Here is a 102,136-nt window from a genome sequence, read left to right on the forward strand (position 1 = left end):
CGCTGTTTAAGAGCGCTTGCAGGAGGCTCCCTAGTTGGTGACTGTTTGCCGGTGCCTCTGGCGTGCGGCTCGGAGGTTTTCGACTTGATCAGCACGGGGACACTCTTTAGCGGAAACGCATGGCGCGATTTCAGCACGATGACGCCGTATTGTGACGGCGCCTAATTCCGACGCGTTGCCCAGCAGGATCCAGCACGAAATCGCGCTGCCGCGGCTGCACTCGGAGTAGGAAAAAAAAGAAAGCTGGATCCACGAGGTGAATGATGATGAGTGGGCGAAGCCCGGAGGGAATCATCGGATCCCCGCGTAAGGGGACGCTAGCACAAACGCGTTAGAAAAATGTCACAGTTGCCCTAAGGGCGAAGCAATGAATGCGATAGCAAACACAGCAATGTCATAGGATTAAGGTGAGCGGCTTGGTAGCAACAAACACGCAGAATGTCGTCGACGCCATCGGAGTTTTGCCGCGTTCGCTAAAAAGGCGTGCGGCGTTGGTGAATGTTGCCAGAGCCTTGATATAAAATAGGCACTGCGTGCGCAGCAAACGTCGCCGCCTTCCCTCCCATCCCCACGGCCTTCGCTCGTTGGAGAAGGCGCGTTTTGCTCTACATCAGGTGATTGTGAAGGAGAACAGAGACGCCTACTTCTGCGCCCTTAAGCGAGCACGGCGCAGAACGCGCGTTTGTTCATGCAGTGGTGGTAAGTGGTTCTTGAGGGAAAGGGAAGGTTGGCGCTATCTTCTGCAGCCCTTGAGGGAGCACGGCTCAGCGCAACGGGGAGGGGTAAGTGGGAGCGAAAGAAGGGATAGAGTGGAGACGCCATGGCTGGGCGAAGCAAAACGGCAGGCATAGGCGGCAGTATCAGGCCGAGATGGAGGCCTGGTGTGCTGCAGAGTCTGCAGGGGTGTGTGCCAGGCCGGTCAGGCCCGGGGTGGAGTGGGAGGCCGTGAGGCCTTCCCGCTTGTAGAAATGTCCTTAGAGGCGTGCGGAGAGCCTGACGAGTCAAGGAACTCCACGACGCCTCGAAGTGCAGAAAGGTGGTGTCGGCCGGGGAAGAGGAGATCTTCCTCCTTGGCACAGGGGAGGCCCAGGCGGCGGAACTCCTGCAGGAGTGGGCCCCGCTGCTGGAGGTACGCCGGGCAGGCCAGCAGGAGATGTTCGATCGTCTCCGGCTCCCCGCAGGAGCTGCAGGCCGGGGACGTCGCTCGTCCCAGTCGGTAGCTGCGTGCTGCCTCCAGCTGCAGCCGTGCGGAGCCGGAGAAGGAGCGAGGTCTCCCTGCGAGCCAGGCCTCGCTGGGGGAGTGGTCGTGGGGGGCATCCCAGTGCCACCGTTTGTCTGGTGGTGGGTCGCCAGGTGTCGCCGCAGCCTCAGTCCTGTGAAGTCGCCCTCCGTCACGGCCCGACTGAGGGGCACAGTGGTGTGGTGGGCGTCCTTCGCCAGGGTGTCGGCTGCCTCGTTGCCCGGGATCCCTACGTGGGCGGGGATCCAGTGCAGGGAACACCGGGTGGCCTGCGTCCTGCAGCGCTGTCAGCCGGGTAGACAGCAGTGCGACTCCAAGGCTGGCGCTTTTGGCCTCTGCAGGCCGAGGAGGGCTGCCCTGGAGTCGCAGAGGATGCCGCTGGTACCCCAGGAAGCTCCTCAGAGAGTAGGTCGACGGCCAGGTGGAGGCCTGCCACTCCGCTGCAGTCGAGCTGGCGTGTCTGGGCAGTCGACACTGCCTGCTCTTGCAGGGCTGGTGCCGTGCAGGCCGCCGTGGCAGAGCCGGTGTCCGGTACCACCGAACCGTCGACGTACACCAGGAGGTGGTCTCCGAGGGTCTCGTCCAGGAGGCAGGCGGCCGTCTGCTGCAGGGCGCAAGCGGGTGAGCGCCTCTTCGAAATCCCGGGCAGCTCCGTGGCGATGGGGACAGGAGGCCTCTGCGGTGGGGGCAGCTGTACCGCATTCGGCGGTGGGTTGCCAACCACCTCCTCGTAGAGGCGGCACAGGAACCCATCCTTGAGGAAGGCCGGGACTGGAGGCGACGCAGCAGGCCTCTGCCATCAGGAGCATGGTGGAGGCGGTCGACGTGCCTCAGCCCTGCTGCAGGAAGAGGAGCGACAGGGGCCATGCTCCAGCCTCCGCAAGGGTAGCGGCAATCTGGGAGCTCCGGGGGACGCCCAGGCAGAGTCGGATGGCCGCCCGGTGCTGCAGCTCCAACTTTTCGAGGCGGCGTGGCGGCAGCGCACCAGCGGGAGGGCGTACCGCAGGCGTGATGTGGCCGCCGCCTCGTAGAGCCGCAGGGCCCACTTCACCGAGCAGCCCTCTCCATGGGCAAGGAGCTGCGACACGGCCTTGCGGACCCTGATGGTCTGGGTCTGCATGGCCCCGACTGCCGGGAGCCAGGTTAGCCGGTGGTCGATGCGCAGCCCAAGGTACGACACAGTCGTACTCCATGGGATGCGCACGCCTTCCAGCTGCAGCGGGGAGCTGAGCGCCGTGCCGCTGCTCTCGGGTGGACGAGGAGGGCCACCGTCCCCCCTCGAAACCGAGAGTCCGATGCTTCCCAGGTAGGCGGCCGTGGTGTCCAGGGCTCTCTGGAGGGCCAGGCACACGTGGCGGCTTGACTGTGGCGGTCCCCGCACCCACAGGGCGATGTCATCCGCGTAGATGGAGCACTCCACCTTGTAGTGAGGGTCGGTCGGCAGTGCAGCAGGCAACCGGGCCAGGGCGAGGTTGAAGAGAAACGGGCTCACCACTGACCCTTGTGGTACGCCTGCTGCGACCGGACGGGGAGTGCTCCTTGCATGGCCCACGCGGACCCTGAGGGTGCGGTCGTTCAGGAACGATGACAGGAACCGCCGTAGGTTGCCGCCAATGCCCAGGAGGTCCAGAGCCTGCTGGACGACCACATGTGGGAGGCCATCGAACGCCCCCTTGACGTCGATGAGGAGGAGCATGGCGAGGTCTCCGCTGGCCCTGGCGTACTCCAGGTGGAGACGACGTCTGCGATGGAGTCCGCAGTGCACCTTCGGCGCCGGAAGCCTGTCTGCTGGTCCGCGAGGAACCCGCAGGCGCGGGCCACCCATTCGAGCCGTGCCAGAGCAATGGCCTCCATCACCTTGCAGGCAGCGGAGGTGAGAGAGACCGGTCGGTATGAGGACAGCTCGTTAGCCGGCTTATTGCTCTTCAGAATGGGGGCCACGATGGCTGTGCGCCAGGCCTCCGGTACCTGTCCTGACCACCAGATGTTGTTGTAGCAGTCGAGCTGGCGTCGTTGCTCACTGGTGGCCAGGTTGCGGAGCATCTGGAGTGTCACTCCGTCTGCTCCCGGTGCACTGCGACGCTTGCCCCTCCTCAGGGCCATCTGCAGCTCGTGGAGAGTCAGTGGGTCCTGGCAGATGGCGCGATCTGGCTGGTCGCCCACTCCGGATGCAGCTCCAGCAGGCAGGTAGGCGGGTTGGCAGGGGGAAGTCCGACCGGCAGGATGGCCGCAGCGAGGGCAGCCGGGGGGCGAAGTGGTCCGCTAGCAACTCCGCCAGGGCCGCCTCGCTGATGCCCAGCGAGATAGCCACCGCGAGGACGGGGTGGCGGTTGACCTTCCTGCCGGTCAGGGACTTTAGGAGGCGCCAGGCCAGGGGGCCCTTGGAGCGGTTCTCGATGGTGGCGCAGAGGCTCCCCCAGCTCTGGCTCCTTCTGCGCTGGCCTGTCGTCTGCAGCGGGCATCCGCTCTCCTGTATTCGGTCCAGTGCTGCATTGCCGTCCGGATTGCTCGGCGCTCCACGCGTCGCCTGGACGCACGGAGGTTGAGCAGGAGCAGATCCGGGGCAGGAGTATCGGGCAGAGCAGAGCACTGGACTGTGGCTGCCTGGGCGCACTCCATGATGGCACTCAGGAGGTCACAGCCATCTTCCAACTCACTGCAGCGCTTCTGAACAGGGACCAGTCTGTGACGTGGTATGTTCGTGACCTCGGCCTTCTCCCACACCGGGGTGATCAAGATGGGGAAGTGATCAGATCCCCAAGTGTCGGGAGTTGTAGCCCAGTCATAGGAGCGCTGCTCGGTGGTGAGGGAGAGGTCGATGGCTGTGCTCACCCCACGGCGGACGTACGTGGGTCCTCCTTTGTTGAGTACCACCAGGCCTGCTCGGTGATGGCGTTGCAGAGGTCCCTGCCTCGGCGGGTGCACCTGCGGCTGCCCCAGTCGGTGTGGTGGGCGTTGAAGTCACCGCACAGGACTGCATGTCCACCGAGGCGTGCTGCAAGCCGCACCAGGCTGGAGGGGTCCCACTGTTGTCCAGGACGAACGTAGACGCTCGCCACAGTCGTGTCTGTCTGTCAAGGCGTACCGTGACCCACAGCACTCCATGGCGCCGCCTACGACGTCCGAGACTGGGGTCACCGAGTGGGCCAGGCTGCTGCGGACGTAGATGGCAGTCCTCGGCTTCCCTTCTTGTGGGCACCCTGCAGGCAGGGAGCGTCCGTGCAGCTCTGCGTCGAGCAGGTGGTGGCGCCAGAGTAGCCCGTGTATCCCGGCAGCCGCAGGTCCTCGGCCACAGTGTACACCTCCTGCAGTGCGAGGACGTCGAAATCACACCGCAGGAGGTGCGCGCACAGCTCTGCATGCCGCCGCCGCAGTGAGTTGGTGTTCCATTGGAGAACACTCGGGCGGCGACGGCATTTCCCAGCTGTGGCTGGTGAGGGATCAGCCATGCTGGTTGACTGTGGTCGGGATGCCACTGCCTGCAGGCAGATGGCTCGGAGGGGGCTCTCGGCAGGCAGCATCTCCCCGATGGCCTTCAGGGCGAGCTGCAGGCTGGCAATGATCTGGTCCCGAGGGTCCGGGCCAGGCATTGCCAGTGATGCTGGGGCTGTGGTGGGCTCGCTCCCAGGGGTGGCTGGCGGCTGGCGTCGCTGCTTCCGTGGGGCCGGTGTGGGTGGCCGTCGGGGGGCGCTGCTTCTGCTGGGGCGCCTGTGGGAGGCCGGCCAGTGCCTGTGCATAAGACAGGCCCTGCACAGGCGTTGAGGTGGCCTTGGCCTGCAGGTTCTCCTCCCGGACACCAGCGCGGACTGCCCGGCGGGAGAGGGGAGCAGGCGCTGTTGCCAAGATGGTGGCCACCCTGCGTTCCTCCTGCCACCTGGGGCAGGCAGGAGTATTTGCGGGGGGTGGCCACCGCAGTTGCGGCAGTGGGCCGCGTTGGGGCAGCTGCCCTGCTCGTGAGACCTCCCACAATGACGGCAGCTGGATGGCGAGTCGCAGGAGGTAGCCACGTGCCAAAGCGGCCACACTGCTGGCACTGCAGTGGACGCGGTCTGGACGGTCGCACCCTGAACGGAGCTTGTAGAGGCTCACATGCTCAGGGGGGACCGGCCCCGCGAACCGGATGGTGATGGTGTTGGCCTCCCTGGTAGCAGCCAGCACTGGGACTCCCGACTCGATGGCCCCCAGCAGGTCCGCGTCTGCGGGGATGCCGTCGGCGCCGTGGACAAAACCAGTGCTCCTGCCTCGCTCGGCAGGCTGCGGGCAGTCACCGGTATTCCCCGGAGCTCCGTGGTGGCCAGCAGCTCCTCCAAGCACCTCTGGGTGGTGGCGTCGGCGGCCACGATGTTGCGCCTGTGATTGACTCTCACAGCGGCAACACCTGGCCGCGCTGAGAGCACCGCCGCAAGAGAGAGGCGTGGTGCTCCTCTGAAAGTGCCACCCACCACAGATGGGCGGAAGAGGGCCGTGCCAATGACCGCGGGGTTCACCGGGATGGCAGCACTCACTGGTGCCCTTGCGCGGCGGCGATCGGCCTTGGACAGCACCAGCTGGAAGCCCTCAGCTGGTGGTGCATGGGTGGTTGGGGCCTCCTGTGCAGCAGCCTTTGCTGTGGGTGTGCCGGAGCCCGCCAGAGTGGGCCTCGGGGCCGGAGGGGCAGCAGGGGGGGAAGCCTGTTTGGGTGCAGAGCTTTCCCCGCCTTCTTCTGCTTCTTGTTTTTCCCTCCTGCCTCGGTAGAGTGTGGTGGGGGGGATCCTTCAGGAACCTCGCCGCTGGGTGGGCGAGGCCGTGCTGCGTCGGACCGGCTGGGGCTCTGTCTGCTCGGGGATCGTGCGCGAGCCCCAACGGCACAGACTCGGGCGCGTCACGAGCATCCGCCGTAGCAGACGACGCAGGAGAGCTCGCGCCAGCCTCACCGGCAGCCGGAGGAGCGACCGTGTTGATGCGCGCGCCCTCCCTCGGGGAGAGCGCGAAGGAGGCAGCGGACGACTCGCCGGGCGTCCGAGGGGCGGCGCTGGTGGTCGAGAGGAGCAGGAGAGCCGGCGCAGCCGGCGGATCGGCGGGGGCGCCATCTCGTGCCGCGGGCGATGACGAGGAGGCGGCTGAGTCCCCCGGGCGCCGGGAGATGGCGTCGCCGTCGTCCCTGCTCTCCGGGCAAGGTGGGGCGGTCGGCGGCGGCAGCCTGCGGCGACCGGTTGCTCCTCCTCCTCGCTCTCTGCTTCGCGCATGCGTTTGCGCGAGGAGGAGGAGTCCATGGCCTCCTCGTCGTCGGATGGGGGCAGCGGGGTGCTCGCCATGGCAGCAATGGCGGCGTCCTGCTCCGAGGGGGAAGGCTCGCTTGCGGGAAGGTATAGCCGGCGCCACGTGTGTCTCGGTGACGGCGGGCGCGGCCGCGGCGGCAGCTGCTTGGGTGGTGGTGGCCTGTTTCTTTATCCACGCGTCCACGATCTCGGCGGCGCGCACCTCTAATTCGCCTCGCTCACGCGACGCTGTAGCGTCACGGCACAAAGGTCGCGAGAGACGCGCTCGCACTTCGACGATGGCCCGCGCGCGGCGGGCGCTCTCCTGGCCTGCGGAAGCCTCCATGCCGTTCGGCTCCGCAGTCAACACGCGAACGCGCGTCACAGGGGGCAAACACACTACACGCACGTCGCGCGCACAGCACGACCACGCGATGCGCGCACGACGCGGCACAGCCGGGGACGCGGCACAAATGTCGGGTTGGAAACGCCACTCGCGGAGCACAACACTGAAGCAAATCCACTCGTCGCACGATGCAGCCCGCAGGGAACACACAGGGTGCGCGTTGGGACGCGCAAATCGTGCGCGGCTGCAGGTGACGTCGCCGACGATGGTGAGCCACGCGGCTCGTGCAGCACACGCCGGGGCGATGTGCAGGCACGACCGCACGGGAGAAGAGCTAGGCGCGACTGGCGAGGCGAGGTCGTCGGAGCGAGACGCAACACAACCTCTCTCTTCGACAGTCAGGGCGAACTCCCGCGTCGCCGCGCGCCGAACGCTGTATCTCTGCCGTGCGTTCACTCCCCGTGAAAGACGCGCCCCTCGCGCCCTTTCACTCGCACATACAGCGTTCGGCGCGCGGCGACGATTTCTTCTCCAAATGACGTATACGGAACCTCACGGTGACGGCGACGGCGACAGCGACGGCGACGGCGACGGCGACGCCGACGGCAGAAATCTGCTTTTGAGTGTCCATATAATTGCTATCGCAATAAAACTGCAGTACTCTCTAGTAAGGGGGAGCGGCCACAGCGTCTTACGCAGCCATTTACACATGCCGGAACGTGCACCGTCGTTTGCCGACGCCATCACATGACTGCTGAGAGAGTATACCCCCCGTATTCATAACGCTCCTAGACTTGAACTTGACTTGCCACCGCTTTGGGCAGCGCGTTCGAAACGCGTTGAAGGTAAGGTGGAGAGGCCACAGCGTCTTACACCAGCTTCTTACACGGGCCCGTAACGCGCTAGCACAAACGCGTTAGAAACGCGCTAGAAACGCGGCCTTTCGTTAATGTTGGGTATTTATAGCCATCGTGGTGCTTTTGTCCATGTCCGCTTCGTGGCGTAGTGGGCTAACGCCGCGCGCTCGGAAGCGAGGGGTCCCTGGTTCGATTCCGCGCTACGGACACAACTTCGGAATTTTTTTCGCATTTTTCTCAGACTGGTTACACACTATTACTACTACTACGACGGGGACAGAACGGGTGCCGCCATAAGGAGCTTCGCCCCTAAAACGCCTCGCACGGCGCGTCGCGTGCGCGTCCGCCAATCCAGAGTTCAGAGTGCCGTCACGTGGCATTGTGATTTTTTTTTGTTTTGCAACCAGATGGCCCTGCTCTACGCGCATCTCGGCGGAACCTCTTTGTTGGAACTTCTTTTTCTTGGCAGAACTGGCGCACGCGTCGAAGCAAACACGTGCTACACGTGTTCGCCCATCATGTTCACCCAAACTGGACAAATCAACCTTCAAACGAGGTCCTAAATAGTAGCAATCGCCTCCCCTGCCAGGTAGTAGACCGCCAACACTCCACTTTCTACGTGAAGTTGTAAACAAGCAGCGGCCACTCAATATCCGGAAGGTAGACAGTAGCAGTCTCGCACACAATCTTGCTGTTTGAAATGAAGCTTGATAAGTAAACATTGGAAAAAATGTTGTTGTGTAATTGCACGATGGATGGATGGATGTAAAACTTTAATGAACGTCCTGATGTACGCGACTCAGCGCGCAGCGGGCCGCTCCCACGTTGGGACAGTCAGGCCATGCCCGACCGCCGCATCGTGGGCCCTCTGGACAGCCCATAGTTGCGCCCCGGCATCGGGGCTCTTGATAGCGGAGAGCCACTTGTCCTCATTTATTTGTTCCGTGCCTCGTAACGAGGGGCAACGCTAGAGCATATGGTCTAAGCTAGCGCAGTCAATGCAGTGCCTGCAAGAACTACTGGCATAAGTGTCGGGATAAAGCTTGTGTAATAAAGCCGGCCTGGGATACGAGCCTGTTTGCAATAATCTGAGGGTCAATGCCTGCGCTCTATTTAACTTCTTGTGAGGAAGGGGAGAGTCTCTCCTGCCGAGATAAAAGTGCTGCGTAATTTCATTGTATGTTGTCGGTTGATCTCTGTTCTCCACCACTCCTGGCCCGCCGGGGAGTTCTCCATGGTCGCGGAAAGCGAGACCTCGCGCCTTGGAGTGGGCCAGCTCTTTAAGGTTTGTGGGGCCTCCCATGATGGATCCCATGTGAGCGGGGAACCACGTGAGAGTGCGGGTGGCAATGCTTTTGCCGTCGAGGATGCGACAGGCTTCTTTACACACGGCGCCAACGCTGAAGATTAGACGAGGATTATTTTTATTGTAGTTTTCTCTAACTTTAAGGGCATATTATATATGCGGTAATTAACAGAGACAATTCATCTTGTTGGGAGTTATGTTGTCTGGCAACCCAAAAGACGCGGCGCGAATGCGCCACTCAATTTTTTTGTGCGGGTGCTCGCGAGACGGCGGCACCGCGGGCGCACGCCGCGCGACGCGTTTTTCACTCGCGAAAGACGCGCCATGCGGTTCCAGCTTTAGAGCAACGTTAGAAGTATTTACCACATTCTCGCCTTGCAACGTTTTTATATAAATACGCATTTGGTGAAGCAGATAAACGTCGCCTCCCCTTCCAACCTCCCGTCTTCCCACGGGCTTTCGCACGACGGAAGAATTCGCGTTTGCTCTCTGCCGTGCGTTCGTTACCCATGAAAGCGCACGTCCCTTGCGCGCTTTCACTCGCACATACCGCATACGGCGCGCGGCGACGATTGCGTCGCCGTTGGACTTTATACGGAACTTCACGGCGACGGCGACGACAACGCTGACGGCAGAAATCCGCTTGGGGTGTCCATACAATTGCTATCGCAATAAAAGATTAGTGAGCTCCCCAGTGAGTTAAAGTCAAAGTAAGCTGGCCAAAGCATGACTGGGCATGAGTGCATGAAAAAGTGAATTAAGAAGCATAACAAAGCGAATTAAGGGGAATGAAAGGGAATTAAAAATAATCCAAGCAAATTAGGAAGAATCAAAGCGAATTAGGATGGAGGGGAAAGCGATTTAAAAGGAATCAAACTGAATTAATGACTCAATACGATGTGAGTGGAATCAAAGTGAATTAAAAGTAATCAAAGAAAATGAATGTGGGAAACAGCGAATTCAGAGTAATGATAATTACTAAGCGAATTAAGTAGGATGACAAGTGAAATGAGTAGAATGAAAGCGAATTAGGAAGGATGAGAAAGCGAATTAAGTGGAATCAGAGTGAATTAAGAGGGATGACGAAGCGATTATAGTGGGTGACTCAGCGATTAAAGGTGGAAGACTCAGCGACTGGAGTAAATGAATCAGTGGTTAAAGTTGATGATTCCGCATATTGGCTACTAAATTGGCTAGTTATGGTGGCTTATAAATGCGTCGGTACTTGGCGTTTTGCTTTCAAGCGGTCTCAGAGATAACATATTGTTGCTATCTCAGAGATAGCAAATTGTTTTGTCTACCTTAGCGCTAGGGCATGGCAATTTCGCGGAACGTAACCATGCAATTCTTGGCTACACTCAGGTCGACGCCTCCCAGTTCCTGGCTGACAAAACATCGGGCATAATTCGGGGCAGCTCATTTCCTGGTTGGGAGGAATGTGCCAAGATCCAGATGATTGAATCTGGCGATCAGGTGGTTGATATTTGTTAGTATTTGCAGAGCCGGTTTGTAGATTTTGCCAGTGCCAAAGTTTTTAACTGCAGTTTTATAATCGCGGAATAATTGTTTCGGTGGTGCTATTTGTAGTCAGAGCTATAGTTACCGCTTCTGCTTCCACTGGAGGCTTGCAACTAAACTGTTGCTGCAGAGTGGGCCTGGCCTAGATTGTTGACTATACCTATAGAGAAGGCATTTTGACTTGACTTTTCTGCAACGTCGACGTGAAGTATATCCTGCAGGCCCGAGTAGCGCTTACGTAGAGGTTTGGCTCCTGCTCTCCTTCTGTTCTTGTGATATTCAGCATGCATGTTTTTGGTATTGGGTCTATTCTTAAGTGTCTGTAGTATATTAGGGAAAGTTTACATATTGAGGTGTGTGTGGATCCATATCGGATCCCCAGATCATCCAGTATGTGTCTTAGCACTTCAGTTTTTTATAGCCTCTCCAGCTGGACTAGTCTGTGTGCCTCTAGGATATCATCGATTCCCAATTCTAGGAGTTTCTCATTAACCGTGTATCTAGGGAAGTAAAGGGTTAATTTCATAATTGTATAATTCATCATTATCATCATCATCAGCCTGTATTTATGTCCACTGCAGGACGAAGGCCTCTCCCAGCGATCTCCAGTTACCCTTGTCTTGCGCTGATTCCAACTTGCACCTGCAAAATTTCTAATCTTAAAACCCCACCTAGTTTTCTGCCGTTATCGACTGCATTTCTCTTCTTTTGGTGTGCATTCTGTAGCTCTTATAATACACAGGTTACCTATCCTTCGCATTACATGGCCTGCCCAGCTCCATTTCTTTCTGATAATGTCAGCTAGAATTCGGCTATTCCGGTTTCCTCTTTCATCCACACCGCTCTCTCCCTGTCTTTTAACGTTAGGTCTAACATATTTCGTTCCATCGCTGTTTGTGCGGTCCTTAACTTGTTCTGGAGCTTCTTCGTTAACATCCAAGTGTCTGCCATGATTGTTGATACGTCGCGTGTAGACAATAAATCACTACATGGTGACTGTGGAGCCAGGTGGTTAGACAAATTTGGCAAAAACTTGGCATAGTAATTAATCAATCCTAGAAATGCCTTGAGTTCCTTCACCGAAGTCGGCGTCGGGGCCCTCATGACAGCTGCTATGTTGTCATCCTTCGGCTTGAGGCCAGAAGCATCCACGTGGTGACCCAGAAAGGTTACTTCTTTTTGGCGAAATCTGCATTTGTTGCGGTTCAGTCTAAATCCATTCTCTCGTCATCGCTGGAGCACTTTTCGGAGTAGTGTGAGGTCATTTTTGTTCTCCGCTATGATGATGTCGTCATGGTAAACACTTGGCAGATCTCTGAAGAGCAAGTCCATTCGTCTTTGAAAGATGGCTGGCGCTGAACTTACTCCGAAAGGAAGTCTGCTGAAGCAGAATAGGCCCTTGTGGGTGTTGAGCACAGTCAATTCTTTAGCCTTGTCGTCCAAGGTTAGTGTGACTCCCAGCTTGTGTGAAGTCGAGAGTGGTGAATACTTCGCCGCCGTTTAGCCGTGCGAAAATGTCTTCTACCCGTGGAAGGGGATATTGTTCAGTAACCGTAGCTGTGTCCACAGTGAGGCGGAAATCTTCACAAATGCGGATGGATCAATCTTGTTTCACAACAGGCACGACAGGTGTGGCCCATTCCGCATTCGTTACTGGTGATAAGATGCCGTCTGCCACCATTCGGTCCAACGCCTCCGAAACTGTGTCCACCAATGCAAAGATAGGGAACAGTCCTTACAGAAACGAGGAGTAGCTTGCTCATTGAGTTAGAATTTAACGGGTGGGCCGGTGAATTTCCCAAGTCCAGGGACAAATACATCGCTGAATTCATCCAGTAAAGTCGGCAGAGCTTTATCTGGTTGTGCTTGAATCATAGATACCAGGTTGGGTTTCAGCATGGCTACCCCAGATTGATTGAAGGCTTTTATAATGTCTCTTTCACAAAGTGCCGGACCGGGGATGTCGACGACGACTAAAGATCCGCCTACCGTCTGTATGATGCAGTCATGCGTACTTGACCCGCTACGGGGAGCTCTCCCAAAAAACACGATAATTGAACTGTCCGATTCGTTAACGGTGGCAAATGATGTCGATGTTCCCGAAACACCGATGTGGAGACGACGCTAACTGGCGATCCGGTATCCACGATCATGCGAAGTGGTACCCCATTCCAAACAATTTCCTTAAAAACAGGATTCACCATGTCTCTGTTGCTGTCTTGATGTGCCACGAGAGTATAAAGTGCTTCGTGGTGGGTTGATTGATCATCGGTATCCGCCAACATGGCGTAGGTACCGCGAGGCTTACCTCGCGTTCCAGAACGGCACACCCGGGCGATATGTCCGTGCCGACCACCCTTCCGACATATGGTTTGTTGATGAAAACACGCTTCTTCGGAATGTGTGTCACTTCCGCATCTCTGGCACTTTCGAAGACGCTGCTGAAAACTTCCTCTTCTAGACGGCATTGTCGTATAGTGGACCACCCCCTGTTCCGAGGCGTGCATGTTTCTTGTGTTTTCGCTCGCATTCTGTGCCGAAATGACAAAGTCTTCTGCCTCCGACAAAGTCAAATCACACCCGGTAAGTAAATTCCGCCGGACATCTTCATCTGCAACTCTGCAAACGATTCGATCCCGGAGCATACGCTGCAGGGAGATTCCAAAATTGCACTGTTCGGCCAGTCGCCGAATCTCTGCGATGATGTACTGTTTCGCCTGGTTGCTGCGTTCGCTTAAAAATGTATGACTTGCGGCTATCTCATTGACTTCCGGCGCATAATAATCCTGCAAATATACAACGGTTTATTGATAGGTAAGGGTATTGATTTGCCTTGGGTGAAATTGTCCTTGAATGACTCTTACCGCCGCGTCGGGCTACGAAGATATTAAGATGCCGCGTCGCGTCGTCTCGTCTGCTATCTCTTGCACTCCCAGCTAAGCCTCGAGTCGAATCCTGAAGGTCGTCCATGTAGTCTCGATGCCACCGAGCACGGGTGGTTTTCCGAGGATCATCCTTGCCCCTGCGTTCGTTCTTCCTCGTCGCCACTGATACTTCGCATCTAGACAATAAATCACTACATGGTGACTGTACAAAATGGAAAGTTTATTGTGTCCTCCACAGTCGTATATATAGGGGTTGATGACGTACACGTCACGTGCTCCAGCTTGCCAGCCGGTGACACCTCAATTGTATACAGAAGGCCATGATTGTACACTTTTCTTTTAAACGACAGTGGTAAGCTCCCAGTCAGGATTTTGCAATGCCAGCCGCATGCACTCCAAGCCAATTATATTATTCTGTAAATTTTCTTCTCATAATCAGGACCCTCTGTGAGTAATTGACCTAGATGAACCTACTTCTTCACAGACTCTAGAGGCTGAGTGGCGATCCCAAATTCTTGTTCCGTTGCGAGGCTATTGAAGATTATATTTGTTTTCTGTCTATTAATCTTCAACCCCACTCCTACACTTTCTCGGTTAAGGTCCTCAATCATTTGCTGTAATTCGTCCCCATTGTTGCTGAATAGGACAATGTCATCTGCAAACCGAAAGTTGCTGATATATTCGCCGTTGACCTTCACTCCTAAGCCTTCCCAGTCTAAGAGCTTGAATAAATTTTTTAGCATGCCGTGAATAGCATTGGAGAGATTGTGTCTGCTTGCCTGACCCATTTCTTTATTGGTAACTTTCTACTTTTCTTGTGCAGAACCAAGGTAGCTGTGGGATCTTTGTAGATAGTTGCCAAGGTATTCACGTATGCCTCCTTTACTACTTTACTAAGTCAAGTTTTGACCTGATTTTATTGCAATTTATCTTGGTGAATATTTTATACAATACTGAAAGCAACCTACTTGGGTCTATAATTCTTCAATTCTCTGACGTCTCCCTTCTTATGGATTAGTATAATGTTGGCGTTCTTCCAGCTGTCCGGTACACTAGAAGTCAAGAGGCATTGTGTATAAAGGGCCGCGAATTTTTCAAGCAGGATATCTCCTCCGTCTTTGAATAAATCGACTGTTATTCCATCTTCTCCAGCACATTTATCAGGTGGGTGCTTGAGAGTAAAATGAGCTCTTTCTTCAGAAATAAAACAACACAAATGATCCTTTCCTTCATTAGAAGGGTACAAAGAATCTGCTTTTAAAGATAACGAGAACAAATTCAACGGTTTTGCGGGTGACAATTAATTGACATCTTAATTACGCACGCCCTAGTCGGCTCTCGGGAATAATTTTGACCCCGTTGAATTCTTTAGCGTCCGCCCGAATTGCCTAAATGAGTGTTTTTACTTTTCGCAGCTAATCAATGCGTGGCCGAAACCAAACCCGCAATCTTGAGCTCAGCAGCGCAATGGAACGCAATAAAGGGCTTTAACACAAATAAAAAGCTATCTTTTCATTTCATTTGTTGTATGATACATGACCAAAGAACACTTCTCTGCGTCGAAAAAATTAAATGCATGTGCAGGTGCAGGAATCCAACTACACTAAATTAAATGCAGGTGCAGAAATTCCACTACATTTGTGGAGTATATTTTATTACTCGGGCATGTGAGGTTTCAGGAGCTCTATTTTTGCACGTTCTTCTTTGCAGGTCTGCAAAAGCCGGATTTGCATGGAGGTTCCACGTAAACAACCACCATTACATGAATGGATATTGAATCGCACAAGCGCTAATATTCAAGTATCTTATGCCTCGACTGGATCAAATATCGATAAAATATCGGACCTTGGAGCCCCACTTCAAATATAAATAATGAATACACACAATATTTTAAATTTCACTAATAAATATACGCGACATAAAAAAGCATTTCATCTGTGTGCACTAAAGTTCACTTGGGACATTACCAATGCGCTTTCCCGCAAGTGACTCATCAACGAAAAGGCAGATTAGCCTTAGCGAGACTGATTAATCCACTTTCTCGCTGTTGGTTCACGTGTGTGCTTTTTACTTGCTGGTTAATGTGTATGCCTCAACTTGAGTGATATTTATTGTGTAAAAGTTTGTTAACGGACTACAACGTCGGCGCATGAGGAATATTTGTACGACGGAGATCTTTAAAAAAAGCGTTCATCAAAACAGAATTACTCGCAGTTGGCACGGGCTCAAACAAAGGCGACGTTGAATTGCAAAAAATGGAACATTTTGAGGCTAGACCAGAACTGGTAATAAAAGCAAAAAATAAAATCTCCTGACGTGTGAAGATCACTAATGCTGACAACGTCAGCGGCTAGTGACACTGCTCACTTTCCGTAATGGCAGAAGCAAAATGGCCTCGACGGCGCATCTGGCGTAGCCGGCGCAGCGCCTGCAACTGGTGTGTCCGTTCATAATAGCGTCGCGGTTCCAGCATGCCGTAGGTAAGCATTATAAATCACAGGGAGCTTTAGGGCCACATTAGGTCCTCATGACCCCTTATCGAGGTCTTGGTACCAAGTAATTATGAGTGATGTTGGCCGCATCGCATGCTCAGCCTCGAGTGTGCCGTCTACCTAAGGTGATCTTTGCAGAGCAATATGAATGCTTCGTTACTCCCTCACTATGTCTACCAGATGATTCTGCTTACAGCATCGTCATTGTTATCATCAGCAGTCTGGGAAAAATAGTAAAATGTAGGTATAATACCACAGGAGATAAGACAAACCCGGTTAAAATTTATATAAATGTTAAGAAAAAGCCAAGTAATGGGAGACCAAAGATATAATGCAAGCTGTAATAGTGCGTTAGGAGGAGTAGCGGAAACAAACAGGAGCCATAAAGATGGAATGACACAAAAGAGAGATGCGGCTTAGGTGAAGTGAGTACCGGGAATAGAAGAGGCCGGCGAGAGAGCTATTGGAATAAAAAATGACACAAGTGAACATTAGGTCCATGACATTTGTAAATACATTAGGGGGCACGAAAAATATTCTGCAAACATGTGATGACACTAACAACACTATAAATGTTCCCAATGATTTATAAGAGATGACGACGTTAGCATATGCGAAGGAGATATGGTGTGATGCATGAGTGAAGCTACTTGTGTTAATTTCGGAGAAACAGAGGCGTAGTCTGCACTCAAGCAGATCCAGCAACCGAGAAGCTATTAACTCCTCTGGTGAATATTTGCAGAAACTCTCCCTTATTACTGCGCCAGCAGTAGCGCATGGAATGTCAATGCAGCTGGTTCAGGAGCTTGGTCCAAAGAGCAAGGGACATCTGACTCGCACCATAAAGCAAATGACTAAAGAATTCCTATTGGGTAGCGTATACGCAGGCAATCTTTAGCTCTCCGAGCAAAGGTGATAAAGATAGGACGAGCTCCTACAGACCACTTACAGTGATGTTGGCAATATATAGAAAGACAATGCAAGCGACAAAGTTATGGCTGTCGAAGCGAGTGGAGAAAATGGTTATGCTGGGGCCACAACACAGAGGTAAGAGAAGGCAGAGGCTGTATACTGTCCTTGTACTAACTGAGTGCGTAGACATTTGAGCGTATCAGAAAATATATTTGTAATTTACTTGATTTAGTGATTCACTTATAGTTTGAAAACTGTCAATCCCGACTGAGAGTCACTACAGGGAAGGCAAAATAAAAATAAAAAAGCGTAGCTAAAGACTCAATGGTCAATATGAATGAGTGAATACACCAAAAACAAAAAAAACAAAAAAAAAACAATTGCGCATACCATTCATGGCACGGCATATACACACCATGTTCAAAAGCTCACACATTATCTGAAGCAACAGACCTAAGCTAGTGGAACTATATTCGAATTTCATAGGGCAAAAAGCAATATCAAGCAAAATGTGTCACCATGAGTATTATATAGCTGAAAAACATAATAATGATTAATTCGTGAATTCTATCTTCCTGGGGCGCGTATATGTTCTTGTTTAAGAATTTTAATTTGACCTTTCATTGCCCGAAACAAATATTTTTAGTATATAATTAAGTATATCTGTCTGAGTACGTCAAATAGATATGAAAAACCAAACGTTTCTACATCCGGCTCATGCGGATTTGCTATTCTGTAGAACAGTCAGTGAAAACAACTGTTGGCTGGTTTTGGTTAGCCGCTTTTCGCAAAAACAGTGGAAGCATTTAACTATTGATTATCTGTATGCCAAAAACATTATTTCGAGGTTGTTTCTTTTCTGGAAGACAACAACTCAGTAGCCGACATTTTTTCTGTGGACGTTGAAGATCTTTATTACTCAATACCGCACGATGAGCTATTTCGTAGTTTGATGACGTGCAACGAAGAAAGTGATGAGGTAGATTTTCGCAATGCAACCGGCTTGTGCTTGGAAAATTTCTTGTCTCTTCTGGAATTTTATCCAAGTTAAACTTTTATCTGGTACGAAAATGAGCTATTTATAACAAAAAATGGTGTGCGTATTGGTTCATGTTTGGCGCCTGCTCTCTGTAATGTTCTTTTTTATCTTTTGGCGCCCGCGCTCTTAAGAGTGCCTTAGACAATGACTTGGTTCGAATTTTTAGATATGTTGAAGATTTTCTTGTGAAAAAACAGACTAACAATGCATGCTCCGTTACGGCAGCTGAGATTTTAACTCTGTTCACTGACATTTCCAAATTTAAATTATCACACATGAGCTATCTAATGAAGGTGAACTGCAGTTTCTAGATTTGCTGCTATTCTTACAAACAGGTAACACCTGTTGGATGTATTCGCCACGTACACGTAAGCAACGTTTACCTTATGCGTCTGTGCACTCAAAGATTGCCAAACGCACCATGCTTTGATGTGTCTAGAATCTTCGTTAATAAAATTGTGTCATCACACTGTGACCCAATTTCATTGCACAGTTAAATAGGTTGCAGGCTGCGCGTTATCCAGTTGTGGTGGTGACTTCAGTCTGGCAGGTTTAGGTTCAGAACCTGAAAGGACAGCGTCACAAAAGTAAATGTCTTACACATAAAAGAGGCCTGAAGTTGCGCCGTATTGCCATGGAGTGGCTCACAGTCTAAAGAATGTAGCCACTAGATACAAAATCCCAGTAGTCTTTTCTGCTCTTCAGAAACTGTCAATGTTGTGCAGCCGTATTTCTAAAACAAGTAAAAAACAGACTGTGAAAAGAACCACGTGAAGGTTGTAGGTTGTAGCGTCGGTGTGGCATATAAGATTCCGCTGTCATGTGGCAAAGTGCATGTAAGGCAGTCAGGCCACTGGGTTAACGAGCGCCTCAGAGAACATGAGCGTTCCATACCGACAGGTACAGGTTCCCATTTTGCTCAACATTGTAAAATATGCAAGTGCAAAGATATGTTTGATGATACTAGGATTTTGTAAAAGAGCCGTGATACCACAACCCGACAGTTATTGGAAGCTTTTTTCATACAGTCACTGGTGTCACAATGCGTTAGTTTGCATTCTTTAACCCTGTACAGCACTGAATATTGTTTTTTTTAATTCTGTCACATGAGTGCGCTCTGGTTATCGGATGTTGTGGTGGTTGCTGCGCGCGGTGCTCACTGCGCATGTTCTTCTGGATTGTGCTCTCTATAAAGTAGTGACGCAATAAACTGATGTCAGTTGATAGCAGCGGCTTGTCCCGTCGTCTTTCATGTGTCCGTTGTTTTGCGCTAAACAATGTAATTATGGATTCGCACCAACTAGTCCACCAACGCATTGTGGGGAATGGAACTTCCTTAAGAATTTCCCGTGTGCAAGATAGTATTTGTCGCCGTCATCAGCAACTACACATAAAAATACTAATTCCTTTAGTTTTATTATGCTTTCTGATGAACACTACATCAATTGTGCGATTTCCTTATGGGTCAAAAATTTGAACTCCAGTTGGCGAAAGATTCCTAAGCGTGTTCCGTGTTTCAATTGCAGAGACTGGTGCACAAAAGAAGCTGTATTTTAAGGCATCAGGTTGGACAACTTTGCTTGCTGGAACGAACTGTAATGCAGCCTATGCAGACCATGCAGACTCTGGCTTGTGCCATCGTTTTCTCACACGTTGTAGCCAAGGTACGACGGCTAGAATAGTACTTACCGGTGCGTGGTCTCCGCAGCGCAGCACCTCGTCCGTCACATAGCGCAAACATGCCTCCGTGTGTTGTCAGAGCGCCGGTCAAGAAGCTCCAACGAAACGCTAAACGCTATGAAGCAAGGCGGGCACGCATACGAGCAAAGACCACTCCGTTAGTTCAGGTGCGGAAGCCAATGTGCTGCTGCTTGTGTGGCGCATGCTGCAACTCAACGCTGGAGGCATGCAAACGGGGCCGCACGGGAACAGGAGGCCGAGGCTAAGCGACAACGTCCACAAAACCATCACCTGCAGAAGCGCGAAGCGGACGCACGCATCGTTCCCGCCGTGAGCATGCCGCAGTATGGGAACGCGAGGTCCACAACAGGTGACAACGCGGACAAGACCCTGTAGTTCTAACCTGCTGCTCGCGGTCATAAAATTTCTCTGTTCATGGGTCTGCAGACGCTACAGTTGTGTGTTCTCTTTGTCAGTTTAAGTTTAATGCAATTCATTCTACCACTACAGTTACGAAGCTTATGGGGCTTCTGCGTTGCCTAGGGGGCGCTGCAAAAATGGTGCTAAAGAGCGCCCTCAATCCGAAACTGGGTAGTACCAAGCTCGGTCGTCTGCTTCGGAAAGCACGTTTACAATACGGACCCGCCACTTTCGGTTGTGTTGTACCACGGCTTGCAGCAAATATCGGGCGCAGAAGATTTTTTCAGGGGTGGCACGCTGCGTAAAGGCAAGAAATTATGCAACACCGAATACGTGTACGCCGTTCAAGAAATAAGCGGCGAAGTTTTAGCGCGGTGTCAATCGCAAGTGAAGCGAGTCACGTACGAAGTTGAACTTCAGGTAAGGTGGTTTGCATGCTGCTAGATTCAGGCGCACAAACGCGAGGAAATGCTTGCTATAAATGAATTCACAGCAGTGATATGCAGACATCATGTGTACGGAACTGCTCGAGCGCACGACGTTACGCGCCGCGACGGCAGCGGTCTTTCAGCATGCCGTGAAGCGGCGGGTCTCCTGGAATCTCTGTTGACTGCATGCCGCTAGACAAGTAGTTATGCCTGCGCTGTAGTAACGGCCATCTGTCCCTTTAGCAACTGATAAACAACTGGTGCAATGCATAAGAGCTCGCAGTAACGTACTACGTGCGAATCGCGCTGCAGCGCGAGCTCGTGTGCTGCTCGCTTGATGTAGCTTTTAATAACAGCGCTCGAACATCGATGTGCTGTAATCAATACTTCCTTGCTGCGCTGCCTCAACGTGCTGGCTTGAGGTCAAGGATGAGCATATTAACTGTCAAACCTGTGCTGCTGATAGTGGGGTAATGAAGTTATTCGGCGCGCCCTGACGCTCCGCTTCGTGAGGCCTTGGAGAAAACGGTAGAATCTGATGTTGGGATTCAGGCTTTCTTGCTCGTGGCAGCTCACGACGCAGCAGTAACGACGGTGACGCTTTTTCGAGGCTGAGTTAGGTCTCTCCGGATCGGGATCGCCGATCAATTCTGCTTCCAGCATTACGTTCCACGGCACACGGAGAGTCCGTTTTCGTTAAACTAGGCTGCAGCCAGCTCGCTGCGTGGCAGGCGTGGTCTCTGAGAAGTGACTAAGCCTTTTCGCACTTGCAACAGGGCCGAAAAAAGTGCGAATCGACGTAAAACTCGGGCTTGAAACGTGCTTCGCCACAGCCAAGGCTCAATAGTACCCAAGCTGGTACTACCCACATATAACCTCTCTCGCCGCCACCAGGCGCCGCTACTATACCTCAAACTCCAGCGCAAGACGCCTATACGTTGTGAAACATTTTGACTTGTTGCCATCGCACTCATTGCTGTGCCCTTGTTACGAAACGAATTTTTTTCGTCTATAAATAATTTCCGAGGTAACATTCCTGTTAAGATCCGCTTGTACGCCGCTGATTGTATTCTGTACTAGACTATCAAAGCTCTTATTGATCACGATGTCTTTAACGATTCAGTTGCGCCATTCTCCTCGTGGGTGTGACTTGGCTGATGCAAATAAATTTCCATAAACCTGTTCTCGTGGCAATTACTATGCGCTCTTTCCCATCTTCTCTCACTTTCTTAAGTATTTTTTCTGCACTAGATATTGTGTCGCAGTATATCACCTTGGTCTTCTTTTCTCGGTGGATTTGCCTTGACCCCACCGCAATGAACAGACGTGCATCCACTAGTTTAAAAAGCTCGGATACTTGCAACGCACCCTACCTTCGGCCCATGTAGACAAAATGCTCCTCACTTTTCAACAGAAGTTCGTCGCTTACTAGAATATGGCTCGGTCTTATGGAAGCTCTGAAAAATTCTCATATCGACGAAATTGTCTTTGTCCAGAAGATAGCCGCATGCAATGTTTACTGTCAGTCGACAGGCATTTTTCACACAATTAATTCTCAAATGTGTGATACTCCACATTCCACTCTCTTACCATTGCTACGTCATACTTTTGAAGGTTTTTCTTGCTGTAAGTCTTCCCGATTTTATTTCCACAGTAGCTACATCAAACCCGCTAGCCCAACATTCTATAGACAACCTCACGTGTTATTTCTCCTTGAGTGTACTGACTGCTCCTGACTGCCCCGAGATGTGTAAACGCACATTTTTGTCCGTTATATCATAGTCCTGAACATCATACATGGTCATGTCCGATCTTTGTTCCTCTTACCTATATTATACTAGCAAATTTGCATTGCGCCTTGTTTAGTGTATTGCCTTTTTGTTGTATTTTTCTTCCTGGTCACGTTGTATCATGTGTTCCCCCCAGTTAAGATTTCCCTTTGCGGCGGCCGAATATTTAGATAAACACAATAAATTATAAATAAATGAACGTGTGCTGGGCCACTGACAAAAAGGCTAGACGATGTCTCCAACCTTTCTCTTTAGGTAGTCGATCATTTCACGTAATTCATCTGCTGCGTATTGCGTCGTTAAAGTCACCGTCACGCTAAACGCATATCCTGATGGTTCTGGAGCTGGGGAAGGTAGATCTCTCTGCATAATACTTTTTGGCAGTAATGAGTCAATGCGGTCTCTTTTGCCTTCTACGAAATCATAGGCGCTGATACTATAATATTTGTTTTTCAAAGTTTTATGAAATGGCATAAATATGCATTCTGAAAATACTAGAGTACAAATGTTCTGCTTATTAGTGTATACGTGTATTCTGTAAAATTGGCTGCTAAGGAGGGATGCCAAAGTGAATCAGTCTGTTGCTGCTTTTTCATGAAAACCAGCAATAGATGCTACCAACACAGATGTATCCTTTCAACGATAGACAGTTAAGAACAAGCTTGCGCGTGTTAGGCTGGTGTTATATGTTTTGAAATTTCCCTTATTTCATTATACAGTGTCGAATATGAGAAATTCGATACGTTCATTCTGTGAGTGGAAACTTGTGCAAACCCATGAACAGTGTATTTGTTTTCGACAGTCTTTCTAACACTCATTAAAATCCAAATTTTTTCCCTCGTATCATCGGTGTTAAAAAGTGAGTTATTCGTTTCACATACCCTTAGTAGCGTTGCAATGGTATTATGCAGATAATGTCACACATTTTACACTTACATGCACCTGACATTTCACCATGACGTTTGATTTTATATTAGAGGTTCGTTTCCCTTTTAACATTCAGGGCGCGCACTTGCATTTGTCAAATTAATTGGCAATTGTATCAATGTACGCTTCCTGCGTTGCTCCGATGCTGGTGCTGCCTCTTTTTGGCGGTGTGTCTTGTTAGCACGTGAGTGATAGCAAATTCCTAGTTTACTCATTGAATAGAATTTTATTGGAAACACAAGTGAACATACATATTTCCAGCAAAATTTTCACTAAATTTTTCACGCTTTGCGACAGTAGCCCAGCATCACTTGCGCATGCCCGCTGCAGTTCCCGTGAAGGCGACACGTTTCGATAATTGTTTGCCTTCAGAGTTGTGTGAGCGTTATTTCAGAGCGCGGCGAACATCGGCCGCGCAGTGGGAGGTGCTCCTGTGTAGAACACAGCATATTCTTGACCTCTGGTTTAAACAGTCACGCGCGGCGTCTTTTAGTTTTGGAAATACTTCTTTGAACAGTAAGTGATGTTATTCTTCAAATGATTGAACGCAGATTCTTTGTCCATGTACAGTAATTTCTGCTTAGTTATTGAAGTAATTGGGACAAGAAGCAGCTTGTTGAGTTAGTGCAACAATGGTTCGACTGACATAATAGGTGTTGTGCCCTTCGTGTTGTACTTTAACAAAGTACCATTCCAATAGCCGTTAGCCGTTAGCGTTAGGCGTTAGCCGTTCCAATAGGCAGAAACTTAAGAAAACGACTTTTGCGTGGGTAACGATGCAGTCTGCGCATAAGTTAGTTATGAAGAAATTATGCATCGGCGAGCCATTTCAGCGCGTCTCAAAACAATTGTACATTTATATGCTTCTACAGGATTGCGTTGTTCTTTGCAGAACATGTGGCACACGCAGCTATGTTGTAAACATGGCAACAATTTTAAGCTAAAGAGACATCATTTTCAAGACCAATTTTTCTTAGCACTATTTTCGACCTGTTGCCGTAAGCATCGCCTAAATTACAGTGCTGTTAGTGTGTCTGTATGAGCAGATGACGAGTTTCTCCCGCCAGTCTCTGGTTGTGGTTTAGTGGATTATTGTGGTTGTACCATTTTTCCATGGACGTAGGTAATATACGTACAATATGCAAGTATATATTATACGTTGTAATTTATGTTTCGCTCACACGTTTTAGGAAAAGTGTTACCGCAATACATCGTAGTAGCAATATCGTGTAAAAGCGACGGATTCGTTTCACAAACCCTTAGTAGCATTATAGAGGTATTATAAACATAATGCCCATTTTACATTTGCATGCATCTGACATTTTACGATGAGTTTTATTTCTATATTGAAGATCGCTTCACTTTTAACATCCAGGGCGAACACCTGCACTTGGAAAATTAATTAGCAAGTTTCGCTGTATGTGTGATATTCTTATAGGTTGTATACCGTTGCTGGTGCTGCCTCTTTTCCGCACTATCTTGTTAACCTGTGATCAGGCTAAAAAGGATCTTCACCAACCTAGTTTAGTTTATGCACTAAATTTTCTTCGAAACCAAGTCGACATAGATACGGTCTGTAAATTTTCCTTTCATTTATATGTTTTGCAGATTTCAGACCATTGCACATCTTCCGTAGCGTATGCGCAGCTGCGGTGCCTGTGAACGCGACACACCTCGTGTGTCGTTTGTCGAAGCAGGTGCATAAGTCTTAAGTCAGAGCTTGGCGAACATCGGCAGCCCTGTGATATGTGTTTGTTCCCGTGAGTGGCCGAGCTATTTCCTGACGTCTCGTTCAACATCTCAGTGTTCCGCCTTTTAGTTTTTCACATATACATATAAAGAGAAAGTGCTGTTGTGCTTGAAAATATTCGAGGCATATTGCTTTAAAGCCATGTTGGGTTCCTTCTGCTTATTGAAATCATTGTAGTGTAGAACGGCTATACAAGTGTTTAATTAAAATGGAAGCAGTTTCCCTGCCATGATGAAAGTTTCATACGTTGTGTCCCGTAAGACATTTAAGATATTTCGTTTCTTTTTTTAGCGTCAGCCCTACTAATACGTAGATATTTAGGAAAACAATTCTCGCATGGGTAGCTTCGCGATTTGGTCAGAAAACAGGTGTAAGAAATTATGTGTGTGCGGGCCATCTCCTCGCGCCTCATAATACATGTATATTTTTATGTTTCTACAGCAATGCGTTTTTATTTCAAAACCACGTCTCACACTCACCTGAGTAGTAAACCAGCCAGAAATTTTATACCAAGGAAGTATTTTGGAATACTAATTCTCCTGAGTAATATTGTTCACTTGTCTCTGTAAGGATCGCCTGCATTTCATTGCTGTCCTCAGGTCTGTGTTTGAAATGACGATTATCGCCCGCTTCTTTGTGGTTATTTACTGGATGGTTGCGGTTCGTCTATTCAATCAAGGACGTAAGTATAATAGAATATGCAAGTCTATATTTTAATATGTAATTTTGTGCCTCCCTTTGTTATTTCAAGAACTGTATTACCTAACTAAAAGTATGTTATATCAATCACCAACCTTCATGAAAGTGTCTGTGTTCTCTTCAATCCCCTTCATTGGGATTCAAGACCAGCAAGGCAGCGCTTATCTGTGATGTTACTTTAGTGATACCCAGGAGCATATTCATTTCCTCTTTCCCCACAAACGGTAGGATGATTCCTTCAGCATGCTTTTTAACACGTTAGTGCTAGAGTCTGAGCGGCTGCTAATCAGTCACTGAAGTTTGAATTGAACAGTTCATTGGAAAGTGAGAAAGGTCACCACACTATAGCGTGAAGCTGGACATGCACTACGAAGGCATAGAAGGACGAACGCCACAGATAAATTCACACAAAATATTAGAAAGCGGAAATCCTACGGTCGCATAGGGTGTTAGCTAAGAAATATATTTTGAGACAGCTGACACAAGGTCGCCTGTATAACACGCTGCCTTCTGTGGAACAGTTTGGGTTTAGTAAGAGAAACGCTTGGATACATTGATTAGTCAGTTGAAAAAATTACCAATGATTGCACCCTAATTGATTTTGCACACTGTGAAGAAGCACATGATTTTAAGAAAACGATGGTCACAAATGAGTATTGAACATTGCGCTGAGGGGAACCCGTTGTACGCGAAACCAGATGTCAGGTAAGAGAGACGCAAGGTGGTCCAAGATAGTCGCTCTCTATCCTCGACAACATTTTCCTCTCAATGCAATGATCTATATGCAGAATGAACTAGCTAAACGGGCTACCGTCCTAAATACAGTTCAATGGCACTGCGACAAATGTGAAGCTACAAATTCAATGAACTCAAAGCAACAGGCAGACATAGACAGACAGACAAAGAACTTTATTCACTAGGTCCTCAGAAGCCCTGCCCTAGGGCAGAGCTGCAGGCCACTCCCACGTGGGGACGGGTAGGCCGAGCCTAACCGTCGCATCGTGGGCTCTCTGGACAGCCCAAGTTTGTCGTGAAAGTTTTCAGCTCTCGTTGGAAGAGCTTCATTCTTCTTCCGTGATACCATTGGGTCCCTGTAACGAGGGGCATCACCAGAGCATGTGTTCTAAATTGGTAACAGCAGCACAGTCGGGGCAAGTAGAGCTAAAATCCTCTCGAGTGATTGAATGAAAAAGGGCCAGGTTGGGATAGAACTTCGTCTGAAGCATGTGTAAAGTGGACGGAAGAGCTCTAGCTAGTTTCCTATGAGGGGGAGGATAAGCTCCCCCTCATAGGGGGAGTTTGTCCTGGACCACGCCGATACGCGTCGTGGTCCAGGTTGGCCCGGGTGTAGGGAACGGGTAGAGCTCGTGGTACATCCCGTACGGGTGCGTTGATGTCAGCGATATATAATAATAACGAAGCCTGAGAACCTGGTACACAGAACGCACCCACGTTTACACGGACGGTTCTCTCTCCTGCAAAAGTTCAGCTAGAGCAGTGGTAATTCCGGTGAAATTGGTCACCATCCAATTCAAGACGTCTTACATTACATCGTCGATTGCTGCAGAAATCGCAGCTGTCCGTGCTGCTCTGGAATTTATTGGTCTCAAATCATCACAGTCATGGTCCATTTCTTGTTACTCGAAGGCAGCTCTCCACTGCTTGCTGTCCCCTTTCAACCACGGACCTAACGCACAATTAGTCACACACATCCGACTACTTCACCATCACGCAACCGACAAGAAGCACAACATCATCTAGCAGTGGATACCGGGTCACTGCGGAATTTAGTCAAATCACAGTGCGGATGACGCTGTCCGATCGGCCCACGATATATCGTGCCCCTATAATATCGATGCCACTGTCGAGACCAGACGCAGCCACAAACCTGCGTTCCCTCGCACGCGAGCGTACGCAGACTCTGTGGAACACCAGTGATTTCAGCAACGCACGCCTCCACAGATTGGATCCACGTCTGCAACTCCGTCTTCCACCAGGGTTACCACGAGCGGAAGCAACACTTCTGCGTCGCCTGTGGCTCGGCGTGGCATTCACGAACGTCTATTCCTTCCGCATTGGAATGGCTGACAGCGTGGCTTGCGACAACTGTGACTGCGAGGAGACAATGAAGCACCTTCTCTGTGACTGTCGCCGCTACAATGTGGCAAGAAAACTGCTCGCGACTGCGCTTAAAAAACTGGACAATCGCCCCCTCACAGAAGAAATAGATTTAGGACACTGGTCCAGACAGGCTTCGGCACTCAAGGCCTTAGGCTCTGCTGAAGTACTCGAGGGCTTATGCATTGTGCGACCGGCTTTGAACGTTGTAGCGCGTAGGGTCGTGTTTTTGCGCGAATTTTTCTTACTTCACTTTTTTTTTATTTATTTGTTTCTTCTATCACTTTTATTCACTTTACCCCTTTCCCCAGCACAGGGTAACCAGCCGTTATTTACACTGGCTAACCTCCTTGTCTTTCTTTCCCTTTTTTTCTCTCTCTCTTTTCAAATCATTAGTACCATTTGCACTTGCTCTCTTAATTGGCTCTCGCAGCGTATCTTCACTCAGACTAGTTTGCCGCCGTTCAGGATGGCTGGAGAAATGTAGAAAATTGTTTTATTTCCTTCAGATATTGGTCCCGACAGATTTCATGTTGACGGAAAATGTATTCCACAAGGGGCTACTGAAGAAGGTGAGTGTATGTGGCAGTGATTTTGTGAGTTTACACGACAAATGGCCTTATTGTATATGCCTGTGTTTAGTGCTACATTTTTATTATGGTGTAATTAGTTTACTGCCAGCTCTGCTTTGTACTACTTGCATCTGATAACAGAAGTTTCAGCGAAAGGTGCTGCTTTGGGCAACAATTCGACGTTCCAAAATACATTGAAGATCGACATTGCGAAATGATATATCACTACATAAAAAATTAAAACACTAAATTAAACGTAGTTTGAACACGATAGCATCTTTTGGGTGGGTAGGTGCACATGTCAAGCTTTTTGTGGTGCTTAAGCGGTACATGCTTTACGAACAAATAATATACAAGGTAATCCAATTAGGCTTAACGGTAGTCCATATCATTGGAACGATGTTGAATTCTAAAAAAAAGAGATACCACCTCCACAGCCCATTCACCGCTATTAGTAAGAGCTCAGGCTTTCTCATCGACTGCCAATATTTGAAATAATTCGGAAGCTAAACTTTTGTATAAGAATTTGCTCCTGAATTATATGGCTATAGTAGTATGTAGACCGTTAGGAAGCAAGCTTGAGTTCAGCGCGGATAATCCTAGAAAATATCTGTGTTTGCATCATATATTTGTTTCGATATTTTGTTCGGGGTCATATTTAGAGAATAAACTATTCTTCCAGTCATTACTTTATGGCTGACGTTTAAAGGAATCTTCAGTGTTTTCTGACACATTGGTAATCTATTAGCGCCCCGTGTACTGCAGCATTTGGTCAGAGCAAGCATCATTTTTATTTTAACAGCGGAGCTGTTTAGGCCTAGCGTTTGTCCATAACGTGTGAACAGAAAGTGTGGGCCGATCATGGTGGTAGTGCAGAAAGGGTATAAGTGCAGTGGCACATACCCCTGTGAACTAGCGACGCTGAGCCTGGCTAAAACAAGTTAAGCATAGTTAGGACTACTTTAGCTTAGTCAGTCATCGATAGCCAATCAATGGCTAATCGATAATCGATCATGAATCAATAAATTACGGAAAATGCTGGGGATGACTTGGTAGTGCTTAGGCAACCCAAATACGTGGCCAATACCTTGCAATAGGCAATCGATAACCAATCAATAGCTAATCGGTAATTGATAAATAATTATTAAATTCCCAGAAATGCTCAGGATGACATGGTCGTGCTCAGCCTAGCCCAAAAGTCAGGACTAGCCAGGTACCCCTCAGCTCCACTCTCTCTTTAGGATTGCGCCTCCAGTGCAAGGTACGCAAATCTTTTAACTAATATTTCAAAAATCATGCAGCTTTTTTAGTACCCCAATTTGCTAAGAAAAGTATTGGAAAGGCGACAGTCTTGTATTTTTTGTCATCTGCGTGATGTCTTTGATTTATTTATCATCAAAGCTAGAAAAATTGTCAAACAGAGCAGGTACTGCTGGGAGCACCCATGTCGGATGTTTTGTTATCCTCAGTATGTGCCTTCAAAGTGAGCTCTGATTTTTGTAAGCTTCGGAATCGAATGATGTAAGGATGAATGCATGCCATTTTATATAATATTCGTTTATTCATTTATTGATACTGTCAACCCTTGACGGGGTATCACAGGAATGAATTTAACATATATAAACAGATAGGTGCATTAGTGCACTTGGATTATGCACTAAAATATTAAGCGGCACTGCTACTATAAACACATATCATGACAATATAATTACAGAGTACATTATTCGCTTATTGTATTACAATATTAGGGTACAGAATATCAGGTTACATTAAGGTACGCAAGGCAATGTATTGCTTCCAAGAATGCACTAACCGATATTAGGTTAGTCTATTCAGGTAAATCATATCAGGTATATCACTGAAAAAAAATTAAAGCACATGTACTTTACAAAGATTCCATGGTCTATGTGTAAGCTAGAGGGGTTTGGCTGTTCACAATCCACATACGGTATTTTTTACCTGTACTTCGGCAAAAAAAATTTTCAGGCGACAAATAAATCAGACACGGGTGCAGATAAAAAATTTAAAGGATCACATAAACATTGCTATATTATTCCTCTCCATTTATTTCTTGCTGCCGACAAAGATGGTGATGCTGCTCTCTTCTCTGTAAGTTACACAGCTAACAATTATGCAGTAAATTTCAATAAACAAATACAACCGAATATTTTATGAAGTTTCTCGCGGAAAACTGGTCATTTATACGAAGTATTTTATTACACGCTAAAAGATAAGTGGGACGAAATATAAAATACCAAAGACGATGTGTATTCCACTTCCAAACGAGATAAGCAATAAAATAAAAGCGAGGTAGCCAACATTGGGCAGCCAGAGGTGGGCCCAATATCTTGATATGTCAGCAAGTCTTCCATAGGTATGTTGACTTTTTCAACTAAAGTCGTACCCAATACTCAATGTTTTCGTCGTGTATGATTGCACCCATCTTGAAATATTCGTATATCAATATTGTATAGAGCGCCACATAGGTCCTGAAAAACAAAACGAGTTCCCTTCCCCGTAATTATATTTCACTAACATAAAAACACATCTCTAAAAAATTTCTGTAGCTTGCACAGGCGGCGCAATGCTAAAGAGACAGCAGAGCTGATGGGCACCTAACTAGTCCTGGCTTTGGGCTAGGCTAAGCCCTACCAAGTCATCAACAACATTTCCCGGAACTTATTGATTATTGAGCGATTATCGATTAGCTATTGATTGGCTATCCATTGGTTATCAAAAGGTATTGGCCACGTATTTGGGCTAGGCTAAGCAGTACCAGCATTTTCCAGAATTTTTATTGCCCATTGATTAGCTATTGATTGGCTATCGATTGTTTCTCGATGACTGCCTATGCTTAAGTAGTCCCAACCATGCTTATCTAGACTTGGCCAGGCTCAGCTTCGCTAGCTCACAAGAGTATGGGCCACTGCGATTGGACCCTTTTGTAGCGAGAGCTACATTGGCCGTAATTCTCGCCGTTTCGCTGTGGCCGGTGGCCGCACCGTGAGCTGAGCTGTTGCCTAGCAACCGCCGCAGCGCCGCTCGTCGCGACATCTGGCTTGAAGTGAGAGGAGGAGCCGTTGAAACCGCGTTGCAACAACAGAGGAGGAGCCGGCGTTGCATCGTATGTATAGAAGGGGCGGCTGGGTGGTATTCGTCGGCAGATATGGAAAGTGAGTCAGAGAGACTGAAAAAAGCCAGGCTTCGTCGTGGGAACGGAAACCAGGAGAAGGCAGCGAGCCGAGGAGACGGAGGAAGAAAGAGCCGCACGTTTCGAGAAGCGTCGTTAGTACGAAGTGACCCGGCGAGTGGATTCAGATGAGGATAGCACACGAAACGTGTTTAAGCCACACGACGACAACCCCTTATCCTTCCGCCTCACTGATCATCGGGCCGTCTTTGTGGCAATTGAGAAACAACAATATTAAGACTTTCAAAATAAATGTGTTACACTTTAAAAATGTCTAGTCTTTAATGTAACCATAACTTACCGAGAGGTAACAAACAAACCTAAACACTCCGACGTACGAAGCTAAACGATAAATCTGTAACCGTAGAGAGAACCTTGCTAAACAATACGCTTAACCGTACATCTCGCTACGCACACCCATGCATAGCTGCGGTAAGCCACAGCCAATTTTTTGCCCTGCCGGCAGGATCGGCTCCCATTTCTTTCCAACAACGCACTGACTAACGGCAGGCTTAAACAGCTCCGCTGTTAAAATTTCCATTAAAGCGTTAATTTCATCATCAGGAGAGTTAGTTCGGTGGCGTAAAGTTAGGTTTGACTCTTTGCTTCAAGCGATTTAGTTTTAGGACGTTCGAAAGTATGGCATATACTTTCGAGGACCTGTCTCGTGTTTCGGTTTCATAAAGCCACACCGTGCTTTATAGAGCACAACATTGTAGCGTGTGAAAGAATAAAGTGCAATTTATGAAACTGTGATATTGCAAATGCAGTGTAGCCTGATCATTGACTACCAAAAATCTGTACAATGTAGCTGCTTGATTTTTTACGGCTTAATGATCGATTATCAATTAGCTTTTTATTGGCTATCGAATGGTTATCGCATGGTACTGGCCACGTATATGGCTTAGGCTAAGCTTGGGCTAGCTAAGCATGAGCTAGGACAGCTAAAGATTGCGTCCTGTCCTACTGGTTTACTCGTATTTCTTCTCCCTGAAGAATATTTTTGTGTATACGTCACAAACTTACTTTTCAGGTCCGACGTACGGAACAATCGAAGCAGCAGTCGTTGTAAGTTCCGAATTAGCTTCTTCCTTCAAGGAATCTACTGATCACGAGCACCAACGACTACTTGACTACCTGCGCCTCTTATTTGCGGCCGTGAGTATGATTGAAATGAATATAAGCCCTGTTTACCGAGTACAAGAACGCAATCGTATCACAATTCCAGCATCTGGGTAAAGCATATGGTGTGGGTGTTTAAACCAGCGGTGCAAAGAAACTTGTGTAGATGATGATCTAGTTGATAAGTAGTTTATGAAGTGTAAGCATGCCTTTGCACTTTTATTGACGGTACACTACAATATACTATTAGACATTCCTATTTTCGATCTTCCTACTCGCATTCCCAGTAAAGCAGTCGAAATAGCACTGCTTTGAAAACAACGCTATCACGAAAGTCAAAAAACATTAGCCGCAGTACAATAATGTACCTCAGACATGAGTGCATGAAATACAAACTTGAACAGGTGGTGGAGTAGGAAAATAAGAACACAAATTGATACGACCACAGTTCATACCAGGTGTTTCTACGAAGGCTTTACTTGTTTTTTGAAACTACCCGTTTTGAAACAAACGGACGGTTGCTTTGAAGACAAGCCGTAGGTGGTGGTGCCTATGAGGTGACGGCTGGCAAATGGTGCGTGATTAGCGGCAACGCAAAGGACAAGGACGAGGCAAGACGAAAAACAGGGCGCTTAACTGGGAACTGGAAGTTTATTGAAAACTGAAAAATGTGCAAAGAAAGATATGAACACAGCGTGCATCCCGTGATTTGCTAAAAAAATGCCACGAGCTATAAGTGGCGTTAAAGCATCCCTCTCTCCCGCAATCTCACATTGAGTAGTTCAAATCAATTGCATAAAGGTTGCACGGGAAGCAGCTATAGCTACGATTAGTACAAAAAGACACGCACGTGCGCTCACCCCAAATCTATCCGAGAAACCTCAAACTCTAGTAACGATAAAGACGGCTGACTAACACATGTGTAACCTGTCTTATTGATATGGAAGCCTTTCGTAATTTCCCTCGTCATTTTATCTCGGTGTAAATAAAATAGTGATGCTTTCAAAGAGTTGTTTGCAAGCGAAACATGGCAATTTACAGAAAAATATCAGTATGCAGATTCCTATAGAGAGCTATTATGCTCTCTCAATCTGACGTTTAGGAAACGGCCTGTTTGTCCAATATAGATCAGGCAGCAGGAAAAAGGATTTGAGTACATGACGACGTTGGTGGTTGCTAATTACAAAAAAATTCAATAATAAATTTCTCACTTGTCATTTAACGGAAATAACTCGAGTGCATCGCCCCAGCCAATCAATTTTTGGATTTCAAAAAGTGGTACTACACCCGCATCTTTCGCACTACAAATTGGAGCTCTCATAGCATGCGAAAGTGAAATTCAGAGGCCGAATGGTGCCCGTAACCAACCCCTCGTGGTGTCGTCAATATTACGTCAATTCGCGGCTGGAAACGAGCCCATGACATGGTGACTCCTTGTGCAACGCCGTTCCACGTGTATTACCGATCACTAACGACGTGATGAAGCCGCGCAGTGCAGTACCAGCTGCGCCACGCAGGTACCCGCCGCTTGGTGGCGAAATAGTAGCAGTGCCTCCGATGTGCGGTTACGCACGGCCTTCAGCCCCCGACTTACACTCCAATTTTATTGCGATAGCAATTATATGGACACTTGAGCCGGATTTCTGCCGTCGGCGTCGTCGTCGCCGTCGTCGTCGCCGTCGCCGTGAGGTTCCCTATAGATAAAATGCCCGAGAGGAAGCGTGCGGAGACGCGCGCTATCACGGAGAGCGAACGCACTCAATATCCCACGCGCAAGCAAGGAAGCAGGAAGCCAGCGCCGGAGGGAGCAAGGGGGGGTGGGGGGGGGGCGCACTTCTCTGCCAACAACCGCGCTCGTCGCTCGCTCGCACCGTCTCTTATCTCCACACGGCTTTGACCTTTAAGTGCATTCGCCGCTCAGTTTCCGTTGAAGCGAAAGACCGCACGTACCTTCGCCCGCTGCGGCGTATGCTTGCTGCCAGCGTTTTGACAGTCGTTGTCTGCTGTCATTCAGTGTGATCTCTTCGTGTTTGTGCGCGCTCACACCACGCTTGTTCATTCAGTTCGTAATAGTCGGGCCACATTTTCCAACGCACGCTACACACGCAATGCTGCCCGGATCGGCAGTGCAGCGCTACAGGTGTGTCCCTTCGCACGCGCTGCCCACCGGAAGCGCTTCTCATCAACACCACCGTTTCACACGCGCCTTCTCGTGGTCATCGAGTCTCTCTTCATGTCGGTCTACTTACGCCGCAGCACACCTGCTTACTTAATCAGCTCATGTTTACTACAATTCATATTGCTACCAAAGCCGCTCACCTTACTTCGTATGACATTGTTGTGTTGCTATCGCATTCATTGCTTCGCCCTTAGGGCGAAACTGTGACATTTTTTTTCAGGAATGATGAGCCATTTGATATTTAGGTTACAAAAGAAAAGTAACACTTGTTATGCAATTACCAACTCATTACCACTAATCGCCTGCCTTCCCATGGTCGCCACTACTGGCAATATTCTCCGATGGAGCCATCCTTCTGATTTGATAGATATTTTTTAACTATCACTCAAATGGATTCGTACAAACGCTGTGTGTAGTACGGCAAAGCTCAACGATGCCAAACCATATGGTAGTCATCTTGATAATATGAGTCACTCCATGCCAGACACTAGCCTGAAAATTTGAACTTCTGTGGTTTCTTTGCAAGATATGATACGCATTTGTTAGGTATCGTTAATGCATTTTAAAAGTGCTCGCGACTGCGCTTGAAAAACTGGACAATCGCCCCCTCACAAAGGAAAAAAAGCCTTAGGACACTGGTCTAGACGGGCTTCGGCGCTGAAAGCCTTAAGGGCTCTGCTGAAGTTCTTAAGAGCTTGTGAATTTTGCATCCGGCTTTGAATGTTGTAGCGCGTAGGGTCGCGTTATTGCGCGAATTTATTACTTCATTTTTTTGTTTCTTCTGTCGCATTTTATTCCATTTACCCCTTTCCCAGTACAGGATAGCCAGCCGGTATTTACACTAGCTAACCTCCTTGTCATTCTTTTCCTTTCTTTCTCTCTCTCTCTCTCTCTGAATGCATTCTCAAAATACTTTGTAAGAAAAACAATGTTTGGGTGCCCGAGCACTGTTCTAATTACACACTCAACGCCTAACCAAATTGTAAAAAATGGCAAAAAACACACTTCAAGCCTAATTAGGCGAAAACATAAATTTGGTCTACCGAACATGGGAGGATTGCACCCGCTCTTCTAACTGCTCTTCCCCCCACTTTGCGGTTTTGTATCACTCTGGCCGTTCATCTATGTCGCAGCATGATCTTCTCGACGATGAATTTCATCAATGTGGCCGCGTCTTTGTAGCCGCTTAGCTGGTTAGGTATTCGGTATCCAGGATAACTCACTTATTCCCCTATAAGCTCATCCTGACCGGTTGGAACGCTCGGCAACGTGGTTCCATAGCTTGTAGTGATCGCGCTGCGTTTCTTGATGTTATTTTGCGTCGCTGATAGTCTCCGGATGTCTTGGCGTAATGAGCGACGTCACAGAGTAAGGGCGGCGAATAATATATCTAATCTATTCTTGCGAGCGCACGGGGAAATCCCACATATTAGGAGGCAGGATCCCCATACTGGGTGGGGAGAGCACCTCGCTGCTGAGCTGAAGAGGTAAGGAGAAGATAGTGCGGAATGGTGAGGTTCTCTTTACGATGACGTCGTTCTTTAGGAAACTATTAAGACCACATATGTTTGCATACCTTAAACGATAAACCGGTCTGTGCCTTTCACGAATCGGCATCAGCATGGGTCTGCCTAAATTTGTAAATCACAGTGACGTCAAATTCCTGGAACCGCAATTTCAACATGCAAAGTTTCTTCAAGGTTTCTACAAATTTGACAGCCAGCACCAGGTGCTGTGGCCACTTGGGACTGAAGATCCTGCCGTATAGGTAAGGCCAGAATTTCATGGGAGCCCAAATGATAGCGGCACACTTTTCCCATCGTAGAGTAATCGGTTGCTACTTTCCAGAGCTATCGATGACTGGAATCCATGTCCTCGTCAAGCCCACCTTTATTTTGGACTAGCACATTGCCGAGGCGTTGGCTAATTGCGTCATTGTAGATATCGGTATTGGAGTCTTCATCGGAGTGTGCAGCCACTGCAGGTGGCCACTGCAGGTTCAATTTAAGCTCTAGAAATTTGGGGATGTGAGGCGTGTCTCACTTTAATTCGACGTTCTATATTGTAAGATGAGTACGTGCCACGGCAATCCGTGAAGACTTCTTTACAAAGCGCCTACATTTTTCGCGCACACCGACCGAAATATCTGCGCACTGCCTTCATGTCGACGTGCTAAAGCATAGCCGGGGTATTCTGGGAGTCAGGACAGGCACCCGACATTATGACGACGAGGCCCGGTGTTTTGCTCAATAATGTTGCACATACAGGCTGGCAGTTCCTGACACTGACGGGGTCGGTCATCGCCTGTAACATCCCCTCCCCCTCTCACCTCCCTTCCAGGACCGGCTTCATCCACTCAACATTTGGCGACCCTATGAATGACGCGTCTGCGTGGTGGCAATACGGTGTGTGGCCCCATTGCTCGATATTCATCGTGGGCCCGCTTATGCAGCAATTTTTTAAAACTTTGTTTCAAATATTATGGTTGTTATTGATGTTTGCCACAAGCTACCTACTCATATCTGTAAAACTTCTTCCTTGAGATAACAGTCACCGTTTCACCCAAAAGGCGAAGCAACATACGAATATAGATATACGAAGAAGGGTAGTAGTTTTATCGGCCGTAGTAGGTCGTAACCATGTGATTACCGACCAAATTAACAAGCTTGGTGACATGCGCACAGCTAAACCGAAACACATCTCACTCGATGAGCCGGACCCTCGCTGTCAGAAGGCTGGCGCGAGGAACAGCGGCACCAACACTGAGTGAACTCATCTTCGGGCTGCCTGTGGCTTTAGCGCGATCTAAGCGGCGACGACATAGCGCACACGAAGCTATCAGCCATCGGCCTACCTAGACTCCGTACGCATCGCAGATCGCTTTCAAGGTAGGGCCTGCGCGATCGAGAGGGTGGCTCTACTCATCGAAGATCACTATCAAGATGGGGCTCGCACGGCCCCACTCAGCACGTCACAGGCAGCCGCCGCCAGAGTAGAGCGACCCCCCCCCCCCACCCCTTGGTGCCTTGCGCGTATTGGAAGACGCCGTGCTTCCTCCCCGCCTTCCTCCCTTGTGCGCGCGAAATCAATCCACCATCCTCGGTTCACCCTCGCATGCTTTCATTCGTACCTACAGCATACGGCGCGAACAAAATTTTAGATCATGAATTTCCGTGCAAGATGAGTGAAACACAGTGACATCTGCAAAGATTCAGCGTTATTTTTCAGTGTAACAGTACGGGCTGGGGTAATTATTAAACGCTATAAAGTTGTCGCAGTTTCACCCGAAACGCGAAGCATAAATTGCGATAGCAAATTTGTAGAGAGCTATACGGAGTAATGATAGCAGCTTTATCAGCTGTATAAACTTGGACATGCAGCAGCACCGGCAAAACGCAGAACTCTTGTCGACGCCGTCGGCGTTTTGCCCGCGTTCGCACAAAACGCGTGTGGCGTTGGTGACTGTTGCCGGAGCCTCCGGGGGCGGCTGGGGGGTTTTCGACGACATCAGAATGGGACACTCATCGAGCAGCGTCGGAAGTCTTTACCACGTTCTCGCCTCACAACGTTTCTATCTAAATAGGCACTTGGTGCCGCAGCTAAACGTCGGCTCCCTTCTCTCCCCCTCCACCCCCCCCCCCGGCCTGTCGCGCGTCGGAAGAAGGCGCGTTTGCTCTACATATATGGTGATTGTAAAGGAGGAAAGAGACGCCTACTTCTGCAGCCCTTAAGCGAGCACGGCGGAGAACGCGCGTTTGTTCTCCGCCGTGCGTTCACTCCCCGTGAAAGCGCGCGCCCCTCGCGCCCTTACACTCGCACATACAGCGTTCGGCGCGCGGCGACGATTTCATCTCCATTGACGTCATACGGAACCTCACGGCGACGGCGACGGCAAATCTGCTTTGGAGCGTCCATATAATTGCTATCTCAATAGAATTGCGCATGAGATGACGCCGCTCCTCGCGCGGCGAGGGACATCACATTGTGTGACGAAAACGGTGAAAAAAGTCCATTGCAGATTTTCTTCGTAGTGCAAAAACACACCGACGTAGAAGACGAACGAAGATATACACAGGCGCTGTGTGTTTCTTCATTCTTGTTCTACATCCGCGTGTTTTTTTTATTGCGATAGCAATTATATGGACACTCAAAAGCAGATTTCTGCCGTCGGCGTCGCCATCGCCGTGAGGTTCCGTATGACGTCAATGGAGATGAAATCGTCGCCGCGCGCCGAACGCTGTATGTGCGAGTGAAAGGCGCGAGGGGCGCGCGCTTTCACGGGGAGTGAACGCACGGCGGAGAACAAACGCGCGTTCTGCGCCGTGCTCCCTTAAGGGCTGCAGAAGTAGGCGTCTCTTTGCTCCTTTACAATCACCATATATGTAGAGCAAACGCGCCTTCTTCCGATGCGCGAGAGGCCGTGGGGGAGGGGGGGAGGGGGAGGGAAGGGAGGCGACGTTTAGCTGCGGCACCAAGCAACGTTTATAGATACCAAGTGCCTATTTATATCAGAGGCTCCGGCAACAGTCACCAACGCCGCACGCATTTTGAGCGAACGCGGGCAAAACGCCGACGGCGTCGACAACAGTTCTGCGTGTTGCCGGTGCTGCTGCATGTCCAAGTTTATACAGCTGATAAAGCTAATATCATTACTCCGTATAGCTCTCTACCAATTTGCTATCGCAATTGATGCTTCGCCTTTCAGGTGAAACTGCGACAACTTTTTTTTTTTGGCCACAAGAACAAAATCTGCAAACATGTTACACCAACAAGCCCAAATGTTTACAGTGATGTCAACTGGTTTCTGCACGAAACGTCCGACTTCATTGCGTGCATTGTTGCTCTAATAAGAAATTACTGTGGAAAGCTTTTGCGAATGAGGGAATCTGTAGTATTGTGAGCGCAGAGTTAAGCCATGAAATATTCTAAATGTGGATGGTATAAATATCCCAAAACCATGGAAGCATGCAAGTATGATGCACGCAGTTTTTTTTTATCCTTTAACACAGTCATACTTTTATTCTGCAATCGACGGAAGTGTTCTTATTTAAGATGAGATGTAGAATGGTTGTACCAATGTTTGCTTCGCAACATTATGACCCGTATTTCTATTATTAGTGCGTGAAAACCGTCAGAAAAAGAGGTTCTAATAAAGATCCTGTCAATGTAATGTGTAATACGTATTTTTGTATGATTATTGCTGAATATTTTGCATCCTCATCAAGGTGAACCTCAACCTGCGAAGGACTGACACAGATATTCTCGACCTGAAACTTGTAGTTACTGACATTATGGTGCTCAAGGTAAGTTCATAGGGCAGTCTACCTATTGTTCACAACAAATGTGCTTTCGTAGAGGGAAAACATGGAAAATTCTTCCGGTATTTTTTTCCCCAAGTTTATACTGAAAGGGACGTACACAACCATACGCGTGCATATGGTAGATTGTTCTTGAAATTTAAACAATTGCTGTCGTTGCCGTTAAATAAGTTATAATTACGAATGCTCGTGAATGAATAGAAAAATTTCACTACTAATAAGGCAGTATTATCAATAGTATGATTGTTTTTCCCTCAGTCCCACCCAAATAGCATAGTTGCAATAAATTGTGTGTGACGCCACGAACATTTTTCTCCGCTAGACACACTGAATTGAAGCACAGTAACTTTCCTCAAGCTTTTTTGAATTCTGTACCATCTGCGATATATCACACACTTGCGGTGGCCAGCAGGTGCACAGCTCTTTGAATCCAGAACTTCCATGAATCCCCCTCACACTTCAACCTCTCACCTTGCGTCATGCCCGTGAATATTTCCTACGATAGGACCCACGCGCTCTTATTCTGAAATGCGTCTGTTCCTTTCCGCCTGAACTTACTAAAGTGGAAGAAGTTGGGAACAGTAGGCTTAAAATCGGGTTGGCCATTACCCAGGCAGTTAGTTGCATATGGGAGTCACCGCATTTTCCACTGGGTGAAACGTGTCAACAGAGTCCAATTCACCTCACGAAAGTTTGACTACCTCTCTAGCATCAGCCAAATGAAATGACCTTTCACTTCCCTCATTTTACTTCAGGACTTCGTGCGATAGGCCGCGCGCGACCTTTTCGGCCTCATCCAAAAGGAGGCACTTCATGGTGCATTCCTAACATGGTCTGTTGGGGCTCTCTTCCTAATCAAATGAAAACATTAACCTTATGCACCACATCGCGCTATTGCAAATTGAAATGGTATTGAAAACCACATAGCACGCATATCAAGCGACCAAACCATTTGCTGTAACGTGCACAGGATATATTCCCCCATTTGCTGAATGCTTTACTTTATTACCATTCCTTTTACATTTATATGTATATCTCGTCTTTGTAATTCGTGTTGTAGTTCTTGCCCTTTATAAGCTTTACTGCACCTTCTGAATGTCCTTCAGGGGCTCAGTAAGTGATTGTAAGTATATCAGTATTGACAATCCAGTATTGATTCTGTGAACCACTTGTAAAATTTATAGGGCTTCGCAAAAATTGAACAATGAACGCAAATATATTTGGTATATGTTCCTGTGACATTAGTTGAGGGATTACAACGGGGTTGGAACACGAAGTAATTTATGCCGGGGTCCACCATGAACTTCCTGTAACAAGTGTGATGTCGGCTCAAACGCTTGAAATATGCTCTCTCTTGACAGCGATGGAGCCGCCATTTAGAAGGCGCGAACCGGAGTACTGCATCATGAGGCTAACGAGCGCCGGCAGTGAGTGCTGTGGTCGTCTCAGCACAGCGGAGGCTGCAACGCGTTGTAGCCTGGTGTAGGCGGTGTAGGTATTCTGCTGAGCTGACGACGCAGTTTTAGCACATGGTTTCTCTTACGCGTCCGATTAGCCTGTGACGCCTCGTCGCCTACTGGGTGCAGCTTCAACATGCATCATCAATGCTTACACGGCGCCTAAATGCTTCGCTTGCGATGGCACCAATTAAGAAAACTGCTGCGCTAAGCGGCGCAAAAGGCAACACCATCGACGCACGAATCTCGCATTGATCCGGCCAGCGGCATGCCAGCGCAAAGCAGAACGCCTTCACGCGTTCGTGGCGTACGCTGCGAACCCTTGCACTTGCGTTTCTGAAGCTGAGTGCGTCGCACGTCAACTGGCTGCCCAAAACACTACAGAGTTATACCAAAATGCTCGTACCTTCGTCGACGTGACGCGGTAGCAGGGTGCCGTGCGCCAAGCGAACCTGAAACACGGTCGCCTGCCTTTTCAAAGCGAAAGCATTACTACGGACGTCGAGCCGAGTTTTACCGTCACCAGCAAGTTGACCTTCATTTGACGGTCAAATTTACGAAGCCATTTTTTCTCGCAAAAGCAAACTTAACATTCATGGCAAGAAAAAATACCTACAGTACACTAGACAGCGCACATAAAGCACATAAAAAAACAAAAGTACAAGTTGCCACGTTAGTCCACGCGAGAAGCTCAAGCGACTTACGGTCCCAAACAAGTAAAGAAAACCTCAATCATCGAAAGTCTATTTAGTCGGGCAGTGCGTTGACAGCATGCACTGGCACTTGCGTTGACGGCGGTAGTGGTGTGGCGGGCAGTGGCACACGAGTGACGCGGGCGCACGGTAGAGCCAACCCGGGGCATGAGAGTCCCAGTCTGTCAGAGTCGAAGACCGTCCAAGTGCGACCACTACAGCTGAGCGGTGCACGTACTGGTTCCTTGGCTCGCGGTTCCGCCCTGCGTCGCTCCAGGCCTCTGGTCACCCCCAGGCGACCTCTGCTCTCCACACGGCGGCTAAGGATCGGCAACCGGAACTCCGGATCAACACCATGGGCTCAGGATCAGCAACAGGAGCAGGAACGCCAACAGCAGCAGGTGTATGTAGCAGGAATAGCTGAGCCCTACGCTCGGGTGATCTCTCCAGGGACAGCCAGGGTCATCGTGGTTCTGTCGAGGCTCTCAGGTTCGGGTCTAGACCCGACGACACCGGCCTCGACACCAGTGATCTTCAAATCCCTGTCTCTGAGTGATCTCTTCTCCGAGTGTTCCAGTCTATCCTTCTCTCTGCTCGTTCCTCGTACCTGTGGTTTCGTGCCGACCACTGATTGGTCGATCCTCTTTCTGCCGACTGCTCGTGCCACCGGCCGCCAACATAGTCTATGTTATCGGCCACTCGATGGTGTTTGGAGCTGCCATTCCTCCACAGTTTTTTGTCGCTCTCCACTGACTCATGAGTCTCCGGCATATTTATCTTCAAGCCCACTTTTACGCTTTCTCGGTGATGGCCCTCAATCATTTCTTGTTTTCGTGCCCATTGTTGCTCAGTAGGACAAACCGAAGGCTGCTGAGATAATCACCGTTGATCCTCACTCCTTAGCCTTCCCACTCTAAGAGCTTGAATACTTCTTTTAAGCATGCTGTGAATAGCATTGGAGAGATTCTGTCTCCTTGCCTGACCTCTTTCTTTATAGGCAACTTTCCACGTTTCTTGTGGAGAACGAATGTAGCTGTGGAATATTTGTAAATATTTCGCGACATATTCACGTATGCCTCCTGTACTCCTTGATTATGCAAAGCCTCTATGAGGGCTGTTATCTCTACTGAATCAAATGCTTTTAACAGCGGATCTATTTAAGCTTTTTGTTCCACCGTGCAGCGTCAGCAGAAAACTGCGTCTGGCGATGACGTCGCCGCACGTTGCCTTGGGACGTCTCGCATAGCTGGCGCGAGGCGTTGCTAGGCGACGCACGTGACCTCATCGCTCGGCGAGGCTACCACCCTCTCCAAGGTTACCCTCGCCACAGCGCGAGACGCGGCCGACGTATCCGGCAGGCGTTCGTCGGCCACGGCTCGCGCCGGACTATAGAATGCTACGCTTTCGCTGGCGTAGCGTCCCCGCGCCGAGCACGCTTGCGCGTCAACGCTACGTCGGACCATAAAATGACCTTTAGAAGACTGTGCCCGGAACCCGAGTATCATCCCGATATTCGTGGTCAGTTACGTCTGGCTAAGAAACAGCCAAGCGAAACCAAATTCAGCAAAGGAAAGCAAAGACAAAGCTAAGAACCAGCCAAGCCAAACCAAGATTAGCAAGGTAAACCTATGAACCAGCTAAGGCAAACCAAGTTAAGCAAAGGAAAGCAAAGTTAAAGCTGGGGAAGGGCTACTAGCTTCGCTGTTTGCCCAGTCTTCACAACAGTTAGTGTGAAGCTGCCCCTATTTTTTTTATCATCAGCGCTGTTTAAGCTGGCAATCAGTTGTGCCGCGAGCCGCAAAACATGGCTGAGCGACGAATCACGTGGGTTGCCTAGTCTAGCGGCCATCGTCATCTTCATGACGATGCCTTTATTAATGGCGCGCTCAGGCGCATGTGTATGCGCATGTGCCTCGTTTCTCCTACTGCGTGCTGCGAGGTTAGAAAAATAAATGAATAAAATATGGCATCTCCTGCTCCTGCCACCGGCCTGAACGGTTCCTTGTTCTTTCCCTCGCCGACTCACGCATTGTTATAGTGGACCTAACCTCGGTCCCTATAACGTGGTGACCTGGATGTGATATCAAGACGAGCACCACATCACGGAAGGGATCACGAGCGACAGACCAGGGACCGGCACAGAGGACATCACCACGGTGCAGATTCACCTGCATTGCTTTGGCCACAGAATCTTGCAGCCTGGTGCACACACGTAGTGGCCATCTTCCCTCTTCGGTGCATGACTTCGCAACAAGCGAAGTTCTACCATGCTGTTTCCGCACTCTCAACGGAGATGGTTGCGGAGTTCTACGACGTTGTGGACGCGCTCCACGAAACCACTCCCTATGACCACTTTAAAACGACGGTGTTGCACCGAACGTCTGTGTCTGGGTGCAGGAGTCTTCAGCAGCTTCTCAACGAAGAGGAGCTCGGCGACCAGCGACCGTCGGAACATCTACGTTGCATGCGGCGGTTTCTGAGTTAGAGTTTGTTGTACGCATACAGCCCGCTGCTGCGAGAACTGTTCCTTCAACGCCTGCCGCGGAACGTGGTTATTGCCTTGGCTACCGCAGCAGACGACCTGTACCTCGACAAGCATGCGGAGCTGGCCGATCGCGTCGTTGACTATTCAGCAAGAGGTAATGTGGAGACGGCATCTACAGTTCCACTGTCGCAACTCGAAAACCGGCAGTCTCTAAACTCGAAAACCGGCAGATTGCTAATCTTAAAAATACAGGGCCTGGCTTAGATAAAATTTGTGTAAGGCATTTAAAACTGGTGGCACATTTAGTTTCCGACACGCTCTGTAATATTTTAAACCTAATCTTTAAACACGGCTCGTTCCCTTCATTTTTAAAAAACGCTAAGATAATTCGTTTTTAAAAAAGGCGACAAACAAACGGTTACTAATTACCGACCGATTACAGTTCTTTCCTGCCATAGCAAACTAATTGAGAAATTATTTGTTACACGTCTTAACGACTACTTAAAAAAGTTTAATATGATAAAAAACAACCAATTTGGTTTCCGCCCTGGAAGTTCCACTAATTAACTGTGCTGTCTCTAACTGACTACATAAAAAATGTATCGATTCGGGAAACTTGGTCGGATCTGTTTTTTTATACTTTACTAAAGCGTTCGACACAGTTAACCATCGGGTCCTGTTTAATAAACTTGAGTCTTATGGTATAACCAGTCCTGCGCTAACATTCTTGCAAAGTTACTTACTTGACCGGCAATATACAGTACATGTAGCAAATACATTTTCTGCAACAAAATGTATTAACCAGGGTGTACCACAGGGCTCAGTTTTAGGTCCTTTGCTTTTCGTTCTATATATTAATGATCTTCCGGATTCTCTTAGCTCCTCCAACTACGATCATTGCGTTTTATACGCAGATGACACAACCATATCTTCATCTGATAAATGTATTACTGCTCTTACTTCAAAGATAAATATTGCATTGAGTACCATTATGAAATGCTGTAGTAACAATTACTTGGTTCTGAATCCTCTAAAAACTAAATATATGTTGTTTAAAAGTGCTCAGAGGTCGTTAACCTTTATTCCTCAACTAAAGCTTGGAATTCATTCAATTCCCGCTTCCACCGATGTTACTTTTCTTGTGTTCATCTTGACTCTAACCTTACATTTCGCTGTCACTTCCAGCATCTCAAGCTGAAGACTGCGTTTGGTATCCGCGAATTAATCAAAGCTAGTCCTTTTTTCTCTCGCGAGGCTCTACTAGCGTTGTATTTTGCTTTCATTCATAGTCACATCAATTACGGTATTGTTTCATGGGGAAACACGTACGCTTGTCACTTATCATCAATTCAACACATCCAAAATCAGTCAATACGCATTATCACTTCTAGTACTATGCAATCCAATGCTTCAGCGTTACTTCACTTGTACAGTAACTTGCCTGTTAATAATTTGTTCCAGTTTAACATAGTTGTCTTACTCCACAAGTTGCTTCATAATAACCTTACGTTTCCTTTCATTGCAGTTGACCTTTTGCAGAATAAAAGTGCAACCAGATTTGCGGCTAATAATTTCTTGTTACCCATGGTTCATACCAATTACGGCGAAAACATCTGCATTCACAGCTATTTCTCTTTGGAATGAATTGCCATCAACTATTAAATCATCCTCTTCTCTTGAAATCTTCAAAAAGTTACTTAAGTGTCATTTCCTGCGATAACTATACTACGATTCTGGCGGTGTTTCTTAAAACTTTTCTCTCACATGTCACTTCTTAGGTTTCATCCATGTTGTTTTCATCTATGCTTGTTCTCGCGTTTCTTTCTTACCATGTTCTTTCGAATTGAATTAAATTGCCTAATAATGTATTTATTCCATCGATGTTGTATGATAATGGCGTTCATTTGCTGTGTATATATATCACCACGTTATATCATTTACCAAGGGTCCCACTACAGTTCTTACACTTTGGGACCCTTGTCTGTATATTATTGATGTTGTAACAACTTTTTTGGAACTAATAAAATGTGAAGCTGAATCTGAATCCTTGCGCGACTTTCCTCGCCCAACATCAATGAGAAAGTTCCTCGAGTTCCTTGGGCTGCTCAACTTCCACCGCCGTTTTCTTCCCAACATCGCCCGCATTATCATACCACTCACCGACCTACTCAAGACCACGAAAGCTCCGTCCTCCCCACTGACTTGGACGTCTGACTCCAAAGCGTCCTTCCAAGCTGCCAAACACGCATTGGCGAATGCCACACTGCTGGTGCATCTTCTCCACGTTAGACAAATGCGTCTCATCACCAATTAATCTGGTACTGCTGTCGGCGTGGTGTAACAGCAGTTCCAGCGCAACTCCTGGTACCCACTTGGGGTTTTCTAGCAGGAACTGAAACCTGCAGAAACGCGATGCAGCGTGTTCGGTCATGAGCTGCTGGCGGTATACTTCGGCATTCGACATTTCCAACACTTGCTGGAAGGCTCAAGCTTTCACATCCTCACGCACCACAAGTCTTTGACATTCGCTTTTCTCGGTAACCATAACGCTTATACCACACTAGAAATACGGCACGTTAACTTTATCTCCGAATTCACCGTGGACGTTCGGTACATAGAAGGCCCAGTCAACGCGGCCGCAGATGCCCTCTCCTGTTTCGACGTAATATCAACGCCCACACTTGACTTCGAAGAAATCACCGTGGCGCAACTTACAGACATCGAACTTCGAGACATCCGCTCATCCAACACGTTCGTTTGTCCCACTCCGGCTCAGCCGTCAAATATTCAACAATGTTCACGGTGCAAGTCATCCCGGAGTTCGTCCTACGCAGCGTCGCATTATGACCCGCCTTGTGTGGCTGAGTGTGAACTCTGACGTGCGCCGCTGGGCGTGTTAATACCTTTACTGTCAATGCTCGAAGAGTACACGACACACGAAATCGCCAATTCACTCCTATCGCCCACCCGACGCTCGGTTCGATCGCGTTCCCAACGATATCGTTCGCCCACTCCCACCATACAGAGTTGCTCGCTACATCCTAACCTGTGTGGGCCGTTATTCCCGCCGGCCTGAGGCGTTTCCTCCCACCGACGTAACGGCACTTACCGTGGCTTCAGCGTTTGTCAGTCGCTGGATCTCACGCTTCGGATGCCCCATCGTTGTTACCACCGATCGCGGCCGACAGTTTGAATGCGATCTCTTCCACGAACTCATGTGCCTGCTTGGCGTCAAACATCAAACACTTGCCTTTGCTTCGAGTTGTCGACAAATTCGACTTCGCCCTGCCATCTGCTAGCCGCCTGGTTAGCTCAGATGGTAGAGCGGCTGCCCCGGAAAGGCGGTGGTCCCGGGTTCGAGTCCCGGACCAGGACGAATTTTTCTTCAACTGCGAGGCTTTCTTTCGAAGAACCCGGTTGGGTTTCCATTGTAGCAAATTGCTACATTTGGGTGGATGTCTCAGTTTCCCTTTAATTACTTATCTCCACCTAGCGGATTTCCGCTGAACTATAACATCAAACACTTGCCTTTGCTTCGAGTTGTCGACAAATTCGACTTCGCCCTACCATCTGCTAGCCGCCTGGTTAGCTCAGATGGTAGAGCAGCTGCCCCAGAAAGGCGGTGGTCCCGGGTTCGAGTCCCGGACCAGGACGAATTTTTCTTCAACTGCGAGGCTTTCTTTCGAGGAACCCGGTTGGGTTTCCATTGTAGCAAATTGCTGCATTTGGGTGGATGTCTCAGTTTCCCTTTAAATATTCTCACCTCTTAGCTCCAAATTAGACAGATCTCAGGCGGTTGACTGGAGGCGACTTCAATCTAGAACCTTCCCCAACCCGGTGCACCTACATCACATCTACCCTGAACTGGACCCAGATGACTGTGCAAACTATGTAGGACAGAACACGCCACCCTAGAACACATTCTATGGGATTGCGCACATGTTCAGGATGAAATATGCAGTCTCCCCAGAACAGCTTGGGGCACGGTGGAAAGCCGCGGTGATCAGCTCAGATCTGCAAGATCAACTATGGACCATCCAGCTAGCTCGACAGGCGGCCGGGAGACAGGGTCTCTCTCCCGCCCCTTGCGCGGCGTGGCCCAGGCCTCAATTCGCTGGTCTAAATGAAGTTGTTTCACTCACTCACTAACCGCTTCCTTCCCATTAACCAACCGCCGAGCAAACGTTGGCTTCTTGTATAATTCGCTAATATCTGATGTAGAATGAGTCAGCTAATGCAAACAAACAAGCGCGATGGTGGTCATCACCGTGGGACATTGCTAGCGTCACTCTAAATGAAATCAGAGGCGAAAGGATTGCTGAATTCTGATATCTATCTTTTGTACTGATCAATAAACACTGTTGTTAACCATACGAGCTCCACTAAATACACAAAGCCACCGCGAGTTTCGCAGGGAAATATTCCTACAAAAACAACAACTGAAAACGTCAAAATGGCATTTTATTAGCAGAAATAGCTTTGCTTACTCCTTACAGAAATCAAATTTCAGATTAATATTATTGCAAATATGTATACGGTAAAATGCGCTGTTAAGTATTTATGTTATCCGCAAGGTACCGCTGATTAGATTCCGTCGCACAGATGTAGCAGTCCTGTGAACTGGAAACACTAGAAACACGAAGGCAAAACAATCGGCTCAAATTGTCTTTCAGGATAGTACATGGACAATAAAAAAATAACAAAGATGAGTACGTGCAACTCCCAGAGAAACGAATCAGTCGTGTCAATCGCCAATAGGTTTTACGACCACACTTTGCTCAGAGTGATGTGTTCCGCTATTCTTAATTGTTTCCCTGCCGTGATTGAAATTTGGAATGCGCTATCAAGCTTTGTGGCAAATGCCAGAGATGTTTGTGAATTTGAAAAATTGTTAAACACGTATTTCAAGCCCTCCCTGTAAGAACACTCAGCAGAGGGTTGACTGTATGAAATAAATAAATAAATAAATAAGAATCTACTTAAACACAAAAATCGAACATTAAACATTACGCACTAGCATCTTCTTTAGGTGAACATCGAAGATAAACTTTAAAAAGACAAATGTTTGAAGTTGTAGCATGCCTATGAAAAAGAAATGTGAGCTCTAGTAAAGAGCCAGCTCTTTATCTAAAGGCACAGTGATTTGCCAGCGTGGACCTATTCACCTACACGCTACTTGCAATGAGGAGGAGTGGTTAAATAAGCTTATACGCGGTTCTGGAGCCCATATATTGGCACATTGTGCTTTATGTGAATTATTTGTTTGTTTGAAATTATTTTAATATTTTATGTTTACTTGCAGGAATATTCCGAATTTCTTAACGGAAGGTTTTCAAAGAACCTTGAGCTAATCGCAGCGAGCTCACCGTTTCTTTTGACAAACTACATGAAGACCCAGCTCCATGTGTTTTCTGGTATCGATGCAGTGTTATACCTTAGCAGGTACGAAACCTTGCTTATCATTTATTTCCATGCCTTATATGTGAAAAATACGTTGGAAGAAAGGAAAATAGTGAAACACGTCAGTGCAGAATGGGACAGCTTTTTTTGTGCGGCATTTTGAGGTTATTTGAAGTTATAATTATCGGACATTGTACGCGCTGCATGCGTACATCAGGGTGTAGGCCAGACCAACACGTGAACTGATAGGATTTCATAGAGTACCGGCATGGTACCAGGTCAATAAGCACACACACACGTATATATAGAGATTTTTTTTTCCTTTAACTTTAGCCAAACTTTAAAAATATGCAAATACCACGTATCTGGACAGAGCCAAGCTAATGTTGTTTCCCGTCGCTTTGAGATACTCAGAATATTTTTGCATTCCGCGTCATTAGACAATTAGTCCGAAATAATTAATCAACTTTTCAATAAATATATTTACGTGAACTGTGTCAATGAGAAGATTGTAGAGGACATGAGACAGCTTTCTGTTGCTGAATACGTGCTACATAAAAGTGTTTTTCACAGTGTGAATGATGCCCGCGAATACACGGAAACTGCCTCGAGCGGCTAGTCGCGCGACACTTTTGCGTGTATTCACTAGCATCTTCGTTGGCACTTCTCTTCGGAACATTTCAATGGAGGGCAAGGTACCGCTCATACTGTGGTCATGCCATCGTCTCTCCCTGACACAGAATGACGTCCCGTTGTGATGTCTGCTCTTTGCCTGACACAGATTAATGCACCCTTGGGATGTTCATTCTGTCTATGGCACATAATGACGTTCCCTTGTGGTATCCCCTCAGTTCATGATGGGGAACGAGGCTCCTGTGTGGTCTTATACATCTCCTACCACAAACAAACCTTCAAGCCTACGCCGACGTAAGCAGTCGGCTTGTATAGCTCATACTGCTCTTCCGTAACACTACTGCGGGCTAAGCACGAGTTGAACGATATTAGCCCAAGGAGGACGGGTTCCTTTCATTGGCCTTAGTCATCCCCAAATAACGTGTACCTGCACTTATACTGCTGATACGCAGCATTCCTTATTACTTTATCTAAAAGCCAAACCTGATGTCTTCAAGTACGTCATCGCGTTTCCATTCGCGAACGCCTACATTTCCTCATTGGGAGCTTCAAGGTGCTTTCGAAGGCCAAACTTGCATCAGGTTTAAAAGTGGAAGGCATGTTGGATACCGCTCCGCAAATGCGCTAGCAATAGCATGCTTCTGCAGTACATGCTTCACACACGGCTTCTTGGGATTATTTCGTTTTCCTAATTTCTTATTGCAATACGCCTTGCATGAAATCCAATGAATTAAAAATTTAATATTTACAATATCTAATTAACGATGCCAACCACCTATATACATGGTCAAAAGCAACGCTTATAATTGTTCAAGATCCGTGGATTACACAATTTAGGAAATGAAAAATTTGATCTGATGGTAAATTGATAACTGAGTCTCGAGAGTGCTGTATCAACTCGATATATGATAGCTATATAAACGTAATATAATTGGCCATCAATTGAAGTAATCGAATGATTTAGATAGAACAAAGTACAATACGTTGTTTACCATTTAATTATTTACTATGGTTGCAGCTATACAAATATCCATAAACCTGTACCAATCTTCACAATTTACAGCCGTATGTTCGGTCGCCAGGATAAAGGACGCACTACGTATACTACAGCCAAAGGTAATCCCGGTTTATTTATAAAAATATATTCAAGTGTGATAACTTGTATAGACAAGATAACGACTATACGAGTTATACAAATTGTCAATCTTCAATGAACGTAAATGAGTCATAGTGACTAAAAATTTTATACATATAGTTCTCTAATCAGAACATGTTTAGTTATACGTAGCACAAAACTTTCAGCAAATGTAACCGCGCATAATAGCCGAAACTGAGAAACCTGTGCGCCCGGGCAGCTGAATTGGCCGATAAAGAGATTGCTCGAATCTATTGAAAATGCCTATCTGTTTCATTTCTTGTTTCAACGTACGGGTCAATGTGTTTTCAATGTTTTTTGTGGGAGCCTCATTTTGTACTTTGTACCTTAAGCACACCTGAGGTTTACAAAAGTCAGGGTTTGCTCAATATTCTTTTTCTCTAGATTAGTTATTAAATGTACTTGTTTCCGGGTATATAGATAACATTCATTATACTTTGCTATACACATTGTTTGAATCGTGCCCCGCATGGTTAATTGTATGTTATTTTATTGTCTAGCACTTAGTTGCTGATTGTGAGCTCAAACCTTGCAGAGGATATTGGTATAATTTCACAACGCATACAAAATGTAACCTGCCCAACTTCCACAATATTGCCCTTTAATGAAATTAGCATCACGTGGCTACTTTACTCATTTGGAGCCTATCTAGCAACTTATCTATCTGTCTATCTATCTAGCTGGCCTCTTACAGTGACCCAATTGCTCAAGTTTGCTACCATCTTGCGCTACTAGGTGTGGTCGTGATGCCGTTGTGGTCAATTCATCCTTGTCATTCATGTTTCGGGATCTGACTAGTCCTGCCGTTTTACCACCGCCATCACTTGGTAACGTCCTCACATTGTAGTCCTTCCGTCGTTCTCATATCATGTTCGAAATTCCTTCAAGGTTATTTTATCGTATATATGCAGACGCCAATAATTCATCACTATTCGATCGTTGTAACGTTATCGTTGTCGTACCGTTGTCGTCACACAGTCACTATATTGTGCCCGTTGTTATTCCGTCATCTTCATGCTGTCGCCTTCATACAGGCTCCATGATACAGTTGTCATTCTACTACTGACATAATGCACTCCTCCTGATCCCATTGTCCTCATACTGTGGTCATGCCATCGTCTTTATCGTGTCGTCCTCATGGACTCGCCGTCATCGATTCGTTCTCATACCATTGTCATTATGCTGCTGGAGTCGCTCCATGCGCCCTACTTCAGAATCCTACTTCAGACTTCATGTCATCGCTGTCACACCACCTTGTTCCATTCATCAACGTTATTCCTTCTTCGTCACTGTACCATAATCATGTCAACATAAAATCGTGATTATTTCGCCATGACCACGCCATGGTGGGGGTGCGTCATCATTAGACAGTCTCTATTATGCATCCATTATCAAACCGTCGTCGTCATGTGACTCTGGTCACGTGATTGTCGAAATTCTTGCTTCGTAATCCGTTTGTTGTAATGTCATTGTCATCACACCATCGTCTTTGCACACTCGCCATAATGCATCGTCCACACGTCGTCGTCATCGCCACGATGTCGTTATGCCATCGCCATCATTTAGGCATCGCCATCTCATTGTACTCATGTCATCGTCATCATACCGTCTTTGTCGTTGCTTCCAGGCGATTCCATCATCCTCACTTCAACTATGTCATGCGATCTCGCCGTACTCATGAGTGACCTAGGTCAGTGAGTGCTATAGCAAAGTGGAAAAATAGGGGAGTATGTCATATATAGCCGAATCAACAGAAGTCTCAGAATGAAAACTACATTTATTGAATAAACGTTGCTGTAGAAATACGGTGTGTCGCTTCATTACTCCAATGCTGTTGATATTACCATCGACAGTCATTGTAGGATGAGTTCAGCCATATGTTTTATTTGTAGATGAACATACCGAAGTATAGGCAAGAATAGTAGCGTTGTCGTTTTAAATTATTTCACATTCACTACACAAAATGCGCGCTGTAAGAACAGCCGGAAGAGGCAAGAGAAAGAGAATAGGGTGGAGGGGGGACACGCCGAGCAGCCGGACTGGGTCCCGCGGGAAGCCGAGTGACGCAATCCTCCGGCGAAGCAATGTACATGTGATCCACATGACACATCATGAAGGCTGTACAACGTCGCCCATTTTCTACGGCGCGTTAGCTGCTACGAGGAAAGTACTGGGGAATATCAGTCGAACTAGAAGACGGTGCACTCTAAGATATCGCTGAAAGCGCGATTTGTCAAAGAATACGAGAACCTGGTAAGTAACACGCGTTCCAAACATCTCAAAGAGCCAGGTGGCGTTGGCACGAGAAGACTGTGGGGGTGGCCACATGGGTAGAGTATTGGCGGCTGAGCTGGTAGGATTGACGTTTAGTTTCACTGTTCGCCACGCAATTGTTCAGTGCAAACGTCTCAAACCAGATGACACAGGAAACTAACTACTTACCTACCGAGAAGTGCCTATAATTACACAAGAAAGAGGTCCCTAATGAGGCCAATTTAGAAACTAACTACTTAACTACCGCAACGTGCCTCGAATGAGGCAAAAAATGCTTCGCTGTAAAATAATTCCGTGTGTTCTACGTGCCGCCGCTGTCGTGCCGTCGTTATCCGACAGTAGCTTTCACGCATCTGTTGTCAGACCGTCGTCTTTTTATTTTTTTATGCCACGTGTGGGTTCTTGAAGAGAGAGAGATAAGTTTAATGATACGAAATGCAGAGAGGTCGACCTGAGGTAAATTATTCTAGCCAGCTACTGAGCGATGGGGGAAGGGGAAGAAGAAAAGAAAGAGGGAAAAAAGAGGCGCATGATGGGTGACGATGACGAGAGAAGGAGGATGTAAAACATATGGCAAGCAATTTGGCATGCTCAAAGCCTACAGGCCAGGCCCGTACTTTTTAAAAAGTTCAGTAACACCTGGACGGCCTTAAAACAAGAGCGTCTGGCCAAGGGCCTAAAATAACGTCCTCCGACAACGGTGGGCTCTCGAGGCGCGTAAGGTCAATGTTCAACTTTTGACGCTCTTCCTCGTGCTTAGGGCACTCACAAAGCACATGACCTATAGTCTCATTCACATTGCACAACTCACAGTCTGGAGACTCGGCGCGTCGCATGAGGTGCGCATATCCGCGCGTAAACGCTACCCCCAGCCTTAGTCTGTGCAGAAGACTGGCACTGCTGCGTTGAATTTTCGGTGGTAGCCTAAATTTCATGGTAGGGTTCAATCTCTGTAGTCGTCAATGTCGATTATCCGGATTGTTCCAGTGCTTTTCGGTCGATTTTCGGATGACGCTGGAGAGGAGGCAGTTGGCGTCCGCTCTTGAAAAAGTAATTGCAAGCAGTGACTCTGGTTATTCGAGTGCTTTCTTCGCTTCGGCATTGGCCAGATCGTTGCCGAGTATACCAGAGTGACTCTGAAATGATCCACTGATCCACTGAAATGTGATGTGGGGACCGTTTTCTTGCGCTAAAGTGTAGAGCCCGGCAGTTTGAAGAGCCAACACTCTGTAAGCGCTTTCTTTCAACACCACTCTAAGTAGTTGTAGAGCCAATTTTTCATTATTGAAGATTGTCCATACTTGAGGAGGCTGTCGCGAAATATAATTATATAAACTTGAAAAACTAATAATAAACATATGGAGCCAGAGGAGGCCGAAAATCTTGTCTGATATGCAGCGTAAGAGCCGAAATTTGGTCATTTGAATAAAATATAATCACACTTCATTGTCGCTTTTGATAAAGCAGCGTGGGAATAAGTGAGCCAAGATGCTCTATTACATTAGTTTTAGGCCGTGCGTGAAGTCATGAATGGTTACTTCCACAGTGCCTTATAAATAAGATTTTGCTAGTGCCTGATGTACCTATAAGGCGAAGCTGTTCTTAAGCGGGTAATAAATGCTCTAAAACAAACGTTATACACTGAAATAGTGTTTCTTTACAATCTGTGCGATGTGTAATGTCGTGCAACGTTTTCGCTTATGAAGCGCCTAGGTGACATATTTTATATCATGCAATGTTTATATTTCCCTCCTGCACTTTTTGTAAGTTATGCAAAAATACAGATGACAATTGAGGCAAATGCGTAGCGGGAATGTCAACGCAGTGATGCAGCGGGGACCAGGTCAAACTCCGACTCTCATGGCAAGAGTGTTACTGACAAGTATACGCGTAAAGAAGTTCGACATGTACTTAAATATTTCTCTGATTTCCCTGATTTCTCGTTGGGACACACCCATTGTTGAGGAGTGGTCAAAGGACGGGCCCATATTTAGGCATGTTTGCCCCTTCTTCCTCATTTCGACACACCCATTTTTGGGGCGTAGCCCAGAATGGGCACATAATCACTTGCAGAAATCTAGTGAAGCATATACAATTTCTCAACAACGGATATCTCAATTATGGCCAAATTATGCAAATCAAAGGAGTCGTTGAATATCGTGCGCGGTTCTATGGAAAGGTATGTATGCTTATGCATCATGTAGAGCTTATAGTATATGTGCCGATTTTATGTTGATAATAATTGGTTTAGTACGCCGAACACCCTGAACACTCACTGGCACTAGTACCCGGCAAATGCGTACGGGTGCATATGACAAACTAATTTGCCCAAAATGGACGAGCCCAACTAATTTTAAATATCTTCTTCTTCTTTCTATGGTTTTACGTGCCAAAACCAGTTCTGATTATGAGGCACGCCGTAGTGGAGGGCTCCGGATTAATTTTGACCACCTGGGGTTCTTTAACGTGCACTACAACGCAAGCACACGGGCGTTTTTGCATTTCGCCTCCATCAAAATGCGGCCGCCGCGGCCGGGATTCGATCCCGCTACCTCGTGCTCAGCAGCGCAACGCCTTAGCTGACTGAGCCACCCCGGCGGGTAATTTTAAATATCAAAGAACCCATAGAGTATCTACCTACTTTTACTAAGATGCCTGTGATCTTTAATACCCGTGTCACACGGGTACAGTTGGAAAGCCTCACAACTCCGTCGACTCAAAGGACTTTTGGCGCTGCTACACGGCACCGTTGAAGGGCCGTTGATTAATTGAGGTGTTTCTCGCAAAAATTGTGTGGGGCTGCGGATCTTTATTTACGTTTTTATGTCACCAAACTTAAAGAGTAATAAATCATGTCAAAAGCACAAATATTTGCTTCATATTTGTTGAAACATTTAATGAATATTTTATACATTGTTAACCATATACCAGGTGTTCAAAGTTAAGTTTTATGGAATTTTTAGAAATTCCCTGTGACAGGTAGCATATTTCTTATCATTGATTTGGGTTATTCTATGAGGCGGACATTAGTAGCACGCAAAATAGAAACGCATGTTCAAGTAAACAACAAAAAGTCACTAATTGACTTCTTAGTTACTTACTTTAGAACGCATATTAGAATTTACGAATTGTAGCCGGTTAGCTTGTCCGGCGAATCCACTTGCAATGAATTTCCAGAATGACACCAGTTCGGAGATATGCGCCATCAAACTTGCCGTAAAAATGCACTGTTGTTCCACTTACTTTTTTACGAAAATGCTGTTTTATACATTGAAGCACAAAAGTAACTGGAACGCCCATGTATTTCATCCCGCATTTTCGGAAATAATATCTCGAAACTTGTGTCATCCTGGAAATTCATTTCAAGTGAATGCTTCTTGCAAACTCATTGGCTACAATTGGCTACAGCTGTGGACGGGTACAGGTGTAGCCACTTACTGCTACAGCTGTAGCCAACTGTAGCACGGCTACAGCTGTGGACGAAGACGACGCATAAGTGCATGTTCGTATAAATGCATGTTCTGCAAGCGTGGCGTATAGCCTAGTGGTTACGACGCCCGCCTTGGAAACGTGATTACACGGGTTTGAATCCCGCCTCGAAAAGAAAGTTATCTTTGTTTAGTTTCTTAATAGTTTCTTGGTACGAACCACAAATTACGGCTGGCTTAAACAGCTTCGCTGTTAAAATCCGGGCGAGAAATATGGCGGCGATATTACGGCAGTACTGCGACTGCACGATAAACACAAGCACGTCGATGTTGACGAGAGTATGTCCAGTTCGCACGTTTCAAGTGGCAAAAATACTTTCATAAATAATAACACTCATATATACTACTTTTAGAGCATTTGGTTTGATTTTGTCCTTGCAATCGTGAGTACGAGCACACTGTGAAAGGGAGGGCACGCTCCCCCTGTTTCCGCTTCTATTGCTCAAAGGCCATCGGGGTTTTGACAGAATGTAGGGTGCTCCGTTCACTCGATAGACTATTGACTCGGCGGCCTTCAAAACTGCCCTTGTATCAGCTTGAACATGACCTCTGAGTCAACAGACTCTCAGTTCGAAGGCCTTCCAAACGCCCGCGTGACCCGGGTATAAGGCGCTCAAGTGCTCGCAAATAGGTGCAGGTTATATGTCGTCGTGCATTTAGACAATACGCAGATCAAATATGCTCTCGATGTCACTGCATCGACGGTATTCGAACGTGGCTCGCGTGCCTATGCTAAAAAACGTTGCCACGCAAAGATCAGCAATGTCTTTTTTTATCTGGTAAAAGAGCAACACAGTCACTACATTCAATATAGGTCTTTTGTAGTTGGAGTTCTTAGAAAAGAGTGATTTCTTTCTCTTGTTCTGTTTGCGTGTTCCTTCTTTGCCCAAACAGAGATACTAATCTTGTGAATTGTTGTTCCATCAAAATTTCTCCTTGCAGGTATGGCATATACTGGTTGCGCCTGCAGCGACCTTGGTGGTGCCTTAATATATGTCGATTCAAACACAATGAGCAGCGCAGCGACTCTTACCCACGAAATACTTCATCTGTAAGTATGCCGCATCCTCAGGAATACCTGTACTGCACATTCAAAATGGTATTCTTTCCGTCTTTTATCATTTATTAGGAAACAATATAGAGTGGGGCAGTTTCAGCATGAAGAATTGCAATTTTTTGTGTGCTAACGTGAAAAAATCGCTGCATTTTCTCGGCAGACATATTGCATAGACGTTTTAATATCAGTGTATTAGTTAGAATTGCAAGTACACTTACCTTACCCTCCTGAAATGCATGCACTTTTCTTTCGTAATTTCTATTTCAGTTTTAACGCGATATTTCTCTGATCTTAAATGCAGCTGGAGCATAGTTTATAGTTGAAAAGTTGACGTACCTCCACGTCGCATGTGTTCGGTTGGTATATTGTTCATTCAATATTTTCCCCACCCCTTTACCTTTTCTATGTATATGCAAGAACTCATAACAGAATTTTTATTGGTTTTACGATAAAGTAAGTAACAAGTGCCCAATATTTCCCAAAAGCATAATGGGTAAATTATGCTCCGTGAGAACTTGTACGCTCTCTCTTTTGTCTATATGTGCATTATTTACAGTAGTTATACCAATCTAATAAAGTGTCACGACTAAAGAAGTTACGCTGAAAGGAAATTGCTGCAGGCTATTTCCAACATTATTGCCTTTTGAAGTGCTTTGTACATGCCTATTCTAACGTTTATGCAATAGGCGCATACTTCTTGAATGAAAGGGAGAGGTCATACGGGAAAAGCAGGGAGGTTGACTTATTGAAAACCTAGTAAACAGCGCGGCCCAGTACCGCCAAAGCATAGCACATAAGAAAAGATACCTGAATTCGATCACAAAATGTATGGCGTCACAAAACATACCATGTGACTGCAAGCATGCAATGGTGAGCTTCATGGCCAACCGCTTTGCTGTCAAATAACTTTGCTCGCGCTCGCTTTTTGGTGCTTCCACTGTGCAAGTAGATTTAATATTTTACTGCGCTTTCTTATAAGGCCGAATGCGGACGATGTCTGCTATATCACGCACGAACACACTAGCAGCGCCAATCATATAGGCAAAAAGCTCCCGCTCTTGTTTGAAGTCGAAGAAGAACCCCAAAATTATTTGTGAATTGTCTACTAAAATTTGAAAACAACCTCGTGTAGCCTTCGTGAAAGAGTCAATTTTTCACCATGCACCATTTTTCAGACAACCGTTTTATGAGATTACATTTCTAAACAGTGGCATTGGAATATACGAATAAATATAAAATCATTTTTTGTTGAACATTAAAAGTTGACAACACAAAAGTAAAAACTAAACCTCAAACTCTCTTTGTACTGATTCACTGCTGGCCCGAGAATGTGTGGCTGAGAGGACACAGATGCAGGTGGTGCTGTGGCGTATATGCAAGTCACTACAGCATCAGCTAAGCAACGGCATTCAAATCTTATCCCCCTACTACGCTCATTGAAATATAAATTTGCTTTACTAACAGTATAACACCGGGTCCTTTCCCCTTAGGGGCGTCCGCGCAAGCAGGCGTTTGGTGAGTTGCGCCACCACGTACCTGAGCACACCGGGGTTGGACCCTCCACGCGTATCATTGCGTGGCTTAGCCGTGTCTGGGGAAAGGGGGATCTTGGAAGTTGAGGTAATGCCGGGTGTTTATACCTTTAAGGCCCCCCGGTGGAGGCAACACACCTCTTTGGCCTCTGCTTCACATAGACGGCACTCCCGGACTGACCCACCCGGGGGAAATCGTTGGTCGCCTTTTCCTGTCCCCCTCTGCGATCTTCTCTTCTCATTTTTTTCTGTGTTCACTGTCCTGTCACCTCTTCTCTTCTGTTACTTCCTCACTTTTCATAGGCGGCTTGGGTTAACCTTGTTTAGATGCCATCTCTTGGGTTTATATATATCGCTATAACGGCAATGTACGGCTGGCGCGTGTAGCCTAACACGTTAATTGCTGCAGCGTCCACTTGTTGGACTCCGTGGTGGGTGGCTGTCATGGCTGCCGAAGTACACCAAACTGTCATGGGAACGCCCACTTTTCCTAGGCTTCTTGATCGTCTCTCTCAGATGAGGGGACGCACCGATGAGACTTTGAACTTGTTCACCCGACTTAAAGTCATTTTTTTCACGATTTCAAGTAGTGCATAGCGGAAGAACAGAAAAACTAGCAAGAACCATATACCCATTTGTAGTTGCGAAAAGCTTGACCAACACGCTAGGCCCAGGCTACAAGATCACCAAAATGCCAGGCGGGGACCTTGTGCTTGAGCTACGTGATAAAGACCAATACAATACACTCAGTAAACTTGTTACTTTTGGTGATGTCCCAGTTACCATTTCACCGTATCGGTCCATGAACACTACGGGGGGTAGTACCTGAAGCAGTCCTCATCGACCTATTTGAAACCGAATTGTTGGAAGGATGGAAGGAGCCAAATGTCACGAATGTGCAGCGCATTGTTATGAGCCCGGACAACAAAGAAATTCCCACGAAACACCTGATACCTTCGAATTAAGCATTCTGCCACAAAGCACTGAAACAGGCTACACAAAGATAGCCGTAACACCTTACATCACAAATCCTAGGCGATGCTACCAATGCCAAAGATTCGGCGATGGCTCGCAGAGCTGCCGTGGTCGACTCACCTGTGCTAACTGTGGAATACAAGGTCATGCCTCAGACAATTGCGAAGCCGCACCTCACTGCGTTACGATGGTGAGCATCCAGCGTAATCCCGGTCTTGTCCAAGCTGGAAAAAAGAAAAGGAAATTATAACACTGAAAGTCCGTGAAAACATACCGTTCAGGGAAGAACGCAAAATGTGCGCACCATTCCACACGACCAGTTACGCTGATGCTGCGCGTCAAGGGGCAGCGTCGAATCGGCTACTGCCACCTGCCCAGCCCGCGCGCAGTGAGCTGTCGCTTGTGGCTCCTGCCACCGGGGTGGAAGAAGCGAAGTCTACTCCACCCAACCAGCAAACAGGCCCAGTTACCCTAGGGTTGCCGGCACCACAACAGCCCTCGATGGCAGCCTACGCTACGCGTAGCGAACCCATAGGACCTGCCATCAGCTCCCACGGTGGGTGCAGTCAAGGCTGCCTCACTGCTCCAGCCCCTGCTGGTGCTCGCAACAGCAGGCGCCGCTCAGGAAGAGAATGAAAAAAAAATTGATTGAAAAGAATTAATTCTTAGGCACAAATACATGTCATATACAATTATGAACACCATTTGAGCGGTCTCAATGCCAATACCAGCGTGCGAAGTAGTAAGAATGACCCTGGCGAGCAATATCACCAGCAGTTTCCAACGGCGCGACCTTGATGCGGCCCAATCCACTTATATCGCAACGCCGCCACAGTATTTTTCCACGTCGGGCGCTTCACTGCAAAGCATGCGTTGCCTCAACCGTTCGTCCCACTCAAACGTATTCTAGTACACTATCACCGAAGCGCAGCCACGACCGGTCGTAAGTGCAGCGCATGGATGGAGTAAATGGAGAAAGCTTCTCGTTCCGCCATGGTCCAGCGTAATGCGCTGCTGCTGGGCGGCCGGTTGAGAACATGCGTGCAATCATGGATGGACGCAGTGCCATATTTCAGCCGCGTGATGAATTATCTTATCTTACCAGTCATCCTTTTACCAATTCGCCTTTGAAGAATCAGCAAGTCGCGAATACGCTTGCACCGCGCTGAAAGCACTATTTACATTGATTTAGGTAAGGAATACAATGGTATCCTTTGGTTTGAGGCGACTTCGGTCTTTCTGGACTTTTACATTCTGTTCAAACAGCGCAAAATACGACGGAAGAAAATGGAATTACACATGAGTAGCACAGCTAGCTTCCAGCTGCGCCGGGGTAACAGGTTTTTCAGAGTCCGAGACACGTGACGATAACTCGCTGCATGTTACATGCACACCGCCAGAAAGTCCGAGTCCCGGCCCGGGCCCCCATCAAAATACCCGAGCCCGGCCCAGGCGCGGGTCAAAAAAGCACATGCCGTGCCCGAGCCCAGCCCGAGCCCGTAATAAAACTACCCTACCTGGCCGGGCCAGGCCCGTGGGCCGGGCTTTCGGGTGAGCCCGAGCCTGTGCAGTGATCTAGCACATGCCCCTGTGAACTAGCGAATGTATGGTGGTGAAGGTATCGAGGATGGTATGACTTGGTAGTGCTTAGCCTAGCCCAAATACGGGATCAATACCTGGCGATAGCCAATTGATAGCCAGGCCCGGGCTTTCGGGTGAGCCCGAGCCTGTGCAGTGCTCTAGCACGTACCCCTGTGAACTAGCGAATGCATGGTGGTGAAGGTATCGAGGATGGTATGACTTGGTAGTGCTTAGCCTAGCCTAAATACGGGATCAATACCTTGCGATAGCCAATTGATAGTCAATCAACAGCTAATAAATAATCGATCAATAATCAATAAATTACGGAAAATTCTGTGGATGTATGACTTGGTAGGGCTTACCCTAGCCTAAATACCTTGTCAATACATTGCGATAGCCAATCGATAGCCAATAAATAGCTAATCGATAATCGACAAATTATCAATAAATTCCGGAAAATGCTGGGGATTACTTGGTACTACTTCATCATCATCATCATCAGCTTATTTTATGTCCACTGCAGGACGAAGGCCTCTCCCTGCGATCTCCAATTACCCCTGTCTTGCGCTAGCGTATTCCAACTTGCGCCTGCAAATTTCCTCACTTCATCATCCCATCTGGTTTTCTGCCGACCTCGACTGCGCTTCCCTTCTCTTGGTATCCATCCTGTAACCCGAATGGTCCACCAGTTATCTATCCTACGCAATACATGGCCTGCCCAGCTCGATTTCTTCCGCTTAATGTCAACTAGAATATCGGCTATCCCCGTTTGTTCTCTGATCCACACCGCTCTCTTCCTGTCTCTTAAGGTTAGTCCTAAGATTTTTCGTTCCATCGCTCTTTGTGCGGTCCTTAACTTGTTCGCGAGCTTCTTTGTTAACCTCCAAGTTTCAGCCTCATATGTTAGCACCGGTAGAATGCAATGATTGTACACTTTTCTTTTCAATGACAGTCGTAAGCTCCCAGATAGGATTTGGCAATGCCTGCCGTATGCACTCCAACCCAATTTTATTCTTCCGTAAATTTCTTTCTCGTGATCAGGGTCCCCTGTGAGTAATTGACCTAGATAAACGTACTCCTTTACAGACTCTAGAGGCTGACTGGCGATCCTGAATTCTTGTTCCCTTGCCAGGCTATTGAACATTATCTTTGTCTTCTGCATATTAATCTTCAACCCCACTCTTACACTTTCTCGGTTTAGGTCCTCAATCATTTGCTGTAATTCGTCTTCATTGTTGCTGAACAGGACAATGTCATCAGTAAATCGGAGGTTGCTGAGATATTCACCGTTGATCCTCTCTCCTAAGCTTTCCCAGTCTAAGAGCTTGAATACTTCTTCTAGACATGCAGTGAATAGAATTGGAGAGATTGTGTCTCCTTGCCTGACCCCTTTCTTGATAGGTAACTTTCTACTTTTCATGTGGAGAACTAAGGTAGCTGTGGAATCCTTGTAGATGTTTGCTAAGATATTCACGTATGCCTCTTGTACTCCGTGATTACGTAATGCCTCTATAACTGCTTTGCCTATGACTGGTACTACTTAGCCAACCCCAAATACGTGGCCAATACCATGCGATAGCCAATCCATAGCCAATAAATAGGTAAGCGACAAATGAATAATAATCAATAAATTTCTGAAAATGCTGAGGATGACTTGGTAGTGCTAGGGGCCGATCAGCTCCACTGTTTCTTTAGCCTAGCACCACTAGTACAAGCTACCCTCCTTTTTTGACTATGTCCAACATGCCGCAAATGTTTGCAGTTTTTGGAGTTTTTTCCAGTTTTTTTTCTCTAGCACAGTATTCACATATTTACAAACATTTTTACCGCAGAAGCTGTATATGGCTAGTTTCCAGCGGGTCGATGTCCGTAGGCCAAAATTCCCGAAGACAGTGCAATAACGGGCCGACCCGCGGCGGAGGTGAAGCAGGCTTCAACCACTCCGCCAACTTGTAAAAATAAGTTTCATATCTTGGGTCCAAACTCTAAATGCGAGCCGTATCAGATATTAAACTGATAACAACAGATACAACACTTTGACCCGCGTCGGCCCTGTCTACGTTCCTTACTTCCGGCTACACTCCTACCTATTAACAATTACTTTTCTACTCCTATTCACGCCTAAATTCAGTCTCATGTGATACATTATGACCACCTTGAATGAACGTAGATCAGAAAAATGCCAATGTATCTCTACAACTATAAGTACTAATTCGTTCATTGCATGCCACATAGACTGTCTTATTAAAAAAGAACAACATTTGCGTACAAAACTGTTTGCAAAATTGTGTAGGAACTGCGGAGAATTGAGGGCACGCCACGAAGTCGCCTGTAGGAAAAGAAAACTTCTTGTTGAGTGCAGTAATATCAATAAAAATTGTCGCAGTTTCGCTCGAAAGGCGAAGCGTCGATTGCGATAGCAAATTAGTAGAGAGCTATTCGGAGTAGGGATAGTAGTTTTATCGGCTGCATAAACTTGGACACATTGGCTTACTAACTTAAATAACAATCGTGGTGTCAGCACGCACAAGCAAACATGAATAGATCACACTGAATGACCGCAGCCAACGACTGTCAAAACGCTGGCAGCAAGCGCAGGTTCGCGCGGTCTGTCGCTTCAACGGAAACTGAGCGGCGAATGCACAGCGCATACAAAGGGCAGAGCCATGTGGAGATAAGAGACGGTCCGGGCGACCGCCGGGCAAACTGCAGAGAAGAAGTTGTTGGCAGAGGAGAAGCTAGCCCCCCCCCCCCCCCCCCTATCCCCCCTCTTCCCATTTCTAGTTTTCGCGTGGGAGATTGAGTGGCAAGTAACGCCTTTGGTGACGGAGCACAGCGCCGCCCCGCCTCGCTCCCTGCCATACCCCCTCGGCTTTTCGCGCGACGGTCGCGTTTGCTTTCCACCGTGTGTTCGCTCTCCGTGATAGCGCGCGGGGGAGTTCGCCCTGCGTGATAGCGTGCGTCCCCAGCGCGCTAAAGATCGGCGCGCGGCGACGATTTTATTGCCTTGGAATCTATACGGAACCTCACGGCGACGGCGACGACGACGGCGACGCCGACGGCAGAAATCCGGTTGAAGTGTCCATATAATTGCTCCCGCAATAAAAAGTAGCCACTGTCGCTAAGACAACGTTTTCGGGAAAGTCGTATTACGATGGCAAAATTAGTACTTGTTTATTTATGTCTTCTCTGCTAGGTAGGAAAGTGACGTGCTCGTGACATATTCAAAGGTTCTTTGGTCAGAAAGCTGAATGTTACACAGCGAAATTCAGTTTTGAGCAGATGTAACAAATTAATGTTCCATTATACGGCTGTGAGAGCTGCAACAGGCAGTGAAGGAATTATTTGTCTAGCAGCGCGTACCTATATAAGCAGATATTACCTTAATCGTGCGATATAGTGCAAAGCTTTGTTGGTATTGGTATTCATAAGTCTTTTGGGGGTTTCATCAAAATACAGGGTTTTTATGGCACTGGAAAAGACTTTTCAGCACTGAGATATGAACTGACTAACAACGGGAAGATCTCTGTAATCATAGGTTCGCATGGCCACGCCGCTACATGCGGCTTACCTCACATGTTCGGATCATGATGCACAATCCGCACCGCATTACTTTGCAGGCGCAGGAAGGTTTCCTTGTGTCCTGTGTGGCCACATTCGCGAGCTGTGCTTCTTGATGTCTAGGGTCGTGATGGCCAGCCGCTAGGTAAACGCTACAGCTATGCTGCCACTTTCTATTTTAAATAAGGTGCACTCTCCATCAGAGTAAGGCGCCGTAAGTTCCACATGCAGTTGTTCCGCAGTGTTTTTTTTTCCGCACATTGATAAATATGTAGTGATTCCGATAAAAATAGAATGCGGTTAAAACAAACAGCAAAAAACAAGTTATAGCGTTATTTGAATATATCGCAACGAACGTTTACACCGTAGGCCTCCATATTATTACGCAAAATTTAAAGCATTGCTCAAGTTTTCTTGTAAACAGATATAATCCTATATAGATGATTTTATAAGCACATGGTATCACTCCAGATATTACTTTGAAAGGAACACCTGATTTTTTATTGCGACACAGTGACAGATAACTTGAGTATCCCAAGGAATTTCAACCAGACTATCAACCCGTAGGTAATATTTCAGGGCATTTATCGGGAATTGTTGCGCTTACCTGACGCGTAGGTTATGATGCAATGCTGCATGTGTGTCCGAGGCGGTTTCCGCGAACTGGAAGTGTGCCCTTCTCGCTGGCTTTTCACGGTCATTATTGTGCAAAGTAGAGGCCCGCGCTGCTCCACGGGCTCACCTTGACGCCCGTTTGTCTCAGCCTCTACCTGAGTATGACGAAGGGCTTCGTGTTCCATCAAATGTTTCAGCACTGAACTCTTTATGAATACGCCCCTTCCAAGCGACAAGAATGCAGACGTAAACGTTCTGCTTGGCCCTGCCGCAGCGCTGCACGAAGAGCGAGAGCCCTAAAATTTAGCGCGGATTCTCACGTGACTATCTCATGTTGGGTCGATACGCTTGGCTTCAATCGCGTTAAGCGATGCTCACTCCTATTTTTTTTTTCTTCCTCCCTGCACAAATGCCTCTATGCAACACGCACTTCCTGCAACTTCTGCAACTTCATCGAGTATGGCACGTGACTTCTATAACGCTCTGATGCGAAACTCGCAAAGCCACCTGTTCAAGTGCATTGGGCAGCAAACAAGAAAGTCAAGGAAAAAAATTAGGCAGGGACAATTAAGACTGGTTACGTGCGGGCATGCGAAAACATTTTACCGTTTGTAGACCTCGAAACGTCATGACCGCGCTCATGACGTAGTCATGAACGCAGGCACTAGGCACACCTTGAGAAGCCAGAACCGTGGAGTCGCCGTGCTCGTCTCACACCCCGGAGGCCCAGATTCGAATGCCTACCTGACCTACATGTACTATATTTTCAGGACCAATAATTTACTTTGTTTACTGGAACCTCCCTGAGCAATGTGACGTCAATTATAACAATATTTGATGTATTTTTACTATTTGCGGCGTCGGTCATTTTTGGTACTATCTTTCGGTCACGCCAACTGATTTTCGCCTAATGAGGCATATAATGTTTTCTCTATAATACGAAGAGACAGAAGAGACGTCGCGTGTGGACGCTAGATGAGAGGATAAGCGATATCTCTATTGCCAGTGACAGTGACCGCGTGGCGGCATAGAAACCAGGGAATTAAATTTTTCTTCTACGTATTCCTATGAAGCACCAATTTGCAATTATGTACTTCGGAAAAGAAGCTCTCTAAACGCCATTTAACAACTCACAGTGTATAACCAAAGTTTCAATGCGGCCTGGAGAGAGACCACTAAGGAAAAACTCTGATTTATTTCAGAGATATAAAGCTCTTGAGGACTGAACGTCCTATAAAAGAATTTGGTAGCAAAGCAAAACAAGTGAAAGTAGATTGGATGTGGTGCATTGTGATATTAATATTGATCATTACGCAACAAAATACTGTTTGTCTACGGAGAACCGTAGACTGCTGAGCTATTATCGACTTTATAGAAATTAAGCAGCCTGTCTTATCAATTTTATGACATGTAAACATGGTGAGTTCCCAAATAGTTGTTTGCTGTGCTTAAATTGAGACAACGCATTCGTTGGCTACCAAAACATGACACACCCTTCATAAATTACTGTAAATTACTAAGCAGAAGTTATCAGCTCCATGCGTTTTCTCAAAGAATAGTATTTTCAAGGATGAGCCGCACGAGTACTGCTTAGTAATTGTGAGCAATTAGTTGCACGCGCTCTTTTCCTCAAAGACTCCAATAAATTTCGATGTTCCCTATATTAGAGCGCAGTTCTTATGCGCCCTTTTCCGCGGAGAGCGTTGGCGCTCTGCCTCGGCGTAACCGAGCGGACTAACACAGCGGAGGATGAAAGCGAACGTGGAACGCAGCGGGTGTTGAGAGACGCGAGAAGAAAAGCGAAGAGGAGGGCGCAGCGGAACCATGAGGAGGAAAGCGGTGGAGAGTATGGCGAAAGAGTGAGAAGAAAAGCATAGTGCGGCGACGATGGCTCTGAGATGGCGCCACAGTAGCGCGCGTCGTATGGGAGGTCTGTCGGTGGTGGCGGCTGGGAATCGCGCCCACGCGTCACCTACGCGCTGGCTCTCGCGATTTCCCGATTGGCAGGCAGTCGCGCCACACTTCGCTCCGTTTGCAACGCGCCGCATGAGACAGATTGTGCACGCCAGCCAATATATCGCGCAATGAATACACGTATTGAGCTACGCTCAAATTTTGCATTAGGGAATATTTTAATCGCCGGTGAATTTTCGCAAAAAGCCACAAATATTCTGTACTTTTGTATTGCGAATTGAGAACATTAGAGAAATGACAGGGGCTGTGAAATTGTTTTCAAAGTTTTTGAAAATCACACAACCTGGTTGAGTATTAATTTTGACAGCCTCACTTTCACATTTTTCAGCGTAGGCTCAGTACATGATACAAAAGCCGCACCCGCTTACCTTAAAGATAGCCCTGGGGCACAAAGTTGTCCGAATGATCGAACATTTATTATGGCAGAATACTTTAAGCCAGAGCAAGAATCCTTCCTCCGATTGTCTACTTGCACCCGCGATCAAGTTAAGGCTTTTATAAGGTAAGTTGCTTTAGTTTTGTCCGTATGCTACACATGCACTGAAATAGACACAATGCAAGTGAACACAAATTCGAGGCTCTGTGAAAACAAGAAAATATCTTGCTTGGATCTCATATTGCGACCAGTGCGTGTTACTACAACTTACAAATTTAATAACCTATCGTTAAGAAACGAAGGATATATCAGTTTTGATTTTGCAAGTCTGCTTACACCTTTGCACTTATATTTTGCTCAAGTGTACTGCGCAACACCATCGAGGCAGTAAATGTAAACTATTGTGTAAAAGCCTAGATACCAAACCCTGATGGACGTTTCAATGTCCACTTTATGTTTACGGTTGACAAAGTTACCGAGGTCAACAAACTCAAGGTAAGTGTGGTGATTGGTAGCTTTGCCAACCCCTCCTACATGTGTAGTAACGAACACACAGCACAATCCTGATCTCTTTCTACGTAAAAAAAATTTAAAAAAATATCACTGCAACTTGGAGGTTTGGCTGGCACACTTGTTCAAGTCAACAGAATGACGGCAAGGCATTAACGTTCGGCGCAAACCCAAACTTCATTTAAGCAATTTGCCTAAAGTGACAAAAGAGAAAATGAAAAAAAAAATTGCGGATTACACGTACTGCGGCGATTGTTATAGGTGAAGATTTTAGTGCTGTTTGCGTTGGTTGACGATAACTGGCAGTGATGTTGACGGCGAATGTTTCGGTTCCTGAGCTCGTAGTTCAATACGAGAGTGGTGAGTTGATGCTAAACGCTGCATTACGTGAACCAGTAGTGTTTGTCAGCGCAGTACATAGAACACACAGCCAAATGTGTCTTCTTGAGGTGTTGTTGTGTGGTATTTTTACACCCTTGTAGAAGGATAATACTGCGATTGCCTTAGAGCCCCCCGTGGTAGCGTGGTAACAATGCTAAATTTTTAATAAATTTAAAATAAATTTTAATAAATAAAGCAGCAGCAGCAGCAGCAGCAGCAGCTGCTGCTGCTGCTGCTGCAAAGCACGTAACTGAATCGTCACCGAGTCAAATCAGCGCGTACAGCGCGTCGTAATTGCAGCCTCCGCGATCAACTTCAGAAACATTTTCAGAGCTAATTGCGGAGGCCACGCTCCGCTGCACCTAGGTGGCGTTGGTAGTGCTTCTTGATGCCAGCGTCCCTTCGAATGCTGGCATCGAGGCGTCGTAGTGCTGAGACCACCGAAGCGTTCACTGTCGGTGCGCGTTAGTGTCATATTGCAGAACTTCTCTTTTCTGCTCGTAGGCGGCGGCACCGCCCCGAGCAAGAGCGCGGGTACACGGAGGAGTGTTAGATATATAAGGCGCGTCTGTGTAGCTCTCTGCAAATGCGTTTGTGGCGCAATGGGTTAAACGCTCGGCGATCTATCGTCGCGGACCGAGAGGTCGTGGGTTCGATTTCCAAATTTTGCATGTTTGTGGAACTTTTTCTTCTGGTTTCTTTCTTTGTATTATGTTCTATGACGTATTTCCGTGACGGAAATACGTCAGTGAAGTCTTGGTGGACCCCGGCATAAAACACTTTCGTGTTAAAATATGCCAGCAGCTTTCTTGCAATGACTGCCAACGTTATTGCAATTAGCATTCAAACAATGAAGCGTGCACTGCATTGTTGCGCGTAGTTTTATTTAGACCCAGTAAAGGCTCTTTTGTGATTTCCATTGTTTCTGCTCTATGGGACTTCTGGAAGCCTGCTGCGGAAAAGCGCAGTTATTTATTGTTGCTCGGAAAGCTTGGGATTGGCGTTTTCCTTTATCCTGGTCTCACTGAACCGAACGACGGAACGGCTGCAAAGAGGGGGTAAAGGAACGGCTAGCGGTATGTAGCCGATGACCCTTGCTTGACGAGCGAAGCACAATAGGATAATAATTGATGGTCAGCGGCGGGTGACTATCGCGGTGACGGTACAGAACGCCGAAACCCGTGTTCATCATGCACTGCTCGCATTGTGCTCAGTGTGACCGTTGTGGGAAAATCGTTGTGGGGAAAGCCCATTGACTGTTGGGAACCGCTTTCAGAACCAGTGTTTACTTGACAAGTATACGCGAGCATGAAGTGTCGCATTGACAGCTTTCATTGACTTATGGCCCGCAATTATTAAGCTACTTCGCTATCGAGGTTTTCCAAAAGGTGTGCAGAGATACGAGCGGGGAAGGGGTCATAGCAAAGGTCAATCACCTTAGCTTTCAGGTGCTGGCTGTTTATTAGCATTTTATTGTGCCAATTGGGTTGGACTCTGGGGCTTTACGCGGGAGTACGATTGCTATGCATTTGTAATCCTCCCCTTGGTGCGTTCTTTTTTATGCTGTTTTTAGGGAGAGGAGATTACACCGTAAAAGGTGGTAAAGGATAGGGGACTTGGACCAAGCGCAGTGCTGGAATAGCCGGCGGGGTGTACACACGACGATCCTAGTACACGATTAGTTATTGGTGCGAGGGCGGACCACTCTCATAGCCACTCGGTGGTGATTGGGCGGTAAATGTTCGCGGTGTAGCACCGAAGGGTAGAAAACCTGGCCCCGCTGCCCCGACCAAGCGTGCTGCACACAACTTGTGGTGTTATGCGCCATCGGCTCTGCTGATATAGGGTCACCTTATGTGCCTTATGTGTACAAGTTCCACCTTGCATCACAATGTGAATTTCTTCTAAATAGTTCTTGTAAGTACGTAGTGCCTTCAAGCTTCATATGCGTCTGCTTCAATCTATCGGCAGCCTCCAGTGAACCCGTCGCTGCTATCCATAGCAGCAGTACTTCTCAGTTGTGAAGAACGTCTCTGGCTGTGCGTCTCGGACGCCCAAGTGGAGAAGTGATACAAGAAGAATTTGCAACTTACTGGGACATACACTATCACTGCGATTGGCCTAATTTGCTTTGACACTCGCTTGCCTGGGTCGGCCACAACCATGACGGCATGAAGACGAGGGTACTGCAACACAATGAAGACGGTGGAACAAAGAAGAAGGAGTGACATCGACGGAAGCACGAATGCAGTTGGACGACGACGGGAGGACGCCAATGGGAGGACACACCATAAACACCATAAGGACAATTGCTTGTCGAGGAGTGTATGGCAACGATGGCATGATGACGGTGGCTCTACCATGACGGCACGAGGAGAATCGGATAAGAAAATTGCAGTTACGACGATGAAATTACCACGGTGGCATCACGACGATGGCACGACAACCAAATATTGCCAACCACTGTATGACGACACAGAATTCCGATAGCATGTGGGGAGTGCGAAAACCATGGTCTGAGCATTAGGTGCACATTTGAAAACCACAGGTAAGCAAAATTAAGGTGACTCGATAGCAGCACTGTCGTTCAGGGCGAAGACACCCTTTGAAACAGTCTGTGACGCCTTTCGAAATATCCGACGCCTTTTATTGGTTCTCTGGCGCGGTCGAGAAATGCTGCTGCTGCTTCCAGGGCGCTCTTCTTCAACGTGTTTTGACTAGCTTTCTGTGTACGTGAGTGCGTGCCTATTTGTGTGTGCGCGTGGTTGTGCATATGCCTGTGTTAGTGTCTGTGGGCATGTGCGTGTGTATGGGCGTGGGTGCGCATGTGCAGCCTCTCGCGCAAGCGAGTGGCGGTAACGAGAGGCGCACTGCCGCTCGTTAGCTTACTGCTTCGTTCGTCGTGGGATAGCGAGAGAAAAGGCGCGTGCTCTGGGGCAACCGAGTTAGGGAAAAAGGGGGGAGAAAGCAGGGCGGGGGGGTGCTGTTGCTCACGTGATTGTTCGTTCATTCTATTCGCTTACATTCACATTCGTCATCGATGGTTTTTACATGATTTTATCTTAAAGCTTTCTTTTTCATAACAAGTGAAAGCTTTGATAACTGAATTATTTTCGTTTCTTGATGTATTTACCATTCCAATTAACCGCTGTCCATGTCTGGTATTCCTACTGTTGTAAACAAAGATGGCGTCACTCGGGTACAGAAAATATGAGAGACTTTTTGTAAGCTGGTTTGAATTGAGTTATGAGGAGCAAATGAAGACAATGGTGTGCTCCAATCAGGGGAGTTTTCAAATCAAGAAATACTCTATACACACCTGATAAAGGTTGAAGGCATTCTATTTGAATTTCTTCTATTTTAAAGAAATGGTATGGATGCGCTGAGCAGGCTCATCTGAAAATACATACACAAATATTCAGAGCCCTTCCCCTCGGTGAAGATGGTCGAACAGCGAAGCTGTGTTAGTTACACCGAGTGTTACATGTGCATGTGTTGCACGTGATGCAACTGTGTAAACACAAGTAAACACAGATCTACAACACGAACTTGCATTACATTCAAACGTTGCGTGGAGAGAAGAGGCAGCTACTTCCGACGCTACTCGACGAGTGTCGAGGTCTCTGCTCCAAACCTGCCTAGCCGCCGCCAGAGGCATCCGCTGCAATCACGGACACCGCGCACGTTCGGCGCGAACGCAGGGAAACCCAGACGTCGTCGGCAGCAGCTCTGCGCGGTGCCTCGTTGGTGCTTCTACATATTTGCGAAAAAAACTCCCCTAGCGATGATGTACCTGCGCAGAGCTATGCCTCGCTTCACCTTGCGATAGCTAATCGATAGACAATCAATAGAGAATCGATAATCAATAATTAATTAATAAATTCCGAAAAAATTTTGGGGATGACTTGGTAGTGCTTACCATAGCTCAAATACGTGGCCAATACCTTGGGATAGGCAATCGATAGCCAATCAATAGGTAATCAATAATTGATCAATAATCAAGAAATTTTGATAGAGGCAAAATGCAGAAACGCCGGTGTGCTTGCGTTGGAGTGCACTTTGGAGAACCCCAGTTGGTCAAAATTAATCCGGAGCCGTCCACTACGGCGTGCCTCTTAATCAGAACTGGATTTGGCGCGTAAAACTTCACAAAGAAGAAGAAATTCCGGAAAATGCTATGGATGACTAGGTAATGCTTAACCTAGCCCAAATACCTTGCGACAGCCAATCGACAGACAATCAATAAGTAATCGATAATCGCTCAATAATCAATAAATTTCGGAAAAGCATAGCCCGTAAGGCCATGACCAGCTAGGTGCCGATCAACTCCGCTGTTACTTTAGTGCAAGCTACGCATACTTTTTTTTGCGTGACATATCTCTGTGTGTTTTGGCGTGCTTTTTGTTCTCGTGTAAGTTGCACTGCCCCTTTTTTGGGCGCCAGTAATAGAACGAAAAATGTTAGGCCTAATGTTAAGAGACAGGAAGAGAGCGGTGTGGATAAGAGAACAAACGGGAATAGCCGATATTCTAGCTGACGTTAAGAGTAAAAAATGAAGCTGGGCAGACCATAGAATGCGTAGGATGGATAAGCGGTGGATCATTAGACTTACAGAATGGACACCTACAGAAGGGAAGCGCAGTCGAGGATGGCAGAAAACTAGGTGGGCTGATGAAGTTGGAAAATTTGCAGGCGTAAGTCGGAATCAGCTAGCGCAAGAGAGGGGTAATTGGAGATCGCAGAGAGTGACCTTCGTCCTGCAGTGGACACAAATATAGGCTGATGATGTTGATGATGATGAATGAGAGCAAGCGACGAGCCCGTTCATGGGCCAACTCTCTCTCTCATGCTGGTGGTAGGCAGCCTTTTACTTAGGAGTACGCACTTCTCATGGTCTTCCCATAGTCGCATCGCAGCCCAGCTGCAATGTGCATTCATTATCCGAAAGGGCGCGCCGTACAAAAACACCTTTTCTTATACACATCGCCTATCCTCCTCGCGCCCAGCGCGGCCGCTGATTGGGCGCCGCCTGCCCCCAGCGCGTTCATTCTCATTGGTCGCCTTCTCCAACAGCGCGCCTCTCCTCTGCTGGCCACGTGACCTGCACTCCCCGGGCGCGGCTCTCATCCTCTCCTAGTCGCAGGACATGTGTGACACCGCCGGATGGATAGACGGCGAATGCTCGACTTAAGCTGTGTTTCAATTCTTTCCATCATCGTAGACAGTCTACTTTGACGTCGACGAAAACAGCCAAGACAGCTTGGAGGCCAAATAATGGAACGCGTTTCGAGCCGTCTGGAAGACGCTTCTGCGACGTGACGCCACCTCACGGCGACAAAAAGAAAGTTGAGAAAAGCACTCATTAGTTCTGTATTTTAATTGTTTTCGCCGGCGAACCTATGAAAAACATGATGTGACTTACATTTAGGGTACAGAAAAGCGTGTCTACGTTTTTGTGTGCGCAGACAGCCTTCCCGTCGAGTTTCTACGTCTTGCTCAGTCGCCATCTTGTTTAGACAGCAAAGTAGCCTGCATCGTTCTTGACTTAGATGCTGTCTTCGCGATATCTTCTTTGACATCTTCGTGAGAATTGGAACAAGGCTTAAGATGGCCGCCGTCCGCTTAGCTGTCTATTTAGCCGTCTAAGGCGAGTGCGTAGAACAGCTTCGCTGTTAAGATACCATGGGCTGAACAATCTGGTAAAACCTAAACTGAAGGCCCCGTGAAACCTTCGGGACTACTTGGCGTAGTACCCACACAGAAGCTCCACGCACATAGATTTGGCTGTTCTGGCATAGGAAGTTGTCGGCTAGCATCGCTCAGGCCAAGGCTCAATATTTATCAGCATAACTTCATACATAAAATATTGTTTAAAAGAATTTTGCACTTTTAGAAATTGTGAATATGCCATAAAATACCTCGGCAACCCAGTAATAAGCAAGGTCACTACAATGTGCATAGATTCATTAAAATATTGAAGTTTGATTGAGAGCTCTGAAATTTGAACGTTAATTTAAAAAATGTTCCCAATGATAATGCTTCGTTGGTTTTAGCAAATCCAGTTTTATTTTTTTAATATCCATGGCAACTTATAGAGAGGGCTTAGTACATATGCCATAAGATAAAACAAACTCCAATAAATACTAATAACTTTGCTTTCGTCTACAAGATTGTTAAGGTGACGATTGCCTCAAAATATTATCAATTTGGTTAGGATTTTATAATCGTTTTTTTTCTTGAAAGCGGTCTTACTATTGACAAAGCAGTTTTCTTTCAGAAGCTCACGGGGTCAATGTCTTTTAAATAAGCGGCCGCGATGGTGGCCACCGCTGTCTGAAGCAATCCTGCGAAAGCCCATCGTGGACCCAGATAGGTATTGCAAATACCTCTACCGTAATTCTAGTGTGGACCACCTGTCGGTAAGTTGCACATATATTTACCTTGCTGCAATCTAAGTTGTTCATTTGTGTTAGGCACTCAAATATACGAATAAAATTTACAGCTCAAAAATAAATTACTCCTTATACTGTCAGCAAAATTCTGAAGAATATTTATACGAAAACGTAATAATAAACAGCAAGAATACTGCCCGTAGGTCGCAGTTGCGACAGCTGGAACTAATGAAATGTGCATTTATGATACTTATGAAGCCCTCAAATATTGCTTGGTCCGCTAAACCATAAGGTTTAGCGGTCTAATTCTAATTTAGCGCACGAGGTTTAGCGGCCTAATTCTAAAAAGAAATACAAAGCGTTTTATTGATTTGATCTTTTTGGCTTTCTGGCCTAGCTTCAGCCTATGGAAGTTTGTCATCAACCTGCATGTTCTGAAAAATTTTAACGCATTATTTCGGCGAACAAAACAATGCACCTTCACTATATTAACTTCTTTTGGCAAAGGCAACATGATTTACTGAAAGATTCTTGTGCGAAAGGCTCCTAATGGAACTTCCACACGACAGGCTTTTTAACTGCGTTTATACACGTGCATTTTAGAAAGCAGTTTAAATGTATTTCATTCAATTCTTTTTCTAAAGGTGTGATGCCTTAACATATGATAACATGCGTGGCTCGAATCCCTTCTAACCAAAAACAATGCCTCTTTCTGAATGATGTCAGTGGTGTGCGGTGTACAATGTACTTGAAGCGAACGACGTGCGGTGGTCGTAGATACTGACATAACCTAATAACCCGCAATATTAAATGAGTTGTCAAACGCTAGCACGTGCAAAAAATCAGCGGCGGAAACTCCATGCACTTGCCGCGTGGTCGTTGCTGCAGGACAACACGCTCGGCTCAGTGTCTGTCGAGAGCTCCGCTCCGGCCGACACGGCCTTCGGCAAGTTATTAAAGGAATTCTTGGAATATTACGCCGTTAGGGAACATGTTGAAACGCCAAGAGATAGTGAAATACGCAGCAAAGAGCAGAAAAGTACAACCCCCGGGTCCTGGAGGAAGTCATGAAAGACTGACTGCCGCTGTTTTGAATATCGGTTGAAGTGTTGTACGCATGAAACAAAAGCGAGAAACCAAGCTTATAAATGATGAAAATGGTGCTACAATATCGCCGTTGTCTTTTTGACATGAGGGTGTTAGCGGAATGTTTTTTTCTCATTGAAGAGGGCCACATACCCAGTGGTACCCCTTACAAAAATGAGTATTGAAAATTTCCTTTGTTGATTTGTTGAAGCATCATTGATTCAAGTGAAATTCAATGAAACTCCAATACCCAGTGAGCCAGCATGAGGAGATTTTCATAATACTTCCGTTGGGCAATGCTCAATGAGTTTTCTGTTGACAACGTTCCATTGCTTTCTGGTTGCATTTTCTCACATAATGTCCCCACTCGAATCAAGTAAGCCAGGCATCCTTGCACACATTCAGCGTTACGTTCTGATATTCGCTGCCATCATTAAGCCGAAGACTCACGTGTTTGAATTTTGGTGATTACTGTCGCACCTCCTCTAATCACCCGCATATACAATTGCGTATCCAAAAAACAGACCCTGCAAGAAAACGCTGACAGCGTTGTCCATGTTTCCTTCTCTCCGCCCATGTGTAGCCTTGCGCTGGAAGCGCATATTTTAGGACGATGCATCAACTAGCCTAAACTTACGCTTTCCGCTGTCCACGAACTATCCACTGGGCATATCTTATGCAGTAAGTGCGAGATGCTTAGCCGGTGAAGGCACTGAAGAATTGCTGGTTCAAGATTCTGTGGGTCGGCCAAAAGTTGTTCAGTGCTATCGCTACGAAATGTCCCTTGCTACTGAGCTTCATTTTGCAAATAGAACAGCGGTGTGGCAAATTGATAACAGTAATAAACATGGCACGTTCGTATCAGAAAAATCAGGGACACAACCTTCTGAATCACGTTTACTAGAATACCATATAACACAAGATCGCGAGGCTGGCTATCCTCAATCTGGCCTAAATTAAAGATAGACATAACTCAGAAGTCAGAATCGCCAGGTGGGGCTTCTGGATTAGCGACAATATGGCAAGGGAAGCGGTCAGGGGCATGCTGTAAATGTAGATATTTGTGCAGGATAGAGAGCATGCACTCTTCCAGGCAGAATAACTTATGGAAAATCACCTTGAGGCTTTTGAGAAAGAATATGACCAGAAACGTTCGCGTTATGCGGCGCGCACACGTTAGAGGATTACCAAGGAACAGTGCAGGAGTAGCGCAGTGCTTCCATCTCCGTGCCGTTTAACTATCTTTATAGATTTCCCAAAGCTAAAAGTGCGTGGTGATCATAATTTGCTTGGACAGAGCGGCCAAGCAGGCACAAGCGAAATTTTCCGATTGCCCAAACCATCACAAACGCTGCCGTTCGATATGGGTGTTCAGAAAAGACCGATACCCAAAGCGAGCATGGACACTTGACGACGCTCAATTTTAGCAGTAACCAGTGATGATGGTCGAAAGGACTAAACAATGTCGAAGTCGAATGCAGTTTGGTGAGCGTGGTTAACATTATGCTGTTTCTCTGTGAAACATAGTTTTAAATGTATGCCAACCATAAAAGCAGCAAAGCGACTTCACACATCGTTCTTACGTAACTGGTGTGTATAATTTTAGAGGTTCTCCGCAATCACTCGTCAATTACGCTCTTGTAATACGGCCGCTTAGGCTTGGCCCTCATGCTGACTGCATTGGTAGACGACGCCGTCAGCTGTCACCATCACAGCCCCACGAACGTCTAACTGACCTTCAACGCGAAATCGGTAAACCGCCATGTGAGAAACAATAATTACGGGTGAAAGCCCCCCCCCCCCCCGCAAGCAATAAAAAAGAGAGACATCGTGTGGACAAGGCGTTGTCGATTCGTGTGAGGGGTTTCTTTTGATATAGTTTCTTTTGATCACTACTTATGGAAGTTCAAAGCGTAAATGTGGAACTTTAATGCTGGTGGCATCTGATTGATTCTCAGCAGGCCGCCACACGCCGACTTCAACCTCCGCATGAAAACCACTGCGAAGTTCACCTTAACAGCTTCGCTGCAAATGTGAATCTCTTTCGGAACATTTTATAAGAAACTACGACAGCACGAGCGCATGCGAAAGAAGCTTCGAACTTCCTTAGAATATAGGTCACCGGAAATCGTTTCAAAGCACGTGCTTTTTCTTGTTTAGGTTGGTTCATCGTAGCGGTGGTCTGCAACAGTAGTATGAATGTGAAAGTATGTAAGCAGCATTGTGATTAGTCTAGCATAAGGCCGGCAGGGCAAAAAATAGCAAGGGGCGTCTGATGCTGAAGGTGGATTTTCAATATTGGGGCAAGAACAATTATTTCATCCAGATAACAAAGATATATTGATCGTTTTGAACCATGCAGATGAATGTCGAGCGTTCATTTGGATGTCTCAGGGATATGGCAGAGGCCAAGGATCCTTAGTCAAAATTGGTGTAGGTTGTCTATAGCATGAAGACAGGCGCACTGCAATGGCTCGGTAGCTATCGCGTTCTCCTGCTCAGTCCGAGTTAAAAGTTTGAATACCGGCCATGGCGTCCATATTTCTATGGGGTCAAAGAGCAAAGAACACTAATGTACCTTTCATACGGTGAACGGCAAGCAATCTGAGGCACTCAGAATATTATAGAGTGCCCCAATCGGGGTGTCTTATAACCAAGTCGTGATTTTTTAATGTAAACCGTTGGTTTTTTTATTCATCTTGATCATCTTTGTTGATGATCATTACATATAAATTGGCAACCGCCACAGAAGTATGTATGTCCATGCATCTCGTACTAGACTCGCGCTGTGCCACGAAAGTAATTACATTTGCTAACCATGATATTTTGTAGCACTGGATGTGCTTGTTGACGCTAGTACAGGCAAATTCCAAGTTAAAGTCTTCAGTGGCACTCAACGTATCTGGCTTTCAAGAGTGTGATAACTTGATATCGGCTGGAGCCTGCAGAGCGGTGGGCATGCTGACAGCCACCGCTTTAGGATTTACTCGACGTACGCTGCACAGCTCCGGGTATTGTATACACAGTACCTTAACAATGAAACTGTCATGCGGAAGTTGACGCACATAATCCAGCACACAATATGCATGAACAAGGGATTTTGATTATTAAACTATAAACATTGCCCTGTAACTAACCAAATTTATGTAGCTGCTGCTTATGGTCCCTGCACAGCTCCTTATCGCACTTTCCATCTCCAATTTATGTGCTACCTGGACGTACCTAAGTGTACCTGGGCAGTTCAGTTCAACAATAATACAAGTAAGAAAAAGGTATAATCTGGGAAGTTGCAGGAGACAATAAAAACATGTGTACGGAATGTGCCACACTGGAGATTATGGGGAGCAGTTTTGACAGCATGGCTTTCAGTAATACCCACCTAAATCTAAGAACACCAGCGCTATTGCTTTGAGAAGATTCATTTAGAGGAGCTAAATTAATCTTGAAAAATTGCATATGTGATTATTAAGGGTTTTTTACGCATTTCAGTATTACAGCGAGGAACACAACATTGCAAAGTGTATTGTGGTTTGCACAACAATTGGTGCGGATGGAGAAAAACAACACAACATGCATGCAGCACCAGACTACACAGATTGTAGCGCCATTGGTGGCGGACACAAGGTAAGATGATGGAGCAACGAAATGAGTATTAGCGAAAATAAGTTACGTTTATCATGCTTTGCAAAATTTACATTTCAATATATATATATATATATATATGTATGTATATGTATATACACATATCGTGGGGGAGTGTTTAAATATAGAACTGTTACTTGTAGTTTGTTCTCTCTTTCTGCTCTCAGCTTGTTAATTTCCCCTGTTATTGGAATACTACAGAGGATTGTTGTGCATTTTACAGCGCAACTCTATATGGCTAGTGCTTCATGCGTTTTTCGTGCCCGTTAACAAAACGCGGCTCGCGGATTTGGTGCAAAATTGCTTCATTCTATGCAAAAGCTTATACATCTCATCACTTGGATATGTATTTTCAGCAGATTAGTAATCAATAGGCGCAAGCTTCAAAATCAGTCGACTGTAAGGTAGATAATAAGGGAATCTCAAAGACTTGCCGCTGTGCGACCCGCGTCGGCCATGTGTACGCTCGCACCACCTTCCTTTTGTCGTCGTTCCAAGAGCTTGCATGTCTAGTTTCCTTCCACTCTCCCGGCGTGGTGGTCCCGTTGCGCGTGCCTAGTTTTCTCCGGCTTCCCGAATTGGCAGTAGTCCTCCACGTGAATCTATTCCAAAGATCAAGACTGCCGATAAAAATAAAAGTGTTTGTGTCTGTCTCTCTCGGGGATGATCCCCGTCACCACCGCTGAAGAGAAATAAAATTTGCTCATACCTGCGATCTAAGTTGAAACTGCTTCGCTGGTAATCAACCTTGAAGGCATTGGAATGGCGCGGGATTTTTTGTCTTTGTAGGTGTTGTATTCTATCCTCATTTGCTTTGGACCGGGAGGTAGGCGAACCCCTGCTTACCTGTTTTTGACTGGTCTTTGGCGACAAAGAAAAAAGGACAAAGAATAACACATGCAAAAAAACACAACACGTGAGTGGCTGCGGTGTGTCACGGACACGCTGCGCTGTCCTGCCCCTCGAAGAAGCTTGAAAAGAAAAATACTTCGTTCTTTGCGCGCATTTATGGTGATATATATATATATATATATATATATATATATATATATATATATATGGAGTGAGAGCAGAGAACGAGGCGAAATAAGTGGGGCCATGTAAACCAGGCGTTCGGAAGTATGGCTGTTCGTGCCGCCGGGAGGCCTCCAGACTTATTAGAGCCCAGCTCTTCGGCGTCGATTTCTAGTTTGAGCGTCGGCGTCTATCAGCGTAACAGCACGAACATGCTCATCCCACTGCTCACTCTATCGTCGTCGTCGTTACACATAACAAACAACTTGCAATTAGGAGGTATGCCGACAAAAACGTTTTTTTTTTAACAACGAAGATTTAAAGCTGGAGGAGAAACGTCTCAAGTCCGCAGAAAACTCCGCGCCGTTGCCTAACACAAGCAAGCCACAGCTGCGCACCACCTGGCCCCACCTCGCCTAGCTACGCATGCGCCGAAGAAGTAGCGATGACGTCACCTCGCGTTGCCTAGTAATCGCCGGCGCAGTTGCGCGCTCGCATCTCCCGACACAGACACGGCTCTGTGGAGCTCCCGCCAGCTATGCGCTACTGCGCATCCTCCGTGACGTCATTGCGGCGTGTCGTCTGCTGCGTGCCGCCCGTATAATGTGCATATCTTTCGCAAGGTGTGCATGCGCTTGGCGTTGGAGTTTGCCGTAGAAGGGGCTGCGCCTATAGTCGTGTCAACTTTCGCTACATATCGAGCGGCCAGCCTCCAACGCGTTCGGCGTCGGCAAGTAACAGCGTTGTTGCCACTGCGCCAACCATGGTTAGCCTGTCTGCGTTTGTGACATGGCAGGAACGCTGTCGCTCGCAGCACCGACGCGTCCAGCGCTAGTAGCGCGAAATATCACGAAAGGGAAGATAGTTTCAAAAATGATCGCTCGAGAATACGTTCCCCTACATGCGTAGTGAAGATAAACCAAGTTAAGCCCTAGCAGCAACCAAGGTAATACCTAGCAGCAGCACCCTGTAAGGCTTGAGGATCGACAGTATCGCTGTGCCTAAGCTTTGCACAACCGAGTGCAAACTTGCCCGAGTTTTTTACACAGCAGGCTCTAGTGTAGGTCAATATGGCAGCTTTCCCATACTTCGCCTCCCTATATGAAGGAGCTGATCGCACTGGCCCACTGCCAGTCGGTGCGGTGACTTCGGTCTGCTATTATTTGTCTCAATATGTCGCCAAATGAAAGCACGTATAAAATTGCGCTCAAATTTCGCATTAGGGAGTATCGTAATCTTTGCACATTTTTCGTGCCTAAAGCTGCGCTCAATCTAGAATGATGACCTCTGAAAGCGCAGTTTAAATCCACGAGCCCCGGTCGTCTTTCCCATTGCGTATCGTGGGCGTTCAATCTTTTCCTGGTGTTGTGGCTTCAGACTAATTATCGCCTATATTCTGCCCTCAACTGTTAACAGCTCAACTGCACGCTATGTGTGGTAGAAGTCTAATAATGGAGCGCTACCACTCCAATAGGCAGATGTATCCCAGGATATGGTAATCGAAATACGAGCCGCCCCTCAGATTTTCAGAGCAGTCATTGATTAGATGATCAACCGTTCACACCGCGCACCTTGACGTCTCGCTAAAGGATGTCAAGGCGACCAACACGACTTTGGTCATCCTTATTGAAGACATGCCTGTGCGACCGAAGAATCCCTATCAGACAAGTAGACCACATGTTTAGGTGCTGATGCAGCTTCCACCTGCATAGCCACTGAAAAGGTCTCACTTTCGCATTTACCGCTAAGAATGGCGGGCAGGTCGTCTCTGATTGATGGTCCGCTGCTGTCCAGGAAGCGCCGTAATTTTTACTCAGTACACAGAAGTTTCGGCAGTGAACGGTATTTTATAGTGATCAGGCGATTCGAGCACATCAGAGAGCCGAGGAGGCACATGGTGGTTCAGCAGCGACTAATATGGATGCGATCGTTCAGGACGAAGAGCTGTTTGTGAAACCATGTGTGAATGTAGCTCCTCCAGCGTATATGCTTGTTTAGACTATTACTATATCCCTCACTATGAAATCAATGACAAAAAATAAAGTGCACCTGTAGAATAAGAGTATTTATTTTTCTGGGGATGTGCTAAAAAGATTTGACTTGTAGATAATATTGTATCCAAACACTTTTAGAGTTAATAGATGAAGAGCTTCTTAAGTGCATTCCAAATGAATCCTGTAAAGATCTGGAGCAGTGTTATTGTGAAAAGGCAGAAAGGCACCAATATCAACTAATCTATTTTGAAAAAGTAGCTGTTGTTTCGTAGTGCTGGCCAACACTGGCCTATTCTTTTGTCATTCTCTTGGTCATACACTGCACGACTACATATTGTCAAAAAAGAATGAACGTAGGTCACTATCCCGTATGCAAAGATTGCTCTTTGAATATAAGTATGCTACAGCCTCTAAATACAGCCAACCTGATTAGAAAAAAATTATTTGTAGAGGCGATCGCTGTGACAAAAGCACAACCACATCGCTTGAGGTAGCAGGGACCAGCACTAATTTAACTAGTATTTCATGAGGAGACTCTATTCATTGTAAGGCCTTAGCCAGGAACGCTACACTGTTGAGGGAACATTTCTCATTAAGACACACATGCATTCTGTGGGTACATGGGCTAGTAATAGCCCACCTTTCTCCATTTTGACTGACAATAGAGCTTTTTTCAATTGATTCAACAATAGCCTAGTAAATGGTGACAATGTCATGCATGCAAAATCTGTCGGGGTTTATACCTACGAGGGGTCTCGTGTGGAATCTTATAAACACACGAGTATATCTTGAGTTTGAAGGCAAAACGTTGAAGTTTGAAGCATTTATGGTGCCTTAAGTCTGTTATGGCTTTCTCTTATCAATGCCTGATATGTCACGCAAGAATAAAATCCTCTGGAACAACATGGTCATCATACAAGGAGGTGTGATCAGCTTTACGTCGTCCTCAAGACGGACCGTAAACTGACTGTCTTGCGCAGAGGACGTACATTTGATGTTCTTAAAAGGTTTCTGGTTTGGGCCACATCTAGGTTCAGCAACGACCGAGGGACAATTCATATAACGAGACAGCATTATCGTCTAGAGAACGCCATATAGTCCCCATCATGAGAAGAAAGTGCTTACGCAAGTGCTTCAAGGAAAGATGGAGACGGCTATCATCAGGAATTCTACTTTCATTTTTTATTTCATCATTTATAACTGTACGGAAAAAGGCAGGTCATTTCATCTCGGCAGAGGCTGACGGCTCATAATAAACAAACTGCTATGCTTCCTTATTCAATGCCGAGAATAGATAAAATCATTGTCGAGATAGTAGGATGTCATTGGTGTGCTCAATGCATGCGTACTGAGCACTGGGGGTGTATTCTGGAAGAGTCCACGTAGTGGACTGTCCATTTGAGCCACTGCTGGCTAACTGCAGCTGCACGAGTGAGGAGGAGACACCTGCCTCCAGCCACCCTCCTTCTCGCTTGTACAGCTGCAGCCAATCAGCGACAGCCGAAATAGACAGTGCACAAGGTGGGCTCTTACAGAATACGCCCTCTAAATGCGTATTGAGGGTACTGAACCGAGTCCTCGAAGGTGGCCCCAAAAAGTTTCAATAAAACGCGCCACATGCCATGTCCTAAGCAAGTAATGACTCTTGTTGGCATTAAAGAGGTTCATTCACCATATTCAAACAGCTGGGGGATGGAGAGTAAAATGAGCTATTTCTTCAGAAATAAAACAACACAAATGATTCTTTGATTCATTGGAAGAGTACAAACAATCTGCTTTTGAAGGTAACGAGAACAAATTCTACTGCTTTGCGGGTGACAATTATTTGAAATCTTAATGACGCACGCCCTAGTCGACTCTCGGGAATAATTCTGACCCCATTGAATTCCTTAACGTGCGCCCTAATTACCTACACGAGTGTTTTTACATTTCGCCGCTAATCAACACGCGGCCGAAACCGAACCCGCAATCTCAAGTTCATCAGCGCAGCGCCCTTGCCAATAAACTAAACGTGGAGGAAATGCCAAATGTCGTCTCACAGCGCACTAATATAATAAAGTGCTTTAACACCAATAAAAACAATGGGTATTGCCCCTATAGCTATATTTTCATTTCATTTGTTCTTTGCCACATGATCAAACAACACTTCTCTACGTCGAAAAAATTAAATAGGCGACGCAGAATTTGCCCTATTTTTGTGGAGTGTATTTTACTGCTCGAGCTTGTGAGATGGTAGGAGCTCTGTTAATTGTACTTTCTTGTTTGCAGGTCTGCAAATATCAAATTTGCATGGAGGTTCCACGTAAACAACCACCATTACATGAGTGGATAATGAATCTCACAAGCGCTAACATTCAGGTATCTGATGCCTTGAAAGAATCAGACACGGATAAAATTTCGGACCTTCGAGCCCTACTTCAAATATAAATAATAAATACACACAATATTTCAAGTTTTCCTGATAAATATACGTGGCACAAAAGAATAATTTCATCTATGTGCACTAAAATTTACATGGCACATTATCAATGTGCTTTCCCGCAAGTGACTCATCAACGGAAAGGCACATTACCCTTACCGAGACTGATTATTCCACTTTCTGACTGTTGGTTCACGTTGGTGCTTTTTACTTGCTGGACAATTTGTATTCCTGAACTTGAGTGTTATTTATTATCTAAAAGGTTGTTAACGGAAAACAAGCTTGTCGCTGGAGGAATATTTGTAGTACGGAGATAAAAAAAAAATCAGGCAAGATTGCACTCGGTCACGCAAAGCTTAGGCACAGCGAAGCTTACTGGCTGCTACTGCTAGGTATGAACTTGGTTGGTGCTAGGTCTTAACTTTGTTTAACTTAACTATGCATGTAGGAAGGTATTCTCGAGCGATCATTTTCAGAGGTACCTATATTTCGCGACATTTCGCGTGACTAGCGCTGGACGCGTGGGTGCCTACGAGTGACAGCGCTCCTGGCATGCTACAAACGCAGGCAGGCTAACCAAGATTGACACAGTGCCAAGAACGCTGCTGCTTGCGACACCGAACGCGTTGGAGGTTAGCCGCTCAATATCAATCCGCCAGCTAACCAAGATTGGCACAGTGCCAAGAACGCTGCTGCTTGTTGACGCCGAACGCGCTAGAGGCTAGCCGCTCGATATCAATCGGCCAGCTTCGCTGTGTCTTGAGCTTTGCGCAACCTTGTGCAAGCTTTCGCCTTTTTTTTTCTCAGGGCCCAGCGCGTCGCTTAGAGAAGAGAGGCAGGGGTCGGGAAGGCCGGGAGCTGACGAAGAGACCGCGTGCACGCGCACGCCGTCTCCTCCTCCTCACTTGGGTTGCCATGGCTACCACGGCGACGCACCACAAACTACGGCTGGCTTAAACAGCTTCGCTTTAAAGAACAAGCGTTCATCGAAACAGAATTACTCGCACTTTTCACGGGCTCAAACAAAGGCGACGTTGAATTGCAGAAAAATGGCACATTTTGTGGCTACACCAGAACTTATTACACAAACAAGAAATAGCATCTCCTGACGTGTGAAGATCACTAATGCTGAAAACGTCAGCGGCTAGTGACACAGCTCAGTTTTCACAGTGGCAGAAGCAAAATGGCCTCGACGAGGCATCTGGCGTAGCCGGTGCAGCGCCTGCAATTGGTGTGTCCGTTCATAATAGGGTCGCTGTTCCAGTATGCCGTAGCTAAGTATCCCAGATGAGCGGGAGCTTTAGGGCCACATTAGGCCCTCATGACCACTTATCCAGGTCTTGATACCAAGTCACTGGGTGTGATGCTGGCCGCATCACATACTCAGCCTCGAGTGTGCCGTCTACCTACACTCTTAGTCAAGTACCGTGCAACGTCCGGTACATATGCGGTATATTTTCTTTCCAGCGTAAAGTACTGCATATAAACGGACTTTCAAGCAATATTATGCGTGACAATAGCTGCGGCGGCAGGCTAGGCCCGCTATATGCGGCCGCGAGCGGACGCAACGCTTATGTACAGCCCTGCAAATTTGGCGCGCAAAAAGCACGCCCAAACGTTGAGAGAGCGTTACAAAGCAAAAGCTGTAAGGAGCGGTGAGGATAATGCTTTGAGGGAGAATTTAAAGCGAAAGGCAAAAGGAGAGAACGAAGAGAAACAAGTGGACGCCTCCGCGTTGCTTTGATGGTGGAGGAGGAGGAAAGGCGGCGCCGACCGGACCGGGAAGGAGCGAGAACATGGCGTATGCAGGCGTGCGAGGCGATTGTTTTTGGCGGTAATTATCGTCAGATAAGTGGTACCATCGACGTTATGCGACTGTGTTCGTGTTGTGAAGTGATCAGGCCGCATCGGTGAACGCTCTCGGTGATTTCAGTGATGTTCAATTCCACCGTTGTTACCGGAAATTGCAAAAAAGCAGTGCAACTTCGTCAACTCGTGCGAGTACGACGGCCACACGGGCGATCAGCAGCGGCAGGCCGCCATATGTGCTGAATCGGCGGGCCCAGGAGTGCGTGCTGTAGAGCTGCGAACTTGTGCCTATTGGTAGGTCGATTTTTGCTTCCTCTATACTACGCTTACTAAATGCTTAATTTCTACCATTGCGTTATTATGAGCCAGCAGATAACGAATGTCGGTGATTTAAATATCTGAACGTGTATTACTAATGCGAACACGCGCATTTGAAGTTTTGGCGTGTGAAGTAGTTATAACTGCAGGAGTAGCGCCGTTTAGGTTTCCCCCAATTGTATGATTGCTGGCGATTTTTTTTCTTGCGTAGTCGGGTGTCCATTTGTTGAAACTTCATGCGCGAATTTTCGTTGTAGCGTTCGTGTAGCGTTCTAACTATGAAATGTGCTTTTTTTTAAAATTCCGTTCGTCGGCTTTGCGTGATTAATTCATTGCATTTCGTAGTTGCAGTTTGCCAAACGATGGTTTAATTTTTGAAATTTTTTTCTGGTGTCTTACGCACTTTCCTCTGTGTAGTGTGTCGATTTGCATAGATTTCTGGCTTTCCTGTTCAATGTGTCGAGTTCACTAAAACTCAAAGCCCAATTTAGCTCGAAGCTTGCGTGACGTGACCATAATGAAATAACTCCGACGACGCAGCAGCTCAAAAGTAGCGGTTTGCACTAGCCGCAGGATTTGTCGCATTATCTCTCGGAGATGAGCAGTACACTTATTACTTGTAGAAGGGGCGAAGTTATATAGGCAAAATTTCAATGGCGCGACATGTCGCATCGATTGTAGCAATTTCAAGCTTTATAGCGAACAGAAAATTCTGGGTTTCAGTACTTGCGTCGTTCAATAATCTTTTGAGATAAAAGCGCTGCATAGCTAAAAAGAACTATGAAAGAAGCAAAAGAACATAACAAGTTGGACATTTTGCGTTTGTGTGGTGATTGCTATGCAGTGTTGATTTGCGACTATGAGGTACCCACTAGCCCCAAAATAGGCCCTAATAAGATCTTTCTTATGAGCTTATGTTGTGGAGTTATCAAATTTCTGCATTTTCTTTTTATTCTCGCTTAACTGAATTTTGTTATACAGGATTAAAGTGGGAAGTCAACCAACGCCAACCAACACAAAGTCAACCAACGCAAAGTCAACCAACGCAAAGTGGGAAGTCACCCAACACCACCAAAGAAAGCGGAACCCCGGGCTCTCCATTGGAACGTTATAGAGTGGACTACAGCACCGGTAAGCGAAAACTAGGCCAAAAATGGCTGTTCATTGCAGTATGGAAATATATGCTTATGATGAAGCACAGGAAGAAAAATATCATATTTGGCCAACTCAAAAGTGGGGTGGAGCTCAGAAAGATACAAGTGTTTACAATATTGCTCGCATGCTGATAACATTGAAGCACTTACACGATCTGTAATATCACTACCGATAGACACACATTCGAGAGCCTTTAACTAATTTCTGCTGATTTCAGAAGAGTGGGAAGTCACTGAGCTTAGCCGAGTGTTAATGCAAGTGCAACTGAATGCCAGTAAGTGTAAGGGCCATAAACGAGTGCCCCTGAGAACCAGCTGACAATGTGGGCCAATTAATAATTACCTGCAAGCGTGAGGAAATATAACTGTGAAATAAACCATAAGCGCAAGCACATTGAGTTGATTTTGAAGAGGCCAAGTATGTGAAATGCGTTTGTACATAGCGTGAAGAATGCAACTGAACGCATGTTTCTCTCTTTAGTTACTCACCAGAGCATTATGTGTTTGTGTATATAGTCATGGCTTGATTACTTTGTTTACACTGTGTATGCACTCATTATATTCAGATTAATTCGGGATGGACTTTAGTGTAAAAAATGCCAATGAAATTTCAAATACAATGCTGTAACTTCGAAGGTCGGACACATTAGCATGTCGTTCACAATCTCTTATTAGTTATTCGCATGTGAAGTGTGTGATATGAATGTTCAGCTTTCTGTAGTAAATCATGGACACCTAGTTTTATAACGCTGACACATGCTCTTGGAGGAAGGAGGTAGAAAGATAGGAAGACAGGCAGGTTCACCAGCGTAAATACAATTGACTGTGCTGAAGAAGGGGTATAAAGGGAATGAAAGGAAGCAGGAGAGCCGAGATTTAAAACAGAGAAGACGAGAATGTGTGCACATCAATTCGATGCCCTGCACTACAGCAACAACACACATGTCAAGTAGCAGGGCAAGGCTGGGGTGTTGAACACAGTCGGAACAATGGTTCTCTCCCCCAACAAGGTGCAATTAAGCGTAGTCAAGCGTGGTTTTCTAGCCACACCGAAATGAGGGCAGTCAAATAAAAGACCTCAGATGGTTATCTCGCAGCCTTAGTCGTTTACTATTAACATTGAGATCTGTTTCGTGCAAGATCACTACTATATTGGCCTCGAACAATTAATGAACGAATATAGCCCTAAAAGGGCCAAGGTGAAGCAGTTTTTGGAATCGTTAACCTTGAGTGGCATTTTTCTTTTTTCCTTCCAGGTACGACGGTCACCGGAGGCCCAGGAGTCATCAGGACAAATAATTCTGAATATATATTGAATGATATCTAATGTGTTTGTGATGACGGAACAATTATGTCGAAATAAAACACATATATCAAAATTCATTTTTTTCTCTTGTTAGCAATGTATACTAAAAACTTCACTTGGATCTCTCTGCATTCACCCAACCACTGCAGCATGTATACAGAGTGGTGCTCCGGAAGAACAAAAGATTTTTTATGTTGCTTGGCCTCCCAAAAGAGTTCTTCAATTCAAAATACGTACAAGGTGTGTTCGAAAAGAAACCAAACTTTTGCTTTAACAACTCTATTGCTTATTGTACAACATTTTATGCATGTTCCCTTCAAATTATGGTCCCCTCTTTTGGCAATACATTGTTCCTATTATCTCCTCCATTTTTGGGAAAGCCTCCTGGAACGCTCTTTCCAGGATGTTTTATATCATAGCACATAAAACGTAACAGCTGCTTTCTCCGCTGCAACAATTCGTTTCGTCGTCACAGGCGGTCAAACCGCACGTATTCTTTTACAAGAAACTCTCGATGACACGCCTACTTTCCCGGGATACCGGGTCGTATCGATACGGGAGGAGGGAAAGCGGGGCTTAGCAACCTTGGTCGCACGGAAGTGTTCCTTCCAAGTACACAAATTACCACTTGGAAAACCAGGGTGGAGATTATTATGGTCGAAATTATCCCAACAATTGGCTTAAGACCAATGTTTTCCTTTTAAACATATACAGCTCGCCGTCGGATCAACGGAAGGCATTCGCCACGATCATGACAAAGGCGGTGGCCCTTACCAAGGGGCCCCCATAGTGATAGCGGGTTGACTTCAATGCACCCCACGATTCCTGGGGATATCCCCGCAACTCCACCAAGGGCAATCTTTTAGTCCAGGCAGTTTCTGACTGCTCACTGGAATTGATTACGGATCCTCAATACCCGACGCGAATCGGCACGTCGGTAGTCCAAGATACCACTCCGGACCTGGCGTTCGTCAAGAACGCCCCCGGAGCCGGATGGCGAAATTTGCAAAGAGAATCTGGGTAGCGACCACTTCATTGTAGCGACCACCAATTAGCGACCACAATTAGCGCAGCCCCTACCAGGGAATTTAAAGTGACGGACTGGGATGCCTTCCGGAAATTGCGGGAAGCGGACCAGACCGACTACGATAATATGGATAGTCTGTTCACAAGGACTACAGAAGGACGTACAAGCTGCGACCAAGGTGGTTATGACCGACCTAAAAGTTGATCGGATGTACGCACGCCTTGCGCAACTCCTAGAACCAAAAACTCCATCCTGGCCCGCTGGAGAACGCACAGACTCCATCGCTGACTTCGCAAGAAAATTGCGGAGCTCAATCGTGCAATCGAAGCTCATTCCATCGAACTGTCCAAACAACAATGGAACGAAGAGTGTTCTTCGGTTGATAGGCAGATGAGAGCGGGGGGAAAATGGAACCTCCTCAAGCACTTACTCGACGATTTGCAAAGCAAAAGCAATCAAAGACTAGCCATTGATCGCATAGTTCACAATCAAAAGGCGGCGGGCGTATTTGAACATGTCCTCCCTGCAGAGTTGGCCCGAAAAAGTTTCTCCCGCTGGGCCCCTCCTGTGACGGGGATTATCCTCGTTACCGGGGGGGTCGCATTGGGGGAGCTCGACGCCTCCTTCACAGAATCCGAAATCTGGGAGGTGCTCCAAACGCTCAACGGTCGCTCTGCACCGGGACCCGGATGGAATCTCCAATAAGCTCCTCCGAAACTTGGACGGACATTCAGTAGCGTTGCTCACCGAGGAAGTCAATAAAATCTGGGAAACGGGCCTCGTCCCCGACTCCTGGAAGACAGCCTCAGTGGTGCTCATTCCGAAGCCAGGCAAACCTCTTGCGCCGGAGAACATGCGGCCCATCTCACTTACGTCCTGCGTAGGCAAGGTGGCCGAACATGCCATTCACAACCGTATATCTAAGCACATAGAAACTAATGAGTTATTCCCTCACAACATGGTCGGCTTTCGGCCAGCACTCTGCACACAGGACGTCATGCTGCTTATAAAGAGGCAAATCCTTGATGATGACACTAGAGACACTAGGGGCATCCTGGCTCTAGACTTGTCCAAGGCTTTTGATAACATCTCGCACCGGTTCGTGCTAGACGCGATCTCGGACCTGGGCCTGGGGTCACGATTCCATGCGTATGTTAGCTCCTTCCTCAGGGATCGCAAGGCCACTGTCAAAATAGGGCAGGTCATATCCAAGGAATTTACATTGGGAGCGAGAGGCACTCCGCAAGGGGCGGTCATCTCTCCCCCTACTGTTTAACATCGCCATGAAGAGCCTCTCGGAAAGACTGGCCACAGTAAGAGGAACTGGTCACGCCCTCTACGCGGATGATATTACGGTGGTGCATGGGAGGGTCTGGCGTTGCAGTTGAGAGTGCGCTACAAGAGGCGCTCGACATCACAGAACACTTCCTACTAGACACGGGCCTGAGTCTGTCACCAAGTCCGAACTTCTATTGTATAGGCCCACCAGACGGGGGGTTAGGTGCTCCACACCCTTAGATCAAGTTCCCATAGCCGTCTATACGAGGAACGGACAACAAATCCCCAGAGTGGAGACCATCCGGGTCCTCGGACTCTTGCTGGAATCGCTCGGGGGCAACTCACAGACTATAGCCCGCATCACCACCAAGACGGAGAGCATGCTTAGGCTTATCCTCAGGGTCTCGAACCGCCGGGGGGGTTTAAGTAAAAGCAATCACCTCAAGCTCTACCACGCGTTTCTTATGAGCCACGTTAACTATGTAGCTTCCGATTTGCGCTGGTCTAAACGGGAACAGGCCAAAATCGGACGCCCTCATGCGCAAAAAGCATCAAGCGCGTGCTGGGTTTACCACTCACTACCAGCACTGAGCGTCTCATGCAACTAGGCATGCACAACACCCTGTCAGAGGTGATCGAGGCCCAACGAGTGGCCCAAATAATACGACTTTCATCATCGCGAGCGGTGAGACGCATCCTAAATCCGTTGGATGCGGTCACCAGGAAATCATGGAGCGCAACGCGACCCTATCACCCATGGTCAGAGATACGTTCAAGGTAGATCACCTGCCACGTAACGTCCACCCTCAATACAATGTAGGGCGCCGGGTCGCCCGGGCTCGTTCCCTATTAAAAGTGGCTGCGGCCACCTTCCGAATCTTGCATGTTTCGTTGACGGCGCCCAGTACGGGCGTTCTGATCACTATGTCGCAGTTTCGGTTTGATTCCCATGGCTCTCTCATTAACTCAGCATCCGTGCGGAAGGTTTCTGCAACTGTAGCCGAGCAGGTTCCTGTAGCTATAGCACTGAAGGACCCTCTACGTACCCATATCTTTACAGACTCTAGGTCTGCAGCCCGAGCGTTCGCCTCCGGCTCGATATCAAAGGAGGCGGCGGCCACCCTCGGCACCGAGGGGGCTGCTGGTTTTCATATCATAAAATGGTTCCCGGCCCATATGGGAATCAATGTGCACTCTAAGGTTGTTAACGCCAATGAGTTAGCCCATGACTGCGCGCGAGGTATAGCACACCGCGATGGTTCCGGTAGACTCACGGGCGGCGGACTTAGGACTGTACAGGGATTGCTCCTCACCTTCCATGAAATCTTGGCACATTATCCACTTGCTCAGCGGGCCCTTCCGCTACCACATCCTAAACTCACTAGACTACAATCGTCGGCCTTTCGCATGCTCCAAACGGGGTCGTTCCCCTCCAGGGGCCGATTCAGTCACTTCGCGCCTAATGTAGATCCCCACTGTCCAGACTGTGGGGAGGCGTACTGCTCTTTATCTCATATACTCTGGCAATGCCCTGCGTTACGCAGCTCATCGCTTACCACTCTAACGGACTGGGAGGCAGCCCTTAAGAGCGGCGAGCTCTCAGAGCTGTCCAGAGGGCCTGCGACAGGGCGGAGGACCACGATCTTCCGCCCCGACGTGGGTGCCGACCCGCGACGGCTACGGGGACTCCCCAAAGGGAGGTACCCTAAAGCGGTTCCTCAGGACCACAAATAAAGTTGTTGTCTGTCTGTCTGCTTTCTCAGCTGTTACATTGGCCGAGTTGGGTTCCAAGCCGGGAAAAGAAGACGTCGCGAGAAGGAAGAACGTACTTTTTATGCGCATGCTTGCCGAAAGAAGGTGTACAAAAAAAAAGCGCCCACGGCGTGATCCGCAGTCCTTTATAAAGGAACGCCGTGATCAAAGGGCGAGGGAAAACATATCAACGACATGCGCGAAACAGATTATCGTCCGGAAGAGATCAGCCAGACTTGGGCGCCAGCTGATAAGTGGTGCGCAAACGCAACAGCCCCTCCCCACGGAACAGCACCAAGGGGGTAAAGAAGGCTTCACACGCACTGGTTTTTGCGAAAGGTTTGTCCGAAGCACTTCCGATGTAAGGGCCCTTTCGGTGATTTTCACCAGTTCAGACGGATGCGCGCTTGATGGGCAGTTTCGAGGTGCACAGAAGCGCCAAAGTACTTGGCAACCGATGTTCAAGGATCCGGCGAAGTGACGTCTGACTGTCCGAGGACAGATGACCTCGGTCTTCGGTTTTCAAGTCGAAGGATGCGTTCTTTACGCACGCGCGCAGGGTCCGGTGGTCTCTCAGGCCGATGTGCGGACATGTGGAGTGCATGGCGTGGCAGGAAACTGCAGGCGACGCCGAGGGCACGAAACGAGGGCCAGGGTCGTGGGTATAGGCGAAACAGCAAGCACCGCCTCGAACACCGCAAACAACTGCCGAGTGCGGCCAGGCTAGACCCTCATACGCAGAGTGTTTTGGAAACCTTCCAATTGGAACAAAATTGGCTGTCGAGGACTTGCGACAGTTACGTTTCTATGTGAACACTGAATCAAGGCTTGGTGCCACTAGGCCGACCGGCGCCGAGGGAGAGAAAGCCCTGCTGAGACCATGTTTAACCGTAAACGCGTACGGTTGCAAACTGAGGCTCCAACGTAACAACCTGCCATTTTTCTTGGACATCTGTTGAAGCCACGTTGAAGCCACCGTGTGTAATGAACATGAATTCTGCTCCATCCAAATAACAGGAAAGTTTTTCTACAGCCCAAACGAGGCACGCGCATTCCTTTTCTATGGTACTGTAAGCTTGTTCACGAGCCCATATGGGAATCAATGTGCACTCTAAGGGAGGTACATTGATTCCCATACCTAGCTTTCGGCTGGCATACAAAATGGGATGCTCATGCCCGATCTCGTCTTCCTGACTCAAAACTACACCTACCCCTTTTTCGCTTGCGTCACACTGCACAAGAATGGTTTCGAGTGGTCTGGGCTCGCCAGGACGGGCTTTGCGGTGAGAGCTACCTTCAAAGAATTAAAGGACGCTTGTTTGCTTCGTCCGATTGCACACGTGAAGGAGCGTCTTTTTCAGCGAGTCTGTAAGAGGGCTAGCAACTTTCGAGAAACGCTTGATATAGTGTTAGTAGTAGCCTACCATCCCTAAGAAAGTACGGAGCTCAGTTTTCGTTTTCGGCTGAGGGCTTGATTGGCAGAAACTTTAAATCAAGTGGACTTCGATGTCCTTGACCTCATCTGTGACCTAGGTAGCCGACTTCTGAGCGACCTAATTTGCACTTCTGGGCTTTTAAAGTTAGGCCAGCCTCGCCAAGGAGACTTAGAACCTCCGGCAATGGTTTTACGTGCTCCAGCCAAGTATTTGACAATACTGCGATGTCGTCGAGATACGGTAGTGCGAATGCCTCCGCTCCAGCTAGCACTTTATCAATGAGTCTCGAAAAGGTGAAGGGGGCATTTTTAAGACCGAAGGGAAGAACAAAGGCCGGAAGGTGCCGAAAGGCGTCACGAAGGCAGCCAATTCACTCGCTCGCTCTGTTAGCGGCACTTGCCAGTACCCCCGCACTAAATCGAGCGTAGAGATAAACTTAGCTTTGCTCACCTTTTCAAGGCAGTCTTCTATGTGCGGTAAGGGATACACTTTGGTAACAATTACGGAGTTAAGCTTACGGTAATCGATACACAGCCGCGGTTCTTTACCGTTAGTTTCGACAAATATCATTGGGGACATGAAGCTTCCTTCAGCGTGTTCGGCCACTTTAAGCTCTAGCATCTGATCAACTGCCTCCCTCATCAATTTTTCATGGCGCGGTGAACATCTGTAAGCTTTACATCGCCTGTTGTGCAACGTTGGGTTGTCCGCTTCTGGTGTAAGCTCAATATCATGAGTCGTCAGAGTGGTCCGACCGGGTACCTTTGAGAACACGTGTCTGTGCTCAGCTATCAAATATGTTAAGTCTTCAAGCTGGCTTTCACTTAGAGCAGCACTGGCTGCTGAAAATTAAGGATTTCATCCACAGAAAAACAAGTCATGTTACGGGGAATGTCAGGAAGTTCAGCTGCTACTTCTTCGGGTTGATTTAACACCAAGTTCACAACCGGCACACGCTCTACATAGGGCTTCATGAGGTTGCTGTGATAGATACGTACTTCTTTCCTACGACCTGGCAGTTTAACAACGTAAGTTGTGTCAGAAAGTTTGCGTTGTATCATACCGGGGCCTTCCCAGTGTACCTCCAACTTGTTAGCCTTAGAAGTACGCAACATGAGCACCTTTTGCCCTTCGTGAAACTGACGCACACTGCTGTTTTTGTCGTAGCGTTTTTTTTTTTTTTTTTGCTTTTGTCTGAGCTTCAAACATATTAGCTTCCACCAGAGCCTGCGTGTCGTACAGGCACTGGAGTAGGTTACAACGTACTCGACCACAGTCGGATCGCTACCCTTCTCTTCCCAGTTTTCACGAACTAGCCTAAGCGGGGAGCGCAGCGCCCTCCCGTACACGAGCTCCGCTGGGCTAGAACCTGTCGATTCATGTGCCTCCGAACGTAAGGCAAAGAGCATAGCTGGTAACGCGGCGTCCCATTCTTTTTTTTTCTCATAGCACAAAGCCCGCAATACCCGCTTCATCACAGAATGAACCCTCTCGACACTGTTGCTTTGCGGATGTTGAATAGAGCTGTGGTGTATCTTGATACCACACCTGTTAAGAAAGGTGGTTGTTAACTCGCTTGTGAAGACACTGCCGAAATCCCACTGTATTTCACTCGGAAAACCCACGCGGGAAAGCATCAAAAGGAGGGCGTCTACTATTTCTGCTGATGCAAGACAGCGCAGCGATATTGCCTCAGGAAATTTATTTGCAGGGCACACAATCATCAAAAGATATTTATATCCAGGCGCAGATCCAGGGGGGATGTCCGGATGTCCTGACCCCCCCCCCCCCCCCCCCCCCCGCTCAAATTTCTGCATCGCCCCCTCGCTGACAGGGGGACGGCCCTGTCGCAAAAAAAAAAAAAAATATGGCCACCAGCATTCTTCAAAAGTATTTTTCGCGAGTACCAGTGGTATCAGCCATGTAGAAGTAAAGCTAGCTCGCTCACAAGCTTAGTTGTATTCCGTAGGAGTGTGGTGTCGCTAAGTTGCCGTAGTTATTTTTTATGAACACCTTGGACCTCCTGGCGCCTGCCGTGCCTTACTCGTCCCGTCGGTGGCGTCGAATGAACGAGGGGACGTCCCTTTTGCCAAACACGCCGAGGTCCGCTCGAGCGCCTTCGCACCTGATTAACTTAGTTTCCCCTTGGGGTGTCAACGGTTGACTCATTGGCTGTTATCGGTTCCGCGACCAACCTGCTTAATGAAAGAGATCTCTTGCTGAAGTGTTCATATATAAATAATAACAACTAACAGCTAAACTAAGAAACTTTTTTTTAACTGTAGCACTCATTGTGATCACAGTTACACGTTGACAATATCCAGTACGAGCCCAGTACCGTTCGTACGCTACAAGTTTTTCATTGTAACTTCGCAGTTTTATTGTCGTACATTAAGCATAGGAGGCTCAAGCCCGCCGGATCCGTTTATCTGAGTGGGCATTCTCACGTAGCGGGGCGAAGCCTCGAGCCGCGGCTGCGAAGTGGGGGAGCTTGACGTCAGCGGCCAACGCCAGCGCGTGGGCCTAGGATGGCGTCGCGTGGTTAGAGAAACGGGAGCAGATGCGCGCCTTGTGTAAAAGGATGACGTCGCGTGGGAAACAAAACATGAAGACGCTGGCCCGCGCTCTCGCCTACTACGCCACATCGTTATTCTTGTAGGTGGCATCGTGAGTCTTCATACGCGGTGATTCGCATATCGTAAACAACCAGCGTAGTGGTTGCTGCGTTGGAGCGGAGCGTTACGCCCGTATTCAAGAACGTTCCTCTAGTCAACACACCACCACGACTCAAGAGAGAAGATGGCACCACCATTCCTCCACAGAAGTGGTCACTGAGCTTCATAATCATTCACGGGAATTCATGAGAATTGTCGCGTCTTTATTCTCGATTATTCTGCGCAGTACGACAATTGAAATTTGGAGTCTGATATCTCGGAGCACGGACACGCTAGAATAATTCTTCCGACTGATACTGCGTAGAAACTCGACTGTCTCTAAGTTTTCATACAAACATACCCACTTACTGCAGTCAACAAAAAATAATTGTTCAATTTTAGTTAATTGGGCTGCTCACAGCGATAATTATCATCTCACTTTGTGCCCCCCTAGCCACATAACTTATTTGCACAGGTGGTATTCGCGTGCCTCCCAGTGCCTAACTTTAAGAAAACCATAAAGCTTAGTTTTGAACACCCTGTATTATCAGGCGCAGCCGCCAAGCACATGGCTGTATTGGTTAACGTCCTTTTCCTATAAGCTCGAAGAAACCGATACCTGGCTTCGCTACAGGTCTCCTTCCTCTTTCTGGGGTTTTACGTGCTAACCAGTCCTGATTATGAGGCACGCCGTAGTGGAAGGCTCCGGATTAATGTTGACCACCTGGGGTTCTTTAACCTGCACTACAACGCAAGAACACGGGCGTTTTTGCATTTCGCCTCCATCGAAATGCGGCCGCCGCGGCCGGGATTTGATCCCGCGATCTCGTGCTCAACGCCTGAGCTGACTGAGCCACCACGGAGGGCTACAGGTGTTGCTTTAGCCGTATAAAACGCGGGTTTATCGTGAGGAAAAACGGTAAATTTCGGTAAATAAGAAATGCTAGTATCATCATCATCATCATCATTGACAAAAGCTGACCCCCCACCCTCAGAAAAAACCTGGATCCGCCCCTGTTTATATCCCGACTTTGTCACTGACAAGGGCCCCACAATGTCAACTACGACTCGACGAAACGGCTCAGTAATAATAGGAACTGCCGTTATAGGGGCCTTGTGCTTCTCGTGTGGTCTCCCAGTTCGCTGACAAACGTCACAACTACGAATAAACTCCTCCACACCTTTAAAACAGCCTGGCCAGTAATACTGGCTTAGCAGCCTCGCTTTTGTCTTGGTAATTCCGAGATGACCAGACCAGCCTGCCCGATGGGAAAGTTGCAGTATGTTTTCGAAGTACTTTAGAGGGACCACTGTTGCGTTTGCGCACCGCTTATCAGCCGGCGCCCAAGTCTGGCTCATCTGTTCCGGACGATAATCTGTTTCGCGCATGTGCGTTGATATGTTTTCCCTCGCCCTTTCATCACGGCGTCCCTTTATAAAGGACTGCGGTTCTCTCCGTGGGCGCTTTTTTTGTACACCATCTTTCGGCAAGCATGCCGCATTAAAAGTACGTTCTTCCTTCTCGCGGCGTCTTCTTCTGCCGGCTTGGAACCCAACACGGCCAAACGTAACAGCTGGTGGCAGCGGTGGGATGACGGACCCCCGGGAGCGCTGCGGCAGCAGTCGGTAAGACTTTGGCTTTGTACTCTGGTACGCCGAGTGTTATAATTTCCAGTCAGGGAAATAGGAAAGGCGGTTTAGACGAATTTGTCACAGTTACGGTAGTGAACATGGATTTGAATAACTTGCTAAAGGTAGATTGAAGCGTGTCGGAACTTGAAGCTCAAAAAAAGCAAAAAAAAAAAAAAACGCTACGACAAAAACAGCAGTGTGCGCCAGTTTCACGAAGGGCAAAAGGTGCTCATGTTGCGTACTTCTAACGCTAACAAGTGGGAGGTACACTGGGAATGCCCCGGTATGATACAACACACACTTTCAGACACAACTTACGTTGTTAAACTGCCAGGTCGTAGGAAAGAAATACGTATCTATCATAGCAACCTCATGAAGCCCTATGTAGAGGGTGTGCCGGTTGTGAACTTGGTGTTAAATCAACCCGAAGAAGTAGCAGCTGAACTTCCTGACATTCCCCGTGACATGACTTGTTTTTCTGTGGATGAAATCCTTAATTTGACAGCAGACAGTGCGCTCTAAGTGAAAGCCAGCTTGAAGACTTAACATATTTGATAGCTGAGCACAGACACGTGTTCTCAAAGGTACCCGGTCAGACCACTCTGACGACGCATGATATTGAGCTTGCACCAGAAGCGGACAACCCAACGTTGCACAACAGGCGATGTAAAGCTTACAGATGTTCACCGCGCCATGAAAAATTGATGAGGGAGGCAGTTGATCAGATGCTAGAGTATAAAGTGGCCGAACGAGGTGAAGGAAGCTTCATGTCCCAATGATAATTGTAGAATCTAACGGTAAGGAACCGCGGCCGTGTATCGATTACCGTAAGCTTAACTCTGTAATTGTTACCAAAGTGTATCCCTTACCGCACATAGAAGACTGCCTTGAAAAGGTGAGCAAAGCTAAGTTTATCTCTACGCTCGATTTAGTGCGGGGGTACTGGCAAGTGCCGCTAACAGAGCGAGCGAGTGAATTGGCTGCCTTCGTGACGCCTTTCGGCACCTTCCGGCCTTTGGTTTTTCCCTCCGGTCTTAAAATGCCCCCTTCC

General features: G+C 47.3%; 1 long non-coding RNA gene and 2 other non-coding genes across 3 annotated transcripts; 2 read left to right on the forward strand and 1 right to left on the reverse strand.

Moving 5' to 3' along the window:
- Nucleotides 1–24,440: 24,440 nt before the first annotated feature.
- On the forward strand, nucleotides 24,441–86,750 carry LOC125940069 (uncharacterized). The gene is made up of 11 exons (XR_007463314.1): nucleotides 24,441–24,649; nucleotides 25,427–25,509; nucleotides 28,154–28,216; nucleotides 32,440–32,564; nucleotides 39,933–40,010; nucleotides 49,962–50,101; nucleotides 58,553–58,661; nucleotides 69,234–69,407; nucleotides 76,450–76,591; nucleotides 81,140–81,274; nucleotides 86,569–86,750. It is a non-coding gene; the product is annotated as an uncharacterized LOC125940069 (long non-coding RNA).
- Trnas-aga (transfer RNA serine (anticodon AGA)) lies at nucleotides 48,239–48,313 on the forward strand. The gene has a single exon. It is a non-coding gene; the product is annotated as a tRNA-Ser (tRNA).
- LOC119465454 (U2 spliceosomal RNA) lies at nucleotides 64,620–64,811 on the reverse strand. Its single transcript, XR_005194880.1, has one exon. It is a non-coding gene; the product is annotated as a U2 spliceosomal RNA (small nuclear RNA).
- Nucleotides 86,751–102,136: the final 15,386 nt, after the last annotated feature.

The sequence above is a fragment of the Dermacentor silvarum genome, chromosome 9 (assembly GCF_013339745.2).
Source record: "Dermacentor silvarum isolate Dsil-2018 chromosome 9, BIME_Dsil_1.4, whole genome shotgun sequence".
NCBI lineage: Eukaryota > Metazoa > Arthropoda > Arachnida > Ixodida > Ixodidae > Dermacentor > Dermacentor silvarum.